Genomic DNA, 144,179 nt, shown 5'->3' on the forward strand with positions numbered 1-144,179 from the left:
TTCACTTTTGTTGCCTGCTTTCTCAATTTTTGTGTTGAGGAAAATCATTTTTTTCCGTGCAAATTTTATTATAATACACTTTTAATGCAGTTTTATAAGTAAGTTTGCTTAGCGCTTGTGTCATAGTCCTCTCTCCATAACCTTTCTAGATATTTGCAGTGGCTCTTGTTCTTTCTAAGATCTTCAGTAAACCAGGGAGCAGATGGTCTACCTCTATTGGCCACTCGAGTTTGGAGGGGGGCAATATTGTTTACACAAGATTCAAGCCAGTTGTCGAGCGAAGAAACATCAGCTGCAAGATTGTCCTTAAATGAGATAGGATGTAATTTCAGAAAAGTTCCTACGGCAGCCGGGGTCATTGATTTAACCCCTTCCATGCTCATGACGGAACGGTTCCGTCATGAGCATCGGTTGAGCTGTGCTCATGACGGAACCGTTCCGTCATGGCCCCGCCCGCGCTCAAACCCTTCAGCACCGCGGGGGAATCCGCGCAGCGCTGAAGGGGTTAAATGACCTAAAGCTACTAGTCCGTGGTACATAGAACTTAGATGCTGTAGCGAGTGTTTCTTTAATGCTAAAGGTAAGTAGATGGTGATCTGACCAGGCTACGGGAAAGGGTATGTCCATTTCAATACATTTATTAGAAAAAACTTGGTCTAATATATGTCCCTTGTCGTGGGTAGAATGGGTGACATATGGAGAGAGATTAAATTAGAATAATCTTTTAATTATAATACTATTAATGTGTTTGCATGAAGTTTAATCAACGTTATTAATGTACGAAATACATGTGGGATTCGCATTTTGCATGGCTAAATAATTTGTAATTAATATATGTACGCATACTAACAGTAGAAAATAGAATATTGCATGATATATGTTGCTTCTGTGATGTTTTTGTAATGTCGCTCCAGATGACATCAATGGGTGAATATGAGCGCTTTAAATGTCGCTATACGCTAGATAATTACAAGCACATAGGGGAATTAGTGAGGGTTTAATATTTTATTCACTATTTCTATGTATTAATTACTCTTTTGTGTTTGTTTCGCTTAAGTTGTCCTTTGGGCCTAAAGCAAAGATGGCCGCCGGCTTAACACGACGCGATGGCCACCATTCCACGAGGTTTCAGACAAAGTGCGCCTGCGCTACAACATGATCCTATGGCCTCAACATGACCTACTCTCGCTGTACCCAAGCAAGGCCACGGTGGGAGGCCCGCCAAGTACACTAACAATGGACAGACACAAGGAACCGGAAAGATCATGTTTGATGTCATAACCTCCTGAACTGTGTGAAACCTCACCGGACGATCCCAACCGATCAATGGGATAAGCCCACATTTTTTAAAATGTAACATCTTGACCTTACTTTTATTATAAAAAATGACGGTAGAATAGAAAGAAAAAAAAACCTCTTATATCATTTCCTTTTGCTGACGGACACGACGGTGACGCTACGTGACTGCTGCGTTCCTGAACCTTTGACAGACTGAATGCTGCCCATTTCCTTGATGAACTGCGAACTTTATAAAATTCATGGGCACTGATAGATGCTTGCACGTCTCTGGTCCTTGTCCATCTTTGGGACTGTAGCGTGCTGCATGAAGAACTTTCGAATTCCGACTGATTGACGACTAAATTTGATGACTTAGAGGACGACTAATAGCCAGATTAGGTAAATATGATGTCCTGCGACTTAATAAAATTTAATAGATGGAACTAAATTCTTGCAATAATTAGACACACAAATATTGATTAACAAGAAAATGCGTTTTGTCATTTATTGAGGGAGGTAAAGATCAAGATATTAAATGTGTTTTTAGCTGGTCTAAATCACCTTACTAATCCAACTAAATGATCCATTGATCACGTGGGAGGAGTATCTTGATGTTTAGGATTGAGATCTGTAGGGGTAAGGATATTAAAGTATAAATGAATAAATACATTTCTCTCTATAGGTTAGAAGGTATTCTTCTCATGTCAGCGCTTGGAACATTCATCTCTCCTGTAAGTGCAGGCCAGTGAGAAGTGAAGTGTGAATGTTGGTGTTATGGGCCCCACCAATGATTGTAGGAGGGAATGTGTTAATGTGATATGTGGTCTGTGACGAAGGGAGGATATTTGGTACAGGGTTTGTCCTGATTCCCGTTACCCAGGTTCCACGCTGCATCAGTGCCTTTACCGGAGTAATAAGGGAGCAGAGTCAAGTACATATTTTTGTAGGTTACGGTTAGTGGAAAGGAGAAGAGGCAGTGAGGAAGAGCAGATATGGAGGACGTGGCTCCAGGGGTCCGCTCGTTATGAAGTCTGTTGGAATTCAGGAGTTGGTGCCTGATTAGGTCAGAAGATGGGAGGTTTCAAGGCAGGGATGCAGCCGAGAGTGAGATTGGAGCAGAAAGAGCCGCCGCCTCGGTCACAGGCCCCGCTCACAGCAGAGGTCTGCTCTCAATGGAGTCTGTTGAGAATTGGGTGCCATCCAGAGATGGAGGGGCCGAATGCAAAGGTTCCATTGATAAGATTTGTAAAATTAAATAAAAGTGAGCACTAATGATTCCTTTTTGTTGTTAGGCAGTCAGTGTTAACAAGCAGTAAACTCAAGAAGCTGAGGAGCCGCTTTGTACAGAGAACTTTTTGAACATTTTCCATTAAAAAGCGCACTCGAGGCAGGATGCACTCTGCAGCCAAGAGCGGGGACGGAGCAGAAAGAGCCGCCGCCTCGGACAATAGGCTCCACCCACAGCGGGGGTCCACACTCAATGGATCCTGTTGGAGTTAGGTGCCACTGAAAGATGGGGGTATTTTCGTGGCCGGATGCAGTGGTCTCAGGGGCATAGGAGTTATGCATATTGCATACACCAAATTGTTGGTTGGTTGCTGCTGATGTGCTGATGAGTTGCTATATTACTCACTTACTAAGAAACTACAATAGGTTCTACTAAGGGCGGAGGACACGTCACATGGACCACTAAAAAATTACCCACTAGTACTAAGTAACTAAACTACCTACCACCACTATCTTAGTGACAGGACAAAGAAAAGGAGTCTCTCTAGCATTACCTTAGATTCTCTAAACTCTCTCACATAATCAGCCCAAGCGAGCGCAAAGTTGCAAGCAAGTAAGATTAGTAGCGCAAGCACCTGTCTAGTGTCTAGAAGAATAACAATCACATAATATACGATTTTTAAATGTAACTTACCTGCATGTAATCGGCAGCATTCTTGCTATTTGGGAAATAAGAATATTCGCAAAAACACAGAACAGAACACACAATAGTAAAAAAATTAGCTACTCACCAAGCCTCAACACCTAGCAGGTCCAGCAGGTCCTGCTCCCGGTCCAAGATGTCGGACCACCGGTGAATCAGCTCGTTGTGGGTGCACCAGACCTCAGAGCAGCAACACAATGCTCGGTGCACCCTCGCCCATCGGCGGTGATGCTCCTGGGTACCGTAGCCAGAGCCAGGCCTGCCGCCTGCTGCCAAGGTTAAGGGAGGTGGCGCTGTACAAAGAAAACAAGGGCAGCCACCTCGAAGAACAGGGCCCGGGGCTGCACCCCTTCCGTGCGCCGTCTTCCGTAAGGAAGGCAGCTCTTGGTCACACTAGCCTTGGCCTTCCCCTTCTTTCTAGCCTTAGCCATGGTTTTAGGGGGGCGGGCGGAAAATAAAATGTAGAAGAAAAAAATAAAGTCAGGAGAAGAAAAAAAAAAGCAAGTGATAGAAAAACAGTACAAACCGTCAGTAAAAGTAGAAATAAAACGCAAAATATACACTCAGTGAGAGAGAGGGACAGATAATAATCTGAATAATAATCTAGATTTTAGGGAAGACTTTCCTGTGCTTCTAGGGCTGCTGCTAGTTTCTTTTCTGATTTTGCTGCTTACTTGAACTTAAGAGTATTTTCTAATTTTTACATACTCTGAATAACTTCGAGAACCTTTATGGAATGGACTCTGTACTGCTTATTTTTAAATTGTACTCTGTACTGCTCTGTACTCTGTACTGCTTATTTATAAATTGAGTAATAAAACCCTCTATCTCGTCATATTACATATACTGATATTATTGAGTAGGACCAAATTATTCTTAAATTGGTTTGTTAATTAATAGTTTTTTGATTGATTTTGGTTTTTTAGGAGGTGCCTTAATGCAGGGGCACATTGCCTCATGAAATTGAGGTTCAACACCGTTCCAGTAAATCATGGGGGATGCAGTTGAAGTAAATTTTGCAGTGCCTCAATTTTGGGGTACACTCTTTTTGCTCCCAACGAGAGATCCTTAGTAATAATCAAAGATTAACGTTCACTCACAAGAAAGATTTTATCGAGGTTGATGCCAAAATGCAGATGCTAGTCTCAGTCAGGCATTGCAACAAAAATGTAGTAGATAGGGTCATATAACTATATCGTTTCCTAAGAAGTGATATTTTTCTTTAAAACCTTGTGAGACACCATAAGTAACAGATATAACTATTGCACAAAAGAGAAAGCTTCACTAATATTGTTTGGCCAAAAATCAACTTATCCTTTTTTATTGGGTCTTTGGCTGACAAAAATCCCCAAATGTGCTAACAATGGGGCTTATTTACAAGCCCCTTGCGCCGCCGGTGCGCCACTTTTAACATGGGAAAAAGTGGCACACCGGCGGAGCAAGGGGCTTGTAAATAAGCCCCAATATTCGCAGTTCATGATTCTCTAAATATTTAGTAAATGGCAACTCATTTCATTCCTTTTGCCTGCAAGACAGGAACACTACCCGTCGAGCTGATTTGCAGTACAAGGGTCATTACAGTCCTGAACTTTTCATCTAGAATGTATTTTTTAGGTATGCACTTCTAATCAGGTAAATTAAAGCAAAACAAGACTACAACACCCAGAATGCATTAGGCTATCACATAAACGTCCTGGACTATAAATGGAGTCTGTAATTACCTGGACTAAAGTAGTCACCCTATAAAGATCATTATATTATATAGCTTGAACTACATCAGTGCTAAATACATTCAAATTCTTTAATGTCTTTTTTAGAGGGCACACCACCACTTGATTTTTTACTTATTATACCATTTGTACGAGACATTTGCCTTTTGGTCAAGAACCATTCCATTCTTAACAGCTTTCCACATTTTGTACTTGGAATCCTGCACATTTTCAATTAGCTATTTTATCTCCTTCAAAAAAATTACAATGCGAGTACAACCATTTGATGAAAGCCTGAAAAAGATTAGCATTACAGAAAAAGTGCAGACCAGTTATGGATCACTTTTGGGGTTCCCCATAAATCTAACTCTTGGTCTTGACAAATGAGCACTTTTGTCCAACCATCATCCCTCTTGTCCATTGAGAAAATAGGTGGGTGAACTTTATAGAGTTTTGTAGAAATCTGGATAAGACAATACCTCCAAATGTCCAGTACTGTTGTTGGAGAGCAATTCAAGTACAGATAAACCAGGGATATCCTTAAAAGCCGGTGTCTCTCGAAGATCAGTGGTGGAAGGGCATTTCATTATATTTCTAGCACTGCTGACCAATCACTTTTTCTGCCAACGCCCAAGCGACCTATTCTACAATTATACACCATTCTAGTATATGTGTTTGTACAAAAGGGTGTGTATCCTCTTGCCAGTTCTAACCCTTCCTCTACTGGCATAGCTGACTCCTGTGAGTTTGTCTTCAGTCTCTCTGCTTTCACCAGCCTGTCAGCCCAAATCAGTGTGCTGCAGGGAGAGACGGTGGTGAGGTCCTCATGTCTTAATAGTCTTTTATCCCAATCAATGAAAACACTTTGTTGGAGTTCTATTGGTCTTCATTGTTGTAAAATGCAGCTTCAAACATGCAAAAAAACAAACAGGGTCTAAAATTGACATTTATACAATATACACCAAAAAATCTAAACAACATTTATTTGCTGAAATAACACAGGCATGGAATCAATGACATTACAAAAGTAACAACAAAATCGATGTGGTACCAGTCCGTCCGAATTAAAGAATTTGGACTAATGTGCATAATTTTTTTAAACGTTCAGCGCCTTAACAAATATTAGAGCCACACATTAGTTATTACATGGTAACCTCTTGCTATTGGCCATTGCTATATTTTTTTAACAAGTTAACAAGTGCAAATAAATAAGCAATTTTAAATTACTGTAAACAACTGTAGATTAAATGTATGTTCTTAGGAAGAAATAATGCCGAGTATATTTCAAAAGAAATAAGAGTTCTAGTATTAGAAGTCTCTATAGCCAATATGAATACCATGAAGAAAACAGCTTATAAATACATAGAACAGATTATATGACTGAATCTGAATTAGCCTTGAGGATAGTAAAGTGAGATTATATTGTTTTTTAGGGATATGTATGAAATGTCCTGCTAGTTTAGCCTTTAAAATATTAATTACTCTCTCTTTACCTGCCTCTCTCCCACTCTACACCTTTATTGCCTCTTCAGACACAGGTATTTGCCCATTGGCCCTCATAGGTATTCCCTATGTCTTTTTTATTATGTTTCATTTTCTACATTGAACCCTATTTCTTTCTGAAGATGTTTTCTTCTCCCCAAAACTGTGGTGCTCCTAGCCACAGATACATGACTCCTACACCTAACACAGTAGGTAGCATTATAATTCTGAGGTAGAGGTTGCAGACAATATTGAGTCCTAAGAACAGAATATTGATGTATGAGTTTATTCAGCAAAGTAACATTGAATGTAATTAGAAATATTTTGAAATTACGTTAATGGGTTTTAATTGACAAGATATCGTTGGGGAAGTGTCTAGTCAATATACATGATGTATTTCATTGGTGTGCGAATCAATTAAACCTTTATGCAAGGGTGCATAAAGTCATGACATAGGGTGTGAGGGTGGAATGTTGTTCTGCAGTGCAAATTAAATAGGAAAAACAAAAACTTGATCTTGTTGGAATGGATTCTGAATCTATTGCTAATTTATTACTAATATTGTTCCCATTTCTATTTGATATTTAATATTCGAATAAAACATTATATTGGCGCAGTGGTCTCGACCTGCTTCTTTCAGCTATACAAAATTAGAAAGATCAGCCGTCTGCTCACTCACACAGCGCTAATACAGGTCGTTTTTGCCATGGTACTATCACACTTAGACTACGCCAACCCTCTATACCTAGGCATGCCACTTTTTCTATTCAAACGGCTTCAGATGGTCCAGAACCAAGCAGCAAGACTGATCCACCAGCGACCCAGATAGCAATCCGCCAGCCCCCTCCTAAAAAAATTACGTGGGCTCCCTATTTCCCAACGCACGCCTTCAAGACGGGATGTCTCATCTTTAAGTCTCTACACAGCCGGAGCCCCAAATGTATTAACTGCCTCCTATCAAGGTACACTCCCTCCCGCAACCTTCGCTCAGTTCATCTCCAGCTGCTAACCGCCCCTGCCTTCAAGATAAAACGTCAGGGAGGCGGTAGGTTTGCATCCCTAGCCCCTAGACTTTGGAACTCTTTCCCACTGGAGATTCGGTCATGTACCAATCTGCTAAGCTTCAGGAAAATGCTCAAGACATGGCTGTTTGCGCAGGTCCATGACTAACCTCATCCGACGGCCCCGGTACACTCTAGAGTTAGCGCCATGAAACCTCCTGGTGTACGTGCGCTGTATAAGTAATTTATAACATAACATAACATTTGAAGAAAGAGAAAATACAAATATGATGTAGTGTTCTTTTTTGATAAGATACAGAGTAAATAAAAAATTAAAACAAACAGAATTAATCTCTTCTCCCACTGTCCGCAACCTGTCCCAATTACCACAATTACAATGGATTTTTATTATTTTATTTTTCATGATGTTTCTTTGTATATCCCTTGTACATTTTTCATACATTACCAACACGTTTCAGATTTTCAGCCCCACCTTGGGTGAAGATATTCAAAGTGTCTTCTCTTGAGAGTCCTGGAAGGGCTTCAACAGGTCTAGCTACAAGAGGTTTAATTATTATCCTTTGGATTCTCCTTGTTGATTATTTTGTTCACATTCACAATCTGTTTAGTCACTATTCCCTGTCAAAATCATGAAAGTTAATATTTGTCTTCGTATTTCCCTATGGACAAATACTTGAACAAACATACAGTATTTTGCCAAATAATCAGTCTTTTTCTAAATGCTTAAGTATGCTCCCATGCACCAATAGCATGGGCTTCTCAGACCAAAGGAAGCGTTATCATAACAGCTGCTGCTTAGTGTCTTCCTAAGGAGAGGCATTTGCCTTATCTGGTATTCTCTCTTACATGCAGTAGTATGTCTACAGAGATTCCCTACACCCTGGATGGACTGCATTAGGTAAAAAAGACCACCGATGCTAAAGTACAGACTACACTTAGATGGATGCTCTATCAAGATGGCCACAATAAACATATATGCGATACGCAGCAGAAGGTGACCAGGGCTTTTATAATTTTGTTCGACCTTCTAACAGTTGATCTTATTTTGAATGGTGATTTTCATCATTTGTGCGCAGTATTTTAATTTGAAATGAAGATATCCATATATGAGACATATAGCTCAATATAATTTTCCTCTGCAGTAACTTGGACGAGTGCATTTTACTGCTAGTACTATTATCCCTTTCTATAAAGGGTGGGCTTCCTACCACCTTTTGTCAAATGACCCCATTCATGTTTGGTGACCTACACTTGTCTCTATCTCTTTCATTCTGCCCCTTTACATGCTGCCACAACAATGCAGGTTGAGTACATGAATTATTGTTGTGGCATTTAGGCATTTTGCACTTACCCTAATGTCTGTAAAAGAGGACAGGGAAACAGGAAACATCTGGATCTCAATAGTTCCCTAATTAGAAATACAATAATGGAAGTGTATGTCTTGTGGCTAGTATTAGTGTACACAGTTCTAGAGTTGGGCATGCCATGGGGCATGCGTAAGGCTCATGACGCGATGCAGGAAGACCAAAACGTTTGTAGAATAGATTGTGACCGTGGTCTCTTATTTTGGACTGACATCAGGTAGCTTCTGAATTGTAAACAATATGAGTGAATTTTACAAGAGGAATATTTCATTGCTTATGCAGCCATTGGTGAGTCCACCCAATCCCTTTGATGTTGCATTACTATTTTGCAAGTTGGAAACGTGTCTAAATTAAACAACAGCTGGGGTTCCCTTTGCCATTCATAAGCTTATGTTCCAAAACCCTGGGCAATTGATTTACTTTCTTTTTATTAAGAACCTCATTAATCTCTAACAGTGCTGCTTGAAACACAAAGGTGCCTTGGTTCTCAAGAAGAACCCATGGGAGCTTGGGCAGTTCTAGGCTCCACAGGGCACAGTGCAAAGTAGAAGACTGTTCTTCCACTTCCTCAAAAAGTCAAAAGATTTATTTTTCAATTCGTAAGCACGGATGAATTATTTCTCTTTGCTCCCATCGACTCACTCTCCCAGTTTGGGTGATAAGTGTGTAGGCCACAGCAGCCCAAGTGTAGCTTCTGCATAACCTGTGCCAGGGCTGTCCGAAAGGTCTTCTGGAAGGAGGAAGAAGAGAAGTAGAAAACCACTGGGTCCACGCTGGCATTGAAAGTACTCAACAGCAGGGCATACACTCTCCATGGGGGGCTTTTCCCTTGTAGGAATCCAATGATATGTGAGATGTTGTAGGGTAAGAAGCAGATGATGAAGTTCAGTAGTGTGGTCACTACTAGGCCAATAGCCCTCTTCTTCCTCTCTTTGTTGATAAAGGGCTGGGCCGTGATGATCCGGACAAAACGAGAATAACAAAATGTAGTGATGACAAGAGGGACAAAAAACAAGACGAGGCACATCTCCAGCCGCACCGGCAGCAGCACAGCCAACTGTTTCTCAGAGAATTTGCTGTAGCACCTTTCAGTGGAGCTGTTGTTGGTAGTGTTCACACGCAGGTTGTACTGCACAATATACACAATGCTGCAGTGTGCTGTGGCTAGTACCCAGATCAAAATGCTAGGCACAACAAAGTACACAGGCCTCCGAAAGAGTTTGTACTTAAGGGGATATGCCACAGCCAAGTAGCGCTCAACACTCACCGCGGAAAGGAACATTGTAGTGAGGTAAATGCTGCTAAAATAGAGGAAGCCAGATAGAGGGCACAAAAAGTAAGGCATGTTCCATCTCATCCCTGAAGATGCCTCCATCATTCTGAAGGGAAGAAAGCAAAGGAGCAGCAGATCAGACACTGTTAGGTTGAGGAGAAGGATGTCCACCGGCACCACTTTCTGGCGAAACTTGGCAATGAATGTGCACAAAGCCACAATATTCAAGGGCAGCCCAGTCACAAAAGTCAAGATGTAGACTGTCAGGAAAAGTTTCTCCGCTCCTGGAAAGTAATCAAACATAGTGAGTTCACCAATGGACAGACACCAACTGGAAACTTGATGTACTAAATATGGGACTTTGCTGACTACACTACTAATAGTGTATGACGAGGAGTTGCCAGTTATCAATTCCACTCACAGCTCCTAGAAAGAGAGAGAAGATACCATCAATTAAAATATAACAAAAGCACACAAAAAAACATTCTAATTAAGCAGAAAAAAAGGATTTTGCGATTACTTTGTGGAAAATCATGTTCCATTGGCAAAATAATGCTAAACACAGGTTTAGTTCAGTTACCAAATACACATTACTGAAAGTGAATGTTTCAATATGGTGAGCAGTTCTTTTCATTAGCTTTTAATCAAAACACCAAAATTCCGCTGCGGGTATTGTGTCTCTGTTGCTGTATGTACAAAAGCAACATTTTTAGCTTCCTTATCCAAAGAGATGTATTTGAAACAGTTTCAAGTTAATGCGCTAAATCTGCATTGTTATGAATATGCAGAACAGTCCATTGTATTAAGTGGCATTCTCATGTTTATGTGCAATTAAAATCATATGCGATTAGGTGGATTAGGATTTAAAAGTTTGATTAGTTTGCTGTACACATAACATTTTACTACCTTTTTACCTTTACAAAATGGCATGTCATGGAACTATGGGGCATATTTACAAGGGCTTTATCTCCGCTTTTTTGGCTTAAAAAGCCAAAAAAGCAGATATAAAACTATCACCCTATTTACAAGAGGGTGCTAACATGCATAATCGCATGTTAGCACCCTTTTACCCAACGCCTCCCTTTGCATCTCTAATGAGATGCAAAGTGGACGTCACTGGGCGTACCCCAGATGGACATCCTTGTAAATATCGCTGATGTTCACATTGCGATATTTACAAGGCTGCCCCAGCATTTTAGCACACGTTAGTTTTTGGAGAAAACTCCTGTTTTCTCCAAAAACTAACGTCTGCTAAAATGTAGACTTATCTATCCCCAACATTGGGGTGGGTTATGCTGATACGACCCCTTGGGTCCTATCAGCAAGGTTATCGCTGTTTTTCAGGGAACATCGCTGGAAAACCAGCGATGTTCCCTGCAAAAGGGCGATAACCTCGCTATCTCTGGAATTTTTATCGCCCTGGAGTAACGCGTTGTTAATAACGTGCTACCAGGGCGATAAATTCCAGAGATAGCTTGCGATAATAAAATTATCGCTAAGCACAGCCAGCGATAATTATCGCTGGCCGTTGATAATATGCCCCCAAGTGCCTTCTTTGTCTCATATTTTATAAGGGATCTGTAAACATTATGCAATTTTCGGATCAGGTTCAGGATATCAGAGGGGAAGAGTGGAGAAAGGATGCACGGCACCCTGGGCTACTGCCCCCCACTCTGAGAAACAACAGAGGACAGAGAGCCCTGAATGGCCTGGGGCCTGGTTCTTGACACTGACAGCTGTCAGTGACCTCTCTTGGTTGGTGTCCTGGTAGACAGAGTTTTCCTTGGGTTTGGGACAGAAGTCAGACTCAAGGGGTTGAATGGGCCACACCACTTTGATATCCTTGGTGGTACTGTCTGCCTACTGGGATGAATATGTGAGTAAGTTAATGTTAGGTGGTGCACAGAGGGCGTCCATAGGTAAGTAGAAGGATTCCCCATGTGTTAGCTTAGTGGCACAAGAGAGCATAGACAAAGGGATCCAACTGGGTTCAGAGAGGCGTAGAACTGGCAAGTACCCCTGCAGTAGTGGGCCATTGTCCATGATCTATTGCCCGAAGCTGGTAAGTCCATCAATTTATTGATTACCCTACCTAGGCTTTACACTGGGGGGGGGTCATGTTGAAAAATGGCCCTCTCTGAATGGTCAGCCTAAACCTTTTGCTTTCCTCATCCTATTTTTCTGACCTCATTTGTTGTGGTTTGGGACTCCAAGCACTTTACCATGGCTGAACAGTGCTAAAGTGCATATGCTTCTCCCCTAAACATGATGCCATTGTTGTATACCTGATTGGCATTTTTGTTGTACTGGTAAGTCCCTTGCAAAGTGGTAAACCGTATACCCAGGGCCTGTAATACAAATTCTACTGGTTGGCTGCAGCACTGATTGTGCCACCCACAGAAGTAGCTGTTCAAACCTGTCTCAGGCCTGCCACTGCAAGCCCTGTGTGTGCCATTTACTGCCACTTTGACTTGCCATTTAAAACTACTTGCCAAGCTTGAAACTACCCTTTTAATACACATAAATCTACCCAAAGATAGGCTCTAGGTAGACCTAAAGGCACAGTGCTTTGTAAATGAAAGGTAGGACATGTACTGGTATGTGTTGAATGTCCTGGTAGTGACAAACAACCAATATTGTTGTTCAATACTGTGAGGCCTACTTCTCTCATAGGTTAGCATTGGGAATTTCTTAATACACTTCTGAGCTGTAATTCCTGATCAGAGAAGAGTGGCTTTTCTTGTTTCATATGTTTGGAATGCCAATGATAAATCGTCCTTACTGGAGAAGTTAGATTTAACATTACTGTTTTAGAAATGCTGCATTGTTTTGTTAGTTTTTTGCTTTGAGAAAGTGGACATTTCTCTGTGCTTATAACTCTGGGTGCTGTGCACCCTGTATCCATTACATGTCTGGGCTGGGTGACAGCTACATTTTGTGCATTCACTTTAGATGACCACAAACACAGGAAGGTAAGACTCATTTGCATACTCAACTGCATTCATCTGCATTCGGATGGGTCTTCGGGCAGGGAAGACTGGGAGGGGCTGACACTTACAATTCAATAGGCAGTGTCTTGTCCACACACAAAGCACGGATTTACCTCCCCCCCCCCATAGATAGATAGGACTGGGTTGAAAGGGATCCTTGTGCACTTCAGAGAGCTGCTTTGAAGTCACCGCCTACATCAAAAGCACTTTTGGGTATAAGTACTGGGTCTCTGACCCCTTAAAATCTGAAAATTTTGGATTTTGAACTGAACCTCTGTGTGAAGGACTGCTCTGCTGCTTAAATGACTTGACTGGACTGCTTTTCTGTAAGAACTGCTTTTCTGCTTGTTACCCTGCTGTCTGTTGCTCCATGACTCTGCCTCCCCTCCAAGTGATCTACAAGAGATCCTGTTTTCCGACGTCTCAGGGACACAAAGGACTTCCTACAATTCTGCTAGGGCTGCTGGACTCTGTCTTCTGTTAGTCCTGCCCTTGCCTGAGGTGCCCCCTACACCCTATGGGCCTCAGAGATGGGTTCTGCAGCTATTCACTACAAAAACCAACACATTGCATCGACTGCTAGAGAAATTCTGCCGCATAGCCCTTCGACGCAGAGCCTGCTAAATGACAGCAGATCCACAGCCTGTGTGGCTAGATGCTTACGCTCTGCGCGGCTCGACGACAACGTATTGCATTTACTTCAACAGAGCTCGACAATGACATGGGACCCCTTTACATGGCTGGACGACGACAAAGTAAGATCTCAATGTCGACAAAAGCTATTTATTCAGCTGGACCTGTTCAGGTACTGTAGCTGGCCTGCTGTCGATCGCGGCAGGCCTGAACTTTGGATTTGAATGGGTCCCTCTCGAACCCAAGTATCCTTTTGACCGACAGTGATTTCTTAGCATTATTTTTGCATTTAACCTTTAAAAATTCATATCTCGACTTCTACTGATTTGATTTTGTTGTTTTGGTCTTATTTTGCTCAGATATATATTCTGTATTATTCTAAACCTTTGTAGAGTCTTTGGGCAATATTATCAAGAATGGCGAAAGCATCATTGCCGCTTTAGCGGCAGTAAACTACTGCTAAAGCAGTGATAAGGGGCTTGATAATATGCCCTTCTGAATTCCAATAGAAGCCGAGGTTCGATGTCCTTCACGCCTGAACCTGGGCTTCTATTGGAATTCACAAGGGCATATTATCAAGCCCCTTATTGCCGCTTTAACGGCAGTTTCCTACCGCTAAAGCGGCGATAATGTTATCGCCATTCTTGATAATATGGCCTTTTTTGTGGTGTATTCATTGTGTTACTGTGTGTGTGTGTGTCTGTTGCACAAACACTTTGCACATTGCTTCTTTAAATAAGCCTGACTGCTAAATGCCAAGCTACCAGAGGGTGAGCACAGGTTATCTTTTAGTGTGTATCTAGCTTACCCCGACTAAAGTGGTGGTTCCTGCCTGGCCTGGGTGTGTACCTCAGCCAAACCAGAAATCCCATTGTAATTGAAGGGTTTGAGTATCATCTGCATATTGGTGGATGAACTCCATGGTGTCAAGACATGTTTCAGATGGAGGCTCCACTTACAGTGAAATCCTACCTGGATCCTTAAGGGATCCCACAGATAACAGGAGAGTGTATAGATATTCTCCTGTTATCTTTCACTATTTGTGATTGGTTTGATAGGTAGGATACAAACCATTTGAGGACTGCACCTCCGATGTCAAAGCATTGGCTGAATTGGGCACTCAGATAAACATGGTCAACAGTGTCAATGGTGGCGTTTAGATGAAAGATAAAAAAGAATACAGATATGGGTCGCAGCCATCAAAAATATGGTGGATGTCTTGAAGGAGTTTGATGGAGGGTGTATCAATAAAATGGCCAGCTTTGAATCCTGACTGGTGAACTGTGGGTACATTAGTTCAATTTATGTGATCATTAAGTTGAAGGGAGGCACATTTTACCAGTGTTTTGCTGAACTAAGGTAGGTTGGTGACAAGTCTGCAGTTAGAAAGAAGTTTCAGGGTAAAAGCTACCTTTACCTCATGTGTACCTAATGTTTTCCTAAGATCTACCTCTGGTTTTACCTTCACCTTCCTTTGCTATGTTTACCTTTATTTCATGTTTTATATTCAACTCTGCTGCAGCATGTCCCTTTAGATGCCGGTATGTGGATGCACTGATGTGTATTTCAATTCTCACCTGATAAAGGAAGATGAGTATTTTGATCAGTCATATCTATAAAAAATACTTGTCCAATGAATGATTACAAATTGTATGATCATACTTGTAGGACTTGGCCACTGGATGTCTCTGTTCAAGAAGCTTCTCACTATATTACAAGTTGTGTCCAGCTCAGGATGAGTTCTGATGGGCCGCCTCATCATTGCAAGGTACCCAGTGAGTTACTTCTGGCTTAATTAGTTCCAAAGGATGGAATATGGCTCCTCTCATAGATTGTCGCTGGGCTGGGCTGGACAGGCTTGTTCCTGATGGGATGGGGTGATTTCTCATGCTTTTATAACGTTAAAGTAATTTATTTGCACAAAACATAGTATGAAACTGTCCCTCATATTTGAGACTACCTTGCTTATTATTGGACTGCAGTTCTGTCAAAAAAGGGCCATTCTAAGAATTGGCTAATTCTACTCTGTTATCCTAAGTACTTTTGGAATTCTGTGAATTTGCCTATTGATCAGAAGGTTGTTTATTTCCCCAGTAGCTCTTTATTGCATTTTACAAAAGAGAAACGTATACACTCAGTAGTGCAATGTGGGTAATTGAGAAACAAGAGCAATTGTACAGTATACATTTCTGTCTCGAAGACCCCCATAGGTGTCCAAGTGTCTCTGGCTCCCTAATATGCACATTCGATCATATCAGTGTCCAGGACCTACTTGCTCTGCTATCAGTGTCCAGGACCTACTTGCTCTGCAAGCAATCAGGCAGAGCCGACTGTGCCTCCTACTCATAAGAACTACTACAGCTTTTCATAGTAACTAAACAGCGATTCCTCTGTGCCAAAGTGAGGCATAACCATTAGTGCCTATTATGTACAATTCTTCCATTGGTGCCCAGTGGAGGCTGGGGAAGCCGTGTTTAATGCCGGCTTCATATTGAGTGAGGGGAAGCGGGAGGACCTCCTCCATCTATCGGTGCTCTCAGAGGAAGGTGTAATTGTAGACAGCTCATGGGAGTGTTGGGGCGGTGTGGGGTGTTGATATGAAGATGAGTGGACTTATTCTGAGGGAACATTCATTTTTCGACTTTTTGCTACTGTTTGATGAATATGTTCCTATTGGGGCCATATCTCACTTGCTGTCAACAACGACTCCTATTCAACAGCTAGCATACTACCATACAATGCATTCAGTGTTATTAGCTGGGACTCTCTGCGCAAGAAGGAGTTCTTCTCCCCACACCTCTTACTGTGCCTGATGACTGGAAAGACCATATGGCTGGAATATATCACTTTTGTGACACAGCGGCATCGTAAACAATGTGCCACGTTGCAACACATTTACAACGTGACACATCTATGGAGATGCATCACGTTGTAAAGCCCTGCGCTACATTATATCTGCGTCAGGTATAATGTATGCAGGGTGGGCGTTCCGACGCAAGAAAGCCTCATAAAAGTGACGCAGTGAAGTCTACAAGATTTCACGGAGTCACTATTACGATGCCACTGCGTCAAACTTTTACGCCTGCTTGAAGCAGGCATAGGGAGTGATGCAGCATAATGAAATAGGCACTCCGAAGCATTGCTAGAGTTGTGTGTGCTTGCGACATGACTCCAGCAATGCGTCTATCAATCCTTGCGCCACGGTGCGCCGCATTGTAAATGTGACGCATTCATGGTGGCGCAAAGGTTTTTTTGTGTGATCCAAATTAACTGGCGCATCTCTGCTGATATGCAGAGATGAGTCAGTTGTTGTAAATCTGCCCCTATGTCTTTATTTTATTTTGGCTCAGGTTGCAGACAGATCAGATTCCTGATTTTTAGGTCTTGTCTAGACAGCGCATGCGGTGTCTTGAAGAGACATGTTGTGTTCTATCTGTTGGTTTCAGCCTACCAAAGTCTTCCCATTTGCCCTCTCCATCGTCTGTTCATATTCTTTGTCACCATTTTTAGCTGCCAAAGTCTTCCCATTTGCTCTCTCCATCGTCTGTTCATATTCTTTGTCACCATTTTTAGGTCTCGCCTAGCGAATGCAGCGCATGCGCTGCTTCGCCTTGGCGAGACTATTGTTGTCGGTTTGGTGCGAGAAGGGAGACAAACCATGTGCGCGCACGGACAGGTGATGTGCACGCGCATGCCGTCTCCTCTCTGCCTCACACGCTCCCACCGCGCGCTCACACGCTCCCACTGCACGCTTGATTCAGCTTTTAGTTTCACTGCGCACTGCAACTATGCAAGACAGACATGCACTTGTTCTGCCGAGGCAGCACTTTCCACAAGGAACTTAAAGTAATACATTTTTCAGTAAAGAGTAAAATTATATACTCATAACTGAACCAATCACAAGAACGAAAAGAAAATTATTTGAAAAAGATATGAGACAGTAACCTGGACACTTGTTTACTTCAGCCGAAGTAAAATTAATTTATTTTTGCGAATAGCAATTTTCTTTACATAAGCATTCAAGGTCAAGTTTTTGACATTGTAGGCACAATAATGGAAAGTGCAAAGGTGAACCCAGTGAAGTGATTATAGCCTTCAAAGTGAAAGATAAGTGAAAAAGAATTCAAGGAAGGTCTTAAAAACAATGAGAGGCATTCAACGATAGCATGAGTTTTTCTCGCTCTCTCTTAGTTTGTGTCGACGACGTTTCAACCCACATTGGATAAGGGGTCTCTTCAGGACAGTTATCTGGGAACTAATGATAAGGATAGTCTGATATTTCCAATTTTCTATATTCAACCACTGATCAGAGCAGGGTTTGGAGGAACTTAGTCAATCCAGCATTTGCAGTAGAACAGTCTTGTTCTTGTCCATCAATTGTAAGCAGCAGAGGGTTAATTAATAAACGATATCTCTGGGCGGCGATTTAAGCGTCTCCATTCATGAATGGAGACGTTATTGCTTACTGCAAAATACCCAGTTCACAGGGACATATGGGTTGCTCTTGTGTTTGGTTATATAGAGGCAGCACTTTCAGCACACTGCGTGCCTGCCGGGACTGGAGATGTGCACACGCGTCCGCTTTGGCCATGCTTGTTTTATATATGGAGGTTCTGGGGTTGGCTTTCCCTCGCCCTGCACTATGCAGTCTGCCTATTGGATAGACAAGGAGATGTTGATTTATCATGCTGGTTTTGTGGCAGCGCTCTCACCCCGCAATCTGTATTTTGAAGTCCTCTCTATTGGCTAGCCTGGTGCTTCTCAGTCCCTCTGAAGCAGCTGCAGATGGTCCGTCGGCTCTAAATTAGTAAATGATGACAATGTCTGTTTTCTAAGTAAATACCGCTCTGCGCCGTTATCGCGGGACTAGCAGTGCGTGCACCGCAGTGTAAATGACCAGAGGATCAGAGGTGTGAGGGCGATAAAGGGTGATATTAACAGCGCTGTTTGCTTATACCGCTCTGTACAGGGACAGGGAGATCAGCGGCGTGAAGGTGTAGCAGAGTGATATCAATTACACTGTTTCCTTATACTACTATTTCCAGTCTCCCTCAGTGACAGGACTCCAAGGGGTCATCGCCTCAGGCTCGTCCTGCCCGTGTTGACACTTGAGGTATGCCAGTTGTGAAATATGAGAGGGCTGTGTTATTTGCGTCTCCATCTCCGTGTCGGTGATGCGTTCTGTGCTCTCCAGGTTTTGTGAAGCAATGTGAAGGAGCTCACTGGCTATCACAGCCCCCCCAACCCTGGGGGATGTGGGGGGCATATTTACCACCCGTGGTTCTGTTCTCATGCAGCACTGCTACTTTATAACCTCTGGAACGGGAATTTTCACACACGGCCCCCTACAAACCCACCCCACCCCACCCCCAGCCCTCCTCACACTTCATGAATAAACTTCACCTCATTAGGGCGCTTTACGTTTACCCTCCCACGGCACTAATGCATTTAAACCCTTGTTTTGCTACTGCAGATGTAGGACACGGTATGAGTGTTTATAGCGGCGTGTCCTGTCAGTTTTACAGTACAGTAATTGATGTGCCTTTGATATGCTTTGCTGCTGAATGAAGTTACAAGAGCATTGCCTCTTGGAGCCCCACACACAGCATAAAATCTGGGTTTTTGACATAGGGTATAGGGAGTATAGGAACAAATTAGTCTACGAAAGATTGCCTCCTCTCCACATTTTACGATCATTGCTTTTTGCTTTATAAAAACAACTCTGGAGCCTGTCAAAATGCAGTTACAATTTAAAATACTTTACAGCATCACTGACACTAAATTAATCCCTTCTTAATTCACAAGGCAGCCTTGGACATTAATCCTCACTGTCTTGTGTCAATCACTGCTTGCAGTCGGCTAAAGATTGCTAAATTGAGATAACAACAGCCTTCCTGTGTGTTCCTCCGTGTGTTTGAATTTGTCTCGGTATGAGTTTTTTTCCTTAAAGTGCCTATCTGTGTGTCTTTGCAAGTTTGTGGCTTTGTGCGTCAGTGTGTGTGAGTGTCTTTGGGTGCCTGCTTTTGTGTGAAAGTGCTTCTGTGGGTAGATTTGTAAGTGTCTTTCCAAATGAGTCTGTGTGCATGTGTCTGCCTGTGTATGCCTATGTGTGTTTGTAGGCGCACCAAATTGTAAACTTGCTATCACCTGTTTCCTGTTTGTAATCTGTAGACAATATCTCAAATGGCACATGTGGTTATGCTGTTAATTTAGACACATTAGTTTATGAAATTATGTGATCAGAGTGATAGAGTTAAAGACACGTTCCCATATTTAAGTAAAGCCCCCCCCCTCTTTACTAACCCTGAGACTCCATGTAATGTTACACATGTTCTGCTGAGTCTATTTGTGGCTGTTCTATTACCAGAATGGTATGATTTTCTAAATTCTGTACTTTTGAAATACGTAAGTAGTGGAGGTACTGATCCTAACAAAAAGCAGAGAAAACAAGCATTTGCAATGCAATAGGTCTCACATTTGCGAGAGTTTAAGCTATTGGCATTGTAAATGACAATGCCTTTTATTTATGTTTTAAAAACCCACACATAAATAAAAGGCATTGTCATTTACAATACCAAGAGCTCAAACTCTCGCAAATGCGAGACCTATTGCATTGCAAATGCTTGTGAAGTTTGAGGTGTCTGCATTTGGAATGGGGTGTCTGTGAAACTACACATCTTCTTGGAGAGGACATTATCGCACAAGTCAGGGGCTCCATAGGGGGTCACCATAGAATGCTGAGGCCAGTATCTGTTGTTGGAGGCGATTGGACTTCATCTGATGACTGGAGAAAGCTGCACAATATGTCTCCTGAGAAGAATTCCTATGAGGTGGACCCAGGGTAGATGTTTGTGTTAAAAGTCCCTTCTGTAAGATCACGAGAGAGGATCCTGCTTCCTGAATCCAGTGGACCTACCCCTGATATTACTTTAGCACAGCTGGAGCGAGCAGGGGACCCACTGATCCTTGGAAATACTGGTAAACCACCAGAAACCCCCTTGAGAAACAGGAGTAGAAGGTAGAATTGCCAGGACGCTGAGACGCTGATAAATGAGGCCACGGATAGGAGTGAATGGTGTGAGTGTGCTAGTATACAAATTACCCTTCTTACCTGTGAGGCCAGGGATCAGCAGGCAGCACCTTAGATACCAAAATGTACATATCTTGTCCCATTCATCCCTAAATAAAGGCATATTTAGCTTCTGGAGATGTTTGCATTTCATTTCAGGAGCTACGAACACAAGCAGAAATCCGCACCATGAATATGTGCAGTGGATGTTTGTAAATGTGCTGTCAGCCTACACTTGGGTATACTTTAGCTTGGCACTGGACCAATTCATCATGCTGTTTGGTGATGATGAAAAAGGCCGAAGGTCATGTGAATAATCAGAAAAGGCTGATGAATGCTCTGCTTTTTGCCAGAAATTGCCTTGTTATGTCTTGGAAATCGGTGGACGGCTCTTTTCTTTTGGAATGTAGAGGGTTGAGAACTACCTGTAGACCTAACATGGCTGACAACATGACCACTTTATTTGAGCAATTACATGTCTGTCAACCTGCTATGCCTCTGTCATTTTCTGTGACTGGGGATTTTTACCTCTACTTTCATTTCCCCCCCCCCCCCTCCCTGGTTATGCCTTAGACCGTACGACATGATGTGCGTCTTTATTTACTCCCCCCCAATATTTTCCATGGTCATTCTTCCACTGAGTGTTCTAAATTAGACGCTGATTAACAAAGTTCAACTTGTGTTCCAATCTTGGGGGCATATTATCAGGAACGGCGTTAAAAGTATCGCCACTTTAGCGGCCGGAAACTGCCGCTAAAGAGGCGATAAGGGGCTTGATAATATGCCGCAGAGAATTCCATTAGAAGCCCATGTTCTGGTGTGAACCTGGGCTTCTATTGGAATTCTCAAGGGCATATTATCAAGGCCATTATCGCCGCTTTAGCGGCAGTTTCCTGCCTCTAAAGCGGCGATAATTTTAACGCCGTTCTTGATAATATGCCCCTTGGACTTTTGTAACCGTGTCCTCTTTGGGATGCATATCCAATGTCCTCAGGAAACCAGGCAATTTTCCGTAGGACTGCTGCCCTCTCGCACGAGAAACAAAACAACTCATGCCCCTTTAATAGACGGGGGCTGTTTTTTTTAAAATTAGTTTTGTTGAAAATGAGTAATTTAGGTCTGCTCTCTTTTGAAGGCCTCCATCCCTGCTTTAGGAATTGGTGAACTCATGTTACAGGCGCTTCCCCATTATTACTGCTCACTTAGGGGCATATCAACAACAACCGGCGATAATTATCTCTAAGCGCACTTAGCGCTAGGATAATTATCGCCGGCTAGCGTGAATTTTTATCTCTGAGATAGCGTGCTATTAGCAACGCTTATCTCAAAAGCGATATAAATCCTCACGCTAACAGGCTAACGTGAGATTATCGCTGGAAACCCAGCGATAATCTCACGTTACCTTGTTGATAGGGACAGGCAAACTTAGCCATGATATCCTCCTTCCACAGGATATCATGGCTAAGTCAGAAAAATACCAGACGTAGAAAAGCAGCGTTAACCGCGGTTAGTGCTGCTTTTTTTGTCTCTAACAGGGTTAGCGACATTCTTGATAATAGGAGAAATGTCGCTTAGCGACATTTCTCCTATTATTTTACTCTGGAACGCCCCCTTTGCATCTCATTAGAGATGCAAGGGGAAGCGTAGAGTAAAAGGGTGCTAACATGCAAATTTGCATGTTAGCACCCTGTTGTTGATAGGGCGCTAGTTTTATCTCTCCTTTTTTGGCTTTTAAAGCCAAAAAAGCAGAGATAAAGCCCTTGTTGATATGCCCCTTATACTTTACTATGCCCTTTACAGGATACCTTCTATATTGTGGCATGAGTATTATGGGAATGCTCACTTCTCTTATCCCAATAACACTTTGAAAGCTAAAACTTCCCGCACATTGTAAAGTCACCGTAGTATATGTACGTTTGTGCAAAGTTTGTAAAGTTGACTAGCTCGAATGTTCAACGGTTCATAAAACTTTTACATGTTACCCAGCGTAATGAAGCTGGCAAGGTTTTCATGAGTACCAGATAAAAGTAACGTTATATTATGTTGTGTTACGGTAATTTATACTGCGCACTGCTACTCATGAGTGTCCTCGCGCGAGAAACCAGTAAAAGAAACAGAATATAACTGGGGGAGATTGTCATTAGGCGAACAGCAGGGTTTTTAGTCTTTTCTTGAACATGGAGGGGTCTTTGATGCTGCATAGTTCAAGGGGGAGAGAATTCCATGCTTCAGGCGCTTTGAAGGATGGAGAGCTACCTCCAATCCTTGTTCACCGAAAGCGAGGGATCGAAGCTAGGCACTGTGAGGCAGAACTCAGATGCCTTCGTGGACTATAGAAACTAAATCGCTTCCTTAAATAGAGGGGCCCTCGGCCATAGAGGGCTGAGTGGGCCATCGTGAGGGCCTTAAATTTCACTCTTTGGGCCACTGGTAGCCAGTGCAGATCCCGCAGACGATGTTTGATGCTGAACCTGCTCGAGATCCCATCAGAGCTCGGGCCGCATTATTCTGGATGACCTGGAGTTTCTTAAGCTGGTATCCTGGTAGGCCAATATAAAGTGCATTGGCATAGTCAAGGCGGCTGAGAATCAGGGTGCGCATGATCATCTCCCTGGGGAGCCTGGGTAATAAAGGAAGAAACTTCCTGAGAGACTTCAATGTACCAAAACATTGACCGGCCAGTTTTTTTACATGTGTGGAGAACCTGAGGTTTTCTTCGAACCAGGCACCCAGGTTCTTCACTGCCTGTCCCAAGGTGCTGGGGAGTGGATATTCTGGTGGCCAAAGTGCTTCCCTGAACTGTGGGGGAAAGGATCCGAATAAGAGGATTTCGGACTTGTCTTCATTGCACTTTAACTGGGCGGCTGCAAGCCATTTGAAGACGGCTGACAGACAGTTTTTAGCTTTCATTGGGGAAATATCTGAGTCCTTCAAAGTGAAGAGGAGCTGGGTGTCATCTGCGTATGCGATGATTTTTGCTCCCAGCTCCTCTGCCAGATAGACCAAAGGGGTGACATATACATTAAAAAGGAGGGGGCTCATAGTAGAGCCCTGAGGTACTCCAATGGTCACCTTTTGTGAATTTGATGAGAAAGGAGTTAGCCACACTTGCTGTGATCTGTCAGCCAAGAATGATTTAATCCAGTCCCATGCAGGGCAGATGACACCAATGTTCGCAAGGCGTTCTAATAGCAGCGGGTGTGGCACCGTGTCGAAGGCCGGCAGAGAGGTCCAATAATATCAGAGCCGCTCTCCCGCCCTCATCCAAGCATTCTCTAATGGCTTCTGCTATTCCCACAAGCGCTGTTTCCGTGCTATAAGTAGCTCTGAACCCTGACTGGGCGGGATGTAATGATCCTGAGGTCTCTACGAAATTGGCCAGCTGCCTAAAGACTGCCTTTTCGCATACCTTGGCAAACGCTGGAAGGAGGGAGATAGGGCGGTAGTCACCGGGGTTGGCCGGGTCAAGAGAAGGTTTTTTAGGTAGAGGGAGGAGTTTGGCCTACTTCCATTCGGGCGGAACTGTGGCAGATTTGGGGGATAAGTTAATGAGTGAATTAACTTCCGGATTAAAAACTTCTGCCACCGCCGCCAGCAGGCGAGAATGGCAAGGGTCAGTGGGCGAACCAGACTTCAGAGATTTCAGAATAGTCAGCGAGTCTTGATGAGCAACAACAGAAAATTCAGACAAAGAGAAGGATGTGTTAAAAACATCATGACTAGGGCTGGCCATGTTCAGGCTTGATTGTCTGGATTTTATCATTGAAGCTGGAAAGTTTCTCACACCAGATGGCTGCTGAAGGCAATGATATCTCCTCTGCCCTCGGCGTCACATAACTTTGCACAATGGAAAAAATGTCCTTGGCATTATAGCGGGACTCAGCTATGCGGTCAGCATAGTGCTGACTTTTGGCCACGTTTATAGAAGCATAGTAGCCTTTCTGGGCCTTACTGAGTGCAATCTTCGTGAGGGGGCAGTTGTCCACTCTCCAGATCCATTCAAATTTTTTACAATATCTTTTTTGCTCTTTAAGCACCTTTGAAAACCAGGGTTTTGATGGAGAGATTGTAACTGGCTTTACGGCGCCAGACAGAGCTAGCTATTCCGCTGCCTGTGAAATCCATCTCTCAAACTTTTTCACCACTCCCTCCAAGCTGGTAGAAGGGGGAAGACAGGAATCTGTCAAGGTAATCTACAAAATGTACAGTTTTCAAATGGCAAAAAACAGCAAAGAATATTTTCTCTGTAATTTAAAGATTAATTATGGCAATTTTCAACCACAGCCAGTGTTTTGCAAACTGATACGCTTCACAGATTCTGGAAGCTTCTAAATGTGTTTCCTGTCATTAACTTTACCCAGGAATTCTAATTTCATTTATTTGGTGTTTAAAAATAAATAAAAATAACTGTAGATTCCACAGATCGCTAATAATAATGCCTAGCTATGGTGGGTTTATGCTGATGGTCTTCAAAGTGGGCAGCAGGTGGCAGCATACATCAACAGTTAAAAACAGCACAGCTTCAAATGGGATATCGACCAACGTGTAAAACATATCAACGCATGAAGACGGCAAGTAAACTGTGTTGTTCTGCATTGGTGACACTTTGATAGCCTGCCCTGGAGAGTGATCAACGTCAGGGCCGGCTTCGGCTTTTGGCACCCGGTGCGACAATCATTTTTGACGCCCCCACTCCACAAGACCGCCTCCTTCAATCCTCTCACTTCCACCGGGCAACAGTGCCCCTCGCCTCTCCAATAATAAATAACTGCTAAACACAGCGTCCCCATCTGAGGTCAGTGCCCTCTCCACAGGCCAGTGCCCAGTCCAGCCGCACCTGTCGAACTGCCCTAAAGCCGGTCCTAAGCATCACAACCACTGTCCGGTCTCTACACCATGGAGGCAGTGCCATACAGAATTTTTTAAGCGAAGTGCTGCTTTGCGCTAGAAAGTAGCAGTATTTGTTGACATATTTAAAACAGAACACAACGCAAAGACATACACAAAACAACACAATGTAAGCATGACTGGGCACAACCTAGACAAAACAACAAGACTACACCACAATATAATACAACATCAATATGCAATACTGCAGCACATCACCACCTAAAAGCACCTCAAGAAATGATGCACAGACATCCCTACCATTGCCAGACTAAAGCTTCATGATAGAACAGTCGAAAAAGTGTTTTGATATGGCCACTGAACTTTGCATAATACACCGGCTACCGAGATAGTGGAGGAATGCCCTTTCTAACATCCTTTTCTACAGACATACCCCACATCTGTGGTATCTCGCCCTCCTGTTGCCACCTTCTCTTCTGTACAGTGGTCAAGCTGCTAGGTGACTTTACATTTTCTAAAAGTAAATATATACACACATGAGCAACTATGTTCTCATCCGCGGCGTTATTGAAGACATTACTGTGAAACATTGAGGGGCAGATTTACAAGCCCCTTGCAACACTTTTATGCCGCCGTTGCGTCACTTTTGTGACGCAGGGGCGGCGTAAACAATGTACCACTATGCAGCATATTAAGTACGTGACGCATCTAGTGAGATGCGTCACGTTGTTAAGCCCTGCGCTACTGCTACATTATCCCTGCGCCAGGTGTAATGTATGCAGGGTGGGCGTTCCATCGCAAGGAAGCCCCGTAAAAGTGAGGCAGTGAAATCTACAAGATTTCACTGAGTCACTTTTACGTCCCTGCTGCGTCAAATCCTTAACCCTGCTTGAAGCAGGCATAAGGAGAGAAGCAGCATGTTAGGTATAGGGCAACCCTGAGCAGTGCTGGAGTTGCGTCGCGCTTGCGACACAACTCCAGCACTGCGTCACCCTTACGCCGACAGATGAGTCACTCATCTGTCTATTCTTGCGCCACAGTGCGCCGGATTGTAAATGCAGCGCATCCATGGTGGCGCAAGGGGTATTATGAGTCACGCAAAATAACTGGCGCATCCCTGCTAATATGCAGGGATACGCCAGTTATTGTAAATCTGCCCCTCAGTGAGGGGTGAGGGTCCCAGGGCCATCACCAGTTACTCGCCTCGTACTGTATCAATCGGGGGCTTTTTACCTCTGCTGTCCTGAGACTTCTGTACCGAGGATCCTAACACCAGGGACCAAGTACCCTTTGTAGCACTTGACTCTCAGAATAACGGGGCGAGCAGTCCAAGTTTGACTCGTGAAGAGCCGTGGGCTAGAAAGACGTAAACTCAGTAACTCTCCAACAATAACACATTAAAGCAATGTCCAGCCTGTGCTATTACTACAAGAAGGAAAACAAAACAACACACTGCACAATAATATATTAAAAACACGAATACGTGCAAAATGACAGTTGGCACAATAGTTTGGAGCAGGCTCTCAGAGGACTCACAGGTAACACCAGGCAAGGTACAAATCAGCTGCACCGATGGCTGTATCAGAGAGAGTGAATAAACCCACAACCCTCATGTTAAAACTGCAATATATTACCAAAGGACTTCTGCCTTACGTTTAGTTTTTCATCAACACTACTGTCTCTACCATGCACTCCTCACAGTCTAGACATTAAGCCCACTGCCTTTACTGTGCTTTAACTGGAAATCTTCACACTCATTAGGTCTGCAGACTTTAACATTAACATAAGATCTCTCATCAGCGATCATTCAGGGTTCGCACAGACCAAAATGTATGAATGAAGGCTCTTATCAAGTACAAACTTACAAAATGGCCAGAATTAAATATTAAACACAGTGGGGCAGATTTACAAGCCCCTTGCGACACTTTTACGATGCCGTTGCGTCACTTTTGTGATGCAGCGGCGGCGTAAACCATGCGCCACGTTGCAACTTATTTACAACGTGACGCATCCAGGCAGATGTACCACTTTGTAAAGCCCTGTGCCACATGAAACCTGCGTTAGGTTTCATGTGGGCGTTCGGTCGCAGGGTGGGCGTTCCCTCGCAGGAAAGCCCCGTAAAACTGACGCAGTGAAATCTACAAGATTTCACTGAGTCAGTTTTACGACGCTGCTGTGTAAAATCCTTACACCTGCTTGAAGCAGGCGTAAGGAGTGACGCACCACGTTAACTATGGGCGGCCCCTGTGAATTGCAGGAGTTGCGTCGCACTTGCGACGCGACTCCAGCAATGCGCCGCCCGTACACCACAAGATGCGTCAAGCATCTGCCCCTCCTTGCACCATGGTGCGCCGCATTGTAAATGCAACGCATCCGTGGTGGCGCAAGGGGGGATTACGTGACGCATCTGTTCTGGCGCATCCCTGCTGATTTGCAGGGATGCGCCAGAAGTTGTAAATCTACCCCAGTATGTCTCTAAAGAGACACTGACCTACAACTGACAAGACTTAGGGCCTCATTAACAAGGCCCCTCCTCCACTGGAAAGTCAAGTTTAGTGATGGACCGGCAGTGCACACTCTCAGTCCACATCTACAAGGCTACATAAATCCACCCTGCGTGGCTTTTCATGGCCTTTAGATATGGACTGAGGCAACTCAGTGCAAGTCACTGCCTTGCCTCAGACTGCGATGGGGAGGCGTGCCATGGGCATTACGGTGGGTGTTCCCACGTAACACGCATGGCATTTGACACATTCCCAGATTTATGAGATTTCGTAAACCTGGGAATGCGTCAAAAACCTATGCCTCTGCAGGGGTGGTGTAGGGGGAACGCAATGAGGAGAAATATCATTATTTCTCCACTTTTGTTCCTCTTTCTGTGTGTGCTGCATTCAGCAGCATACATAGAAAGAGGAAATCACCTCCATTGATTGTTCCTGCACAAAAGCACCCCTAAACCGCATCATGGTGCAAGCGTGCCTGCGTTGGCGCATAGCAGCCATTTGTGTGCCAGCGCAGGGGCAAAGGAAAGAAATGCGCCATATCTGATAAATACAGTGCATTCCTATCCTTTTCTTTTGCCATAGTGCAGCGCAGTAGGAAGGTTTGTGGCGCTGCCCCATGGCAAATATTGTAAATGAGGCCCTTACTTTCAAAGACCAGTGAGCATGCACGTCCCGACCACAACACATGAGCTTATCAGTTTCCTGCTATTCCATGAAACTCCTTTGTGTGTTGAATTTATAACATGGCCAGAAGCACCAGCAGGGAACACTGGCCAGCCTGTGAAAAGGGAACACGTGGTTTCCCCTCCCACCTGCCCACTCCTTTCAAGATAAGGCTACTTCCCTTTTATGCAGCCCTGTGTGTCAGCTTCCCCTGTCTGACCAATGACGGCAGGGCCATCTCCAGTCTCTCCCTCGGCTGAGTGGGCTGAGAGCGGGCTCAACCACTGGATCTACCAACAACAGGGGGTAATTGAAGAAGCCTGGTTCACACTAAGGACGTTTTTGGTACAAACCTGCTTCAAAGAGCTAAATCTCTCAAACAGACACATGTGGGATTTTATGTGGCTGCTGAAAACCCCAGCCTCAGGGCACCTACATGGGGGAAAAATAGGACTCAAGATGCAAGTTTAAATGAGACTATCTCGGTACCTGTTGGACCGATTTCAGTGCTTTTGCCAGGTTACCACCCCAGTCATCAATGCAAGTTTCCAGGGAGTGTGTTTTTAGCCCCTCAGAGCCTGTGCATCACTGCTTCTTCCCTTGCCAGCTGCAACTTCACTGTAGATGCTCCAAGCCTGCCTTCCTGCCCAGCCCTGATAGTCCCCTGACCTGGCTCAGATGCTCAGTAGTGCCCCAGAAGTCCTTCATAGAAGTCCACACTCTGTTCCTGTTGTCCCCATCCAACTAGGAAACCACTTCAGCTCATTCACTTTACCCAAAACAAAAGGGGCCTTTTCTATCAGGTATCCAACAAAATTATAACAATTTAGACTCGAACCCAAAGCAGACACTCTCTCTCTCCGCCTGCATGTGTTGAGGTGTGTTAAAACAACCTACTAAGAGTCCCTGTATCCCAGCTGTCCACACCAGATGAGCATATCCTTGAGACAGAATTTAAAAAGACAAAATGCGGCTGACCAAGGCTCAGCACCCCAGTTTTTTTAATAAACAAATTCATAAAATGTCTGTGCAATCACGTCCAGAGTACGCCGCACTTTTACTCCACTGGAGACCAGATAGATAGATTCAAAGGAAGACGGACGGTGCACCAAGAGGGAGTCAGAAGATTCCGAGTATATTCCAAAATATATTCTTTATTCAATTTAAAATTTAAAATTTGGACATAAGGTACTTCGTCAGGGCAAGAGTATCTTGATCCACTCAATAGGTGTCCGGCAATCAAATGATTCCAAAATTGCAATATATATTCATTAAGATCCTAGGCTCAAAAGTCCTAAACACTTTCAGCATATCACAGTCTTTCAAGTAGGTCGAATCGTCTCGAAAATACAACTCAGGTCCTTGTCAGTGTCGACACTCGCGGTAACAGTACCGGTCCCTCATCCGGACTCCCAGCAAAAGTCCTCGAGACAGCATTATCTTTGAACATCTGACGACCCCCTCTAAGCTGTTGGGGTTCAGCTGCGGGCAGCTGTGGCCAGTCGCTGCCCTTTAAACCGGCCCTGCTCACATGCTGCCAGAAAACTATTGTACGATGGACTAAGATCCCAGCCAAGCCAGAGCGAGTTCTGGGAATCATTCAGTATAGGTAATAATGGTGACTGGGCTTTTACGGTGTCGTTAGTGAAACATTTTGTGAATCATGGAGCAGGCGAACTTTGTATTTTTTTCAGTCCTACTTTGCAGTGAAATAAGCCCTACAATTCTCAAGTTTACCCTGCAGATGAGCCAAGCAAATGGATGGATTTCCTGAATTTTGTGCATTCTCCCACGCAAGCTACAGAACACAGAACTACCTGAACAGCCCTGGAAGCAGGCAGTCCATGGTTTACAGGCAGCTGGTTGGCTAATCTCTCCGGGGCCGATTCAGAGAACTAACTTAAGACAAAATCCTAAACTTACTACTTTTGGTATTCACAGAAGTTAGGATTTTGTCTTAAGTTTGTCTTAAGACAAACTTAAGACAGACTTAAGACAGACTTAAGACAAACTTAAGATAGACTTAAGACAGACTTAAGACAAACTTAAGACAAAATCCTAACTTAAGTCTGTCTTAAGTCTGTCTTACGTTTGTCTTAAGTCTGTCTAAAGTCTGTCTTAAGTCTGTCTTAAGTTTGTCCTAAGTTTGTCTTAAGTCTGTCTTAAGTCTGTCTTACGTCTGTCTTAAGTTTGTCTTAAGACAAACTTAAGACAAAATCCTAACTTCTGTGAATACCAAAAGTAGTAAGTTTAGGATTTTGTCTTAAGTTAGTTCTGTGAATCGGGCCCTGCATGTGTTTGATCTATGTCAGAGCGAAAAGAATCTACAAAATGTCATGGATTGGCACCGCAGTCCACTCATGTTTACCCAACCTTACTCATAGGTAAGGCCATCCATTAGCTTAACATAAACTTTAAACTGGACAGGGGGTGAAGATGAACACTGTGGTTCATATAAAGATCTGGGAATTAACACAGTTTAATAGTGGTATTGTCACATTCTGTAGCACTAAGACAGAAGGTAGGAAAAGTGGGTGGGATTTACCAAGACATAGGGCTGGACCTTTGCAGATAAGACAATGTTCTTAGTGTTCACGGGAAGATAAGTATTTTGCAGGAAAACAAGAGCACATACTAGAAGGGTCAGAGTTTGAATGGTACCCACAGCAACTTTGATACACTTATGCTGTATCAACAGAATCGAAGGAGCAAATTTTGATAAGGACACCTGCGTAACCCAAGCCATTGACAAGGTTTGTATAAATTAATGTGTGTAGTATCTATGTATTATTTCTATTGTGCTTTTCTAGCCAAAAGGCAGAAGAACTTCACACCGGGCCAAAGACAAGGTAAAGTCAACGAGCGATAGGTGATGTTGGTGGAATAAGAAAGGTAATGCATTATGATGTAGTGTTCTCTAACTTCTTCGCTGCTAGGCCTTTTGCCCCTTGTGCTAAGCCTTTTTTTGGCTATTTGGGGTAGTGCGCGCTTAGGCCCCTATAACCTTTTGACCACATAAGGTATCCACGCCAAATTTGCGTCCTTTTCTTGCAACATCGTGGGGATTCTAAAGGTACCCAGGGTTTCTGGATTCCCCTGGAGGGGTCCCAGAAATTACCCAAAATATAGCAAAATTTTGGTTTTTGAGGGAAAAATGGGAAAAAAGGGCTGCAAAAAAAAAAAGTCTGGGTTTTTCCCTGCAAATGGTATCAAAAAAGGGTTTGTGGGGCGGAAATCACAATTTTCCCAGCTTTTAGGGAATGACAGACATTTGTCAGAAAACCAACATTTTTTACACAGTTTTGGCATTTTTCTGGGACATAGCCTATTTCTGCTATTTTTTGTGCTTTCAACCTCCTTCCAGTTAATGGTAGAAATAAGTATGAAAGCAATAATGGATCCTGGAAAGCTATACATTTTAGAAAAGTAGACAAAATTCTAAATTCAGCAAGGGGTCATTTGTGTAGATCCTTCAAGGTTTCTTTATAGAAACTAACAGTTAAATATAGGAAAAATTGAAAATTAGTTGAAAAAACAGCCTTTTGTGTCAACGTTTTCACCTGTAATTTCTTCTAATTATGACAGCTCTTTGACAGCCATATATCGTTACATCCGCTGGACCTTTCTGGTTGTGGGGATATATAGGACTTGTCGGTTCACCAAGAACCTGACGAATCCGGAGTCAAAAACTGAGCAGCAATTTGCAATGGCTTTTTATTATGTACCGGGTATATAGCAATTATTGTGGGAAAATGTATACATGGCAAAAATCGGTATGAAAGACACCTATGTATTTCTGAAATGGAAACTAATTATAGAGTTTAGAAACAGTAGATATTTGCACATTTTCGAAATTGGGAATAATCTTACTAGCTTGAGAATTATCGGTCATTTTTCAAAATGACCTCTTTTTCACACAATGTCTTTCATTTGCAAGTTAGAAATGCATCGAAAGTCAATAGGTAATAACAGTTGCTTTACAAATTTGAATTACCCTAAGTCTCCCGATACAAATGGTACCTCACTTGTGTGGGTAGGCATAGTGCCCACGACAGGAAATGGCTCAAAACCCAACGTGAGCACACCACATTTTCACAATGAAAGATTACCCTTTTTTTTCAAAGTGCCTAGCTGTAGTTTTTTAACCCTAGCTCTGCCGGCACCTAGGCAAACCAAGCAGACATATACATTTTTGAAAACTAGACACCCATGGAAATCCAGGATGGGGTGACTTGACTGCCTCCCACCAGGTTCTGTTACCCAGAATCCCTTGCAAACCTAAATAATTGTCAAAATAAACACATTTTCCCCACATTTCTGTGGTGGAAAGTTCTGGAATCTGCGTGGATCCACAAATTTCCAACCCCCCCTCGTTCCCCAAAGTCTTTCAAGAAAAATGGTACCTCACTTGTGTGGGTCGGCATAGTGCCCGTGACAGGAAACGGCGCAAAAGGCAGCGTGGACACACATCAATTTCGCAGTGAAAAATGACCCTTTTTTGGCAAAGTGCCTAGCTGTAGACTTTTGAACCCAATCTCTACCGTCACCTAGGGAAACCTAGCAAACCTATACATGTTTGAAAACTAGACACCCAGGCGAATCCAGGATGGGGTGACTTGACTGCCTCCCACCAGGTTCTGTTACCCAGAATCCCTTGCAAACCTAAAAAATTGTAAAAAAACCTAATTTTCCCCACATTTCTTTGGTGGAAAGTTCTGGTATCTGCGTGGATAAACAAATTTCCACCCATCCCGCGTTCCCCAAAGTCTTTCAAGAAAAATGGTAGCTCACGTGTGTGGGTCGGCCTAGTGCCCGCGACAGGAAACGGCTCAAAACACAACATGGACACACCTCAATTTTGCTGTGAAAAATGACTCTTTTTTGGCAAAGTACCTAGCTGTAGTTTTTTAACCATAGCTCTGCCGGCACCTAGGGAAACCTAGCAAACCTATACATGTTTGAAAACTAGACACCCAGGCGAATCCAGGATGGGGTGACTTGACTGCCTCCCACCAGGGTCTGTTACCCATTCTGTTACACATTATAAAAAAATACATTTTCCCCACATTTCTGTGGTGGAAAGTTCTGGAATCTGCGTGGATCCACAAATCTTCACGCACCCCGCATTCCCCAAAGTCTTCCTAGAAAAATGGTACCTCATTTGTGTGGGCCGGCCTAGTGCGCGCGACAGGAAACGGCACAAAACACAACGTGCTCACACCTCAATTTCGCAGTGAAAAATGACCCTTTTTTGGCGAAGTGCCTAGCTGTAGTTTTTGAACCCTAGCTCTGCTGACACATAGGGAAACCTAGCAAACCTATGCATTTTGGAAAACTAGACAACCAGGGGAATCCAGGATGGGGTGATTTGACTGCCTCCCACCAGGTTCTGTTACCCAGAATCCCTTGCAAACCTAAAACATTATCAAAAAAACAAATTTTCCCCACATTTCTGTGGTGGAAAGTTCTGGAATCTTCATGGATCCACAAATTTCCACCCACCCCGCGTTCCCCAAAGTCTTCTGAGAAAAATGGTACCTCACTTGTGTGGGTTGGCATAGTGCCCGCAACAGGAAACGGAGCTGAACGCAACATGGACACACCTCAGTTTCGCAGTGAAAATTGACCCTTTTTGGGCAAAGTGCCTAGCTATAGTTTTTGAACCATAGCTCTGCCAGCACCTATGGAAGCCTAGCAAACCTATACATTTTTGAAAATTAGACACCCAGGGGAATCTAGGATGGGGTGACTTGACTGCCTCCTACCAGGTTCTGTTAACCAGAATCCCTTGCAAACCTAAATAATTGTCCAAAAAAAAACATTTTCTCCACATTTCTGTGGTGGAAAGTTCTGTAATCTGCGTGGATCCACTAATTTCTACCCACTCCGCATTCCGGAAAGTCTCCCGAGAAAAATAGTACCTCACTTGTGTGGGTCGGCCTAGTGCCCGCGACAGGAAACGGCAACGTGGACACACCTCTATTTCGTAGTGAAAAATGACCCTTTTTTGGCAAAGTGCCTAGCTGTAGTTTGTGAACCATAGCTCTGCTGGCACCTAGGGAAACCTAGCAAACCTATACATTTTTTAAATTAGACACCCAGGGAATCCTGGATGGGGTGACTTGACTGCCTCCCACCAGGTTCTGTTACCCGGAATCCCTTGCAAACCTAAAACATTGTCAAAAAACACATTTTCCCCACATTTCTGTGGTGGAAAGTTCTGGAATCTGCGTGGATTCACAAATTTGCACCCACTCCGCGTTCCCCAAAGTCTTCCAAGAAAAATGGTACCCCACTTGTGTGGGTCGACCTAGTGCCCACGACAGAAAACGGCGCAAAAGGCAACGTGGACACACCTCAATTTCGCAGTAAAAAATGACCCTTTTTTGGTAAAGTGCCTAGGTATAGTTTTTGAACCATAGCTCTGCCGGCACCTAGAGAAACCTAGCAAACCTATACATTTTTGAAAACTAGACACCCAGGGAAATCCAGGATGGGATGACTTGACTGTCTCCCATCAGGTTCTGTTACCCAGAATCTCTTCCAAACCTAAAAAATTGTCAAAAAAAACACATTTTGCCCAGATTTCTATGGTGGAAAGTTCTGGAATACGCGTGGATCCACAAATTTCCACCCACTCCGCGTTCCGCAAAGTCTTCAGAGAAAAATGGTACCTCACTTGTGTGGGTCGGCCTAGTGCCCGCAACAGGAAACGGAGCAAAACGCAATATGGACACACCTCAATGTTGCAGTGAAAAATTACCCTTTTTGGGCAAAGTTCCTAGCTGTAGTTTTTGAACCTTAGCTCTGCCGGAACATAGGGAAACCTACCAAACCCACACATTTCTGAAAACTAGACACCCAGGGAATTCCAGGGAGGTATGGCTTGCGTGGTTCCCCCAACGTTTCCTTACCCAGAATCTCCTGCAAACTTCAATTGTAGCTGAAAAATCCACTTTATTCACACATTTTTGTGTGGGAAAGTTGTGGCATCACTGGGCTGGTAAAAATTTCCTACCACCCAACATTTCAGAAATGTGTGGGTTGGGTAGGTTTCCCTAGATGGCCACCGAGCACGGGGCCAAAAACCTAGGTGACCCCCCTTGCAAAACCAAGTTGTTTGGTGATAGGCAATTTTGATGTCGCCTCAATACCTTTTGGGCCCCTGCCTGTCGCGAGTACTTGGGTATCCCACACGAGTGAGGCACCATTTTTATCGGGACACCCGGGGGAACGCTGGGTGGTGGCAAATTTGTGTCAGCGCGGTGATGCCACAACTTTCCCACACAAAAATGTGTGAAAAAGGTGATTTTTCAACTAAAATTGAGGTTTGCTGGGGATTTTGGGTAAGGAAACATTGGGGGTACCACCCCAGCCATACCTCCCTGGAATCTCCTGGGTATCTAGTTTCAGAAATGCATGGGTTTGGTAGGTTACCCTAGATGGCCGCCGAGCACGGGGCCAAAAACCCAGGCGACCGCCCTTGCAAAACCAGGTTGTTTGGTGATAGGCAATTCCGATGTCGCCTCAATACGTTTTGGGCCCCTTCCTGTCACGGGTACTTGGGCCTCCCACACGAGTGAGGCACCATTTTTATGGGGAGACCAGGGGGAACTCTGGGTGGTAGGAAATTTGTGTCAGCCCGGTGATGTCACAACTTTCCCATACAAAAACATGTGAAAAAGTGATTTTTTCAACTAAAATTGAGGTTTGCAGGCGATTCTGGGTAAGGAAACGTTGGTGGATCCATGCAAGCCATACCTCCCTGGAATCCCCCGGGTGTCTAGTTTTCAGAAATGCATGGGTTTTGTAGGTTTCCCTAGATGGCCCCCGAGCACGGGGCCAAAAACCCAGGTGACCGCCCTTGCAAAACCAGGTTGTTTGGTGATAGGCAATTCCGATGTCGCCTCAATACGTTTTGGGCCCCTGCGTGTTGTGGGTACTTGGGCCTCCCACACAAGTGAGGCACCATTTTTATCGGGAGACCAGGGGGAAGGCTGGGTGGTAGTAAATTTGTGTCAGTCCGGTGATGCCACAACTTTCCCACACAAAAACGTGTGAAAAAAGTGATTTTTTTCAGCTAAAATTTTGATTTGTAGGGGACTCTGGGTAAGGAAACGTTGGGGGATCCATGCAAGCCATACCTCGCTGGAATCCCCTGAGTGTCTAGGTTGCAGAAATGTGTGGGGTTGGTAGGTTTCCCTAGGTGCCGGCAGAGGTAGGGTTCAAAAACTACAGCTAGGCACTTTGCCAGCATAATCCTTGGCGTCTAGTGGGCATTTTGCCCCCCGGGGGGGGGCAGATTGGGGGCTACTGCCCCAATCTTCCCCCCAGGGGGGCAGAAAGGCTGTAATTTTTGCAGGTGGGGCTGGGGGCATTGGCATGCCCGTTTTGGGCAGCCCCCACCCTAATTAAAATTTAACCCAAAAAATCACTGGGGTCTAGTGGGCTTTAAGCCCCCCGGGGGCAGATTGGGGGCTAATGCCCCATCTGCCCTCCAGGGGTGCTAAAAGTCTACTAGACGCGAGGGAGTTTTTTGGACACATTTTAATTAGGGTGGGGGCTTCCCAAAACAGGCATGCCAATGCCCCCACCCTAATTATATTTTGGCCAAAAAATCCCTGGCATCTACTGGGCTTTTTGCCCCCCCCCGGGGGCAGATTGGGGGCTAATGCCCTACATGCCCCCCAGGGGGGCAGGAAGGCTGTAATTTTTGCAGGGCAGGGGGTGGGGGCATGGGCATGCCTGTTTTGGGCAGCCCCCACCCTAATTCAAATTTGCCCCAAAAAAATCCCTGGCGTCTAGTGGCCTTTTTTGCCACCCGGGGGGGCAGATTGGGGGCTACTGCCCCCATCTTCCCCCCAGGGGGGCAGAAAGGCTGTAATTTTTGCAGGTGGGGCTGGGGGCATTGGCATGGCCGTTTTGGGCAGCCCCCACCCTAATTAAAATTTAACCCAAAAAATCAGTGGAGTCTAGTAGGCTTTTAGCCCCCCGGGGGGCAGATTGGGGGCTAGTGCCCCCATCTGCCCTACAGGGGTGCTGAAAGTCTACTAGACGCTAGGGAGTTTTTTGGACAAATTTTAATTAAGGTGAGGGCTTCCCAAAACAGGCATGCCAATGTCCCCACCCTAATTATTTTTGCCCAAAATATTCCTGGCATCTACTGGGCTTTTTGCCCCCCCCCGGGGGCCAGATTGGAGGCTAATGCCCCACATGCCCCCCAGGGGGGGGGGCAGGAAGGCTGTCATTTTTATAGGGCAGGGGGTGGGGGCATGGGCATGCCTGTTTTGGGCAGCCCCCACCCTAATTCAAAGTTGCCCAAAACAAATCCCTGGCAACTAGTGGGCTTTCCCCCCCCGGGGGGTGCAAATTGGGGGCTAATGCCCCCATCTGCCCCCCAAGGGGGCAGAAAGCCTACTAGACACCAGGGATTTTTTTGAGCGAATTTTAATTAGGGTGGGGGTTGCCAAAAATGGGCATGCCAATGCCCCCACCCTAATAAAAATGTTCCCAAAAAAATCCCTGACTTTTTGCCCTCCCATGGGGGCAGATTGGGGGCTACTGCCACATCTGCCCCCCAGGGGGCAGGAAGGCTGTAATTTTGGCAGGGGAGGGGGTGGGGGCATGGGCATGCCCATTTTGGGCTGCCCCACTCTAATTCAAATTAGCCCCCAAAAAACCCTGGCGTCTAGAGGGTTTTTTGCCCCCGGCAGTGCAGATGCAGGCTAATACCCTCATCTGCCCCCCAGGGGGGGCTGAAAGTCCACTAGATGCCAGGGAGTTTTTTGGACAAATTTTAATTAGGGTGGGGGCTGCCCAAAACAGGCATGCCAATGCTCCCACCCTAATTAAAATGTTCCCAAAAAATCCCTGGCGTCTACTGGGCTTTTTGCCCCCCAGAGGGCATATTGGGGTCTAATGTCCCCATCTGCCACCCGGGGCGGCAGGAAGGCTGTAATTGTTGCCGGGGAGGGGGTGGGGGCATGGGCAAGCCCGTTTTGGCCAGCCCAACCCTAATTCAAATTCCCCCCCCCAAAAAACTGGCGTCTACTGGGCTTTTTGCCCCCCCGGGGGGCAGATTGGGGGCTAATACCCCCATCTGCCCCCCAGGGAGGGCAGAAAGGCTGTAATTTTTGTGGGGGAGGGGTGGGGGCATTGGCATGCCCATTTTGGGCCGCCCCCACCCTAATTCAGATTTGCCCAAAAATATCCCTGGCGTCTAGTGGGCTTTTTGCCCCCCTGGGGGGGCAGATTGGTGGCTACTGCCCCATCTGCCCCCCAGGGAGGCAGAAAGACTGCAATGGTGGCGGGGGGTGGGGGCATTGGCGTCCCCATTGCGGGCAGCCCCAACCGAAAAAAAATGGTGCAAAAAAAATCCCTGGCATTTAGTGGGCTTTTTCCCACTCCGGGGGGCAGATTGGGGGCTACTGCACTTATCTGCCCCCCCTGGGGGGGAAGGAAAGATGTAATGGTGGTGGAGTGGGGGCATTGACATGCCCATTTCGGGCAGCCCCCACCCTAAAAAAACGCACCAAAAACAATCCCTGGTGTTTAGTGGGCTTTTTGCCCCCCCCCCGGGGGCAGATTGGGGGCTAATGCCCTACATGCCCCCCAGGGGGGCAGGAAGGCTGTAATTTTTGCAGGGCAGGGGGTGGGGGCATGGGCATGCCTGTTTTGGGCAGCCCCCACCCTAATTCAAATTTGCCCCAAAAAAATCCCTGGCGTCTAGTGGCCTTTTTTGCCACCCGGGGGGGCAGATTGGGGGCTACTGCCCCCATCTTCCCCCCAGGGGGGCAGAAAGGCTGTAATTTTTGCAGGTGGGGCTGGGGGCATTGGCATGGCCGTTTTGGGCAGCCCCCACCCTAATTTAAATTTAACCCAAAAAATCAGTGGAGTCTAGTAGGCTTTTAGCCCCCCGGGGGGCAGATTGGGGGCTAGTGCCCCCATCTGCCCTACAGGGGTGCTGAAACTCTACTAGACGCTAGGGAGTTTTTTGGACAAATTTTAATTAAGGTGAGGGCTTCCCAAAACAGGCATGCCAATGTCCCCACCCTAATTATTTTTGCCCAAAATATTCCTGGCATCTACTGGGCTTTTTGCCCCCCCCGGGGGCCGGATTGGAGGCTAATGCCCCACATGCCCCCGGGGGGGCAGGAAGGCTGTCATTTTTACAGGGCAGGGGGTGGGGGCATGGGCATGCCTGTTTTGGGCAGCCCCCACCCTAATTCAAAGTTGCCCAAAACAAATCCCTGGCAACTAGTGGGCTTTCCCCCCCCGGGGGGTGCAAATTGGGGGCTAATGCCCCCATCTGCCCCCCAGGGGGGCAGAAAGCCTACTAGACACCAGGGATTTTTTTGAGCGAATTTTAATTAGGGTGGGGGTTGCCAAAAATGGGCATGCCAATGCCCCCACCCTAATAAAAATGTTCCCAAAAAAATCCCTGACTTTTTGCCCTCCCATGGGGGCAGATTGGGGGCTACTGCCACATCTGCCCCCAAGGGGGCAGGAAGGCTGTAATTTTGGCAGGGGAGGGGGTGGGGGCATGGGCATGCCCATTTTGGGCTGCCCCACTCTAATTCAAATTAGCCCCCAAAAAACCCTGGAGTCTAGAGGGTTTTTTGCCCCCGGCAGTGCAGATGCAGGCTAATACCCCCATCTGCCCCCCAGGGGGGGCTGAAAGTCCACTAGATGCCAGGGAGTTTTTTGGACAAATTTTAATTAGGGTGGGGGCTGCCCAAAACGGGCATGCCAATGCTCCCACCCTAATTAAAATGTTCCCAAAAAATCCCTGGCGTCTACTGGGCTTTTTGCCCCCCAGAGGGCATATTGGGGTCTAATGTCCCCATCTGCCCCCCGGGGCGGCAGGAAGGCTGTAATTGTTGCCGGGGAGAGGGTGGGGGCATGGGCAAGCCCGTTTTGGCCAGCCCAACCCTAATTCAAATTCCCCCCCAAAAAAAACTGGCGTCTACTGGGCTTTTTGCCCCCCTGTTGTAAATTGAGACAGCGATGTGATTAAGCATTTACTAAAGACATTAATTCCCCTCTAGTAGAGCATGTTTTTTCCGTTATGTTGACCGAAGTTTGGACTCCATTTTGTACTGTCATGCTTCCACGTGTTCTCCACGAGAAGAGTCCAACCTCTGTGTTAGTTGCTCTTGTAATCTGCCTAGTAACAGTCTATAAATAGCTCCTTTGTCCATCTGGCGCATGCCCAGACTTGACCACATCTGTTATCAGTTAGCCTTGCTTGACCATGTCTTCGCGGGCTCAAGGAGTGTGTCAGCTCCGCCCACATATTGATCTTGTATCGAAAATGTCCATAAAAGGTAACATTCCTTGCCTCATGTTGTATCCACCCACTTATGAGCCCCTCTGTTGTGTATAAAAGGGGACCGTGTATGCAAGTTCTTTGTGCTACTCTATGCAATACTGAAGAGTGTTGTGTGGATTGTAGGACCACCCTTAAGGGTTAATAAATGCTGTCTTTGTACTTTGCAGTTTCCGTGCCAACTTCCTTATAGATTCCATTACAGGAGAGCGAACCCTTGTGTCCTGCGGGCCTAGCTGGGGCCTGTATTCATCAATTGGCGCCCGTCACGTGGGGCTCATCGGCGACTCGGATGCTCGAAGGACTGGTCGCGACGAAGGTGAGGAACTTGGCCGGGGACGTGATCACTGCCAGCGGCGTCTTAGCCCTGGCATCCCGAGGTTTTTCTTCCTTCCCTTCCGAGCTGACCGTCTGGGTGGCGCCGGTCCTCGACTGAGACCTCTTCTGTCGGTCTTGCCGTGAAAGCCGTTTGGGCGATTGTGGAGCTTGGCAGTTGGAATCTGGACTCTTGATTGGTAAGAACCGGTGTACGGTACTTGCTCCGAGTTTTTGAAGCCTGGTCCGGCTATTTGAGTTTGATTTGTGATGACTAGTCATATTTTGTATTTGTCTTTGTGAAAATATATGCGTTGCAACACATATAGGCAGGTAATGTGGAGAGATTTCTCCGGAGCTGTGTAACTTTGAACGGCGCAACGATTAAGTGCCATTTTCTCTATAATATTGCATATTTTGCATTATTCCTGAGCATGCCTGCTTTTAGCGCACTCCGTAAGTGGTGTTGCTGTTTTGGAAACCGGTTGAACCTCGAGGAATCTGCTCCAGCTCCCCCAGAGGGGACTCCTAATAGGGATATGTATGTGAAGCATGGTCTTTCTTCCATAATGTACAGCACAGTATGGAGGAAATATACAAAAAAAGATCCTGAGTTACGATGGCCTTTGTATGGATCGTTTGATATACGTAAGATTGAGTATGTGGAACAGTGTATGTGCAAGCGGCGTGCTCGTCAGGATATGTTTGAGTGTGTGCGGTTGTGGGTGAAGGAGGTGCGTGAGCGAGAGAAGCGTGAGAAAGCGCTGTTTGATAAAGAACAACGGAAGAATGATCATGTGCGAGCCCAGGAAGCGAAGCGTCGGGAAGACAGAGAACAGACAGAGAGACAAGAGAAAGAGCGTAGGCTGCAAGTTTCGGGTCAATATGCTGTTCGGCAGCCACTCTATCCTGTCCTTAATAATCTTGATGATGATTTTTATTTACTAGATCGCTCTCCGCCCCCTTATGTTGGCGCATCTGCTCCAAGGCCGCAAGATTCTGTCCCGGGTCCGGGTAAGGTAGATACGCGGTCCATGTTATCGGCTGAGCATATGGCTGAGCTTCGGCAAATCTCTTTCCGTGCACTTAAGGGTAAGGTGTCCGTGGATGAATTGTTCCATACTTGGGGGTCGTGGCAGGATAGAGAGAGATTGTATTTTTTGAGTCATTTCGCTGAGGAAGTGATTGCTGCTTTTCGGAAATATTCTAGTGTTTTTGAGCCTGAAGAAGTGACATCGGATGCTAAAGCATTACATGATGGTGTTTTTTCTCCCTCTAAGGCTCCTGATACGGCTCGGCGGCTATTCGCCTTGCGGGACGCGGTGCTGGCCCATAAAGGAAAAGCGCGCCCACGAGCAGGGGAGGAGACGCAGTCGGATTCGTGTACTACAGAAGGCCACTCATCCACCTCTCAATCAGATAAGAGCGATCTAGTGCATGCTAAGCCAATGCGCGAGGCGGCGCCTTTGTATGTTCCTCCTAAAGGAGCGGGGACTAGCTCGGACATTACCTCCGCCGATGCTAAGGGATATTTTGTGTATAATTGGGTTTATAGGGCTGATGTTATGGCATTGAAGAATGCGCTGCCCGACCCCCGCAAGAATCCAGCGGCCTTCTACGAAGAAGTCGAGGGGGCCTTGAATTCTTGCGTTATGACTTTAGCAGATATAGACCTGTTCTTTGGCCTTATTCTACCACCGGATATGTGGCGATCTGTCCGAAAAGTAGATGATACAGTTGCCTTTAAGGCCCGGTGGTCTGACCTCGAGGATGAGGATAGGGAACGGAAGCCCGCGCAGAAACCGCCCCAGAATATTTTAGATCTCCCTGCTGCTATCGTGGCTAAGTTGAAGACAATTATTCCCCCTAAAAAGATTGACTGGAATATGTTAGCTGCATGTAAACAGAAAGCTGACGAGTCAGTTGCGGACTTCTTTACGCGCTTTGAGGAGACGTTTCATGATTTTAGTGGCCAGTCGCTTACTGACGATACGGGCCGCCACCTTTTTGCGGATAAATATGTGGCTAATCTGCTGCCGGCAGTTGCGGCCCGTCTAAAAGCGAGTGAAAGTTCTTGGTCCTCCGCTACACCGACGGCCCTCCTGACTATCGCCCAGTATTATGAGCGTCAGGAGCAAGAAGCGAAGGGCCAGGAGGAAAAGAAAGCGAAAGATTTGAAAACAAAGGTGATGTTGGCACAAGTCTATGGCCCGCCCCGGCGGGGTAGTAATAGAGGTAGGGGAGGATCTTATGGTCCTCCCTCGGGCCGATCTGATTTAAATAGGAACCAATGTGCGTATTGTAAGCAATCGGGTCATTGGGCTAGGGACTGCCCGGTGTTGCATGCATCGCGTCAGGGGCATACCTATGGTGGCCCGCGAGGTAGAGGGGGTTTCTCGAACTTTCGAGGGAATTCTAACGAACAGGCTCGTTTTGACTCTGCTGGGCAGCACCGCGATAGATCAAACGTTTTTGATCGCCAGCATCAGTACCAAGCGTCGGGGATTGACCGGTCGGGGTACCATGACTCTCAGCATGCATAGGAATGCGTTGGATGGGGGTTAGAATCAGTTGAGGTGCCGGTCGATCAGCAGGGCCCTTATGTATCGGCTGAAGTTTTGGGCTCTACTGATCAGTTCCTAGTGGATACAGGAGCGACACGTAGTGCACTGTCTAAGCAATTGGTTCCGGGGGCTCCCCCATCTGGCTTAATGGTCACATCGGTAGGGTTTGACGGAACACTCTCCCGAAGCCCTCTTTCGCAGCCCCTCATGTTTAAAGTTGACTCTTTTTCTGCACCCTGTCCGTTCCTGCTTGCCCCGTATACACCGGACAACATTATGGGCCTTGATATGTTAAAGCATTTTAGGGCTACGATCCGCTGCTCCCCTGCTGGTGTACGGGTAATATTGAATGATAATTACCCCCGATCAGAACGAATGTGTACGATGTCAGAGGATGCGCTGTTAGCTACCCTCCCTCGTGCTTTGTGGGCAACTTCGGATACTGATGTGGGACAAATGGTGATTCCACCGGTCCACATTAGCGTCCAGGAGGGGGCGGTGTTACCACGCCTTCCTCAATACCGTATTTCCCAGGAAGGTGAGGAGGCTCTCATACAGATAGTGCAGGATTTGATGGCGGTAGGGGTAGTGGAGGAAGTCCCCTACAACATTTGTAACAGTCCGATTCTTCCCATACTGAAAAAGGATACGGATGCCAGAGTTTATCGGTTTATAATTGATTTGAGAGAAGTGAACAAGATCGTGATACCTCAGTACCCAGTGGTTTCCGATATCACGACGTTGCTTACTTTGGTACCACCTATGGCGACTATGTTCTCCGTGATCGATTTGAAGAATGCCTTCTTTTCCATTCCCATTCACCCTGATAGCCGATATCTTTTTGGGTTTACATTAAATAATAGATCTTATCGTTTTTGTAGGATCCCCCAGGGCTACACAGAAAGCCCTAGCATTTACAGTCAGGCTTTGAAACGACAATTGGATTCCTTTGTTCTGCTCGAGGGTGTCGCCCTCATTCAATATGTCAATGACATCTTGCTGGCGGCTGACACCCTGGAGTTGTGTGAAAAAAGTACGTTATCCTTACTTTCCTTTTTAGCATCCCACAATCATAAGGTATCTAGGAAGAAATTGCAATTCTGTAGACCAAAGGTGACTTATTTGGGTCACCTTTTGTCTAAGGAGGGACGTGCACTCACACCGGATTGTATCCAAGTAATTCTGGATACACCGAGACCGTCCACACAGAAGGATGTGCGTGCATTTCTGGGTCTTGTTTCTTTTTGTAGACAGTGGATATTGGGGTTTTCACACATAGCTAAGCCATTGTTAGCCCTCTTGACAAAGGACACGCCTATCCCAATCCCTTGGTCAGATGAGTGTGATACTGCTTTTCAGCAACTACGGCAGGCCCTTTGTTCAGCACCAGTGTTAGGGACCCCTGATTATGCAAAACCCTTTTCGTTGTATGTGCATGAGAAAGATGGATGTGCATTGTCAGTTTTAGTGCAGATGCACGGCGATAAGCAGCGCCCTTGTGCATATTTTTCGGCTGTACTTGATCCTGTCGCCCGAGCATTACCGGGGTGTTTTCGCTCGGTTGCGGCGACAGCTGTGTCAATACGCCAAAGCGAGGGAATTGTGTTATCCCATAAGCTGTTGGTATTAGTCCCCCATGCTGTCGATGCCCTGCTCAATCAAACGAAGACGCAGCATTTGACCAGCGCCCGTTTAACGGGATATGAGTTGACGCTTTTGGCTCCTCATATTACGTTAAAAAGGTGCGTAACGTTAAACCCAGCAACATTGTTGCCATACCCCGAAACCCAGCCTGAGGCGCGGAAAGCGCATGATTGTATTCTTGTGACTGAGGAACAAACAAAGGGTCGTATTGATCTCCAGGATACGCCCTTTCCAGATGTAGATGGAGAACTGTGGGTGGACGGATCATGTCTGCAGCTACCAGATGGTACGACTTCAGCAGCGTATGCGATTACCACATTGCAAACGATAGTGGAGACAGCACGCATACCACAGAAATCAGCTCAAGCAGCGGAACTGATAGCATTAACACGAGCATGTGAGCTCAGTACAGGATTGTGTGTGAATGTTTATACAGATAGCCGCTATGCCTTCGGAGTAGCGCATGACTTCGGCCTACTCTGGAAGGAGAGAGGGTTTTTGACGTCACATGGAGTACAGATAATGCATGGAGAGTTAGTTCATAATCTTTTAATCGCATTGACATACCCAAAGAAAATTGCCATCGTTAAGTGTAGCGCCCATAGGAAAGTAGTTGATAAAGTTGGAGAAGGGAATGCGTTGGCAGATCGAGTAGCACGGGAGACTGCGATGCAGCCCGGTGCTACTGCCATGTATGTAGTAAAGTCACAGGTGGAAAGATGGCATGATGCGAAGGAGGAAGTGCGAGAAATGCAAAGGGCCGCTTCTGACAAAGAGCGGGAACAATGGGCCAGTGAGGGAGAACTGGATGACGAGGGCTGCTGGAGAAATAAGCAGATGGATAGATGGAAATTACCCACGGCTTTTGTACAGCCTATGGTTCAGATGGCACATGGGCTAGCACATGTTGGAGCTTCCGCAATTGTGAAATTGCTTACCCAAGTCTGGGAGCATCCAGAGATTGCTAGCACAGCGAAGAGGGTGGTGCAGACCTGTATGATCTGCCTGAGGTATAACCCAGGAAAGGGTACTCGAACTCCAGCAGGAGGATTTGTGACACCTACTGCGCCCTTCGAGGTTTTGCAGATGGATTACATCCAGCTTGAGCGCTGTAACAATCTGAAGTATGTTCTAGTAGTGGTTTGCGCTTTCAGCAAATGGGTTGAAGCGTACCCTACGAAAGACAATACTGCAATGATTACTGCGAAGTTGCTGCTGAAAGAGTTCTTCCCTCGATATGGCGTCTGTAGACTTCTGTGGAGTGATAACGGCCCTCACTTTGTAGCGGATGTTATAAAGTATGTCTTGAAGGGCCTAGGCATCACTCAGAAGTTCCACGCCGTGTTTCACCCTCAGTCTGCAGGCCTAGTTGAGAAGTATAATGGTACACTGAAGCTTAAGATCGCTAAAATTCAAGCTTCAACGTCTTTGACTTGGCCAGACGCTCTGCCACTGGCGTTATTGTCAATTAGATCGGTACCACACTCTCGAACTGGCCTTACACCTTATGAAATTGTTTTTGGACGCCCAATGAATATTTGGGGTCCACCAAGACCCAAGGCTGTGTATGATGTACCATGTGTAATGATGAGCGATTATCTGGCACAGTTAACGGATAACTTGGTTTCTATCCATCAACAGGTCCGAGAGGCGCTCCCTGATCGGTCTACCGGTGAAGGACATGGTCTCCGGCCTGGGGACCACGTGATGGTGAAAGTTTTCGACAGGACGAACAGCTTGGAACCGAGATGGGTGGGTCCTGAGCAGGTCCTCCTCGCAACGAGGACGGCTGTGCGAGTCTCCAACAGAAAGAATTGGATCCATTCCCTGCACTGTAGGAAGGTGCCGCCCGGATTGGTGGAACCTGCCGTGCTGACCGATCAACGAGAAATTTTGGCTGCAGAGACAGGCCGTGCTGCGGAGCCAAACGCCATCGAGGAGCTCTTTCCGGACCACGCGACTCCTGGAGGAAGGCGATATCATCTTCGACCAAGGAAGTGAGTTTTCCAGTACCGGGACATACTGTCAGAACGGCCCTTGGGTTAGTGAAACGGAGAGCCGATGAGGCAAGGATGGGGGATCAGCCCTGCATTAGTGTAGCGACACCCGTCTTGGCCCGCTGGTGAAGAAATCAACCGCTGCCCAAGGGGAAGAGTTCTGACAGACTTTTAGTTTCAGGAAGATATTGGGTTTTATTTTTACCTTGACATGGAGAAAAAGAGAATCCTTTGTGCATTAGGGTTCATGTTGACAGTAGCCATTGTTGGGATAACCACATGGTTCGTGGAGGATGTAACACCCGCTCGGAAGATTCTTGTGTTGACAACTCCGGTGCCTGAGGAGCACTACTTTTATACATTACCATATCAAGAGTTGAAGCATCGACAGTCTTACTTGAATAACACTTTCATCCAGATGCTGCATCATACCCACATTGCTACGAATGCTACGAACTGTTGGATATGTGGGATGATGCCAGCTCATCAGAAGAAAGGAGGAACGCCATTTATACCACTTCCTTTCTCTCATAATGGCTCTTGTAGAGCATGGTATACTTTGCTTTTTGCTACTCGGAAACCGACAGTGGGACGATTGCTCTTCAGACTCAATAAAGAATGCCATCAAGACAAAAATGGGTATCCACAAGCGAATGGGACAATTTGGGAGTGGGAAGAGTACCGACCAGACAATGAATCCATTCCCTATATCTTCACGAACACAAGAGACACTGTGGGAAAGGACAAATTTGTGATTCAAGTAGCACAAGCTCAAGCGGACCTATGTGTCCAGAGTGTGGGTTTCATTCCTGTTGGTGTTAGTGATTGTATTACTGTTCTGAATATTGATGGGTTGAACAATAGTACCTTTTTAGCCTCCCATAATACGTACTTTGTGTGTGGAAATAAAGGTTATTACCGTCTGCCGGCTGGGTGGTCTGGGGTATGCTATGTATCATTTCTATTACCTCCTGTATTCCTAGCTCCCGCATCTTATCACAAGGATCTGAAATTATTGAATAATGTGACTGTAAATAGGTATAAACGTACTTTATCACTTGACGATGTAGATCAGACTGATACCAGTCTGCAGCAGTATATTGATTTTAACTTAGGACTGTTTTTCTTTGTTGGAGCTGCCCTGAACAGTAGGAAGATCCGAAGATTAACAAGAGTGGTAGAAGCTGTAACAAATCAGACTGCTGCTGCACTTGGGAATCTTACGGAGGAATTGCAAATTACTAGAATTGTTGCATTGCAGAATCGTATGGTATTAGACGTTATGCTAGCTGACAGAGGAGGAGCATGTAAAATTATTGGAAGTAGCTGTTGTGTGTTCATCCCTGATCATACGCCATCAGTTTATAATGCCATCAATAAACTGCATAAAATTGCAGCTGAGATCCATACAGAAAACGGCACTTGGTCCTTTTCTGGATGGTTTTGGGTGTTAATTACTGCCTGGGGATGGAAGGTTCTAACTGGTCTCTGCATTATTGTAGCGGTTCTGTTTTCATGCTGTATCTGCGTTCAGTGTGGTCCTTTACTCTGCTCATTATGTGTATCATTCTGTATCCCTGATAAGAAAACTATTGCCAATGTTGCTCACCAGAAACGTTTAGCTAAAGAAGTTGAGGAAATGATGACAATTGACATACATGATGATTATCCTAACAAACCGGATGTCTTCAGTAAATGCTGAAAGGGTCGTCTGTTGTAAATTGAGACAGCGATGTGATTAAGCATTTACTAAAGACATTAATTCCCCTCTAGTAGAGCATGTTTTTTCCGTTATGTTGACCGAAGTTTGGACTCCATTTTGTACTGTCATGCTTCCACGTGTTCTCCACGAGAAGAGTCCAACCTCTGTGTTAGTTGCTCTTGTAATCTGCCTAGTAACAGTCTATAAATAGCTCCTTTGTCCATCTGGCGCATGCCCAGACTTGACCACATCTGTTATCAGTTAGCCTTGCTTGACCATGTCTTCGCGGGCTCAAGGAGTGTGTCAGCTCCGCCCACATATTGATCTTGTATCGAAAATGTCCATAAAAGGTAACATTCCTTGCCTCATGTTGTATCCACCCACTTATGAGCCCCTCTGTTGTGTATAAAAGGGGACCGTGTATGCAAGTTCTTTGTGCTACTCTATGCAATACTGAAGAGTGTTGTGTGGATTGTAGGACCACCCTTAAGGGTTAATAAATGCTGTCTTTGTACTTTGCAGTTTCCGTGCCAACTTCCTTATAGATTCCATTACAGGAGAGCGAACCCTTGTGTCCTGCGGGCCTAGCTGGGGCCTGTATTCATCACCCCCAGGGGGCAGATTGTGGGCTAATACCCCCATCTGCCCCCCAGGGAGGGCAGAAAGGCTGTAATTTTTGTGGGGGAGGGGTGGGGGCATTGGCATGCCCATTTTGGGCCGCCCCCACCCTAATTCAGATTTGCACCAAAATATCCCTGGCGTCTAGTGGGCTTTTTGCCCCCCTGGGGGGCAGATTGGTGGCTACTGCCCCATCTGCCACCCAGGGAGGCAGAAAGACTGCAATGGTGGCGGGGGGTGGGGGCATTGGCGTCCCCATTTCGGGCAGCCCCAACCGAAAAAAAATGGTGCAAAAAAAATCCCTGGCATTTAGTGGGCTTTTTCCCACTCCGGGGGGCAGATTGGGGGCTACTGCACTTATCTGCCCCCCCGGGGGGAAGGAAAGATGTAATGGTGGTGGGGTGGGGCCATTGACATGCCCATTTCGGGCAGCCCCCACCCTAAAAAAAACGCACCAAAAACAATCCCTGGTGTTTAGTGGGCTTTCTGCCCCCCCCCCCCCCCCAGGTGGGCAGATTGGGGGCTACTGCCCATTTTTGTATGGGGGAGGGTAGGCCCTTGCCCAAGGGGCCGCTCCCCCCCCCCTGGTGTCTAGTGGGTGGATCCCTGCTTTCCAATGATACCTCTCCCGTCTTTCAACGTGCCCAGGTGCCTGAGATAGTCCCCTGTGCAATCAAGACAGCTCGACGTGCGCGCTGATCTTCATGGCACAGAAACCAGGGAGGGGGCCTCGGGAGCTGGGGAATCTCTTCCCCAACTCCCAAGGTCACAGGGGTTGAAAAGAAATCCCTCTGCTGTCTGCAGCAGAGGGATTTCGTGCCCCTGGCCTCGTGACACAATGGTTCCGTCATGAGCACAGGGGCACCGATGCTCATGACGGAACCATTCCCGTAATGAGCATCGAAGGGGTTAAGGAGATGTGTTTTCAACTCTTTCCTAAATTGGAGCATTGTTTTAGTGGTCCTGATAGATGTTTCAATGTTGTTCCAGTCCTTGGGTGGATAGATGGAAGAGGCCACATGCTTTTTTTTTTTTTTTTTTTACACTTCTTAGTCAGCAGTCTGATGGTGTCCTGACTGCAGTTGTGCAGAGAACCACTAGAGATGACAAGCTTGTCTGCAAAGTATGCAGGGGGCTGGTCATGAATAGTTTAGCAAATGATGCAGCTGGTTTTGAAGATGGTGCAGTACGGCAGGAGGGGCCAATGGAATTCCATCGGTATGAGCGTATGAGGGTGATGTGAGCATATTTCTTAATGCCCTGGATGAGACATGCTGCAGGGTGTAAGATGCTCTAATGGTTGCAACTGTGGTGTCTGGGAGGTCATGGACCAGGGTGTTACCACAACACAGACACAAGAGTACGAACAGCAGTTCATAAGTCACTTACTGGAAGAAATAGTATGACATTCACCAGAAGAGAGAGCTGATACTGGGCTATCTTTGTGTTGTTTTGCATTTTGTTCCTTGAGGGTGAAGTTGTTGTCCAGAGTGAATCCAAGTGTCTTGGCATTCGGTGAAATTTGGTGTTTGAAACGGTCAAGGTTCATATTTTTTAGTTAAGATTGTACTGTTTCCAGCTTGCTCTTTTTGGTAAATAACAGGATTTCAGTTGTGGTTGGGTTGACTTCACATAGACTATAGGTATCCAGATGTGGATGATGAGCAGGAAGTGTTTGAGGCATTGGATGCCTGTAGTAGAGCAGACTTTCCAGAGTTGTGTATCATTGACATGTTGATGAATGTTAATGCTGCTCTCTGTGAGTACATTAGCAAGCGGCTCCAGGCAGAGGTTGAAGATTACAAGGGAAAGTATGAAACCCAGGGGGACTCCTCAGGTTATAGGGATCTTTTTGAACTCAGAGGTATCCATTTGAGCAAAGTGGTGTTGTTGGGAAAGGCATGGAGTAGAACTGGTAAAGGACACTGCAGATGAATCCCATTCGAGACTCCGAAGTGCGGATAAGGGTGGGATGGTCAACTGTGTCGAAGGCAGCTGAGGTCAAGCAAGATCAGGAGGCAGCATCATCTTCATCTGTGATCTGAACCCAAATTGGCAGCCATGCAGGAGATAGTTAGCACTGACATCTTCCATAGGACAGTAATGGTTGCCTGTGAGAATGAAAGCCACTCTTAAGGAGGAGCAGTTGCCGCCAGGAAATTAAGAGGTTTCCTAGAAAACAAGCCTTGGTAACAATAATGGAGGCTGACACTTAGGACTGGTGGAGAGTAAGTCACATATCAAACAAAAAAGGGATGTCCAAATTTATCATGTGCGGCAGAAGAGATTAAGGGCCACATGTACAACCATTTTTAGCAGTCGCAAAAGGAGATTCGGGCCCTTTGTGATGGCTAAAAAGGGTGGTAGCATGTATCAAGCCTATTTTGCTAGTCAATAACATATTAACAACTTGCAAATTAGGGTTTGCGAGTTGCCATTAGGAAGGTGCATGCCAAGGGTTTCCCTTCCTAATATCAAGTCGCAGGGGGATGGATGATTGTTTTGAGACCACAATGCAGTCACAAAACATTTCCAGTTTAGCACCTACTTCAAGTAGGTGGTAAGCCAGACGCAAACTGGAAGGCCTTTTGTGATTGACAGCGAAACCGTTTTTTAAGAGCAGGCAGTGCTCCCACAGACCCCTGCCTACTCTTAAAAAATGAAACAGAAAGGTTTCATTTTTGTTTTTGAAACGCATCCTGTTTTTCTTCAAGGAAAATGGGCTGCATTTCAGAATAACAAGTTGCCTCTTTTAAAAAAAAACAATCACAGACATGGGGGTCTGCTGCCCCAGCAGGCCACCATCCCTGTGTTATTGTCCATTCCCTCATGAATATTAATGAGGCAGGCCATCTGTGGCTCCATTGGGAATCGCTAAGTGTGTCTGAGACAAATTAGTACATTTCCTCTTGCAACTCACAAATTGCAAGTTTCTAAAATTCGCAAATTACAAGTCGCAAAAGGAAATAGTTGTATATGTGGCCCATTATGAATACATGGTATCAATACCTGTGATGAATTCCTCCCCCGCACCTCGTAAAATGTTTGCTTTGGTAACAAAACACTAGTCCTACATCCCCCAAACCACAACGAACAGAAAACAAATACGATTTTCAATTAATCCTCACCAGGTGATACAGATTGTATATCACAGTTGTTTAAACATAAGAGATCCGAAACTCCATTATTTCTACAAGTCATAACAACTTACCTGTCTGTATTTTCTGAAAAGAATTATTAAAATACATTACAAACATGTGTTTGCGATTTGGCATCCACATGTGGTTGCTGTAAAGAGCTATGGTCGTAGGGAAGCAAAATAAATAAGCATTCTTGTAGATACAAAGTCTGAAAATATTATGCTCTTCCAACAAATTTACTCAGGACGGAACATTCCACTTTGAGAGTAATGAGAAGAATAAGAATGTTCAGCTTGTGTTCCAAAATACGAGAAACAGTGAACATGCCCTCATATATGCTGTATGGATGAATGAAAGAAACAATTTTAAAGTGTGTGAAGGGGTGACCTGGAGGATGAGCTGCCCCCCTTTATCGGGTTCGTGACAGCCAGGGGCGGAGCCTGGTGAATAAGTCTGGGGGGAGGAATGAGCTTCAGATTTCCCAACAGTCACGCTGGAATATCTTGTTAAAACACATTATATGAAAAGCAGGACATGAGAGAGGCTTAAGGGGCAGTGGAAAGGGAGAGAAGGGGAGGGTAAATTGTTAGGGGTACTTAAAACACACCACTTTTCAAATTAAACATTGTTTAAGACCTTCAAAAATATGTGTGTGTGTGTGTGTGTGCACGTGCGTGCGTGTGTGCGTAGTTCTCTCTCTCTTTCAGCGTGGGCATCATGTAAAAATTCCAGGTGAAATCCGACAGACACTTCATCATACCAAACTTTCCATTATTAAAATCAATAAACGTGGAAAGAAGAACGGAGCATTGATTACTTACGATTTCTTGTAACTTTGTTCATTTGTTGTCCAGACTCGCCACCGAGCTCATCAGTAGCCACTGAAGTCGCGATCTTATATAGCTCCCAAAACACATCCCTGTCTTAGTCAGGCTGACGTCCATGCTACAGTTGGTGTTTGTTGTTGTTTTTACAGCACTGCTTTGCACATTATTGATCTAAATCCATAAAAACAGCACTCTCTTTCAATACTCCCCCTTTGCATATGTTATGCAAATCAGAAAGGAATGATCCTGTGCCTTTATTATGACTGAATGTAGCCTTGTTTTATAAGTAACAGAATGTTGAAGGAAAATGAAACATTTTGTTCTGTTGGAAGCTCACAAGAAGTGGCCCTCATTAGGTGATCTCTGAGGTGGTTTAAAAGAGAGAAATAGAAAACAGCAAAAACTCTACTGCTGCATCACAAGAGTGGCCCTTGTCTCAGCAGCAGTAAAGTCTATGGATGGATGCTAGCACTGCCTCTACACATACCACTGAAGTCCTTCAACTATTTCTGTTAGAGCTGTGGACCCTACCAAGGGGGGCGTGCACCAACCAAGACCCCCCCAGAGAACTCAATCAATGTGTTTTTCATTGAAACAAAAGAATGTCCTGGTCCTAGTAGAAGCTTTAAACGTAAACAGTGCTAATGATGCCACTGTATGTATTCTGTTCCTGGCACCGAGTTTGCCATTTCTGAGGCCAGGGGGCACAAAGTCAGTGTCAGACGTCACAAAGACCGAGCTGGGGCAGCAGGGCGCTAGAGGGCGGGCAAGCAAGATGGCCGCACTTGCATAAGGCTCCTTGCAGCCCGGAACCAACATCCTTAATCATCCTGCCCAATCTTCACCGACAAGAACTTAAATTATAGGGGACAGCATGCGGAAAGCGTCCTGATGTCTCCTAGCTGAAAAAAAGCTAAGCAAATACGAGCAGCGGGCGGGCTACCAGACTGAAGTGCTGACCGGACTCGTTCTTCAAAATGGCGGGCGCCCGGTGAACTAGAATGAGCTGCATCTGCCGGGAAGGATGACCGCGGTGCCAGTAGGCAATCGCTGAGGCTAAAAAATCACTGACCTGAGCGGGGGCTACGGAGCAAGCCGGAGAGGAAGGACAAGTGATCCGCGGCCGGCCGCTGCCGTGGGAAAACCGTGAGTACCCGCTGCCGTGGGGAGCGCAGGCCAGACTGCCCTATTGAGGCTCCAGTCATCGGATACAGTCAAACTACAACACAACGTGATCAATGCAAGTCCGGGCTCTATCAGGGCAGCGCTGCAGGTGGTCTTCACAGACAATAACAGTCGTTGGGCGAGGTATCTCTTGAGTGCCAAACAAACACTGGGTCCATCAATCGAACTTTCTACAGATATATCATTAACAAAGGGTAGAGTAAAGATCCTGCTAAAAAAGTGTGGAAAGAATATCTCGAGGCAACAGGACCTTGAACGGATCAGATTGGTCCATGGTGCAGAAGGCCTCACCAACTCACATGAAAGCACCACATGCCAGCCTTATTTAAAAGCCGGCCTTGGAAGAAAAGCCCTACAAAATGTTATGAGAGTGAGGCTCTTAACCCTGCCTATACAAGACTACAGAGCCCACTGGAAAAACTGGTCACCAAGTGGCTCCGGCTGCTGCCTGTGTCAATATCACACAGAATCCGCAGAGCATGTCATTTGTTGTTGCCCAGTCTTGCTTGCTCCAAGGCGCTTGTACCTAAGAACCATGTTCATACATCACAGCGTGAGATCATGTAAGGAGGCCTTAAGGCATATTTACACCACCATTGTCTCGATGGAACTGGCACTAATCGGGAAGTTTTACGCGGCTGCTGAAATGCTCATACGAACAGCCAGAGAAGAGTCCGCTGAATAATCCATGTCCAAGCACCTCCGATAATTGTACTTTGCACACTCCATACGCCAAATTCTGCATATGCTGCCACTAAATGGACTGTTTTTAATCACTGTATAGTATTTCTGCTTTTTACACATGTCTTTTTAATCAGATCTTATGCTTTTAACTTGCACTTTTGTTGCTTCTTTTGTAAAAGATTTTAAATAATCATACAATAAAGGTCTTCTTCTTCAGTCATCGGATGCATGGCCTAGACTGAGAAAACCCCAGGGGGAGGCCAAAAACAGGGGCAGCACCTACCATCTTCAATGCGGTGTGGAGTGAAGAGACTGCTGTGCTGCACTGCTCTGGAGCCAGACGCAGCCTGAGGCCTAAGCATCCCGCACCTGCGGGGACCAGAGATGTGCTTGCCTGCAAACTGAGTTTGGGCCTGCGCCACTGGCCTTTAGCGTAGATACCTTCCGCTGGCCACAGCTACAATAACAAGCCCCGGGAGCTGGGAAACTGCCATCGCTGGGTCCATACCATGCCCCGTGAGGAGCCCAGAATAGTTGTACGCTAAGGCCCATCTGATGCACAGAGACTGCTAGCAAGGCAGACACGGTCCGAAACACCAAAAGCCCCCCACATCCTACGCGTGTGATTCCTAACATCAGAACTCTGTCAGACTCTTTCTGAGACACAAGCATGCCTACATGCCAGAGAACTGCTTGTGAGCGGAGCCTGGGTCCACAACTCAGACCTTATCAGAAACGCCTTCCCCTGGTTACAGTGTCAGTATCGGACCCTGAGGGCTGAGAATTGCCGCCACTGGGCCCAACTCACGCTGTGCAAAGAGCCAAGAGCAGCTGCGCGCACAGGGCTTACTGCTGCACAGAACCCGATACCAGGACAGGCATGACCCACAACAACACTTGCCTTCACTATCCTACAAGTGAGATCCCCAGCGTCTACCGGGGCAGACGCTTGCTAGGTCCCAGTAGGCCTGCATGCTGGAGACCTGCCCGTAAGCGGCACCTGGGCCTACAACTTAGCCCTAAAGCAGATACACCTTTCGATTGCTACAGGTGTAACACCAAACCCTGGGGCAGAATATTGCAATCACCGAGCCCGTACCATACCCTGCTCAGAATCAAGCTGCACGCAGAGGACCAGCTGAGGCGCAGAGACTGACAGCAGAGCAATCACGGCCTAAAACGCCATTAGCCCTTCCCATCCTGCGCATGTGATCCCCAGTATCAGCTCAAAACCAGTTTCTCACTGGGACCCTGGTGTGCCTGTACTCTGACGAGTGTAAATAGTGCCTCTTTGGAAGGGCAGAAGAGAGCCCCTGCAGGCAAATTGATCTCAAGGGACCCAGGGCCAGAGTGTGTCTACACAGCAGGGTCAATAAAGAGCACTAAGACACAGAACCCTACCCCTGGGGCAGCCGCAAAGGAGGAGCCACAGCGCAAGAGCCGGGGAACTATGGAAGAAAACGGACGGTAAACAAGTGAAGCTGCCATTTGAAGAATGGAAACCCACCAGGGCCGCCACGGACCACGAGAACACAATGGAAAACTACACTGGCCCAGCATCCCAAACCTCTACGGATTACCTCAAGGAGCTACTCCTAACCATGAAACACAGTCTCACTTCAATAGAAGCAAAAATGAACGCTATGAATACCTGCATAGACAATGTCACGCATAAGCTCGTCCAACATGAGGAGAGCATAACGGAAGCAGAGCAGCGCATCTCTACTCTGGAAATCACCTCTGCAGGTAGGAAAGAACTACTCCACATGGAATGCCTACTGTAAGTCATTGCAGCCGAAAATGAAGACCTAGAATCGAGGTCCCGCCGCAATAATATTCGTATACTACGAGTGCCAGAGTCCACCAACACTGGCCGCATGGAGGACTATTTAGAGCGATTACTGATTACTGACGACAGTATTTGAAAGAAGTGCTTTCTCCACAATGTTCACCATAGAGAGAGCGCACCACTCGCTGGCCGCCCGGCCCCTGCCTAGAGCTCTTGCCAGACCGATCATCGCGCGCTTACTCAATTACCGGGACCGAGATACCGTGTTGAGATTAGCCAGAGAACAAAAATCACTGTCCTACGAAGGCTCCGACCTGGCCATATACCCGGACTTTACAATGGCGGTCCAAGTTGGCTGTAAAAAGTTCCTATCAATAAAAAAGAAACTAAAACAAGCCAATATCTATTAGGTCATGCTTTTCCCTGCGAAGGTACGGATCACACATCTGGGCAAACAGTTCTTCTTTACCAACCCTCAGCACATGCTGGACTTTTTAAAAAGAAAACTCAGGAGTCCCCCTCGGAATGATCCAGAACTGAGCCCTTCTCGCTCTAATGCTGCTTTGTCTGACATAGTGTAAACACTAGGGTTAAATCAACTACGCTAATGCCCCTGCTGCTCCAACTAGCTGCGTGGGGGCAATGCAGATCCACAGATATCGGAGCCCAATCGGGCTACAACTGGCGATTGCAACTAGCGCCCTAGTGACTGGTGGATATGAAGCGTACTACTATACAAAAAGGGGGGGGGACCAAGGAGCTTTTACAAGGTCCAGTGTCCACGCTCCTTATATCTACATAAATATCACAAAAAAGGACACTGTTCCTGAAAGTAGGGTGCAAAAAGTCACCCATACAATAAGGTGCAAAAAGTCACCATGTGTAAAAAAAGAGTCAAAAGAAGGAAAGAGAAAAGAATTCCTAGGTAAAGGGACCCTCAAATGAAAGGAAAAACCATTATGTGTCCTCTGTTGCCCTCACACACCCCATAGGGTGTCATGCTTCATCATCGGGCAGTTGCTCCTCGTAGGGCCGGCGCTGCAATTCCCTACGGTTTTTCCTCAGCAGTGCGAGGTAAGCACTCATTCAGAACCAATTTCTAACATTGATGGGGCGCTATGTGTATAACACTAAGAGCGGTTGATACCTCTCGACACAGTGTCCTCAAGCACTATTCGGTGTGGTTTTTGTCTCATGCTCTTATCCATTTTTATGTTTTATGTATTGGATGTGCACACAGCGGTGGCACATCATGTGGCATCAAGGTGTTCCTGATGCTTAAATTTGTGTCCTACCTTGTTTTGTTTTTCTTTCCTAGGTACTGATCAGGAGCGGTCACATCATGCAGCTGTAGCCAGATTTTGGGTGATACAGTTTACTGCCCGCCCTGATCGATTTTGAGGGTATTTTAATTGGTTTTCACGTGCACACTACATTTTAGAGTTCTGGTCCTGACGAAGCGCCAACGACCCTTAAGGCGACACAGGCGCGAAACATGTTGACCTATGTCTTTCTATACCCGGGCATAGTATGCCATTGGGGCTAGATTTTATTCAGCAGTTGAGTCTGCTTAGGGTACACGATTCATACAATTGCTGCATGTTTACCCTTTACGAATTTCTCTTAACACTTGCACGCACTTTTTGTTTTTACCCTTATTGGACCCCACACCCCACACACCCTCATGCACCATCCGGCAGTCCTATAAAAGATCTCCGATAAAGAGACCCTTCGGGGGACCCGTAGGGAATTGCAGCGCCGGCCCTACGAGGAGCAACTGCCCGATGATGAAGCATGACACCCTATGGGGTGTGTGAGGGCAACAGAGGACACATAATGGTTTTTCCTTTCATTTGAGGGTCCCTTTACCTAGGAATTCTTTTCTCTTTCCTTCTTTTGACTCTTTTTTTACACATGGTGACTTTTTGCACCTTATTGTATGGGTGACTTTTTGCACCCTACTTTTAGGAACAGTGTCCTTTTTTGTGATATGGATATGAAGCGTAGCCAAACCTAAGTTAATGGACTACATAGTTCTGTCCCCTACACATCATCTGAATGTGACACAGGGAGGAAAGGGTAAACAAACCTGAACCTGGGCACCCTCGCTCGGAGCGAGGAGAGACTATAGTGCCCTCGGGCGATACCCCAACAGGACAACCCTAACAAGCTTGTTGCTTATTGATTGTTGTTTCTTTCTCTTCTACTTTTTATGTTCTTTCTGAATCTTCCTACAATTGAAGATAGAGCTCATTTGCTGGGCTCTGTTGATAAAAGAAGGGAGGATGAATACGTATGCCACAGCAGGATTGGGCTGCTGATGTGGGATGGAGGCAGGACTACACCACTGCATGAGGGGTAAGGCGGGAGGGAAAGTTGGCAACAGATACAATCACACTAATTGCAGACCTTTACTTCAAGATACTGCATTGCCTATACACAATACAAACTACACCGCACAGCACATGCTCACGGTATGATCCATGATGCGCCCGACTCCAATTAGCTATAATCTTATCACGTGGAACGTGAGAGGCTTAGCGAACCCCAGGAAATGTCGTCACGTATTGGCATATTTATACTGTCACAATATCCACATAGCAATGCTTCAAGAGACTCATATGGGCCCCACATCCCCAGTTACATTTGCATCCCAATGGGCATCCTATAGATATTATTCGACATACTGCACTTATGCTCCAGGGTCGGTGATACTTATCAAGACAAATGTCCCCTACGTACCGTTAGGAGAAATGGCTGACCCCCAAGGACGATACTGTATAACGTGGGGGAGACTGTTATCCCAATCCATCACACTTGCTTGCTGTTTTGGCCCTAATATTGATGACCCTATGTTCTTCAATGTACTCTGGGGGAAAATACTTGACATCAGTTCCACTCACGTGGCATGAGGGGAGATTTTAACCTAACTCTAGACCCAACGATAGATCGACAGTGCCCACAACCTCACCACTACACAGGGGCCCAACAACAACTGTTAGAAATCCTAGCTACACACAACATGATCGATGCATGGTGCAGTTAAACCCAGCCGCCAGAGAGGGCACGTGCTACTCCTCTACACGTTCCACGTGGTTGAGAATAGATGGATGGCTCCTCTCCAGAGGGCTTACAACATGGCTTCAGTCTGCTCGACACTTGCCAGGAACATACTCATACCACTCGCCGGTATTGTTCACCCTGACTCGGCCCTGCTTGCTGTCTCCCTACCAAAATTGGCGATAGCCAGTGAACGCTCTACTAGACATTCCATTCCAAACAGAAGTAGGCCAAGAGATCACTGATTTCTTCCCACATAATATCGACACTGTCCCTCAAATCGCCAAGGTCTGGGAGGCTTTCAAGGTGACTGTCAGGGGCATCTGTATTGCAAAGGGGGAGGCATATTAAGAGATATGCGCAACACACTCCGTAATCTAGAAGCTGAACTTAAACAACTCAAAAATCAAATGCGATCAGACTCAAGCCCTCACTTGAAGGGACAATTCAGAGATAAACTGACTCAATATCAAGATACTGCTAAGAGAGAATGTAAATTCTGCGGTAAATACCATTGTGCCCGACAATACGGGGAAGGAGAACGCCCCGGAAAGGCCTTAGCTGAGCTCACTCGAAAACCCAGATTCTCTAATACTATACTTGAAATTACCGATCCCAAGAGCGGGATATGCAGAGACACCGCAGACATACTAGACGCCTACAATGCGTTCTATACCAAATTATACACAACACACAGAACTCAACCGTTAGAGTTCTTGCCGTATTTCGAAGACATAGCGCTAGGTTGGCTGGGGGATGGGCAGAGAGAATACCTCCTGGCGGACTTTTAAGACGAGGAGATATGCTCTGCAATTATGCAACTGCAAGCTGGCAGCGCTCCTGGACCAGATGGCCTACAGGCCAAATTTTATAAGACATATAGCAATACCCTTATCCCCGTTCCCAAACAGGTCTACAAAGAGGCACGAGAGACAGGTACACTCCCGCCTACAATGCGGGAGGCACTCATCATATCATTCCTCAAGCCTGGGAAACCAGCGGATAGATGCGAGTCTTATCGGCCATTCTCGCTAATCAACTGCGACACTAAAATCTTGGCCAAACTGATTGCCAATAGGAACATCCCTCTGATGATAACTCTGGTGTTACCAGACCAATCAGGCTTTATACCCAGAAGAGCAACATCGCATAACCTCTGCAGTCTTTTCGTCCTAATGCAGGACATCGAGCCAGACCAGGAAGCGGTGGCAGTCTTTTTGGACGCCACCAAAGCTTTTGACTCCCTTGAATGGGACTATTTAGCCAGTGTCCTGGTGAGAATGGGGTCTCTCCCCCCCTTCCTTACCTGGATTCAGCTGTTATACATAAAGCCGCAAGCCAAACTGCTCATTGATGGTGCATTCTCTTCCAGGTTCCATATCACAAGAGGGACGAGGCAATGGTGCCTGCTCTCCCCTCTCCTATTTGCTCCGGCCATGGAGCCGCTTGCGACCGAGCTAGGGCAACATCACCGGGAGCACGCTCTTCTATACCCAGAAAGACAAATTCTTATCTCGCTGTATACTGATGACCTCACATTGTATTTACGGGACCTCGAGGAAAGCTTGAATCCCATATTGAGGACATTCCTGCAGTTCAGTCACTACTCTGGGATTAATATTAATTGGAGATAATCCCACATTTTCCCCTTCACAGACAGGGTCAAGAAATACTCCCCGGATTTCCCACTGGAGTGGTGTGGCGACAAAGTAAAATATCTTGGAATTGTGATAACCAGAGATAGGGAACACCTCATGAGGGCTAACCATGGCAGGGCGCTAGATACACTCACAGACTCCATTACACGATGGATAGCAATGCCATTTTCATTAGCGGTCTGCATATCATTGATCAAGATGGTTGCTCTCCCTAAACTACTCTACCTCTTCACCTGTATTCCGTATGCGCCCAGCAGCGCTTTTTTTAAAGCCCTCAAATCACAACTCATTCGACTGACGTGGGGGGGGGGGAAACAACCCAGGCTGAAATGGGAGGTACTAACTCTACCCTTTGATTAAGGAGGCTTTGAGGTCCCCGATATGGAGCTCTATTTCTGGAGTGCTCAGGCGCACTTCACACACACCACCGTACATGCCACAACTGGTGATAGAACACTAGCCCATGGTTCCAACCCCTTATTCAGCCTATATAAGCATGCCGACTAACCCTAAATGCATAGACCCAACCACAGTGGAATGCACAAATAGAGCATGGAGGGCTATTGCCAAATGCATGAAAGCGGACACACTATACTCCCCCTTCTGCCACTTGCAGGCAGATTAGACATCCCGGTTATGCGGGAAGTGCAGTGTCAACAAATGCTCCGTAAATATGACATCCAGACTAGGGGTGCTCTGTATGAGGACGGGACCTTCCGTACACGAGAACATTTTTTGAAGGACTGCCAACCCTCAACTATGGAGCTCTTCTTGATGTAAAATCTGCCACTCCTGACTTTCCCGCCGAGCCCCCCACATTTGCTCCATTACATGCCTTATTGAAGCGCTCCTCCCCCACACATGTAGTATCCCTGCTGTACCGCACAACCAAACTAACTGCCTACACAGCGCCCTAGATGCACGGACAAGATGGGAAAAAGATCTGGGCATTCCTATCACTGATGAACAATGGACCTATTGTTGCCAACAGACGGGAAGAACCTCGGCCAGTAGTAGACTGTGCATAGTTCATTTTAAATTCCTCCACCAACTTTATTACTCCCCGGCACGTCTGTGTCTCTTCAGACTCCGGGAACACAACAATTGTGATAGACGGGGATGGGAGGGTGCAGACTGCTTGCACTTGGCAAGGGAATGCCCCCCAGTCTTAGCACACTGGACAGAGGTCACGGAAAATCTCAGCCAGATGACAGGGGAATGTTGGGATACACAAAAGAATTTAAGGCACCCTTTAGGAAATGTTATATCATTTAGCTTACTTTTAGCTAAAAGCAGAGTGGCCTGCAGGTGGGGGAGAGGAAGAGCGCCCAAGTTCAAGGCCTGGTTGGGGGACCTAATATATTGCCAGGAACAACTGTCAGTGTATGCGGAGTTGATGCCACCCTGGGAACCGCTAAGAGTATATTTACAGGAGCACACAGCCAGAGCAGGCGAAGAAGGGGACACTCCAGGGGGCCTGTAGGGGTTGGGGCCGGGGGAAGGATGGAGAGGACCCAGCCGCGTGACACCTCTTAACACTGCATGGAGTGTGCAATATTTACTCTGGAGGGTGCCACTGCGCACCACTAGCAGCCAAAACTGTACAATCTACATACTGATCTATAAGCTAATGTGTATGGCCTGTATTTTCTCAATTTAATTTAACAAGGTCGTAAAGAGTAACTGCAAAATTCTGCCGATATTTGTACTGTCCCTGTTCGTTTTCTTATTGCAAAAATAAAGCTTTTAAAAAATAAAATTAAAAAAAAGACCAAGCTGTGGGTTGCAACTACACCCCCTATAATCCCCTAAATGACGTCAATGGGAGGGAGAGAGTTGGGCTGCATAAAATGATTTCTACTGTCATAGAATGAACCATAATAGTAGATGTGACAGACACCAATAAGGGCGAAGGAGGGAGGAGGGAGGCGGTGCAGTGGTGCATAACATACAGTGAGGTGCTGGGGTGCAGGGTGAGAGTGTCAAGGGTGGGCAGGAGAGCCAAGGGTGGGCATGCGAGGCCAGCACAGTATAGAGTTCCTGGAGAAAGTGGCCTGACTGCCATCAAGGACTAGTGCTGGGGGAAATGAGACTTCCCAATCATGGTACTTTGGGGATCATAGCTCTGAGACAGCTGAGGGGATTGGATGAAAAAAAAAATAACCAAGAACCCTGGCGTAGCAGGCTCAAAACCTGTTGGGTAGACCTAGAACCTAGGGAATGGTCTAAGATTTTGCAGAACAATGGACAGGATCAGTACCTAGGAGGTCTCGGCTAGGGTCTAAAGGGATCAAGCTGAGAGGGGAGAGTTTGCAGAACCCAAGAGGTCAGTCTGAGAGTCCACGGAAGAGAAGGCTATTGACATATAGCCTCAAGACAAGATCAGCAGAAGAGAGCAATCTAAAAACTCTAGATGGGTCATGATTCTGATGGATTTATGTACAACACTTTGATGCAGGGCAGCACTGCATGCATAGCTGCTAAGGTTTCAGGTTGCGTATGTGAGACATTTTCATAATTTCAATGTACTTATGAGTGTCATTCAACGACTATGAGTGACACTTTCTTGCAAGCAAAAATGAAGCAATGAAGATACACCCATTTGAGCAATGGGGAATTCTAAGAAGATCTTTAAACTGCTGCAAGGAACCAGAAGTCGAAGGACACTAACCTAGTGCCCTTGTAACCTGATCATACTGTTAAACAAATGTGTAACCAATAACAATGAAACAGATCCTGGTATAGCCTTCCTGCGCCGACCAGGCGTCTGGCTCCTCCCTGGCAATCAATCAAATGAATCCACATGTCATGTAACTAAAAAAAGTAAGTGCAGTAATTGAAATGCATTAGACATTCAGGCGACTTTGTCTTTCAAGATTTGCTGCACTGAAACATGAACATGACATCCACTTGCCTCATGTTAAAGACATGCACCAAACACGTGGTTGAACTACAGTGGAGCATGAATGACACGCGAATGCCATGTGTTGAAACCAGAATGGCATGCAACTAAACCTACAAAAGGCATGTACTGAAATGCAAATTTCCCACATATTGAAACATGAATGCCATGCATTGAAACTTTCAAAAGTTAGGCAATAAAACCTGAACAGCACACCACACGGATTAAAACATGTCATAGGCCCCTGAGCCAGCCTCAACTTTGTGCAGACTGCGAGTGACTGCAATGATGCAGACTACTAGAAATCTAATATCCGTGCTGGCCCAACCACTGCAATGCACTCTGACAGACCATAGATTGTTTGTGGCACTTTATAATTTCTGGATGTACATAAATATGTGGACAACAGCTTAGCAGAATAAGTTGTCACGGGTTTGCACAATAGGCAATACATGGATTTGTTTGGTTGGCACAGTCACGTAGACAACAGATACAGCACAGTTAGCTGGCACAGGTTTATTAAAGTAGGCAGTAGACAGTTTGCTATTTTGGAGTCACAGCATAGTTTGCACAGAAGCAGCACAGTACATTGTAGATGCTTAGCTCTGTTTGGCACATACATCACTTAGTAGGCTGTCACAGGGACAGGAAAGGAGGCTTACAGAGATGCATCTCAGCAGGTTGCCACTGGGAAAGCAAAGAAGGTTAACAGAGATGCATCTCAGCAGGCTGGCACAGACATAGCAGAACAGGTGAACATAGAGACAGCCCTGCACTTTGGCACAGGGATAAGCAGAGAAGGTGACCAGAGTGACAACCCAGCAGGATGGCACATGGACAGGACAGAAAGTGAACATAGACAGCTCCATGGGTTGGCACAGGGATAGCCGAAAAGGTTGAGAGAGCACCAGCCCAGTAGGTTGACACAGAGGTAAAGAGTAGGGTGGCAAAGAGAAAACTCAGCAGGTTGCACCGGAATAGCAGAGAAGGTGAACAGGGAGACAGCCCAGCAGGTTGGCACAGGGATATTAGTGAAGATGAACATAGAGACAGCTCATCAGGTTGGCACAGAGATAGCAGATCAGTTTAACTGGGAGACAGCTCAGCAGGTTGGCACAGAGATAGCAGAGAAGGTGAACAGAGAGACAGTCCAGCTGCTTGGCACAGAAATAGCAGAGCAGGTTAACTATGGGACTGCCCAGAAGGTTGCCAAAGGGATATCAGAGAAGGTATACAGAGAGACTGCCCAGCAGGTTGGCACAGGAATAGCAGAGAAGGTGAACAGAGAGACAGCCAATCTGGTTTGCACAGAGATAGCAGAGCAGGTTAAATGCGAGACAGCCCAGCAGGCTGCCACAGGGATAGCAGAGAAGGTGAACAGAGAGACAGCCCAGAAGGTTGGCACAGGGATAGCAGAGCAGGTGAACAGAGAGACAGCCCATCTGCTTGGCACAGAGATAGCAGAGCACGTTAACTCTGGGACTGCCCAGCAGGTTGCCAAAGGGATATAAGAGAAGGTAAACGGAGAGACTGCCCAGCTGGTTGGCACAGGGATAGCAGAGAAGGTGAACAGAGAGACAGCCCAGAAGGTTGGCACAGGGATAGCAGAACAGGTGAACAAAGAGAGAGCCCAGCAGGTTGGCAAAGGGGTAGCAGAGCAGGTGAACAGAGAGACAGCCCAGCAGGCTAGCAAAGAGACCGCACACCCCCTCCCGCCTGCAATTTGCCTGTTTGAAACCCTCCGTACTTGGCTGCCAGTGTAGCAGAAACATCCTTCTTCCTCTGGGTTTCAAGAAGCCTCATCCCTATAAATTCCACAGTTTGTAAGAAGTAATTTCCACTATATTCTCAAATATAGTTCAATTATCTTTCCGATATATCATGAGTAAGCAGCGCAGTCGAGCAGGCAGAATTAAGGATTTAGAGCACTGTGGGAACATCAGAGTAAAGAGATTTTGCAGGGTATTATGCATGAGATCGTTGAATACACAGCAGGGAACCCGCCCTTCTCACTCTCCTTGGGATGGAAACGAGGGGCGATAAGGCAGGATGATTAACACTGCACCTTGAGCTAATTTGCATCACATTCAGGGCTATTTTGTTTAATTATAGCAGACCAGGGAGCATGGCCTGGCACCAGCCAAGATAGCCATGTAAAACTAGGGCTTCGTGCCGTTCACCACACATCCGTCCAAAATCGGGTATTTCTCCCCCTACACCCAGAAATTAACTTGCGCCGGAGAGTCCCTAATTAAGAGAAGAACCCAATAGAGCAATCGGGTACGAAAGCAACAGGATGGCGGAGATCGCGCTAAGGCATACACAGCTGAGGAATGGACGATAGTGGATGGGCCGGGATAAATCTGCACCTCGCGACCCGGGAGCAGAAGTTCCGGGAGCCCCGGGCACGGCAGGAGAGGCGCCCGAGAATCCCCTTGCCTTCTGGAGGTGTGCACAGCGGGAAATGACGAACGGACCTGCCGATTGGCTCCAAGCATTGGACTGGAGTAGGAGACCCCGCTCAAATTAAGAATGCTCTGGCGAGGCCCGCACGATGCCAAAGAGCAGACGGTAGGCTGGGGCGGCGGAACAGGGGGGCAGAAGCCGGTAGAGCAGGGCTCAGAGAAAGCCAAAACGCAAGCAGGACACAGGGTGACAAACTGGGGCCAGAATCTAATAAAAGAGATCAAAAGAGTGCCAAGCACAGCTACCAGCCCACTGCCTCAGGGGAGATCAGGCAGAAAGGAGAGGTAGAAGGCACAGGCCAGACCAGTTCCAGTCAGCCCATAGAAGGGCTAACGTGGTGAGGGTACGGCTCCCAATGACACCGCGGTGTGAAGTCAAGATGGTCACTACCCTGAGGCAGGCTGGATCAAGAGCTGCTGAAATTGCCCAGGGAGTAGTAACCGGGAAAATACCCCGCGAGGTAGCCATAATGAGGCCCAAGGGCGCGCCAGCTACCCAGAGTAATAAAATGGACAAATACACAATACGTAGGAAGAGGACGGCAGAGGGATCTGGGACACCCGGGGACCAGGAACTGGAAGAGCCATCGCTGGGGGCCATAATGGAGGCAATCCATAATCTGGGTGAGACCCTCGAAACAAAGATCGACAAAATTAACATAGACATTAATCTCCTTCGAGCAGATATGAATAAAACCTCGGAAAAGGTTAAAGCAACAGCAACAAATATAGGAGAGCTGCAGACTGTAACCAGATGACCAGAAGAAAAGGTGCAACGAATATCACAACAACAGAAAGGAATGGTGGCAAAACTGGAAGACCAGGAGGGGCGGGCCCGAAGAAACAACATAAGGGTGGTTGGGGTGCTAGAGGGAATGGAACACTTTCTGGAGGACCTTGTTCTGAATCAGTTGAAACCCAAGCGTCTCTACAGGTTCTTCACAGTCAAGAGGGCTCACAGGGCTCCCGTACCTCAGCCTAGACCAGGCGCCCCCCCAAGAACAATAATAGCTAGGATATTAAATTACCGATACCGTGATGCAATACCGCAGGCGGCCCAGACTAAGGGAGACCTGTCCCATGAGAATGCAATGATAGAGTTCTTCCCGGATACACCTTGCTGGTGCAACGGCAGAGACGGACCTTCAAAGTAGTTAATAGAGCACTGCACTGAGAGAGGAGAAACATAAGTATGTGATGCTCCTGGTACTTCATAGCGCCAGCGACAGAAGACGGGTGGGACTGGCTGGAAAGATGCGGAACGGTGAAGTACGAAGGCAACGACCCCCGAGACAGGAGGCAACAAACAGCACAAGAGGACAACCTGTCTGAAGGTGGGAAGGAAACTACCGTGAGTGCTGGACCCACACACGACCAAAGGCAGCTAGTAGGGCACCCAGCCACCTGGCGAGAAATCATGACTGTGTACGCTGAAAAAAGGAGTTACTTAAGGAACACTGGACGATCCCTTGTGCTGAGAAAAGATTGAGGGGAGTGGAATTGGAGATCGGATCTGGCTACCCCCCCAAAAAGCGATACTGTAAGTGTTGATCGCAAAGGGACATATGACTGGACACACATAATAGGTACGAGGGACGTGTAAAGGGTGAGAATGGCATGGGAAAAAGAGAGACTTGACGCCCACCGACCCTGTTAAGTAAAATGTTCATGAACAGGTGAAAGGTGCTCTGCAAATTAGGGCAGTGGGTAGTTCTAGACCTACAGTGCAGGGTGGCCGGGAGGGGGGAGTTGAAACAAGGGTACTGTTTTAGTTATTTAAATAATTGTTTGCAACAAATGCAGAATGTTATGTTCAAGTTAGAGTTGAAAGCACCAAATAGCTCGCTACACAAGTCACAGACACAAGGGGGAAGGGAGAGAGCGGGCAAGAAAGAGGGGGGCAACTGCACATTAACAATGGCAACACGAACGGCTAACGCCCTCACAATCCTGTCCTGGAACGCCAACAGTCTGGGAAACAAACTCAAATGCACAATGGTCCTCCAATATTTACGTAGGCACTCCCCAGACCTAGTGTTCCTTCAAGAGACCCATCTAAAAGGTAATTGCTACTTGGCACTGAGCCGGTACGGCTATGAACTATTGGCCCACGCGGGGTACATCACATGCTCAAAGGGAGTGGCGATACTTAGCTAAAACACAACCCCATCCGTGACAGGACATATTTGGCACAACACCGAGGACAAATATGTATAATTGACAGGGAAGTGGAGGGTAGAACTATTAATATATGCTCCCTTTACATACCATCAAAACTCCAGCAGGTCCTGCCTAGACTACATATTCACACAAAGCATACATTAGCTTATTTAGGGAAGCGCAACACAAAGCCAGTGGAATATCGGATCACTCACCAGTGAAGGAATGGGTCCTACCTTCACAAGTACAACCCTGGCTCTCCAGAGATGAAGAATTTGCAGACACATTTAGGGAAAGAACGGAACAATATTTTGAAGAAAATACCGGGACGGTTAGCTCCAAAGATACTCTATGGGCGACATATAAGGCCGTGGCAAGGGGACATGCACAGGTACTCGCGGGGGTAAAAGGAAACAAAATGGGCTAGATGCGAGGAGCTGGTGTGGGAGATAACTTAACTAGGGAACAAGTTGGAAGAGGGGACACAGTGGAGGCCACCATGAAACACAAACTGTGGATACGACAGTCAGAACTCCAAGACCTGGAAGAGAGACCAGCCAGAGCTCAGGCAATAGTCACACAAAGGAGAATTTATGATATAGGGGACAAAGCAAGTCAAGTCAAGTCAAAAGTCAAAAAGAGCTTTATTCAATTTTAGTCACATAAAATCACAAAAGCAAGCGAATAAAAACATTTCATATAATTGTCTAAAATACAGATGTACACAGTTCCAGTAATTCATTCATTTACATATGGGCTTAATCCAAACATGTTATTGTGGGTGATACAATAAATAAGACAGTCCTACACAGTTTTAAACATTCTATTTCTACTTTGGGGCAACATTAAGCATTGTTACTTTTCCTTACTCTCAATATACTTTAAAAAAAAACAGCCATAACTCCAATGCAGTAATCATTGTCTAATAGCTGTAAGTGTAGGAAGGCTGGTCGACATTGTCTCCATCCCCCCAATCTTAGTAGGCAAGATCCATCTGGTTCTTTCCTTGACATACAGTTTACAAAATAAAATCATGTGAATTGTTGTTTGTGGGGAGAGATCGTCACAAGGACAAGGGCATAGTTCTCTGGACCAATTGTTCATCTCAGGATAGCTAATTAATCGATGAAAGATCCCGAACCTGAAGCGCGTTAAAACATACCTGTCATACCCCCCTGGACAGCGTAGGAGATATGGTTGGGTATCTTATGGTATTACAGTCAATTGATGTTGGACGACCGCAGGTTTGTTCATTTCCATTAAAAGTCTGTTTGTCTCCAGGTGGGTCATGCAGATTACTTTAAACTCTTTCCCGCAGATAGTATTCAGTGACTCTGGGGTAGTATAATACTCTGGGCGCCCCAGGTCGTGCATAAAATTCTTTATATACTTTAACCAGGTAATCTTTGTGGCATGATCCAGCTTCATAGAATCCCTTATTATTTCTTGGTTTAGGCCTGTGCTACTGGAGGTCCAAGTTCTATGCCAGAGTAACACTGGTTGTACCTGAATGACGTCTGAAATATATGGTATCCCTAAATCACTGTGACAGTTAAAAACAGGGGAGCTAGCAGGTAGAGCTAAAATAAATCTTAGAAAAGCATTTTCAACGTATTGAATAAGGGAGGGATCATAAACACCCCAAACTCCCGCCCCAAACATAGCTACACTCACACACTTTGCTTGATAGATTTTTAAAAGAATTTCCGGGAGCCTTCTACCCAATGTTTTTGAAAATTTTATAAGAGCCATGGTTGACTTCATAAAGAGAGTACTCCTACTCTTGACTGCCTGGCCCCAGGTACCAGTACGATTAAATAGGACTCCCAGATATGTAAACATATTTGCGGATTCTATCCTGTTTCCACCAACTTGGAGACTCCTACATTTTTGTCTCCCTCGCCCACAGGTCATTACAAAGGTTTTCTTTGCATTTAGTTTTAACCCTAGGTCCTCCATAAAGCCAGTATAGGATGCATGAGCTTTCTGCAGTCCTATCTTGGTGCATGCCATCAGCACTGCATCGTCTGCGTAGAGGAGGGAGACTATCGTGTGTTTATTGACTTATGGTGGATCCCTCGTCTTGGCCACCAACTCCTGTTCCAAAGCATTGGTGTAAAGAGTGAACAGGAATGGGGCCAAGACGCATCTTTGTCTCACCCCCCTCTCCACGTTAAACGATGCAGTGCACTCCCCTTTGGTTCCGTATCAGACCTTGGCAGTTGCCCCCGTATACAGTTGGCATAAGAACTGTACCAGGACTGGGTCGACCTATAAAGCAGCCAAAATGTTCCACAATGTACTGTGAATAACACAGATGATATCAGCTGTGAGGTCGACAAATGCCAAATCAAATATCCTTGCCTTATCCTGGGTATATTTTCCTATTAAAATACTAAAATTTAAGGCCTGCTCGTTTACTTCTAGGCCCGCTCTAAAACCATACTGTACATCGCTTAAAATATTGTTTTCTTCAGCCCATGTTTGCAGCCTATCTGTTAGAAATGGGATTTCTGGTTGGCTGAGGCTTGCGCCAAAGCCAGGCAGAAACCACCACTCTAGTCAGGGCTGGGGAGTTACACGCCAAAGATAACCCCTGCTCACCCCCTTGGTAGCTTGGCACGAGCAGACAGGCTTATCCCGGAGGCGATGTGTAAAGCGTTTGCGCGCGCACCCAGCAACAACACCCAAGGCCCACCACAAAGGAAACTCCACACAAGGTATTCTATAAAAATAGCCTTTGTATTATACACAACACATTAGATAAAAACACACACTTTACAATGTGCCAACAGGCACGGGCAGAATTTACAAGGGATTATATATACATGGGACAGGGCCACATGGACCACTGTCAGGAATTAGCACTTAGAACATAGCACAAATCACCAATAGTAAACGTAGAACATAACACAAAGTAACTGTAGAGCACAACCAGTCTCTACTGGCGCAATAATGACCTCAGCGTCATCACACTAGCATCAGGTATAAAACCTATCCTGCATCTATCACAGGGGCATAAATCACATTATGCAATTCTCATTGGTCTAACGTATTAGACCTAGCCACCTAAGTATACCTACACTAGGGGCGTACATAACACAGGGAAGTACATTCTCCCTACCATCAACCTAAACAAGGTAAAACAACCTCCTAGGCTGAACTAACCACATTTAGAGGTACACAACACAGGGTGCGCAAAACATACTATACACAGTACATTTCCTAGCACCAAAAGCATGAACACAGGGTGCGCCAAACATACTACACAGTACATTTCCTAGCACCCAAAATCACATTATAGTCCAGGTCGCACCAGAACCTAAACGTAGCAGCTGCCCACTACTTGCTGGGCAGCTGGGGACAAGGCAGGGCCTAAACGCTGCAGCTGGCACTAAGTGCTGCGCAGCTGGGGAAGGCAAATAAAGCAGGGGCTCTCAATCGCCCCTGAAACAATATCCACAACGTTGGAGCCCTCCTCGGGGACTCAAGAAACAAAATGCCCCCGTTCGTTGGAGCCTTCACGGCTCTAAATACTCATGCCCCCTTTTCACCTGGGAGCCTCACGGGGCTCGGGAAACAACTATGTCCCGAATTGGAGCGCCCTGGCGCTTTGAACAAACATGCCCCCGTTCGTTGGAGCCTTCACGGCTCTAAATCATGTGCCCCGTCGTTGGAGCGCCACTCGCGCTCTTGCTAGAAACACCGGTGCCCTGTTGGAGCGGCCCACTACCATACGGGGCCGCTCTGACTCCGAAACAGGACTGAGACATGGTGGCCCCTTCGTTGGGGCGGCCCGCTGCTCGACGGGGCCGCCCAGGTTGTCGGCACCGGCACTGGTGCCTCTCTCGCCCCCCCCCTTCAGCCCTCACTCACCGGGCCTCTGGGCGGGAACTCTCTTCGCCCTGGTGGGACCGGGACTTCTCTGTACTGGCGGGGCTCTCTCACCTCATGAGAGCCCCGTCCCTGGATGCGCCGGCCTTCGCCCGGTCCCCCATCTCGGGACCGGGACTTCACTGGTGGAGCCTGCGAGGCTCCGGGGCAAATGGGGGCACTTCCGCTTCCGTCCCGCGGCCCCGCCCACAACCAGGCGGGCCGCGGGCGGCAGCGGCAAACTTTGGCAGCACAGAGGGGTAGGCTCCCTCCATCACAGGCAATACAATGCGGGGTGGGCACCCGCCAAGTGAACAACGGAAGCGGGGTGGACCCGCAAATCAAGCCACGAGCGGGGTGGGCACCCGAAACAACATAACATAAGCGGGGTGGCACCCGCAATCAAGGCATCATGGGGGGAATCCTCACGATGGGGATTCCCTCACCCAGGGTGGCAGCACAGCGCTGCGCAGCCCCCAGGCTCTCCTCCTTTGGGGGGAAAGCAAGTCAAAGCGCTCCTAGTGCGCAGAAAAGGCTGCACGAAGTCTTGGGCAAAGTCAAAGGGGGAAAACGGTCCCAGATGTCCTGGCACAAAGAAATGGAGCAGCAAAGCTCCCAGCAAAGAGGCCCCTAGAAAGTAAGGGGCAATGGCCAAAAAGAACGGTCCCAGAAGTCCTCCGGCGTCCAGGGCATCCAGGGGCTGGGCAGGGCCCAGGGAGGCAAGCCTTCCCCTGGGCCCCAGCAGCAGCACTCCCCTGGTAGATTCAAGTGCAGAACAAGAACATTTTGTAAGGGGACACAGCCCCTTTTTATACACCAAATCCCTTTGTTCTGGGTTCAGGGTGAGGGGGAAAACCAGTCGCAGCTGGTTGGGGAGCACCCTTGATGTGCTCAGCCCCTCACTCTATTCACTGGCAGGGCTAGGGTCGTCAGTCGCACCACAGGGGGCGGGGCCAGCATTGTGTGTGGAAAACCCTGGCTTATTCAGGACCCAGGTGTACTCCTCACACCCATCTAGCTGTTGATCTCCCCATTCACCACTGGGTGACTCATCCTGACTCTGGGGAATCCCTAGCCCGTCACATGACATGACCAGCCAATCACGCAACAGACACACTGCACACAGAAGTGCCCACTTCTAGAAGTGGCACTTCCACACTAGGTACATGCACGCCGCACACATCATCGCGCAGCATTCACTCCCACGAGTCCGCACATACCAAACTCGGGCCTGCACACCCCACGCATCAGGAACTACTAGGGACACATACATTCCCCATGCATTCCTATGGGAGGGCAGGCCTATCTCACCACATGCACTCAGAGCACACACGCACTTTACCCTGGGACACAGGGAAAGTGCGCAGAGACCAAACAATTACCACACCAAGTCATCAGTAAAAAGCAAAAAAGTTCAGGGGTGAACCTGCCAGAAGGGCCAAGTCCAACACAACCCCCTTCCAGCCAAAACGCAGGGCAGCCCAATCACCACCGTGATGGACTTCCCTGCTTGGGGCGATAGAACACGGACGCAGGCCCGCACTGCAGGGACACTCTCCGGTTCTACGCCATTCTCAATCAACATGGTTCCATCTGAAAAAAAAAACAACCGAAAAGAACTCAGGCCCAACTAGGCTAACCCACTGGTACTACCTAGTTGTCCACGGCCAGGACCAGGCCCTAGGCCACCCAGATACCACTGGTCCTTGCCAAACCCAGAGTGGGGGGTAGTAACCCCTGGCATACAAGCCATTCTCCACTCTCCCTCTCAGTGTAGTTCCCAACTACCACTGATCCTTCAACCTAGGGTCCGCACCCTCAGGCTGACCAGAGGTCACGGGCAAGAATGCCCCACCCTACCTCTACTTCTGGGGTTCCGCACCCTCCCAGGGAAGCACCCACCAGAACACAACTCTCCCACCAGTTCAGGACCTCTCTCCACCAACTGGTCTACCACCTGGGATCCAAGTTCACCGGCTGCACCGGGGTCAGAGGCGAGGCCGCCCTCCCTCTGCACCCCCTTCCAGAGTTCCGCACCGTCCCAACTGGAGTGGTACCCCTAGAAGGCAAACCGGCCAGGACACTGACTACAGTCGTCCTTAAGTCCAGATCCGGAAACACCGGCTACTGGCTCCCCAACCGAGGGACGTACCCTTTGGTCAGATGCCTGGCGGACCAGGACTTCCTAAGGGTGACACATACCTAGCGTGTCATGTGACAGTCTGCCTGGCGCAGAGCTCACGACCTCCTGTCCCTCTGACAGTGCGTGAAGATGCCCCAGCAACCTGGCGCAGAGCTCACGACCTCCTGTCCCTCTGACAGTGCGTGAAGATGCCCCAGCAACCTGGCGCAGAGCTCACGACCTCCTGTCCCTCCGACAGTGCGTGAAGATGCCCCAGGACAGAAGTGGCATCACCATGGTCACTCATTGGTGGCTCAGCCCATCCGGCTGGCCCCCTGACCCACTGGTTTCCACTGGGGACCTCTCCCCCTCTCACCCCTCACAACTGTACCCCACCTGCTATCAGGGGGGTATCACCTCACAATTGCCCGGAGAACCAGGACTTCCTGGGAGTACATATACCCTCCCGAGGGTGACACATACCTAGCGTGTCGTCTGACAGTCTGCCTGGCGCAGAGCTCACGACCTCCTGTCCCTCTGACAGTGCGTGAAGATGCCCCAGGACAGAAGTGGCAACACCACGGTCACTCAGTGGCGACTCAGCCCTCCTGGCTGGTCCCTGACCTACTGGTTCCCACTGGGGAATCCCTCCCCCTCTCACCCCTCACTCTGGACTTCTGCACCCTCCCAACTGGAGCGGTACCGCCAGACACTAGGACTACTCGAGCTCTGATTACAGACACTCCACGTCCTCTAAACACTGGGAGATCCTCCTCAAATGACCTATTGGTACAGCCTAGGCCCCCGACCTGATGTTCCCTAAAGAAACCATCCAGGCCCTGACACTGGGTTTCGGGCACCTGGAGACACGCAGTCCCACCCACTCCTTCTCCGCAGAGACAGGACGTGAGCCCCTACACCGAGACCTAGCTGGGCTACTCTGAACCTCTTCCACCACGCTGGGCTGGAAGACACCTCAGCCACTACTTTTGGAATCACTCCCCAATGCAAGTTCCCTATCCCAGAGAACTCACACCCAATCAACCAGCAAGCTCCTTATTTCAGAGAACTCACATCATTCATCCACATACACCCCCCCCAGACTAGTAAGACAGTTTCTACCGCCCCTGATTTCTCAACCTGACCACCACGTGACACAGGTACTATTACTCTGGGAACTGGGAATGGGACATTCACATTCATTCAGCGCATTACACATTCATCCCCAAACCCCTCCCAAGACTGGTAAGACAGTTTCTACCGCCCCTGATTTCTCAACCTGACCACCACGTGACACAGGTACCACTACCCCGGGAACTGGGAATGGGAATACATGCACTGGACACACATCTGCTGCCACCACTGGATCCCACCCTCTGGTGAATCCAGAAAACACAATGCACTAAGGGGGATGATCTACCCTCCCGAGCTAGGGACACCTAACTCACAGTGCACAAGAACCACATTTCCACAGAAATGACATTTAAAAACAGTAATCCCTATACCATGTGATTTATCTAAATGCAGAGTTTTGTAGTGCGGCCAGTTGCTGCTGCGGTACAGCGCAAACGCAAGTCCAAATCCCACCGCTGATCACCAATGTTAGAAATGGGATTTCTGGTTGGCTGAGGCTTGCGCCAAAGCCAGGCAGAAACCACCACTCTAGTCAGGGCTGGGGAGTTACACGCCAAAGATAACCCCTGCTCACCCCCTTGGTAGCTTGGCACGAGCAGACAGGCTTATCCCGGAGGCGATGTGTAAAGCGTTTGCGCGCGCACCCAGCAACAACACCCAAGGCCCACCACAAAGGAAACTCCACACAAGGTATTCTATAAAAATAGCCTTTGTATTATACACAACACATTAGATAAAAACACACACTTTACAATGTGCCACCAGGCACGGGCAGAATTTACAAGGGATTATATATACAGGGGACAGGGCCACATGGACCACTGTCAGGAATTAGCACTTAGAACATAGCACAAATCACCAATAGTAAACGTAGAACATAACACAAAGTAACTGTAGAGCACAACCAGTCTCTACTGGCGCAATAATGACCTCAGCGTCATCACACTAGCATCAGGTATAAAACCTATCCTGCATCTATCACAGGGGCATAAATCACATTATGCAATTCTCATTGGTCTAACGTATTAGACCTAGCCACCTAAGTATACCTACACTAGGGGCGTACATAACACAGGGAAGTACATTCTCCCTACCATCAACCTAAACAAGGTAAAACAACCTCCTAGGCAGAACTAACCACATTTAGAGGTACACAACACAGGGTGCGCAAAACATACTATACACAGTACATTTCCTAGCACCAAAAGCATGAACACAGGGTGCGCCAAACATACTACACAGTACATTTCCTAGCACCCAAAATCACATTATAGTCCAGGTCGCACCAGAACCTAAACGTAGCAGCTGCCCACTACTTGCTGGGCAGCTGGGGACAAGGCAGGGCCTAAACGCTGCAGCTGGCACTAAGTGCTGCGCAGCTGGGGAAGGCAAATAAAGCAGGGGCTCTCAATCGCCCCTGAAACAATATCCACAACGTTGGAGCCCTCCTCGGGGACTCAAGAAACAAAATGCCCCCGTTCGTTGGAGCCTTCACGGCTCTAAATACTCATGCCCCCTTTTCACCTGGGAGCCTCACGGGGCTCGGGAAACAACTATGTCCCGCATTGGAGCGCCCTGGCGCTTTGAACAAACATGCCCCCGTTCGTTGGAGCCTTCACGGCTCTAAATCATGTGCCCCGTCGTTGGAGCGCCACTCGCGCTCTTGCTAGAAACACCGGTGCCCTGTTGGAGCGGCCCACTACCATACGGGGCCGCTCTGACTCCGAAACAGGACTAAGACATGGTGGCCCCTTCGTTGGAGCGGCCCGCTGCTCGACGGGGCCGCCCAGGTTGTCGGCACCGGCACTGGTGCCTCTCTCGCCCCCCCCTTCAGCCCTCACTCACCGGGCCTCTGGGCGGGAACTCTCTTCGCCCTGGTGGGACCGGGACTTCTCTGTACTGGCGGGGCTCTCTCACCTCATGAGAGCCCCGTCCCTGGATGCGCCGGCCTTCGCCCGGTCCCCCATCTCGGGACCGGGACTTCACTGGTGGAGCCTGCGAGGCTCCGGGGCAAATGGGGGCACTTCCGCTTCCGTCCCGCGGCCCCGCCCACAACCAGGCGGGCCGCGGGCGGCAGCGGCAAACTTTGGCAGCACAGAGGGGTAGGCTCCCTCCATCACAGGCAATACAATGCGGGGTGGGCACCCGCCAAGTGAACAACGGAAGCGGGGTGGACCCGCAAATCAAGCCACGAGCGGGGTGGGCACCCGAAACAACATAACATAAGCGGGGTGGCACCCGCAATCAAGGCATCATGGGGGGAATCCTCACGATGGGGATTCCCTCACCCAGGGTGGCAGCACAGCGCTGCGCAGCCCCCAGGCTCTCCTCCTTTGGGGGGAAAGCAAGTCAAAGCGCTCCTAGTGCGCAGAAAAGGCTGCACGAAGTCTTGGGCAAAGTCAAAGGGGGAAAACGGTCCCAGATGTCCTGGCACAAAGAAATGGAGCAGCAAAGCTCCCAGCAAAGAGGCCCCTAGAAAGTAAGGGGCAATGGCCAAAAAGAACGGTCCCAGAAGTCCTCCGGCGTCCAGGGCATCCAGGGGCTGGGCAGGGCCCAGGGAGGCAAGCCTTCCCCTGGGCCCCAGCAGCAGCACGCCCCTGGTAGATTCAAGTGCAGAACAAGAACATTTTGTAAGGGGACACAGCCCCTTTTTATACACCAAATCCCTTTGTTCTGGGTTCAGGGTGAGGGGGAAAACCAGTCGCAGCTGGTTGGGGAGCACCCTTGATGTGCTCAGCCCCTCACTCTATTCACTGGCAGGGCTAGGGTCGTCAGTCGCACCACAGGGGGCGGGGCCAGCATTGTGTGTGGAAAACCCTGCCCTATTCAGGACCCAGGTGTACTCCTCCCACCCATCTAGCTGTTGATCTCCCCATTCACCACTGGGTGACTCATCCTGACTCTGGGGAATCCCTAGCCCGTCACATGACATGACCAGCCAATCACGCAACAGACACACTGCACACAGAAGTGCCCACTTCTAGAAGTGGCACTTCCACACTAGGTACATGCACGCCGCACACATCATCGCGCGGCATTCACTCCCACGAGTCCGCACATACCAAACTCGGGCCTGCACACCCCACGCATCAGGAACTACTAGGGACACATACATTCCCCATGCATTCCTATGGGAGGGCAGGCCTATCTCACCACATGCACTCAGAGCACGCACGCACTTTACCCTGGGACACAGGGAAAGTGCGCAGAGACCAAACAATTACCACACCAAGTCATCAGTAAAAAGCAAAAAAGTTCAGGGGTGAACCTGCCAGAAGGGCCAAGTCCAACACTATCTAAGACAATCCTTCCTGCTACCTTCATCAGGGAATCTAATAAAGATATCGGTCGGTAGCATGTGGGATTGTCAGGTTCCCCTTTTTTAAAAAAATTGGTACAATGATCGACTCCGACCAGGTACTAATGAAGCCTTTCATACAACATGCTTGGAGGACCCATGTTATTAGTGGTGTCCATAAAGATGGAGTTGATTCGAACAAATCAATTGGCACCCCGTCTGGTCCTGGGGCCTTACCACTCTTGCTTGCATTTATTGCCCCAATAACATCTTTATGTGTAATCTGAAAATCAATAGGAAAGGAAACAGAGGGCCCAGCCCCCTGCTGTCTTTCGCAATCTATTGCACTTTCTGTCCCCCCCACGAGTTGTACACATTTGAGAAGAAATCCACCCAGGCTTTCTCCTCAATTGCCACTTCTATTGTCGGGGCGTTGGGCTTACTAAAAACACAGTGCATTCACCGCCTGCCAGAAAGAAGAACTATCTTTACTTATGGAGGTTTCTTGTAGGGTGACCCAAGCTTTTTCTTTAAGTTCCTTCTGTTGTGACCTTCTGGCTTGATTATATAGTTTCCTACATTCTCTAATCTCCCCAAAATCTCTGTCTGTCTTATGTAGGGCCACTTTGAGCTTTTTATATGCTTTAGAACAGTTTGAATCAAACCACCCTTTCCTATTGTTGCGATTGTCCTTGGTTTCAGCTCTAAGCAAGTTTTGGACAGTTGAAGTAATTTGAGAAAATACTAGCAATATATTTTCATGGGAAGTAGATTCCTCTAGGCACATTAAGATAGAGTTGTAGGCCTTAGTTATAATGTGTTTGTTAAGCACCGATGGATCGTGGCTAGGCCAACGCAGAGTGTAGCCATTCAGTCTGCCCAGTTGTACATTCTGAGTCCAAGCTACTTGATTATCGTGTTGTCTTTCTAAAACTGTTGGGAATGTAATGTTAATACTTAAGGGCAGATGATCACTTGTTACATTTTTGTGGATTTTATAACTTGTGATATAATTTGCGTAGCGGTTAGGGGCAGTTATGAAATCTATTGTGGATTCTAATCCCCTTCCTATAAAGGTGTGCCCAAAATCCACTTCAGGGGAGCATAAACAATTTGCAAAACCGAAGTCGTGTGTAAATAGAAATTCGTTAAACATCTCCCCCCTATCTGAGTGGGCAGAATTAATCGGGGGATCATCCTCCTGTACTGTAAGGCCGCACTTTCCAAGCCCCGCTAACGGGCATAAACCAATATTGAAATCACCTCCCCAAATAGTAATCATTTCAGTGTCACTGGTTACCTTTAGTTTACTAAGCATCTTCATTATAGCCTCCAGCCGTTCTTTTTCAACATTATTATAAAATTAATTACAATCAGGATACATTTACAATCTATACGTATCGATACTATGTGCTAATAAATTTCAGATTTTATTATTTCAGACTTTGCCTCAACCAGATTAGATACATAAACACAAATTCCCCCCTGTGGTCTTCCGTGTGTTGAGTGAATCGCTGGTGTGTGGAATGTTTTGAAGACGTTTAGAAGCACTTCATCTATTACCCAAGTCTCTTGTACACATAGAATGTAAACATTTTCAATATAATCGACCAAACTGTGTTATTCACTTTACTTCAGAGACCAGCTATGTTCCAAAAAAGAACACTGACAGTTTTGGGGGATATTAATCCAGAGGCGGAGTCAATCTGGCAAATTTGTTCAGATCTAGATTGCATATCTCGGCTATGAACACTAGTCTCACCCAGTTCTATTTCTACCCTAATTGTTTGGGCTGATCTAAAATCTTCTTCACCACTTGACGCCAATTCCCTCTGAGTCAATTAATGGCATGGCTAGAGAGGAGAGCAAAAGCTCACAATTGGGTCCTAGAAATACAAAACCCTGACGGCTTAATCAGTAAATCAAATGGTGAAGTAGCTGATGCCTTTCCAACCTATTACGAGGTGATTTACCAGTCTGAAATGACTAGGATGGCTGGAGATAGTGCAGAACCTTTGAGAAACCTCTGTTTGACCAAACTATCAGCAGAAGAAAGGGATGACAGAGACAGAGACCTGATAGTAGAGGAAATAACAGGTGCCATAAGAGACTTGCAGACCAGGAAAATGGCAGGGCCAAATGGGCTACCTGCAGAGCTGTACAAGTTTGTCTCTGATAAGGTGGCACAGATGATGATAAACATGTTCCAAACAGTGCTAGAAGGGGTAAACTATCCGATGACATCAGATTGGCTACAATAGCAGTAATACCCAAGGAAGGAAAACCTCTGGAGCGGTGCAGCTCATACAGGCCCATATTTTGATTAATTTTGAAGCTAAGGTACTAGCTAAAGCTCTAGCAAACAAAATACAACCAGTAATCTCAACATTAAACCACCTGGACCAGTTAGAATTTATACCACATAGAAGCACTAGGCTGAACCTTAGAAGACTCTTTGGAGTAATGCACAAAATAGCGTCAAGGCAGGGGGAGGCAGCGGCTGTACTGGCACTGGATGCGAGTATAGCGTTTGATAGTATTGAATAGCCATACCTGTTCGAGGTTCTGACAATGGTGTGTTTCAGCCCGCGATTTTGGGCATGTATAGCCCTCTAGTACAGCGACCAATTTGCTGCAGATGAGAGTAAATGGGACAGTATCCAGGTCCATTAAGATACACAGAGGGACAGGGTCAGGGGTGTCCACTCTCCCCTCTGATTTTTGCAATGGCAATAGAGCCACTCGCTGCGTTGGCGCGCAACAATCCTCTGGTATATGGGATTGACACAGGAGGAGGATGGGAGGAACGCATCTCCCTTTATGAGGACGATGTACTGCTATACGCTCATAAACCGCGTCAGACAATATATAGACTCATCATATACTCCAGCTGTTCTGCAGCTACTCAGGCTACCAGATAATCTCGGATAAATCACTGGTATTTCCTCTGACGTTGGAACAACCAATACTTACGTCGGCATGTGCGGCTCTGAAGTGGGGGGAGAATTTAGATATCTGGTAATAAAGATCACCAAATCAGGGGCTAACTTTCTGCTGCTGAACTTGAACCTACAGTTGGCAAGATTACGAGAAGACGTGGCCCACTAGTGACTGCTCCCACTCTCATTAATGGGCTGGGCGGTCCTATTTAAGATGATGGTGCTCTCCCGCCTGCAGTATGTACTGCAAAACATGCCGTATCAGATCCCCAACTCAGTATTCAAGACAATAGATGGTGAGCTTCGAATTCTATTATGGGACGGAGGGTCCCACGCATTGCACTAAGAAAATTACAACAAGGGGTTTACGAGGGCAGGTTGGCGATCCCTGACATCAAAAGTTACTATTTGGCATCTCTGTTGGTAAATGTCAATGACTGGGCTTTCTCACCTGTGTCTGAACCGGCTTACTGGTTGGACAGGCAGGCCACGGGGAATGGGAGCTATCTAAAGGCCTTATATTGTAAAGAAAAGCCCAGCAATCATATCCACTGCACACACAGATCGTGACATGAGCCTGGTGGGAGACCACAAAAAGTTTAGGGTGGGAGGCCACACTCACTGAACAAACCCCACTATGGGAAAGGGACATGTTGAGGGAAGTGGGGCAATTGCAAGGATTCCAGACATGGCGCCTTATAGATGAGGAATTGCGGGGGGACATATGGAAAAAGGGCTCAATGATTAAGTTTGAAGAGTTGCAGGTAGAATATCACCAAGCGGAGTCAGAAAGGTTTAGCTATTTCCAGCTCAGGCATGCCCTGAGGAAATATATAACAGATGGGGATACACTAGCGGAGTACTCCCTATATGAGGATAGGTTACTGTTGACCCAATGATAGACAAATCAGTGTCCCTCACGTACTGGAAGATCATGAATAACTCCCTGGACCCCTTAGTCCTTCTGACGGAGGCTTGGGAATAAGATCTTGGACTCCTGGAGGAAGCCATCCAAAGCCCTAGGGAGATTGCCATGAAATCAAGTTTCAGGTTGGTGCAACTTCGGATCCTTCACAGGTCATATGCCCCTAGAACACTCCAGTATAGACTGGGCTGGAGCGATTCGGATCAGTGCGTTAGGGGGTGCAAAGAGAAAAGTACCTTCTTCCACATAATCTGGGCTTGTCCTGTCATACAACGTTACTGGAGTGGAGTGATTCAGACTATGACGGGTGTGGTGGGAAAACAGGTTCCGATGGATGCAAGGTGGCACCTACTGGGAGTGACCGGGGAAATCCAATGGCCCACACATATCAGAACATGCCTGATGCTGGCGGCAGCCATGGCAAAAATAAATATTGCTAGAAACTGGGGAAAAGAGACCCTCTGAGAAGCAACTTAGATTGGTGTCAATAGGCAGAAAAAAACGATATACCAGAGTAGAGGTTGACCAGCATAATGGGAGAAGATTTGGTTGGCGTGGGGAACATATAGGGTTGAAACTAGGTGAATAACACAGGGAGGACTACAAGATAGGGCGGATCAAGAAATAGTAGGTCAGGATGTGTGAATGAATGCAATGTATTGTTATTTTTACTATGTATCTGATTGATACAACCTTGTGTCCAGACTCGTGTGATGGTGCACTAATTATCTGTTTAATAAAAAAGAATTAACATTTTTTTTTTTATAGCAGACCAGCATCAGTGTGTTGTTCTATAGCAGTCAGCAGTTGTGCAGAAAAGAAACTTTAGCACAACAAACACACGCAGGATGGGTTATAACTCAGAGTTATAGGAGCACAGAGCTCAGAGGATGGAACACTGCTCTGACCAGGACCACTCTCTGCTCATGCAGAACCAGGACCCACCCACAAACACAGTGTCAGCAATGTCCTTCAGTGAGCTTCTGCAGTGTGCTGCGCCCATTAAAGGACTGGCGGTGCGCTTCAGTGAGCTAGGACTGTACGCCATGCCCATTTAAGTGCCGCCGATGTACTTCAGTTAGCTACAGCAGTATGCAGCACCATTTAAGTACCGGCGATGGGGGGAACAACCTTTACTACGCAACTTTTACAACGCACTACACTTACAACGCATTTTTTACAACGCAAAATCCATTACAACGCACTACACTTACAACGCATGACACTACAACGCATTTTTAAAAACTACCTTTACAACGCATTCCATTATAACGCCTACCATTACAACGCATAATATTACACTACACTATCCAACACTTACCCTACTGGTGCACCCCCTGGAGTTAGGATAGTAATTTTTACCCCTATACTATCCAACACTTACCCTACTGTTGCACCCCCTGGAGTTAGAATAGTAATTTTTACCCCTATACTATCCAACACTTACCCTACTGTTGCACCCCCTGGAGTTAGAATAGTAATTTTTACCCCTATACTATCCAACACTTACCCTACTGTTGCACCCCCTGGAGTTAGAATAGTAATTTTTACCCCTATACTATCCAACACTTACCCTACTGTTGCACCCCCTGGAGTTAGAATAGTAATTTTTACCCCTATACTATCCAACACTTACCCTACTGTTGCACCCCCTGGAGTTAGAATAGTAATTTGTACCCCTATACTATCCAACACTTACCCTACTGTTGCACCCCCTGGAGTTAGAATAGTAATTTTTACCCCTATACTATCCAACACTTACCCTACTGTTGCACCCCCTGGAGTTAGAATAGTAATTTTTACCCCTATACTATCCAACACTTACCCTACTATTGCACCCCCTGGAGTTAGAATAGTAATTTTTACCCCTATACTATGCAACACTTACCCTACTGTTGCACCCCCTGGAGTTAGAATAGTAATTTTTACCCCTATACTATCCAACACTTACCCTACTGTTGCACCCCCTGGAGTTAGAAAAGTAATTTTTACCCCTATACTATCTAATACTTACCTTAAATGCAATTTAATATTATGCGTTGTAATGGTATGCGTTGTAAAGGTAGTTTTTAAAAATGCGTTGTAGTGTCATGCGTTGTAAGTGTAGTGCTTTGTAATGGATTTTGCGTTGTAAAAAATGCGTTGTAAGTGCATGCGTTGTAAAAGTGTGCGTTGTAACGACATACATCCGGCGATGGGCTTCAGTGAGCTGGGGCAGTATGCCTCTCTCCTATAAGTACTGGCGATGTACTTCAGTGAGCTGGGGAAGTATGCTGAGCTGTTTAAGTACCAGATGTGTATTTCAGTGAGCTGGGGCAGTATGCTGCGCTCCTTCAGTGAGGTAGGTATTGACGATGTTCAGTGAGCTAGAGCAGTATGCTGTGCCGTTTAAGTACAGGAGTTCAAGCTCAGCTCTAACTTTATTTACAGTAACAGGGCAGAATGTTGGCACATGCTCCTCTAAAACTAGTAAAATGAATATGGAAGAAGATGACTCTGTGACACTAACTTACTACAACTTTCTGCAGATTGCAAACAAACTAATGGTGACTGCACAGTAGGGTAAGTATGCACAGCTAGCGTCTATAACTTCACTTACAGTACAGGTTGAATGATCGATAATGATGCTCTGCTTAGTAAATTAAATGAGGAAGAACTTAGAAGGATCATGAGTGACACTTACTCTGTGTCAGGAATGCCAGATGGATGGTAAGGCCAGCCGCAATGTCTCCGGGCACTGGGCTGCGCGGCCTCGGTCCAGGAAGGGCCTTCACTCGAGTCACGCAGGGGCAGCATATTCATGGCACCAGGCTGCACTGGACTGCACAGTGCAGGGTGACCAGGCATCTGATGGTGAGGCACCACCATCTCTGGTGGTGGCCGCGGTCCCGGGTGTTGGTCAAGGGTCAGAAAATCATTACGCCCACAGGGCTCCGGGACACAGTGTGAGCTGCTGTGGCAGGGTCCTGACTTGACTGGCTCAGGCTGCAAAACTTAAATTGTGCTGCGCACACCAGTTCACACTGCGGGCGGCGGGACCCGCCTATAGGTGTGTGTGTGTCACACACTGTCCAGCTATCTCTGCAGTAACGATTGGGCAAATTAAGGATCACAAAATGACTGACTCTTGTGATGTCCTCAGTCAGTGAATCTTATTGTGCCACGCCGGGATGTCAGGGTGAATGTTACATTTGTACCCAGCCCAGACTGAGCGAGCTGAGTGAGTCAGCCCCCAAGCCTGCTGCAAGCAGCACGCAGACCTGCTGCCAGCTAATAGCTTTGCTTTCAGTGTGGTGCTAATTTAGCAGCTGTCAGGCTTGATGAGGAGGCACTATAAATGCATGACAATGCATTTCAGTGTGGTCATTCGGACAACCACACTGAAATGCATTGGTCTAATGCCTGGTACTTGGCAGGGCTGTGCACGTCAAAAGTAAAGAGTAGGAATGCGTGTATCTATCAGATATGGCGCATTCCTGTCCACTTGTACTGCGCTGGTGCACAAATTACTGCCATGTGCCAATGCAGACACGCTTGCACCATGGTGCAAGAGTGTCTGCATTGAAATCAGGTTGCTTTTGTAGGGGAAGGGACACCTCCCATCACAAAAACAACCCTTACACCACCCTTGGGGAGGTGTCAGCTTTTGACGCAAACCCAGCTTTATAGCATGTTGAAAAATTGGAAATGTGCCAAATGCCATGGGTGTTACGTGGGAGCACCCACCGTTACACCCATGGAACACCTTCCCATCGCAGTGTGAGGCAACACAGCGGTTTGTACTGCATTGCCTCATACTATATCTACGAGGCCATGAAAAGCCATGCAGGGTGGCTTTCTGTGGCCTCATAGAATGGGTAAGCCCCGCGCGCTGCAGGAATATCAAGTAAAGTGACGTTCCGGCTGTGCTCTGTGCATGTAAATAAGCCCCTTAGTTTCTCCAAGCCCAAAAGTTAGGCATCAGAACAAGAAATATGTCTGCTAAGTGTAGTCTTCGAAACTCTATTCTGGATACCAACATCTCCAGAAGGTGAAGGCAATGTACTTCTATCTCATATTCAAAAAGTATTAAGATAGCTCAGTAGATCAGAAGACTAAGGTATTTGTAAGAAATTGGGTAATAAGTTGAGGGGGTGAGAGCTGTACTCAGGCAACAGCTACAATCCTTGTCAGGGTGAACCACAGAAAATCACTAAATAACCTGTGCTTAACCCTCTGGTAGCTTAGCATGAAGCAGCCAAGCTTAATTTAGAGGCAAAGTGAAAAGTATTTATAAAGTACACAAACAGAAATAAAGTGAAAACACAACACAGGATCAATCACAAACCAATTTAGAAAAATAGAGTACATTTTAACAAATAAAATGATACTGGAGCTATTCATTTAAAAACATTAAGGTAGATATAGCACCTGAAAGCATAAAGTGCTCCTCGTGGTCATCAGGTGATATTATAACCGGGGAACGTCACCCATTCAAGCCAACCGCAATGAAGTGTGGACCAAATACAGGGTCCAGGTTAGTCATGCTGAAAAAGTAATCTTCTCAAAGTCTGGCGCAAAGAGTTCTGCAGTGTATGAGGCTGCAAGGAGCAGGGAGAGTGTTGTGGATTGTCGTTGCAGCAGAGCAAAGAGAAGGCCTGGCATTGCAAGTGTCAATGCTGTACCTCAACAGTTTGTTTGGGCGTCACAGACGGTTGTGGCTGGAGCTTCATGTTGGCTGTCACCGCAGGCAGTTGTTGTGGTAGGGAAAAGTGCAGATCTCATGTTGCCGTTCGTTGCTGGCAGTCACTTTAGCACAAGGAGTTGGGTTCACTGGAGCTTCACATTGATTGTCATCACTGGTGGCTGAGTCCACATGCTGGCGCAAAGAGCCCAAAACTTCAGAGAGAAGATCGAGCTTTCTTTCTCAGGAAGCAAAGCAGTCCTCAAGCAACAGGGCAGGCCTCTGGTAGCAGCAGGGCAGTCCTCTGGGGAGCAAGGCAGTCCTTCTTCTGTAGTGGCCAGGTCTGGTGGCTTAGTGGACTAATGCATCCACTGTGGGGGGCTGTGTTTGACCTCATGGTAACAGGTTCAAACCACGGTAGGTCCACTTAAACTTTCATCTTTCTAAGATTGATAAAATGAACACCTTTAAGATGGGTAACAATAAACATCTGTGATTCAGTGCCAAGATGCCTACAGGTGAACATGCACTTTGCAAATACTTATCTTATGTAATGTCCACTTGTCCAGGAGTGTGCTGAAGAATGCCTCTGGAGGTCCAGTATTTGTAGCTGGTGCCAGCCTTTGAAGTGGGTGGTTTCACTATAGCACTCCCCCATCTGGTTCCAGAAAGTTCTTCCCTTTCTTTGCCAAGGCTCCAAGAAGTCTGCGGTCACAAAAGACTAGTTCTCCATTTCCCTTATTTTTTACTCTTACCTCCTAGACCCACGAATAAAGTTTGGCTTTTAGATAGCTTAGAGGTAATTTTATCTCACCTCCACATCTTTTAGTCCCACACACCCACATGCACAACTGTGGCGTCTCCTAAAAGATCTCCAACAAAGAGCCCTCTCCCGGGGCCCATGGGGAACTACAGCGCCACCCCCACGAGGAACAATGCCCGATGATGAATCATGACACTCGCATGAGTGTGTGTGGGCACTATTTCCAAAAGGAGAAATTACCCACCTTCATTAAATTCCAACTGCATGCATAGAGACGACAACTTATTCCTTCCTTCCTTTTTTTTCCCTTTCACTACACGCAACCAGAATAGGTTGCTATCTGCGTTATAGGAACAGTTACCCCATAGTGATTGAACAAAAAAGACTAGTGTCAGGTTCCTTCATGTGTACAAAAGGAAAAGCCTTTTAAAATGTAAGTGGGGTGGGTACAGCTCCACCTTCAACCATCCTGTCCACACATAATCCTCTTTTGTGTCACTGTCTTGAAGGAATACACAAACCCCAGCAGCAGAGACATTTACAGTCATCTGACCCAGGATACTGGCAAAAGGTACAAATGGTTAGGACAAGAAAATGCCAACTTTCTAAAAGTGGCATTTATGGAATTTGACTTAAAATCTGATTTTCAAATTAAAGAGGATTTTAAAATAAAATTCATTTGAGTGTAAAACACTTATCTATATGGGCTCCCAATAAAAACATTGGGGCATATCATCAAGGCGGCGCAATAAAATTATCGCCGCTTTTGCGTCCGTTTTTCGGCCGAAAAGCGGCGATAATTTTATCTCCTTATCGCAAGGTCACGCTATCGCGTGAATCCTTGCCTTAGCGCCCTTTCCCTTAACGCCCAGCTTTGCATCTCTAATGAGATGCAAAGTGGGCGTACCTTGCCAAACTTACGTGGAGAATGTCGCCAAACGACATTTCTCCCATTAACAAGGAAATCGCTAACCTGCTTGGCAATAATAAAAGACGCGCTAACCACGCTTAACGCAGGTTTCTGCACGCCTGCTTTTAATCTGATTTAGCTATGCAATCCAATGGGAGGTGGATTACATGGCTGAGTCCACACTGCCCTATCAGCAAGGTATCGCCTGTCGCAGTGCGATTATCGCCGGTTTTCCAGTGATAATCGCACTGTTTTGTAGCTAACGCTTGGATTTCTATCGCTTTGGAGATATGCGTTGCTGATAGCACGCTATCTCCACGATAGAATCCAGCGATAGCCGGTGATAATTATCCTAGCGCTAAGTGCGCTTAGCGATAATTATCGCCGGTTGTTGCTGATATGCCCCATATTAATGAAAAGTAACTAAAGAGTAAGAGGTGGAAGCCAGAAACACAAAGTCAGAGAGTTAAGAACTCAAAAAGCACAGGGTTTTCCCTTAACCTCCACTAGAATTTAACAAAGACAGATTGGGTTATAAAGTTTAGATAAATGAGACAGTCAATTACTTGAAGTTTCTTTCTGCCACAGAGAGTTGTATTGTTTTCTTATTTTCTAGGTTTGAAAAATGGCCAATACGTGTTGATATTTCATTGATTATTCCCCCACAGAAAGATGTTTCCCCACTAAAAATATCTAATTCTTTTTTATTCATCAATTTGTTGCAGAATACAATTTGTTCCAGAATACAAAGTTTCATAAACATATATGAACATATATACATATGGCTGTACAATTAAAAACGAATTTACATACAAAAAAATCCAAAAATTTATTATTAATTCAGTATTTCAACTCGCCATACAATACGTATTGCAGTCTTCTTTACATAAAAGGTACTTATTTAATGCTTAAAAGTGTGTGGGGAAACACTATCTGAATGTAGTACCCCAGGCACTGATAAAACACAATTCTAATAAGTCCTTCAAAAAATCAGAGACCCTCAACTTTATGAGACATAACAGGAGAACTTTCAATATATTCCATAAAAAAAAACTCTTAACATTAGAATTCATCCTTTTGCGGTTTCTCCAGGCACTACAAATAAAATTTGCAGTTGCAAATTTTCTTTTTTCGCTTTGGTACCTGGACACGACAATAAGACTTCTTTACATAAATGTGTAATACAACTTTTAAATAGTTGATTCAACCAATATCCTCTATATATCCTCTTTAGATAAACTGTGTAAAATAATTTAAAATTACGTTTGTTTAGTTATAATTACAGAATAATCATTGTAGGTGTAAAGAGGAGTAAGGGTACAGATTCAAGCCTACATTTCAAGTATAATTAGCAGTCACAATCTGATGTCATCCTACCCACATAAGCCTATCAGCCTGGCCACACTTTATTCTTCAAATAGCCTGGCCTCAGGAAGGTCTTGCAAATTTCTAGTAATCCTACACTGTACATGGTCCCAAAACCCAGTTTACAACATGTGCCGGACTCCTCTGCACCTCATTCGGATCTGACCAGATATTATTCACAGAAAGGTTGAGTAAACTATTACGAATGTGGGAAAGACAAGGCAGTCTAAGTGTTGGCTCTCAAGACAAAATACTTCTTGGGATCTCCTGGTGCACTCTTGAAGCCGGGACTGACTACAACCAGGTTCACTTTCAGACTGAGATGGGAGTAGCTTGTGGAGCAGATGTTGGGGACCATGAGAGCTTCCTGAGAAAATATTTCTGTTTTGTCTCACTTTTTTTTGCTATAGCAGACAAAACAGGGAACATTCTACAGTAAAAACCAGGAGTTCCTACCTTGACTTTCTAAGATCGGTAAAGAATTGGTTCTTACTGGATGCGGACATCTGTGCTAAGCTAAGCTGAAGTGGCATCCCATACCGATTAACTTCCAGTAGCACCACAGTGTTGATGCTCTGCCCTCTGGCAAGCCCCTCAGCCGCCTCCAATGTGCAGCTAGGGAAAAGAGGGAGAACTACTGAAAGTAAAGCCGTCACTGACCTCTCAAGTGGAAGACCAGGGGTGGCAAGAGAAATCAATTGGGGTGGGTTCTAAAGGCTAGCTAGAGGTAGCAGCTCTTACCACAAGCCGCCCCTAATGGAAGTCCAGGCTAGCCCCCAGTGCTTGATTTGTAAAAGAATGAGTGTCGGTGCCCAAATATCTGCTCAGAAACCTGTGGCCGATGGTCTTAAATATCAGCTTGCTCAATACCAAGGCTGCATAGTCAAGAGTCTCTTTCACCCACTATCAGTCGCTCCCTGTGACTTTATCTCACTCCTGCAGCTTCCTGTTTTCTCCCTTTGTGATGGTTGTTCTGTCTTTCTCATCTTCCTTTTTTCCCCTTTGGTGTGTTTCTCTCTCTTGCTCTTGGAAAATGTTTGATGAGGAAAAATATGTGCTGGTTCCCAATAATGAGTGCTGGTGTGCTCCACCGGCTCAAATTAAGCACTGCTCGCCCTGAAATGTCAGTTGTTTCTACCGATGCTGAGAAAGCATCTGGCGGCTTATATCTTCCCTTAAAGTTTGTGAAGGAGATCATGACCAAATGCCTGAAAACAATCCCTGTGACCTAAAGAGGTGCAAGTTTGTTTTTCATCCATTGTAGGAGAGCAACACGCTTGTTTGGGTGGCTGCACACTCTTCCCTCCCAGTGTGTTGGGGAAAGGGCCGCCAGCTCTGAGTTGTTGTTATGGGTGGGGACTCTGCGATGTCACCATTGCTTGTTGCAACTTATTACAAGCAAGTACCGAAAACATTTTGTTATTACTGGAGTAGTCTGACATGTGAACGTTCGTGTAACACGGAAGTTTTATAAGGGGGTTTATAGGAATAGAATGATCTCTGGTACATTATTAGATATAAAGAAATGAGAACCTTTCAGAGGCTTGGGTTTACGAATCTCACAACGGAGAAGATACAATCACCTTGAGCTCTTTCGGGTACTCTGGCTACAACATGACCTCCTGAATCTTCCACTAATGATTTGTGGCCTCAACAACTCGTGAAAATTATTGCAAAAATATCTGAAGCTTCACTGATATATCATAAAAGCACAAACCATAATCGCTGCTCAATGTATACCCAAACCTTTGCTCAGAAGCCCGAGGTTGGCGCTATCGAATGTCGAGGGTGCTGGTTACCGAGGCTCATTGGTCTTAATTTCACCTCGTGCCTCTTTATCCACCACCAGACACTCTCTGTCCCTTTATATCACTCTTTCGGATTCTTTTCATCCTCCGATCTTTCGTTATCACTGTATTCCAGTCTTTCTCTTCCTCCTTTTTCCCCTGTTTGGTGTTATTCACATTGTTCCTTTGGGTTAAAGCTTGATGAGGAGAAATAAGCGCTGGTCCAGAAAAATGTGTGTTGGGGGCGCCCCGCCGGCTACCACTGGCTCAAATTAAGCACTGACCATAATCAGACAATGGTTGCATGTACATCCAAATCTCATTAAACTGCATTGTAATCAAATGTTGTATACAAAACGTTATTTAATTCACATCCAAATCTCCATTAATATGATTAAGATGACCCTAAAACCATTCCATAAATGAATTTCTTTACCTCCAAGTTTTCCCTAAATGTAATGTAACTATACCACACATTCTTGAATACATGCGCAATTGCCTTCTAATCTTGATGACAAGAGTTATAATCAAATCACACAGCCCAAAAAACACTTCTGATTCACCCTCATATGGAATATAACATATATTTGAGATAATGTACCCCCTGCCACACATTATAAGGATATTGAAAGTCAAAGAGGAGCTCCTTCAGTAGGTTATGTAACTCGTCGGTGACTTGCAATATCTTTATCAAGCTCTGCAGGGGTTATTTTATTGCTTATATTACATAGTGACACCATTACCTTTCCCACAAACCACTTAAATCAGTAGTGTGTACCTCTTCATTTAAAAGAGTGAGCCTGTTTTCAAACATGAAGAACTAAAAACACTTCGAAAGCTAAAAAGATATTAGAATCTGTTTAATATTAGTCAGTTATTTTAAATAAAAAAGGTTCAGTAGCTCAGAATGAGTAGAAACATACGGGTGTCACTTCTGATTAGGAAACGTTACGGCTAAATCTGGCACCATGAAGCCGACTTTTGATTAACTATATTGTATATTATTGCATCGTGATTTTCTGATTTTTTTATCTGTTTTAATCGGCATTTTAATGTATGCCCTGGCATGAAGAACCAATGAAATCATCTAATTGATTGGAAGTAATAGCTTTGGGGTTTTATTTGTGATTATTTTTTAGCTAATGAACTCTAACAGTTTAGTGTTATAATTGTAAGAATGCTCTTTAAAATTGATTTTGAAATAATGTTTGTAAATGAAACTGTTTGACTTTTATGATTCCTTTGCTTTGAATCGAATAAAGTTTTGAAAACGAAACGAGTAGAAACATACAGAAAGATTCAAAATATTGTATAATTACCTAAGGAGTACAAAAAATAAATGTGTTACCATAAATGTCTCCTTTCTTCTTGTCATTATACAGGTAAAAAAGAAGAGCAGAAGGAAGAAAAGCAACGTTTTGTTTTTGTTCTTTAAACGGCTGGTTTAATTATGCTTTGTCATGTGACATGCCTCCCGTATTCCAAGCCCCCCGCCTTCCCCGCTGGCCCGCTGACTCTGGTAGCAGGCATTGTGACATCAGAACTCAATTGTACTAAGTTATTACAGTTGAGTGGCTATGCCATTTCTTTATAGCAGGCGGCCGGGTGCATCATTTCTGATTCACCCTCATATGGAATACAACATATATATGAGATAATGTACCCCCTGCCACACATTATAAGGATATTGAAAGTCAAAGAGGAGCTCTTTCAGAAGGTTATGTAACTCCTCGGCGACTTGCAATATCTTTATAAAGTAATGCAGGGGTTATTTTATTCCTTATAATAAATAGTGACACCATTACCTTTCCCACAAACCACTTAAATCAGTGGTGTGTACCTCTTCACTTGAAAGAGTGAGCCTGTTTGCAAACATGAAGAATTAAAAACACTTTGAAAGCTAGAAAGATATTAGAATCTGTTTAATATTAGTCAGTTATTTTAAATAAAAAAGGTTCAATAGCTCGGAATGTGTAGAAACATACAGAAAGATGCAATACATTGTATATTCACCTAAGAAGTGCACAAAATAGACGTTTTACCATAAATGTCTCCTTTCTGCTTGTTACTATACAGCAAAAAAAGCAGAGCAGATGGAAGAAAAGCAACGTTTTGTTTTCGTTCCTTAAACAGCTGGTTCAATTATGCTCTGTCATGTGATATGCCTCCTGTTTTCCAAGCCACCCCCCTCCCCCGCTGGCATAACGAAAGTTGAGGGGGCCCCCCTTCAAGGTACATGAAGGGCCCCCCACTCAGTATTTAAGATGGAGCTCTCAGGCCTGAGTACGGTGCTGAGGGGGCCCCCTGCAGCTCGGGGCCCCCTGCACCGCGGGGGCTGCGGGTTCTGTGTTACGCCCCCGCCCCTCCCCCGCTGGCCCGTTGACTCTGGTAGCAGGCATTGTGACATCAGAACTCAACTGTACTAAGTTATTGGAGTCGAGTGGCTGTGCCATTTCTTTATAGCAGGTGACCAGGGTGCACCAGAAATCGCCACTTATACAGGCATTAGCGACAGGTTTTTAAAGTACAATACCATCTATGTATATCGAGTGTCCCTGCAAATTATTGCAATCACTTCCAACTCTACTTGGCAAGTTGGATCGTGAAAACAGACCTCTCTGATTATATATCCTAATCCCTATGTATAGAATATGGCCACTGCAAGCATCCGGATAAAGATTGCTGTTACTCTTAGAATTTATCAGAAACCGGTGCATATATTTTGGAAGCTTTTAAGGTCATAATCTTCACGTGAGTTGTTGCCACGTTTTTAAACCTGCACTTTTCACCATTTACAACGTCATTTCCCTGCACATTAAGACATAAATACCACTGGTCTCAGTCCATATTTCAAATGACTTAAAGTCAACTGTTATATTTTGCAAAGGGCTCAGGATGATGCTGTGTGTATACTAAGTAAATTCCATTTTGTAGCATGAATCTCTTGAAACATATGCTTTGCAACTTCAGCTCAGAGCTCTCCCTTTTTAGGTGTCAGGTACAGAAAGTGTTATCTCTCTCTTAACCAGATCTTTGGTTTCCAGTACATTACATATCCCTAGCCCCTTGTTTCTGATTGGACAGCTTTATTATCTCTCCCAGATGTCCATGACCTTCTTCAAGATTTTTGTTTGTCATGCTCTGGAGAGTTTTTGCCTGGCAGTGTTCTAATTGGATGAATTGCATAATTACACTGCATACTCGAGAGGACTATGCAGTCACAAAAAGTGAATCAAAGCTGACTGCTGAAGGTAGCTGTGAAACACCCACTCGGTATTTCATTCACTGCATATCCAAGCAGTGGCTCATTTAAAAATGTATTTTTTGATGTTCAGATGGAAAATGTATTATCTCCTTTCTCTGGAAAGGATCACTGACAGTTCAACAAGAGCCCCAAAGTTGTTTGTAAAACAGCAAGAGTTCTGTTAAAAATGATGTGAGCCCTACTTCCAAATGTGTGCCTGCTAGGCGCATCTGGGGGTCTGTTTAGAAGATCATGGTTTCAGGCAGCTGCCTCAGGGGGTAGGTTCCTGACGCTTGCTGCATGAAGCCCTTGTGCTTGGTTTAACACCTTTGAAGAGTAACTTAGGGGCAGGGCGCAATAACATCTGCTGACATGGTAATTTGTTGCAGGAATCAACATGTTAAGCATTTGATATGATGCATAATACTGGTGCTTAGCCTGCTCACAAGCAATTCCAATATCTGCAGATAAAAGCAAAGAGAAATACAATCATTTGCCTGCTAGTATAGAGTTGGTCAGGTGAGGATGCCCGGCTTAAATTCAATGTTTTCTGTTTCACAAGAAACAAACAAAACCATCTCACTAGGTTCTGGTTACTAACTACTATCTCTAGACCAGAATTTAACACTCATTGTCCGTAAAACATTTTTAGGTCGAGCATTCAAGACCTCTTGTATATACTTTAGTATATACGTTAGTATATATACTTTAGTGTATACTTATATGTGTATGTACTTTGTGGGCTCTGGAGATCAGCCCTAGGACTAGTCTGCTTCCGCTTAGGGACTTTTTTTGTTCAACTGCCTCTATTAAACTGTCTTGATAGAAAGCGACCAGCAGAGGTCAGTAAAGTACCAGAATCACTTTAGCATTCTCTAGATTCCAGTCCATAGAAATTGTCTTCCACGAGCACCTGTAGACAAAAATATTTTTTTTAAATCTTGTATTTTCAGTGATATGACCACCGAAGGCCCTGCTTTTATATTCAAAACAGAGCTTTGGACTATACCATTTCCCGATAAAAGGCAATATTTCTCTCCATGTGTTCCCATAGCTGGCGTGTCACGCAGTTTGGTGCTTACTTTCCCTCCATGTTAAAGAACAGTAGTTGTTTCAGCACCCTGGCTAATGTGCTGCATAGCTAAATACATACAAGGTCCCAAAGGTGAGATCTATTTCATTGCAAATGATTGTTATTCCTGTGAGCGGTTGTGAAGGCAGGGCCCAGTGCGCTGCTTTGCCCGGGGGGCCTATCATGCTGTTAAGCCGCCTTGCTTTGCAGTCTGTATCTATGAAGCTTCGGATCGTCCCTGTTTCCTGGGAGGGCAGGACTGTGTTTATGACTTCTAAAAAGCTGTGCCGACCTTGCAGCATTAAATAATCTCTGAATATGGAGGTTGGAAGGCATTCCTTTTAAATACAGAAAATACATTCTTTAATGGTTATGAGTACTTTGTGCAAAATGAGCCGTTATGTTGCAAAAGCTGCAGGAAAAGCCAGTGAGGATGAGTATTTTAGGGAAAACTTAGAAAAACTCTCCCTCATGATAATCAAATGAGGGTCGGAGCCGATGGTAGCCCCAGTGAGGGAACATTGTAGGTGCAGCTGAATATGAGGATGCAGTGTTTATTGTAATGACGTCATGCGGTACTGGTGTTGTCAAATGTGTTTATGCCTGTAGTGCAACTGTGTTGTCTGTCTCCCGTATGAAACTTCTGAACTCTTTGGAATCTAGTATGACCTTTCTCAAGGCGATTGAGGGTTGGACATTTGATGCCCAACCAGCCATGTTCAGAGTGAAGACAGGGAAGGACTCACAAGTTAGATTAGTCTACCAGTTTCACTGTCTGCTGTAACACTGTACAGCTCTAGTAGTATTACAGTTCTATCTTTTCGCTCACCCTAGATCAGTTCCCCTGTGCCCTACCCAATTATTTGTTTGGGCTCGGCTACAGGCAGCTGCAGCTGGCTGCTGGTAAGACCTGTTGTTTCCAATACATACCATATACATAGAGTTGTCTGTTCAAGAGCTTCCCTTCCTATTCTTGTGTTTGAATTTCACTGAGTGCATGTTTCATTTCTCTCTACCTGTGTTTTTTCTTCCCCACATGTTCCTTTCATTCCGCCTTCCCACACTTCCATCCCCATCTACTTGATTCCATACTCCCCACCCTGCCCCCTCACATTTTTGATTTTTTTCCTTCTGTCCCATGTTCTCCTGTCCTTCCTCTCCTTTTCCTTCACTCCCCCGTGTTCTTTGCCGCTCTCGCCGTCATTTATTTTCTCATTTAATTTTTTTTATGATGAAGGCCCTGCCAGCTGAAAAATACACAATTAGGATTACAAACTGTAGTAGTCACATTCCATCCATACTAGCAGGCAGTATATTTGAAGAGTGTTTGGCCTGCAGAAGCACAAACTCAGGATTTAAACTTACCTCAGTGGTTGTGGTTGGCTTTACTAATAGGAATGTATTTATATCTAAACAAACTCTTTATAACAACATTATCATAAGGAAGACTGGGGGAAAATCATAACGTTCTCATGGGCGTCAATTCACTAAAATGCCTGGGGTAGCGGATGTGACATCATGTGTCCTTTGATGCTCTGTGACATCACAGGAAATGACATCACTTTATCCTATTGACAGCTCAGGAAGCGGCATCACGTGACCTTTGACTCTGATGCTGTGATAGATGAAGTGACATGATGCCTAATTAAAACACGGGACATAGCAGGAGGTTTCATTGTAGATCAAATACTAGGCTAAGTTAATTTAGACACTTTGAATTTTGATTGGAGCACCTTCAAACACCCCAACATAAACACAGTGAACTAAACTTAACCCAAATCATATCAAAATGTTACCAAACAGTGCTAGGATAAGAAGATGAACGTGCATACAGAACTCAAAATTAATATCTAAAGATGCTGATCAATACTGCTCTAATTTGTAGGATATTCATGCTAGAAACATGTGTTTGGTTAGCCGGATGGGAATCACCACAATAGTAGAACCAGAACCTCTTTGCCACTGCTGCTGGTGATCAAATACAGTGGTGGCAGTGTGCATGCAGCAATCTAGGTCTATACATACAGTGGTGGCAGTGTGCATGCAGCAATCTAGGTCTATAAATACAGTGGTGGCAGTGTGCATGCAGCAATCTAGGTCTATAAATAAAGTGGTGGCAGTGTGCATGCAGCAATCTAGGTCTATAAATACAGTGGTGGCAGTGTGCATGCAGCAATCTAGGTCTATAAATACAGTGGTGGCAGTGTGCATGCAGCAATCTAGGTCTATAAATACAGTGGTGGCAGTGTGCATGCAGCAATCTAGGTCTATAAATACAGTGGTGGCAGTGTGCATGCAGTAATCTAGGTCTATAAATAAAGTGGTGGCAGTGTGCATGCAGCAATCTAGGTCTATAAATACAGTGGTGGCAGTGTGCATGCAGCAATCTAGGTCTATAAATACAGTGGTGGCAGTGTGCATGCAGCTATCTAGGTCTATAAATACAGTGGTGGCAGTGTGCATGCAGCTATCTAGGTCTATAAATACAGTGGTGGCAGTGTGCATGCAGCAATTTAGGTCTATAAATAAAGTGGTGGCAGTGTGCATGCAGCAATCTAGGTCTATAAATAAAGTGGTGGCAGTGTGCATGCAGCAATCTAGGTCTATAAATACAGTGGTGGCAGTGTGCATGCAGCACTCTAGGTCTATAAATACAGTGGTGGCAGTGTGCATGCAGCAATCTAGGTCTATAAATACAGTGGTGGCAGTGTGCATGCAGCAATCTAGGTCTATAAATACAGTGGTGGCAGTGTGCATGCAGCAATCTAGGTCTATAAATAAAGTGGTGGCAGTGTGCATGCAGTAATCTAGGTCTATAAATAAAGTGGTGGCAGTGTGCATGCAGCAATCTAGGTCTATAAATACAGTGGTGGCAGTGTGCATGCAGCAATCTAGGTCTATAAATACAGTGGTGGCAGTGTGCATGCAGCAATCTAGGTCTATAAATAAAGTGGTGGCAGTGTGCATGCAGCAATCTAGGTCTATAACATGTAAAGACTGTTCACACTGAGGAAAAAGAGGTGGAAGAAGAATGGGCAATATCTTCCTATGTGTCAGAGCTAGTAATACAGAATGCAAACATCTTTATTTAAAGCCCATTCAGATACACTTGAAACAAAAAAATGGAAAGGAGCTGGGTACAGATGTTAATCAATACGAATGTCTTGAAATCGAATACACCTGTAGTGTCCTTTCTCTTCACATACCCTCACACGGGCACTTCTGTAGTACATCAACCTGCATGCAGCTTTGTCATGCACCTCCTGTCATCCAGCCCCCACCTACTCCTAATACTAATTTGGGACCTGTGTCCGGGCCGGACGGGGAACCCAAAGCAGCCCTGGCAATTTGGTCGGAACAGCCCCGGGAGGAGGGGATCGGAGGCAGATGCAAGTGTTGCAGCGTTGCTGCTTTTCTTACTGGGGGGGGGGGGGTGATATTGCAGCACCGCTGCAAAACCGGCCCCCAGTAACCAAACCGACCCCCACCTCCAAAACCAGACTCCAGCCCTCCAGGGGAAATGCCCGATGCCCAGTTCAGCCTGTCCGGCCCAGACCTACGTGCAGCTCTTCCATGTGCCGCCTGACTTGAAACAACACCACTTATATTTTAGTTCTGGGGCTCACAGGCCGATCTTCATTCACTTCATTCCATAATAATGCATGCACCAACATGCAGCTCTGCTGTTAGAGCTAAGGCCTCATGTGAAGCACCCAGCCCAAATCTTCCAGTACTGGCCCCTGAAATCTGACCTGCAGCACTTAACACTAATACCTCTGTAGTTCTGAACAGGCACATGTTGTCATACACCTCTGTCATGACTTACAAACAAACACCACTGTTCTTTGAGTAATGGAGACCACATGTAACCATACATCTCAGTTGTGCCATTTGTGCAGCTCTGCTTTTCCAGAAAAGGGACGCACATGAGGGTCTGCCATGTACCTTATTACTTGCACGTAACAGTCATTCATTTTTGTACCCATACTAGGATGCCCCACTAGTTCTACACTGTTCTTCACTCCCAGCACTGCTTTGCTAGTGCTGAGACCCAAAAGCCACCCTATTATGCTTCTAAGTCTCGACATGCAGCAATCAACACTGTCCTTTCAGTTGTAGGACCAGGAAAGATGTCTAGTCCCTATCCATATACCTGCCAATTTTCCAGTTTGTCTACTTGCGATGTTCCCATGCTCTCCATGCGCAGTTCTGTCAAGGTAATCAAATAAATATGACATTGCTGCTGTTTCCAAAACATAATGGTCTAGAAATAGCTTTACAATACTTCTGATTCTCCTGAAGCGCTTATGTAATATTGCTTACCAATGTTGTTCATCTAGCCTGATCGTATTGGAAACATTTGTGAACAGAGTAGGACTGGCCTACAAGGAAATCAGGCAGTGCCCAAAGGGCTGGTCTGACAGGTGAGTATGAGGCCCAACGTTTGGTCATTTGTGGGCCTCTTTAATGGTCTTGTGGGAAACTTTTGCTGTTGATTTTGCTGATCTTAAAACAAACATTGCCTGCAGCAAGCTCAAATCCATGCAGTCTTCCATCCCTAGCAAACACCTGTGCAGTGCACCTTTACGAGTTCGAAACTGACCTAATTTACAAACATGAACCTCTTTTTCCAGCTATCTGATTACCAAATGGGCCATTTGTATTGTGGTGCACAAGCATATTTTCTGTCTCGGTCGGACCCAGATTGTTATGCTGTAAAAAACTTTATACAATGTCTTTGGTTGGCTGTCCTTTAGTTTATTAAAGTTGTATGTTATGTCCAATACCAAAGTAAAAATACAAGTCCCAGAATTCACTGTGTAATTGGCTTAAAAGACAGGCAGGCTGAAAGCTGCAGGTTATTGGAAGTTATGTCAAAGGTCCCAAAATCAGCGTGACCGAAAAACAAAACACATTGCAGGCCTAAATGCCTATGTTTCTGCTGGAAGTTGTTCAAACTAGTAACTCATGGCAACACTTAAAAATTGAGCAGAATGTGACACCAACTAAAATTCTCCTAAATGAATGTGTAAATGGGAAGTCTAGTGCAAAAATACAACAAATATAGAGCACTCACTACAAGCCTGCACCCTTCGTGGCCAGAATTCATGACTTGACCCGTAAGACTTCATAATCAATATCATTTTTCACTTCTCCCACCCACCTACATACACATGGCTAGTGTCATGAATTTAGGAAGTGAGTAAAATTATTTTATTGTGACATTTACTAGAGGGCATTTTCAACGCAGAAATTATGAGACAAGTAAGATGCCTGTCTAAAATGATGACCTTTATATTTTTGTAACAATTTCAAGCATTACCTAAAGTATGAAATCAATTTTATAGCAAATGTATTAAGCCAAAATGATTGACCAAAATTGGGTACTACCTGTGAAGGAGCCTAAACATGTGCTTTAAAATGTAGCACCTCTAAAGGAAAACCTGCTTTTGCTTCAGAAATGAAACTGCATTTTAAAAAGTGACACACAGGCATTTTGTGCTACAAAATGAAAACATGAGCTTTGAAATTCACAGACTTTAGTCAGAAGCTTTCCATTTAGCAATTCATGTAATCCATGTGCAAGTAATTCATAGCTTGATTTAAATGTGATTAGTTAGATTTTGCTTTCACTATGAAAATGTGATTTTAACTTGCAAAAATGTCAAATGAGCATTAGTAGAATAAACTTGTATTAGAATTAGCACAACATTTTATAATGTAGAAAACAGAAACAGCTTGTAATTCAGCTCTTGCTTCCAGTTTCTGTTGGCCTTCAAGATAAACAAAGGATTTTTTTCTCTCTGTGTGAAGAGAACAGTGGCATAATTTACAGCTGTGACCAGGGTCAGAGCTTTATCTCTGTAGTTGCTGGAAAATCTTGAACAAAGCCTCATTTAATTCTTTGCTTCAGTGAGAATAGAAAACACACATATTGTAAAAGTGCATTACCATGTTTAATGTTTCTTGCTTAATTAAAAAAGATTCTTTTGCAGCTCATGGCATGAGTTTAGTTAGAAATAAAATGTGTTTCTATTAGAAGGTTAGGAGATGAAATTGTATTAAATAAGATGCAGAATATGCAGTGGGAAGGATCTTCGCCTGTCTGAGAGATGATGTATGAAATCTGCTGATGGGTGGAGGCCTCCTTTGGAGAATGCTGGATTCCAGTTGGAGGAAGACAAAGTCACGCTACATGCTTTGTAACATTATTCTCTTATAAATGTGTTCCTAGTTAGGAGTTTCAGAACACTTTTCAGAACACTTGAAGGAAGACTTTCAGAGCCCTTTGAAAGAGACAGACAGACACAGACTTAGAGACGCGAGGCTGCAGAGCAGTTTCAGACTCCGATGCAGAAATGAAGGGAGAAGAACAGATGTGATTTGCAGATGCAGGAAAGAAGGAGAGGGCAGACCTTGATGGAGAGCAAAACGTAGACAGACGTAGGTAGAAATCCCCATGCTCTGACTAACTGGATTTCCCAAGGCTTATTTGCCCTATGCTTGATTTCTCTAAATGGGCGATTCTGCAATTACTAATGAGTGATTTAGCTTAATGCTAAGGCACACTCTTGCTTCTAGAACCCTTCATGAATTCTGACTGACATCATTTGTGACTCATTGTCTTAGAATAGGAATTCTTTCCTTTATGGAACGCGCTGATTGCAAATTATGATATGCTTGTGCTAACTTAATTTTTCTGGAATCAATTCTGTAACCTGATTGATACCTGACTACTGAAAGAAGAGTCAGAGATTCTTAAATTTCGATTGGAAAATAAATCCCTCTAAAATTACTCACAACTCTCATTATTGGCTAAAATGTTTATTTGCATTTTATTAATTGCTCATGTTTATGTAAGAGCTCCCTGGCCGTAAACGGTGGCAAAGATCTATCCACATTAAGCGGAAACAAGGGTAACGGTAATCTGAGGTGATGGTGCCACGTTTCCTAGATTTTCCAAAGAGAGATTACCATGGGATTTTCGCTCCAACACCTGCTACGAAAAATGATGCTGGCAGTTAGTGCAGCATCTTTAAGTCATGACTAGGTTAACAAGTTGTTGTTTGTCAAAGTTGTCAAGTGAACTCATTACGTGACATTATCAGCCAGTATTGTCTTTTCAATTTATATATTGTTGCATTCAGGTTGATGTCGTTTTTCTCATCGTCATTGAAAGTATGGTGGGTTGGCGAAAATGCCTAAACTGGCTGAAGGTATAATACAGATAGCTGCCTGTTCTCAACATAATTAGGTTACAGGGTGCTGTTGAAGGAAGCAACAAGGAACAAACTGCTCTTAGCAATCAATCAATCAATAATGTAAATAAAAGTGTGTTGTGGACTTTTGTAATCATTTGTATTCATTTGTGCACTGACAAACAACTTGTGTTTTTAACACATGAAGTTGTGGAGATTATTGCAGTCCCTGACTGAGAGTAGAGACAATTCTTATGAGTGTCTCACCCTAAACTCAGCTAGTTTGAACCCATGCAGCATTTGTTGCCAGAGTCCCACCTTCTTCTTAGTGTCTCAGTTTGTTCCCTCTCCAGAATATTCATTGACAGTTACCACTAATGCATGATGCAATAATCTTTGCCTGAAATTAAACAATATTGTGTATTACTTAGCACACTGCCATGTCACTGGTCCTGAATTAATGAATTTTCTCTGGTACCTAAACTTGCGTAAACATGATTCTCTGTATTTTGAGGCTGACAGCTGTCAGACACTTACTTTCAAACCAGTCCTTTGGAGAATGACAGACACCAGTTAAAAATATCCACTTTCAAGTCATAGAATAAGACTTCCCTGACACCCTGTAAAAGAATGACTAGCAGAGGTCTTGTAAGTGGGATGGACAGATTCTGCATTTTAAAGAAATACAAAAACAACAGTTGATGGACAGAATGCAGAACAATGTCATACATTCACCCCAGTACAGAGATCTGGGCCTAAATCCATCGTTTTTTGCTCACCATGCCTTTCCAGTTTGAACCCAGCCATATGCAAATCAGTCTTGACCCTGTGCCTCATGGGAACAGTCCAGCCCGAACTGCCAAGCCAGGTCCTCCCTGGACTGGAACCAAGCATCCTAGGACCGTTTTCGGGGTTTCACCCCTCTTCAGCCAGGATAGCTTGATTCCAGTGGCATGGAGAGCACGGGACTCACGTCTGAGCATACCTGTCCCACTCGGGTGACAAATGCAAAAACAACAGTTGATGGACAGAATGCAGAACAATGTCATACATTCACCCCAGTACAGAGATCTGGGCCTAAATCCATCGTTTTTTTGCTCACCATGCCATTCCAGTTTGAACCCAGCCATATGCAAATCAGTCTTGACCCAGTGCCTCATGGGAACAGTCCAGCCCGAACTGTCAAGCCAGGTCCTCCCTGGACTGGAACCAAGCATCCTAGGACCGGTTTCGGGGTTTCACCCCTCTTCAGCCAGGATAGTCCATCACCACCCTCTTTTGTACTGCTTTGTTCGCCATAAGTTGGCAGGGTATGCTCAGACGTGAGTCCCTTGCTCACTTTGCCACTGGATTCAAGCAAGCCTGGCTGAAGACGGCTGAAATGCCAGAAACCGGTCCTAGGAAGCTTGTTTCCGGTCCAGGGAAGGCGTGGCTTGGCAGTTCGGGCTGGACTGTTATCCTGAGGCACAGTGTCAGACTGATTTGCATAAGGCTATGTCTGAACTGGGGTGGCAGAGTGGGCTAAAGAACGGTGATGGATCGAACCCAGATCTGTTGACTGGGTGTGAGTGTTTGATTGGTTCTGATGCTCCGTCCATCACCACCCTCTTTTGTACTGCTTTGTTCGCCATAAGTTGGCAGGGTATGCTCAGACGTGAGTCCCTTGCTCACTTTGCCACTGGATTCAAGCAAGCCTGGCTGAAGACGGCTGAAATGCCAGAAACCGGTCCTAGGAAGCTTGTTTCTGGTCCAGGGAAGGCGTGGCTTGGCAGTTCGGACTGGAATGTTCCCATGAGGCACAGGATCAGACTGATTTGCATAAGGCTATGTCTGAACTGGGGTGGCAGAGTGGGCTAAATAACGGTGATGGATCAAACCCAGATCTGTTGACTGGGTGTGAGTGTTTGATTGCTTCTGATGCTCCGTCCATCACCACCCCCTTTTGTACTGTTTTAAAGAAATACAACACATTTCTGGGATGCTGTGAGTTATAGGCACCACTCTTTCAGAGTGAGAGAGCGAAGAATGGAATACAAATGTCTGAAAAGCAGGGGCATAGCTATCTATGGTGCAGCAGGTGCAGTGGTGCTAGGTTCTAGAGGCCTGGGCGGCCTCATGAGCCTGATTACTGTTGTCCCGTACCACTCATCCAGCAGTTAGGTCACCCATTTTACTTGCCTGCACTAGGGTCCTTTGCACAATTGCTACAACACTGCTGAACTATAGTGGCAACTAGACATGCACTGATCTAAACAGAAACAAAGTAAATAATAGCAGCACTTACAGTGGCCAGTGCTTAATTCGTAGATTAATAAGAGCAGGTGCCCAAAGTATTCCTCAGTAGAATGTAGCCAGTGCTGCAAAATGTCTGGCTTGCTGAATACCAAGGCTGTGTATTCTTGATTTTATGCGGTGTCTCTTTGATCCACCACCAGACACTCCCTGCCACTTTATCGATCTGCCACAGATAGTTTTTTCCCTGCTTTCTCCCAGCCTTGCTGTTTTTACGCCTTTCACTTCTTTCTTTTCCCCTTTCCTATTCCTGTCCTGACAAGTGACAAAAGAATTTCTGTGACAAATGCAGTGACACACTCAGCTATCCACATAACATGCGGTTCTGTAATGGTCCATGTTCTTTCCAGCAGACTTATTAACCCTCTGGATAGTTAATGATGAGTCAAAACTCACAGTAGACAAAACTCAATCCCTCTCCAGCAGGACATTAATCACCAGTGTTATCTGATATTGTCATTGTTGCCTGAAAACTGCTAGACATACAAGAAACTCTGCAGCAGGTGCTCTCAAATCAATGTTATTTTTAAACACAGTGCCCCCCAAGGTCAATACCAAGTGCGGCTGCACCAGTCGCACCACCCTAAAGTGATCCCTGTAAGTGTCACTGCCTTTTGTTGGTTGAACTCAAAATCTAGACTCAACAAACATTGAATCACTTATTTTGTTAAAGGCATCACGTGTTGTTCTATAAAAAGGCCCTTTACAAAATGCATAGTCAGCTAATCAAGTAAATAATTTTTTACCAAGTTAGTTTAAAAATGCCAATAGGTTAAATTTCCCATATTAGTTTAAACCCAAGATTGAGCTATGCAAAATAGCAAATAAAAAAAAAACTTTACATCTTTGCACCCCCTAACTAAAATATCAACATTACATCGTGAAACAGGCTGAGATTATGTAGTGTGCATAGTTGCATTATATGAAAAACAGAAATAAAATAGGTACATACAAATATGGCCCTACATGCTTTAGCCTACATACCTTTGGCTTTATAGTTGATCCCAACCTTAGATGGCAGATGCCCTCCGTTTACTGTCATGGCCTCTGGGCTGCAGAAGTTGCCTGTCTAGAGGATGCCTCTTGTCCCAAACAGTGTGGTTCTGAGTACAAGCATTGGACGATTTCACATAACACTTGAGGTCTACCGCATGTGATGTGCAGGAGGTGGATGGAGACTTACTTGGAAGAATTGAAGGTCTGTGCAACTTCCCTATTCCTGTTCTGTCTAAATCATTTGTATGTCTTGAACAGGTGCCAGAGAACCAGAGATAAACATAATGTGCCAGGCACGCGTACCATTCCTTTAGCAAACAAGTTCTGCAAGGTATCTAGAAGATGTGTATTTGTTAAAGGATCTGTCAAACATAATTTAACCCTCACTCATTTTCTCTAATCGAATCTTTCAGGATTTGTTTTACAATGTTGTATCTTCAAGCATTTGAGGAGGTTTATAATGTTTAAACCTTTGATGTTCTTCTTGCCCGCAAACATTTTTGGAGTACACAACTCAAGTCTCCATAATTCCATAGACTCACCAATAAAGTTTCAGCAGAACTTCTTACTTTACCTAATAGGCTTGGAGATTTGACTTTGAAGGCAAGCCTTTGGATCATAGATATACCCGCACTCAGCCAGACCATGGCAGAGATCTGTTAAGCACACCTTAGTTATAGGGCTCACAAATACATTTTGCACCACTTCGAGAATGCCAGCATATCATCCGACTGATGATATAAGCGTGACCATGAAACTGACTTACACCTGATTTTCTCAGTCCTCAAACCAACCTTGTTAACTCCTATGTTAGCCTCAAAACAGGCAAACTCTGAAGGCCTGCTATTAATTCACAAAGGCACAAAGAGTGAGTGTCCTCTTGCATTTGCTCAGTGCCTTTTGGAGCTTTGAGAAGCTGTAGAAATCAATGTTGTTTACATTGTGTGCACCTTGTAGCTCAGCAAAGGTTTTAGGCATTGCAAGGGGATCTAACTCTTTAAAATATAAAATGTCTTTCTCTGGCCAATTTGACCAAATGGGAAATGTACATCCAATCTTAATTTAGAAAAGGGGAAAGTCACGAAAAGAACCTGCCAGATGCAACGTCTTCATAGGGCGCAGAATGTGACCTTCTCCCATTCTGAGCTCTTCCCGCTAAAACCAAAAGGCTTCAGCAGGAACTTGTCCAGCAACTATTCAGCTTCAAGAGGACTTTAGCTGATACAGCCTGCAACCTTACCCTCCTGGAAGATTTTGACTTTGATTCCAGAGACTAAGGGGCAGATGTACGGCCCTATTTTGCATGCGCAAACGGGTTTGCAACTTGTTTGCGCATGCAAAATCTAATAGGGCCATGTACAATCCCTACTTCGATTCGCAATTGTTTTGCGACTCGCTAAAGAGGAATTGTGAGTTGCTATTAGGAAGGGGCGTTCCATGGGCGTCCCTTTCTCATAGCGAGTCAGAGGTCTATGTAGAGTGTTTTGCGACTGCAATTGCGGTCGCAAAACACTTGCAATTTACCGCCCTCTTCAAGAGTGTGCTAAAGCACTTGCAAATGCTGGGGAAAATATTTTTTAGGGGCAGGCAGTGGTCTCAGGGACCACTACCTGCCCTTCAAAAATGAAACAAAAACCTTTCATTTTTCTTTTTTTAAATGCAGCCTGTTTTCCTTTAAGGAAAACGTGCTATATTTAAAAAGAAAAATGCTTTTTTAAAAGCAGTCCCAGACTTGGAGGTCTTCTGAGCACAGCAGGCCACCATACCTGAGAGGGTCAGCCATCCCTATTGGGGTACCAAATTGCGAGTGCCTTATTAATATGCATGAGGCATGCAATTTGTGACCCCATTAGAAATCGCTAACAGTGCCTCAGACTCTAAACATGGCATTTAGCGACTCGTAAATTGCGACTCGCAATTGAGCACAATTTGCGAGTCGCTAAATGACATGGTCGTACATCTGGACCCTTATCAGAAGGTGAAACCTTTTGCTGGGATGAACCTGTTCATGTATCCAATCAGTGCTCTATCGCTGTTGGCCTGAAATTGCACCTCATCTCAGTCAATTGCGTATAGTGATTACTGATTGGCATTTGGCCCTTTATTTTTCTTGGCACTTTTTGTCATAAGTCTTTAAAAATTGATATGTCATGTTTCTCAGATTAGACATTTGCCGTTTATGTGTCATTTTGTTTATCATGATTTTCTCTTTTTTTTGTTGTGTTGTATTTTTGGCATTTCTAATATTACTGTACTTATAAATACTTTACACATTTTCTCTAACTTTGGCCTGTCTGCTCTGTGGCATAGCAACAAGGGGTTTAGCTGAGTTTTAAATTATTGAAACCTTGATTACATGTGGTGGACTTAATAATTTACTTTCTTACAAACACCACAAAAGATATGAAGTGTAACAAAAGGTTAGTGGTGGAACAGCTGCTTACAAACACAGAGAGTCCCAGAACAACACACAGATACAATTGGATTACGAAAATTAAAGGAGATACTACTGCCATGTAGATGTTTCCTGGACATGTTGTAGGAATAGAACAGGAGCTGACTTCACCAACAATCCGCAGCATGTAAAGGAAGGTGCTGCACTCCACTTACTGTTACTGGATCATCCCAGAGGACCAACAAGGATTAAGATGCCATCCTAAAGCGAGCCAATCCTGGTGCTTTCACAAGGTATTGACAAGCCTGTGAGCAAATGCAGGTGCTTTCAATAGGTACTGACATGCCTCTGAGAGGGCAGTCATGGCCACATGGTCCTCTGAATTGCAGAATGCCACACACATAGAGAAAGGAAAAACGAGGAAAAATAAAGATATTTTTCCTTGTTGTACCTCCCATTCGCCTCCCTGGGGTGGTGTAAGTTTTTGGTACTGCCTCAGATTTACGGTTTCTCATAAATCTGGGGCAGCGTCAAAGTGCCATGGATGTTGCTGGGAACGCCCCTGCAACATTCATTGCATGCCTCTTTAACACACCAAACTGTGTTAAAGGGAACCATATTACGAGGGAGCATTAAGCCAAAAAAAAGTGTCTTAGTGCTGCCTTGTATACATGGAGCAGGCTCCTGCACCACAGACTGTCACAAAAAGTGAAGGTCCGGTGGCGCAATGAGCCTCATATATGAGGCCCCTAGTCTTTAAAGTCATGTGTCACTTCCCTCGTGTATTCACTAATGTGTATGCTTTTTTCCTGGCGGAACATATGACAGCTTATTGTTCCATCAACCAGCAATTATTCAATTAACAAAACAATCAGTTGATTACTGGAAGCATGGTGACAAGTGGCTAGTTGGTGAGTGAAACAAACAATGCCAGGACCTGCATCTTTACTCGAGGCATGACATCCCTGTGATTGCCACAAGACCCAAATCATTTTCCACATAATCTCTGCTTTAAGATATGAATGAACGCATGTCCCAAATGTGCAGAATTGCGAATGAAGACAAATGGTAATGCATTTATGTCTTTTTTGTAAGGGATGTTGTGAATGGCCTTCTTCCACATTGCCCACTCTCTTTAAACGTCCAACCACTGTACGTCAACCGAGGTGTAATACAGCACACATACTGACACTGGCATCAAAGAGAGCACATTGTGCATCATTAAGTTGTGCTTTAGGTATTTATATCACATGCGGGGGCTACTGTATTTTTTTAATTAGTGTGCAAGACTATCCCAGACTGTTGTGTGTTGCACAATATTGCATGCAAACACAAGGAGATGATGGATGGAACACTGAAACTTTTCAGACACTGAACCCCAGTCACAGATCTGGGTTGAATCGATCATCATTCTTTAGCTCACTTCGCCACCACAGTTCAGACACAGCTATATGTAAATCAGTCTTCACCTTGTGCCTCATGGGAACAGGCCAGCCGGAACTGCCAAGCCAGGCCTTCCCTGGACCTGAAACAAGCATCCTGGGACCCGTTTTGGGGTAACACCTCTCATCAGCCAGGTTACCTTGAATACAGTGGCAAAGTGAGCAAGGGACCCACGTCTGGGTACTCCCTGCCAACTCAGGGTGACCAAAGCAAACACAAGGAGATGAAGGACGGAGCGCCAAAACTTTTCAGACACTAACCCCCAGTCACAGATCTGGGCTGAATCTGCCATCATTCTTTAGCTCACTTCGCCACCCCAGGTCAGACACAGCTGTATGCAAATCAGTCTTGACCATGTGCCTCATAGGAACAGTCCAGTCTGAACTGCCAAGCCATGTCTTCTCTTGACCGGAAACATGCACCCTGTGGCCGGGTTCGGGGTGGCACTCCTTTTCAGCCAGGCTAGCTTGAATCCAGTGGCAACGTGAGTAAGGGACCCACGTGTGAGCACACCATACCAACTCAGGGCGAACAAAGAAAACACAAGGAGATGATGGACGGAGCGCTGAAACTTTTCAGACACTCACCCCCAGTCACAGATCTGGGCTGAATCTGTCATCATTCTTTAGCTCACTTCGCCACCCCAGTTCAGACACAGCTGTATGCAAATTAGTCTTGACTCTGTGCCTCATGGGAACAGTCCAGCCAGGACTGCCAAGCAATGTCTTTCCTGGACTGGAAGCAGACATCCTGGGACCGCTTTTGGGGTATCACCCTTCATCAGCCAGGCTAGCTTGAATCCTGTGGCAAAGTGAGCAAGGGACCCACATCTGGACACACCCTTTCAACTACGGGTGAACAAAGTAAACACAAGGAGATAAATCAAGCAGGCATACACACCAATCATCCCTCCACCGCATTCCAGGTCACCGCACTGACCCACCGCCCAGAAGTCACTGTTGGCTTCTACACAACCAACTTGTGGCTACTTATTTCACCTACCTTGCATGTCTTGTTTTTGTATCACAGAGGAAGGACAGGGTTAAGTCAATAATGAAAGGTATAAAATACCTCCATATGCTCCTAAAGTCCTGAGACACCATTGTCTGATTGCAGATTCCTAAATGATGGTTTGGTCATGAGAGAAAATCCTGCCAAATTTGTATCATTACTCATAAGGACAGGAGCGGCCTGTGCAGGTAAGAGCGGTGGAGCGGGGCTGGTGGTGGATAGGGCGTGAAGTCGACAGATGACACTGTAAAATAAAATTTAAAAAATCAATTCTCTTACCTTGCACTCGCCGCATCGCCGACTCAGCAATGCAGCGAGCGCAAGGTAAGTGGTTTTATTATTTTATTTGACCTTGTTGTTGTCTGTCGGCTCCGCCCATCCCGCCCCCCAACCTCAACGCTCCTACCTGCATGGGCCGCTCCTGCATGATGGTAGCGAGTTTGCCTTTCTTCTCCCCTGAATGACCCCAAGACCCCATCTCTAGCGACCTGTTGCCCTTCCCAGCCCTACACATTCTACCACCCTAGTCCCTGCCCCAATGAGGAACTCACCTCAGGAAGTATCACCCCTTGGCACCCCTGTCAGGATGCCAATGCAGGAGGACATTGTGTTGGGTCAGGAAGAAGACAGCTAGAGATATACTGCCCCCAAGCCAGAACAACCAGGACACTACAATCCCTCGCTTGGGGGACTAGCTTTCTTTTGGTTGGCTTTTGGTTGCCTTTTTATCGTAAGGTTTTTATTTTATGTGAGATGTTCGCTATCATTTATGGATATTTTGGTTGGATGGATGCATATGAACTGTCTTTTGGGATATCTTTTGATTGGAGAAATATTTTTTCTGAGCTATATAGTAAATATTTGTATACCTTTATATTTAATACAGAGCCAAGTCCTACAACATAGCAATTCAAATTTTCTAAGCACTTATCCCTTTATTACCCCTGAGACTTTTTTGTGTTGAGTATTCCTTCTGTCGCTTAACTTTACCCTTTTTTGTTGTTCTTGTGCATGTCATTCTTAAAAATGCCTTTTGATTTAGGTCTGAAGTGTTAGCAGGCATTGAGTTTGGATAAACCCCAGCATTTTTCTCACATCACAACACAATGAGCTGAGCCATTTTACTTTCTATGCAACCATTTTTCAGTTTTTGCAGAGAGCACTTTGGGGTAAGTGTAGATATATACATGCTTCTAACATGTGCACATACAAGTGGTAACAAGCGAAGTGTGTGAGTAAATAGTGCTTGCAGGTGATCAGTGACATAAGGCTGTGGCCTAGCGGCAAAAGCAGTCGACCTTGAAGCTAGGGATCTGGGTTCCATTCTCGGCATGGACGCTCAGAATCCTGTGGTTCTGGGCAAGGCACTTGATCTCCCCGTGCCTAACAAAATGAATGGGTCCGTCTGTAACGCAACTGGTGCTCATGTAAAGTGCTCTCATGCCTTTGGGTCAAGTTTGCACTATATAAAACTCCCCCTACCCCAAAAAATATGTGGAAGGTTTTGAGGCAGGCATCCAAATTCATTGGGTGGGTCACCACAACCCTAGACATGTAGTACCGGTCCTAGGTTGGGACTGGCATACGGGTCTTCAATGGGAAGCGAGGTGTGTGGGGCTGGAGGATTCAGCACCTATTTGTCATGATGGGCCCATACAAGCTGCAGAATTGAAGCTATCTTGGTATTTTCTTTGCTTACCATTTAAACAAGCTTCCTGTGCAATGTCTGCGTGTCTTCAGGAGCTGTTTGTGGGTCTACAAGGGGCGATTTTGGTTGCTTAGCGGATTGTAAAAGTGTAGATAGTGTGGCAGAATAGGTGGGACATGCACCTGTGGGCTTGGTCATTGCACCTGGAGACTTGCAATCTACACAATTCCCTCATGAGGGATACTGGTGACACCAGTGAATTGAAGTCTCATGTACAAAGTGTTTTAATGGTCGCAAACCATCAGATTCGGGACATCAGAGAGTTTGCAACCGCTAAAACACTTTCTGAAATGTACTAAACCCAATTAGCTATTCAGAAAAGAATCATTAAATGGGTTTAGGAAACAATAAGGAATCGGTATTTGGAAGTCAAGAGTTTAGAGTTCCCGTTTCAAGTACTGATTACTTAAAGTACATATTAATGTTTTGACAACCGAAATTGAGGTGCAAAACAATAATATTTTACCACCAACTCAAAGGAGGTGGTAACCCATTTGCAAAGTGCAAGGGGGCCCAAAAGGACCTTTTCTTCTTTGGCAATGTTGACAAAACCCATTTTAGGAGATTGTCTGTGTAATTTGTATTTCCTAAATGGATCCGTTTTCTTTTAAGAAAAACAGGATGTAGTAAAAAAACATATCCTTTATTTAAAAGAACACCCTAGCAGGCCCCCATCCCTGTGACAGAGGCCACCCATAGTGGGTTTGCAATTCGTTTCTTTCGTCTTGATTATTGATGAGGTAGGCCAAATTGTGACTCACTGAGATTCTGTATTTTGTGAACCAACTTAATAGCGCATAGGTTTGTTGCAAAATCAAAAATTATTCACCCAAACTGCAACCACTTCTACTGAATCGTTTTTTTGTAGATGAGGCCACAAGCCTTCTTTGTTGTTTTCTAAAGAGATGGTGCTTTGCAGGTGTTCTCTCCTGGGTTTGCAGGGTGCTCTTTGTTAGAGACTAGAGTGCTCCTCTTCCGCATGTGCTGTGCTATGAGCGAGACACATATGTTTATCAGTGGATGTGGTAGGGTGGAGATGTGAAATATGTCATACACTCTGCCACAAAAGCATGTACAATTACTGCACAAGTCATGTCATATAGACATCTGGTTGCCCCATACATTCTCCAAATATTCACAGTCAGTGATATAACATTATAATACCTGGGATTCTATAAACCATGTATAAACTGCAGTGTCTAATTTCTTTATAATTAGCAACTAGTTAGTCACTAAGGGCCATATTAGCAAGGACTTGCGATAATCATAGCAAAGCGCGCTTAGCGCTGTATTTTTTATCGCTCGCTATCGCTGGTTTAGATCATGGATATAACGCATTATTATCAACGTTTATCTCCAAGGCGATAATAAACCAGCGATAGCAGTGATTCTCCATCAATAACACGGGAATCCCAGCAATGAATTCCCATCGCTAAGGAAAACGTCGCTGATAGGCAGGTGAGAATTCAGCCGTAGAATCCACCTCCCATAGAAAACAATAGCTATGTCAGGATTTTAGCAGGTGTTAAAATCCAGCGATAATCTCGGTTAGCGCAAGTTTTTTTATCTATTCACAGGCATTGCTAATAGGAAGAAGTTGTGTTAGTGACTTCTTCCTATTACTTTTAGTGAGGAACACCCACTTTGCATGTCATTAGCGATAAATATCGCTGACATGCAAAGCGGTAAAAAACAAGGCCGCTATCAAGCTGTCGCTAACAGTTGTTAGCGACAGCTTGCTAATAGGGCAATAAAAATATCGCCGCTTTATCGGCAAAAAGTGCTGCTAAAGCAGCAATACTGCCCTTGCTAATATGGCCCTAAGTTGCTGATTATAAAGAAAAGATGTCAGAACTCGACTACTATAAGTTATTTCATGAAAGCTTTGACCTCACAATAATGCTTGCTGCTAGAGCCAACAGCCTAGGTGAAAGGTAGGTCATATCACATATCTTAATTGAAGCAGCTGTTTAAAGCCCCGAAAACAGAACATTGCTTTTCTTTCTTCTGGTCAATTGTAATAGCTTACAATGACAAGAAGAGAGAATATTTTTAGATTTTGCGTTCCTTAGCTAAAGAAAAGTTGGTCCTTTTCTGCACGGTTCTACACATTCTGAGCTACTGAAGCTTTTTTTCATACTGGCATATTGAAGTGTTTTCTAATATCTGCAACAAATGTCTAAAAGGTTTTTGATGTATTTCATTTTGCACTAGTGGATTTATTTTTATTCTTCATGTTTGCTTCATATGCTTCATATGAAAGAGCTATGCGCCAAGCTTTTAATTGGTTAGTGGGAAAGGTGATGGTGCGATCATGTATTATAGAGAATAAATTACCCATTAGCATATATGATAAGGATATTGCAAATCTTGCTGTCAGAGGGTTGGGCAGAGGTTACATTAGGGTTTGCTTGTGACTTCACCCTGAGAAGAATTGTGGTTGCTCTTTGAAAAGGGTTGTACTCCTTTCAACCAATTTCTTAAAATGAAATATGTATTTCAGCCAACGGCATTAACCATACTGGTATATTTCGGATCATAAATATATTGGCTTTAGTCAAAAACTACAAATCCCAGCATGAAGAATGCCAGTGACTAAAAAAAACAGGATTGTCAAAAATTCACTGTCATGTCATAGAAGTAGTTGTTAGAAATTCTGCCTTTATGGAATATTAAGTATGAGTGGAATGTAGCCTTCAATTTACAGCAACTAGAAATATGTTAAGCAAGACCCTGTTTATTAAATTATACGTTACAGTTTAGTTTTATCCAAATCAATAGTCTAACAACAGAAGAGGTAATGTGCGTAGCCTCTTGTGGACTTTTGAACTGTTAATGGATAAACAGAGGTCACCATCTGTTTGCATGAGAAATACAGCTATGTAGTCATTGGCCTGGGTGAACCAATGTGTATAATAATTTCCCTGTGTACACTAGGCAGCCTCCCATGTGAGCATACCTGCTGATAAGAATGATAGGTTCTATGTGTACAAGGGGCACTTCTGCCTCCTTCTGAGCATCTGATCTGGAAGCTGTGACCACTTCCTGGATGGTAAATGGGGTTATTGCATGGCCCTGTCATGCATGCTTATTCCTCAGCGACCTTTTTGGGTTTGCCCATGCTGTCTGTATACAAGGTAATATCAAATGTAGCAAATATTGGTTGTCTATAAAACAAAAACCACATCCTGAATTGCCTGTCAATGCTTTCAATGATGAAGTATTATTAGCCTTTGGTATTCGATCTTACAAAGACAATTTGCCAGCCAGTTAATGGCACCACGCCAAGGACAAGAGCTCACGAAGGAGAGGAAGGACAAATATTGCACATTAATGCCTGGCATAACTTCTTCTATAAGGCTGTTAGCAACCTTTGCCCACCTTTACCTTAGATAGGCCAAGCGAGAGTTATTTTTTGCTTCTTGTCTCTTTTCTCTAACTTTACTGAACTCAGTAAAGTGTAGAATGAGCCATTACAAGCATTCTGACTGGCTGAGCCAATTAAGCTGTTATTTGGAGGGTGGTAATATAGTAATGAAGCCCAAAGGCCCTTTCTCAGAGTTATAGGTCCAGGTAACAGGTGAAGGCTATAATTTATTTATTAAGTACACTTCCTACTCCCACTTTGGATCAGGATAATCAATGCCTATCTCACCCAAGGCTCCCTACCCAACTGCCTCAAAATTAGTTAGGTTACCCAATCCTGAAAGAAACCAACTTACCAGTATGACGCCAACAGCTGCACCTCATGTCCAACATCCCTAAATGGGCCAAACTCCTAGAGAAATGTGTACACTTGCAGGTCCACAATCACATTGAACAATTTGTACTCCTCGACCACTTTCAATATGGCTTCCGTTCAAGTCATAACACCAAAACTGCCGTGCTCCACATTGCCGATCATGCCCGGGGCTCACTTGACCAAAATGAATCTTGCTCCTGATCCTGCTGGATCTGTCTGCAGTATTTGACATCGTCAATCATGCTACCCTACTTGATCTTCTTGCACATAGGATGGGTCTATCCGGCACCATACTAAAATGGTTCTCTTCCTTTTTACACAACAGATTGCAGTGCTTCCTAATCAATCGCAACCTTTCCGAGCCGTCTCCGCTATCGCTGGGCATCCCCCAAAGTTCTGTCCTCTCCCCGCACTGTTCAACCTCTATATGGAGCCCTTTACCACAGTCCTCAAACTCTCCCACATCTCCTACCCTATGCATGCTGGCGACACCCAGCTCTACAGGAGAATATCCTCCATCGAGGACATCAACACCCTTGCAAAATGCAACAATGGCTAACTCATAACCACCTCAAACTCAATGCCCTTAAAACTGAATTCCTACTGATTGCTCCACCCACTACCACCCCTAATTTCGACTGGATCCCTTTTCTTTCTGCATTGAATTGCACTCAACACATTGTCGACTCCGCCAAATACCTCGGTATGACATTAGTCAAAGACCTCTCTATTTAAAAACACATCAGCGCCCTCACTAGAAGAGCTAACCATCAGCTGCATATTCTTAGGAAACTAAAACCTTTCCTCTCTGTGTCCAACCTCACAACAACGACTGATGAACTTGTGCACTCAAAACTTGACTACGGTAGCACTATTCTTGTGGGCCTCCCAAACCTCACTTGCACCGCTCAAGGCTACCCTTAAAGCTTCAGCTAGGCTCATCATGGGTTAAAAAAAAAGTTATCTCTTCACCCTTGAACTTCGTGCACTGAATTGGCATCCCTTCAAGGCCAGGATGCATATCAAAATCTCTTGCATGACCCACAAAGCGCTGCACCACAATACCCACGCCTACATGTCTCAAAAAAGAACATATGACGTTACAATGCATGCCATTACAACACATGCTTTTACCAAGCAGTCTTTAGATCGCAACTACCATTACATTGCGTGATTTTACAATGCATGCCATTACAGCACATTTTTTATAACTACCATTACAAGGCATTCCATTACAAGGCATACCATTACAACGCATACATTACAACGCATAATACTTTTAGGGCAACAGTAAGGTAAGTGTTGGATAGCGTAGGGGTAAAAATTACTATTCCCACTCCAGTGAGTGCAACAGTAGGGTAAGTTTTGGAAAGGGTAGGGGTAAAAATGTATAAGTGTTGGATAGTGTAGGGGTAAAAATTACTATTCCTACTCCAGTGAGTGCAACAGTAGGGCAAGTGTTGGATAGTGTAGGGGTAAAAGTTACTTTTCCCATGTACCCCAAAACCCATACCCACCCTAATACTAAAAAAATCTCCATTACTTACCTTATAATGCGTTGTAATGGCATGCATTGTAATGGTATGTGTTGTAATGGCAAGCGTTGTAGTGACATGCGTTGTAACAGTTGCATTGTAAAGGTAGTTTGTTGTAATGACTGCGTTGTAATGGACGTTTCCCCTCAGAAACACCCTATCGGGAAATAGATCCTCTAGAAGCATGAGCTCCTTACCTCTCAAGCAACAAAAGTTAAAGAAAAGGAAAACCTACAACCCTTCCTTCTTTGGAATGGCCCAAAACATTTGGAACTCTCTTCCCACTGAGACCAGATGCAACCCATCCACATCTCTCTTGCGGAAAGAAGCAAAAAGGCTTCTATGCAACAAATTCCTCTCCCACTAGAACTAGGCCACTGGTACCCCTACCCCACACCCCTCATGTAACCTGAGCATCACTACCTTTGGGAAAACTCTGCCTCTACTCTCCCCACCCTGTAACATCCTCCCTCTTCTACCGCAGATCCTAGCTTTCACATATTCTACTGTTTATTGTTTTGTTTACATCTTTTATATTCTGTTACTTTGTATTTTTGTTTGCGATTATGTAACCAGAGTAATTCCTGCTATTTTGTTTACATATCCCACTGTATATCGTTTACTCTTTAGAAACAATGTATTTTTATTTACTATTTATGTTCCTCGCTCTATTCGGTTGTGTTTACTCTGTAAAGAGCTCTGACACCTTTGGATCATGTTCGCGCTATACAAAACTCCTCAAATAAATACTCTTTGGATGGACTCATTCAGGAGTTTTGTGTGGAGTGGATCAGTGAAGTGATTTGAATATTTCAAGGAGGTCAAACGATTGTGAGTGTCAATCTCATCAAGACTTAAGAAGCAAGACCAGGAGGTGTTATCTTTGGGTCAGATAGGGCGAATATACAGGAATGCTTCATTATACATTGTGGAGGGATGTTAAAGGGTTTGTTGCGAGAATAGATTGAGTGCGATCTGGATGCCGTTGGCGATTATAGATGTTTGCTCAGCAAAGAAAGAGGCAAAGGTTTCACAGTCAGAGGGTGCTATATTGTTAGTGGAAACAAGTTGATCTAGCAAGAAGATTGGTTTCTGATAATCTTGAACAGTTTCTTGGGCCTATTAGAAGCAGTGTCTTGTTGATTTTGAAAGAAGGCTGCTTTGCAGTTCTTAATGTGCCTGTTGTAGGTGCTGCGCCTTTGATGCAGGAGTATGAAGTTGGTCAAGGAGGGATTGTGTCTCCATGCTCTTCCAGCAAGTCTCAGGTGTCGCTGTTCTTTGTTAAGGTTGCTGTTGAACTAGGGGTTGGTTTGTTTAGACAGGATTCTTTTTAATTGCTTGAGGGCTATGGTGTCCATGATTTTGGACATAAAATTGAAATAGTGGTCCGTGAGGTCCTGGGCATTGGTCATTGTGGGATACTGGAGCAAGGTCTTGTTACTGATAGTTGACATTCTGTGTGAGTTGATGTTTCAGGTATCACAGATCCAGTGTTTGGCTTTTTTTTGTTGGCCTTTGGAGATGATTGCATCTATATTTAGGGAGAAGGTGACACTGTGGTTGTTGGTCCAGTTGCATGGGAGAATAGAATCAAGTTGTACGATGTTCTCTTTAACAATGATTAGGTCATGGGTGGCTTCTTTCTTATGTGTCGATCTGTTGTAGGCTTGTACAAGGTTGTGGTCATGGGAGAAGGATTTGAAGCAGTTCACAAGCGTGTCAGTGGGGTTGTTCCAGTGAAGCTACCCAGAAAGACCTGGTTGGTATGATTCTCAATGTTGGAGGAGATAAGCTCCATGACCCATTCAGTGAACATACGATGTGTGGAGGGAGCACTTTGAGTTGTTAGTGGAGATGTTGATCAAGAGCTATTCACAGGTGGGCAGAGATGTGACATGTGCCCGTTTCACAGAGAAGGAGGCTCTGTATAAACAGATAAGGCCACCCTGTGCATCCTGGGTGGTCTAGTCTAAGAATACCATTACTAAGGGGACCAGGGTGTCCAATGTGGGCACAGAGAAATTGTTTAACCAGGATTCCATGAGCATAAGAATGTCAAGGTCCTGGTCAGGGATAAGAGCAGCTATATCCGCTATGTGTTTCACTGCTCAGCTGCATTTTAGTAGTGCACATTTCAGGGATGTATTAGAGGTAGTCCTATCAGAGGGAGTATGAGAGAGGGGAACTGGAGTGAGGTTCGATTTGTTTATAGACCTAGTATTGGGACAGGAATACCTGAAGCAGCCGGGGTAGGGTTATAGGAGTCTAGGAGGTCAAGTAGGTCATCTTTTAATAGCTATCTGACTTGCCTATTCGATCAGAAGGAGTGAATATGGACGGGTGTGGTTATGTAGCCAGGCTAGGTGTTCCCTGTGTAGGCAGGCATACAGTCTGAGCAGTGGCTGGAAATTCTGGGGGTGTCATTAGATAGCTGTTGAGCATAGAGTGGAGACCACTTGTGTTCGAGGTTAGAGGTGATGCAAAATAGTCAGAGTCTGCACGGATTTGATGCAGGTCCGAGGGGTAAAAAGGGATTGTATAATGACCAACATAGCCTAAGACAAAAGAGCTATAATGCTATTAGAACATTGCACCCACTGAGAGCAATGTGCTTTAAACTGACCAAGAATAAACTGAAACACACAAATTGGAATATTGGAGCTGAAGGTCTATATGAGTCTTTTTTGGTCCTCCAGTTAGTCAGTTGTCAATTCAGTTCAGTTCAGTTCAGTTCAAAGAAGTTTTATGCGACTGAGCAAGTCATAAAAGCATTACAGATAAAAGGATTAAAAATCAGAATTATAAAAGGATAAAATCTGAGTTAAACATTTGTGCAAAGAAGCAGTCAGGGCCATCATTATCTTACACATGGTATAAGACAAAGTTAAGTAAAACAATATTAAAAGCAACAAGTGCAAGACAATCTCAGGCACCTTGGCATGCGTTGTGGACCCCGCAGGAAGTGGTGTGCACACTCATACACCTGCACAATAGAGGGGGATTTCATTGTGATCATTAATCAACCCTGATTTGTTTGGAGCATATGTGCCACATCCACCACAAGAATTTAGCCACCGGGATTGCGTATCTGGGAGATGAATCAGTGAAAAGATCCGCACGCCTAAATTGTGTGATCTTGCACCCAAGTTCTTACAGAGTCAGCCAAGCTTTTCACGGGCCAGCGTAAGCAGGACAGGCAAAAAGCACATGCACGTATGATTTTACGTATTTGGAGCATGCATGACATTTGTTGTCCCCAGTGGGAGACCATATGGATGGAACACACTTCAGGGGCAAACATCCTGATCTAATAGTCAGTTGTCTTCAATGGAGCTCTCATCATTCCAATGTTTTAATTGAGCATTACATTTCTTCCCACTTTTCTTTACCGGTTGTAAATAAGATATGCTATGTTTTGGAAAGTTTTTTTTTAGTATTAGAAAAATAATGTTTTCAAGGAATATATTCCACCTTCCTGAAGTCCAAGTTATTCCATTTTATGATGGAGCATGAAATTGAGTTGCAGATTACCCCTAATTTCAGAAGATCATGCAGATATCCGTGCCATAGGGTTTCAGAGATCTCAGCACAATTTTATACCAAGCACTTTTATCTTTTGATAAAAGATGAACATTGTTGTAATCCGTCTTTAAAAACTCCTTTATGAGTTTAGATATAGAACTTGTGGGGTGGATGTTTATTTGTATGTATATAATCCTTATCATTCACAGTTGCATGTAGCATATGTGTAAGACCTGTTAGCCTTAGGGTGATCTCCTCTCAAACTGTCACATGGCCCATGGGGACATTGTCGTCTTTTCTTGTTTAACATGAGCACGCTGCAGACTTCCCGCTGCTTTGTGCACGTTACTACACATGTTTATTTATCAAATGCCTCTTTTGCCATTTTCACATGAGAACCTACTGCTGTGTTCACACTCTGCAGGTTCCTAGGATTTAGTCTAAACATCATGAGCAAGGTCGACCAACAATGCCCCTTGTTATTCTGTTCTGGTCAGGTCCTAGCACCTAGACAAAACATACCGATGAAGCTGTTGTTTTGGAATACATACTTTGGTCTTATAGGAATACATGAATAGGTGGCACATACTTGGAGAGGGTCCTTTCAAGGGAGAAGAGCAAGAAAGCACCTGTGATGTAGATCTGCCATCTATAGACTGAGGTATGGGGTCCGCAGAGTACGCCCAGAGATCTTCTAACATATAGTCATTCTGCTTCTATACAAGGGGAGGGAGGTTGGGCTGCACTGTTTTCATAATGACAGCTCCCTTCATGATTTATGGACTACTTGCTATGCTGACTGTATTTGTGTTATGCATTTTTCTGCTTATTGTGGCACGTATACTTCATATTAGAGCATGTTGGTTAAAATAAATATTTTAAACTTGTTTGTGTCTCTGTCAGATCTTATTGTGGACAAGTACAAGAGTGCAAGCGAAAGAGTGTGTCTTGCAACCGCGATTCCGGAGAGAGCCGGGAGTGTTGTGTTCTGGGGTGTCTAACCACTTGTTTCTCAGTGAGTGAGTAGTAGAGCAAGTGCGACACTATAGCTAGACGGTCCTGGGCTCACGGGTACTAAGGTGGTAGGATGACTCCATCCATATGCACTACGGTCTCATAATCCTACGCATAGCTCTGTGTGTGCGCAGAATCCCTGCAACATGGCTTCGCCAATGTTTGGGCTGGTACTTTTACACTGGAGTAGCGCTTGAGCTTGTCAGCAATTCCCTCTCACGGGTTCCCAGAGACGTCCATGGTGGGGGGGGGCTTGGCCTCCTGCATTTGTAGGGTACACCAATTTCTATAGGTTTTTCAAGCTTGAAGTTTAAAAGGTTTTAGCCCCGTTTTGCGCTACCATTTTATTCAAGCTTTTCACATTTGCACATGGCACAACCGGTCGCTATTCCGGCACATAGCCGGGCTGTGGTAACAAATTATTTGACTCAGCATGGGGTCCCCAATGTGGGGTCTACCTTTATTTTTGTGGTTGAAGCTTATCCAGCCTACTGCTTTAAAGTGTTTTATTCTTGGGTTACAATGCCCGCGATTGATGCTAATGATAATTTTCATGCTTACACGGCCACTGCTCTTCCAGCAGCTTATCGGCCTTACGTGATGATTGAAGATCCGTTGACATCCTGGGAGCATACTATTTGGTTTAATGACGCCCTTCCTCACCCGGTCTCTTTTTATTTTTTTTTTAAACAAATTTTATTTTCCAAGTGGCACATGTACAGCAGGGCCCTGTAACCCAGAGGCGTCTGCACAATCAGAGCATGTACTATTGACTTTGACAATCTTCATAATGATACCCAAGAAAAATTAAAGGTAATACAATGAAAATCTATCTCCCCCCGATCGCACTATACACCCACTCTAGACAGAACCATTCGAATATTACAGTAGAGCTATCCATCGGAGTTCCAAATCCCACCCTCTCCCAACAAGCCCTCATCTCTATAAATGCGGGTCCCATGCTACTGGAACCAGGTCTAGGAGCAATCCCTGGTAGTCTGCCCACCTTTTCCATATTTTAAAATGGTTTTGGGGGCACCCCCTGGCAATGAAGATGGGTTTCTCTAGGCCCATGCAAAAGTCCAGTCCATTCTTCCATGCGGCTACTGCAGGGGTGCTTTCCACACCCTCGCTATGTCCCATTTTGCTAAGGTAAGACCCAACAATAGTAAATGGCGTTTGTAAATGTTGCCGCCTATCCCCTCCATGACGTGTAGTAGAGCTAGTTATGGCGAGCGGGTAAGGTCCCAGCCCAGAACCTCCGATAAACAAGTGTAAACCCCCCTCCAGAAACGATCCAGGGAGAGACATTGCCAAACCATGTGCATCAACGTACCTTCCTCCCGGTTACATCTGAGGCACACAGGGGAGGCGATCAAGCCCACCTTCCACAAACGCATTCATGTGTAGAAGGCCCTATGTAGGTATTTAAACTGGACCAGACGTACCGCTATGGCCGCCCCATGCGGAGCAGCCAGGGCCTCTGTACAGACCTCTTCTTCCAAGGGACCTAAATCCCCCTCCCAATCCTCCCGGGGTTTCTGTAGTGTGGAGCAGCAGTGGATAACTAGGGTTTGGTATATCCTGGAAATCTTACGATCCTGGAGTTCTCCCATAAAGACTTTGGCTTCCAGAGGGCTGAACTCAGCTACAAACCCCAAGCCCTCCAGACTGGGGGACAGGGCATGCTGAAATTGAAGATACTTGAAAAATTGGGACTTTGGCACATGAAATTCCGTCTGAAGGTTCTGGAAGGATTTCAGTACTGGACCCCTTATGACATCCCCCAAGACCGATATCCCTATCTGATCCCAACCCCGGAATCCCTGCGAGGCAGCTAGTTGCGGCAACCGCCCATTATTCCAGAGGGGAGTCTCCCGCGTTAGTTTGTTTCACCACCCCATCCTATGCAATGCCTGCCTCCAGACCTGGAACACAACCTTTGTTGCCGAGGGCAATGATCCCCGAAGTACTGCTGAGTATAATACCTTGTGTAGAGAGTGATCTCCCAGAAGCCGCCGTTCTACTGTGTATGCCGGATCCTCCCGATTGCCATACCACCATTCATTCAATACGAGTAGGTGAGATGCTTGATAATACGACAGGATGTCCGACAATGCTATTCCCCCACAGTAGATAGATAAAAAACATGTCTGCAGGGCATGTCCTTGCCCCCTTCCCACAAGAACTGCCCAAGAGCCGCATTTACTTGTCTGAACCAACGGGGGGATCGGAAATGGATGGTTCTGCAACTGATAGAGAAGACGGGGAAGCGCGACCATCTTAAATATGGCTGATCTGCCTTATATAGTCACTGGCATACGAGACCTCGGTCTCGCGCCTCCTCTACCACTGCACGATAATGAGGTGCCAGCTGCGAAAAATACAGCTTAAAAAATTCACTAGGAAACCCATTGGGCCCCAGAGCCTTCCCGGAATTGAGTTTGCTCAATGCAGCTCCCAACTCCTTGTCAGTCAGTGGGAGCTCCAGTTTCTCTCTCACTACATCTGATAGAGCCCTGGGCGAGAGGTCAGCTAAGAAATGATCAATCGTGATGGCTGGCAAACATTCTTTAGGGGCGTATAAGTCTGCATAGTATGTAGCGAAACTCTTCACCAGGGCCCGTGGATTTGTGAGTGGCTCGTCTGCCAAGACCAGTATGCCCGGAAGAATCTGAGAATGATACACCCCCTGACAGAGTCCGTGGAGCATCTTGCTAGATTTGTCCCCCCATTGGTACACTCTAGTGCGCGTCGCCAGCCAGGCCTGCCGGGCCTCGTCCAGCAGTAGCGTGGCATAATTTTGTTGGGCAAACAGCAATTGCCCTGACGCTCAAGATCTTCAATACCCGCCTCCGCCTGAAGTAGTGCCTCCCTGCGTGTTCTGCGAGCCTCAGCGCACCAGAATATGTCCGTTCCCCTCAAGGTAGGCTTCATCACCTCCCACACTGAATCGGCCCCGGAAACTGACCCCACATTCACTCTCAAATACTAGTCTATGGCGGCGCACATATGTTCTCTATAGTCATCATTTTGCAGGTGCCACACCGACAGGCACCACCGAAACGGTTGCCTCCTCCGCCCCATCTGTATGGTGAGGGCCACTGGGGAATGGTCCGACAGACCTCTCTGAAGAATCTCTGCCGCCTCAACTTTTCCCACAGTCACTCGGGGGACAAAAAGGTAGTCAATTCTGGAATAAGAGTTGTGACCCGCCGAGAGATACGTGAACTCCCTGCCGTCCCGGTGCAAATTACGCCATTCATTCACCCAGTCAAGCCCCATTGCTAAGGAATGCAGCTTCGTAGTACCGCTACCCTCAGGAGCCCCCCTCTCCCTCCAGCAATCTGTGGCCTTATCCATCACATCATTCCAGTCCCCACCTACCACAGATACCCCATCCGGCATATCCACCTAAATAGTCATGAGACGCTCCACCAGGTTCCACTGTAATGGAGGAGGGGCGTATACGCTGCCTAATACTAGGGATTCCTCCCCAACCTTGCCCTGCAGAAATATGTATCGCCCCTTGGTGTCGGTCCATTGCTTAATGTGTATATAGGGGACCCTATCAGTATAGCTACCCCTCGTGATCCCCTCACAAAGCCTGAGTGAAACACCTGTTGATACCCACACCATACCAAGAATCCAATTATAATGGCTCATCCATTTTATGTAGAGTATTACTTCATAAGTGTTTATCCAGGATTTATGGTCTCCCTCTTTATTAAAAATAAGATTGAGTAATATGTGTTAATAACAGCTCAAGATAGGTTTGTGAGGGTGCTTCTTGTTCTTCTTTGAATTACCCTTTTTCTCACCTATAGGATATGTGGCTGACAGCGATGATTTTTAACTTGAAATATTGAAGTTTGGACGTTATGGGTTTTACCAGACGAATGGATAAGCATTGAATATTACATTTTAGGTGTGCACTATTACTCTTTGATTCACATTGTGTGTATCCAAGCAATTATGGATACTTTAGCTTTTAAGTATGGGTTATTAGTTTTCTGTTTATTAAGAGTGTATTCAACATGTACTCAGGCGTGATATTCAGATCCTATGATTGTTTATAGTATAGCAAGGATAATTGGATGGGACTACATGCCCCTTGACTACCTGTGTAGATATGTTATACCCTCATATTTGAGGCTAAGGATTGGTGTATTTTGATTTCTTAGGAATTCAGAGGAATCTTCTTGACGCTAGCTTCTATTTTCGATATAGATAAATTTTTTGGTAAGTGCTAGTTACACTTACACCATATGAATTGAGGCACACGGGTGTTATTCATTATGAACTATCACCGAACACTCTGAGGGTTTGCTCAAAGTGCACCCCCATGTTTGATCTCCATTCTTCACCATGGGGACACACTTGTACTGTTGTGACTTCTTTTTTAATTCTTTGGCGTATGGCAATATGTCTTTTTGTTCTCGATCAGGGACATTTAGAGATACAGTTAGTTGCCCCTTATTTCTGTAGACCATGTTGTTTCTATGTATTGCACAATTGAATGTTTTGTGCAGTGCACTTATGGGACTTTTTAAGAGAGAAGGATGTATTAATCCCATATGTTGCATTAGAGTTGTGTTATGTAATTAGGCCATTCTTTCTTGTTTTTAGCCCTGATGAAGTCCATGGCGAATAGCCGCATGGACGAAACACGTGTTGGCAAGGTCTGTGTCTTGAAGGCACTTTGTTAAGAAGATGGATATAACTGAAAGCAAGCTTGGAATAAAACAAGAAAAATACATCCAGGACTGACATTTGGACTTTATTTGTTACATCTACTTATATGCTCTTTGCTCGGGGTACCAATTGTTTAATTTGTATTTTTGTGGATCTTTGCCTACGGGTTTACGACGTGAGGGGGTCTTTGTATGGTGACCCTTGAGCATCTGCACCTATTAGGATACCTATTGTAACTACTATCATCACTTCCCTGCGCTGATCTCCCCTACCACCTGTTATGTTACCTATTGTGTCCGATATGATTCTGGCCAACATTAAAAGTGAAGCAGTTTGCTTGCAAGTGTGCCAACGTCTGGCTGATTGGGAGCAACAGTTGCCGATAATTATTACGGATGTGTATACATCCTTAGGTTGCAATAATTTGGGGTTCCGACCATTTACACACAGGGTAAACCCCCTGCAGACAAGGAGGGTCTTCCAGTCTTTCCCAAAAAAGACATGGAATAAAAATTTGTCGCATCACCAACTGAAGCCTAGTTCTCATGCTGGTTGCCTCCACCTGATGCTTCTGAGCATAGATATGATTTACATGACCGCTCTAAAATTAAAACACCCGCGAGGTTCCAGGTTTCTGATCCTCATTCTCCTTGTTCCATTCAGGAATCGTCGGATCAACAATTCGGCGGAGTAGGGTGACAGGATCCCAGACAAGGCGAGTCTGCGCAATCAAGGCGAGACCCCTAGTGCCAGTTTGATGTGAAAGTGAAGCAGGAGGAACCATCTCAATATCGAGCCCCATTTCAGAAAAAAAAGTTGCTGCTTTGACTGCAAAGTATGCCTCAGATGGAGAGAACCCTTCTCATCCACAGTAGTTGGGTCGTAACCCTCCTCGATAGCACGGCAGGGGTTACCATAATTTGGCAGGCACTCAACCAGCATCTGGAGGCAAAAGCAACTGACACTTTTATTACCGTTGAAACCACAGACACTCATGTAGCTCCTAGTGATAGGCTTTATGAAGTGAGCCTCCAAATTGAAGGTGATATTAAACGCATTGTCAAGTCAGTCTTTTGGGACAATCTAACGTCTTCTTATGATATTTTGTTGGTGGAGGTTGATTTGCCTCTCCCCTTTGTCCTCGCTTCCTCATGGGGGAGGAGGTTATTTTACCATGTTTTTCGCAATTTGTCTCAGAGAAATAATTCTTTTTAGGATGTTAGGAGATGAGATAATTTAGCACAAGACTCAAATATGTTACAAGAACTCGCCTGAATGATGACATGTCCAGTCAGTATGAAACAAAAACTGATCGGTATCCCTCTAGACCTCTATTTCTTTCACTTAATAATTGATTTCTTGTGGGTTCACATGAAAAAGAGACAATCAGTTGTGTTTAAGCATTTCAACTCATATATTTATTTTTTTGTTTTTTATATAAATTATTTTTATGATACGTCTTTGCTCATATTCATTTTTTTATATACATACATTATTTACAAATTTCATCTTGTTCATAAACACGCCTTATACAATGATGTATTCAATTACTGTGCTTAATTCATATTCTCAACAATGTACTTGAAGATATAAACTAATACTCATTATAAAAACCTCTCCCCTATGATTTTGAGAGAAATCCCCACAGCAATCACTCCTCTATTCATACCACATACATGTCACTGTCATACAACGCATTCACACTCCACCCCAGATGTGCACCATCGATGTTGCTGGACTGGCCAGAGCTCGGCTGATTACTCAACCCTTAGATTATGGTGCCAATTACTAGGGTGTGACACTCTATCTTGGTCGACGCACGTTTCGGTGGATCTAATTTCTTTTCTTGCCACCTTCTTCAGGACCTTTATGTTTGCGAGTTTATCGCGGGCAAAGATGAGGGGATTAGTGTTCTGTAAAACAATTGGAGAATATCAGCGGTTAATTTCATACATTTATGTGTCCCACAGGAGAATGCTGGCTTCATTCTCTACAAGCTACAATTAAAAACCAAGAATTTCCACTTCTGTCAAACTGACATTATTTGTGGAACTACGGAAATTTTTGGAAAGATGGTCCCACATAAGCAATAGATGTTCAAGGGATTGGATGATCCTAATTATTGAGACAGCGAAGGAGCTAGTGGCAGCTCTTAATACGCAGATCCAAGAATTAGAAGACAAACTTAAGAACAATACATCTTTAGATGAGGCAAAGTCGAAATTAGACAGTATCAATGCCGACTTGCATGACTTTGAGGAATATATCTTAAAAAAGAAAACAGAAAAACTGAAGAAAGATATCAAATGGTTTACGCAAGAAAAGGCATATCCATACCTCAAAGCTAATTACTATCAAGAATGGCAAAACGAAAGTAACCCCAACACACATGGACAGTACAATAAGAGAAAAGTGGTCACCTTTTCAGATACAAATTCCTCAGAATCCGAAGGAGATGTCCCTAATAATTATGAGGACACCCCTCAAGGTCAACGCCCGTATAGAGGAAGAGGGGCCGAATATCAATCATACTACCAAGCCCCCCAACCTTTTTTAGGGAGAGGCCGCGGACGGAACAGATTCCGCTACACGAAGTCGGACAGGAGAGGATACCAGTCCATGGACCCTCAACCTCCTCAGATGTACATGAGGACGAGAAATCAGCAATACTGGAGGAATTGAAGGGTGAAATTGGAACAAACACCATACCTATTTTCAACATATCGTCACACAAGTTGAAACCAGAAGAAACAGCTGTCCTAAGCAGAGGACTGTCCTTCGTACCCAATACGAACTGCAACAGGTTTAAACTGATGCAAGACATTTTTTCCTTTTTTAGGAAGATTCGCCTTAAAAAGTTTTTCATGGGCAGAGAGGAAGGCGAGCCAGATGGTAACCTCTCAGGATGTAAATTAAAATCTACCTTTACACCCACTCTGGAAATGGTAGGTGCAGAAGTATCCATCTTTGAAAGATCTGTCCTCAATGACATGAATAAAATTTTGAAATACAACTATTACAGTAAACCCAATCTGACAGCTGTTGAGAGTAAGGCACTTATGGAACTTCACAACACACCGGAGTTGACCATAAAACCCTGTGATAAAGGGGGAGGCATAGTGCTCATGGACACCAAGAGATACGAAGAAAGAATCTACCAGATGCTGAATGTGGCTGAGCATTATAGACCCATAAGATCAGGAGCAATTACAAAATTGAAAGAAACTATAGATCATGCAACCAGTAAGGCATTTGAGGAAGATGCCATATGTGAAAAGGAATACTTGTTCTTAAACAAAACAAATGCAGTAATCCCAGCTCTCTACGGTGTGCCCAAAACACACAAGAACATCCAAGATCCACCTCTACGTCCCATAGTTTCCTCAATCAATTCCTCGACAGAACCACTGTCCAAGTATGTGGACAAGTTCTTATGTCCTCTCACCACCCAATACAAATCCTACATTAAAGATACAGGGGATATTATCAAAAAACTGGAAAATGTACCCTATGACCCCAAGATCGAAATTATGGTCACTCTGGACATTGAAGCACTATATACAAATATACCGCAACAAGAGGCAATAGAGGCGGTTAAAACACTCTTAGAAAGATCACCAGGAGAAAGACCTAATGAGTTTATAATTGAATGTTTGGAAATAGTGCTAAAAAATAATTACTTTGAGTTCAGAGGGGACCTATATCAACAAACTAAAGGTACCAGTATGGGGGCATCATGTGCCCCCAGTGTGGCCAATATATATATGGGGGAATATGAACTCAAACACATTTTCAATGAAATTGCCCCCTTCTACGAGAATGTCAGTCAATGGCATAGATTCATCGACGACATTTTCTTTATTTGGCGTGGAGACAAAGAAACTCTCGATATGTTCATTAACTGGCTTAATGCCAGTGATAAAAATCTAAAATTTACCAGCAACATCAGTACCACATCAGTTGAGTTTCTGGACATCACAATACAGGAAGAGGAGGGTAGGATCGCAGTTGGGTTTTTCAGAAAACCCACCTCCAAAAATACAATATTGTCACACACAAGTTACCATCCTAACTGCCAAAAGGACTCTATTCCATTTGGAGAGTTTCTACGCATTAGGCGTAATTGCTCAAACATCAAGGACTTTGATAAACATGGAGAAGACCTCAAACAGAGACTGCTTGCACGAGGATACCCCAAGCGATTAATAAGAACAGCATACAAAAGGGCACGATATTACAACCGGGATGCCCTATTAGCAGGGAATCCCCGCTCAAAGAATGACAAGTTGGTATGCGTTGTGAACCACTCGACCTTAAATTTTAAAATAAAAAAGGTCTTGAACAAGAATTGGCACATTTTAAATACTGCGGAGGAATCCGAAATTATTCAAAAACCAATTCTTGCATTCCGCAGAAATCATAACCTAAAGGACAGCCTCGTGCACACCAGGCCTGTACGACAACAGACTAATTCACAAACCACCTTAGTAGGCCCACAGATCTTGGGAAACCACAAATGTGGCACATGTGTGGCATGTGACAGTGCAATTGTATCCGAATTTTGGCAGTACCAAGGAAAGAGGGGTAAACTGCGAGACTTCACCAACTGTAAAAGCCAGAACCTGATATACCTCATATTATGTCCTTGCGCCCTAGGCTACGTAGGTGAAACGGGTCGTGAGTTCAGAACACGATACAGTGAGCACAGGTCTGCTATTAGAACTAAGAAACTACTAAGCCCAATGGTACAGCACTGCATGGAGTTCCAACACAACGAAAAAGAACTCAGATGGCTAATACTAGAAAAAGTCAAGCACATTGCGGGCAAAGACATCCAAGATGTCAGGAAGATACGGGAGACCTACTGGATCTATACCTTGGATACAGTTAAAACGGGCCTTAACGAGGAAATTTTGTGGCACACAGGATAAAGCCTCTACAGACCGCCTTATTTGCCCCCTGTATGATTACGAAAAGACTATAAGACATTGGCAAAAAGCACATGGAGTCTCTTGACTTAAGCAGGAGTAGACAAAAGGGTTATTTGGTCTATCTTCTGACAGCTTAGATAACTTGCCATTTTGCACTAGGCACAGGACCTCTCTAAAAACCATCGCAGATGATCGACCTGCACAAATAAAGACAGGTTGTAAAGATAAGATTGGACCGTACGTGTGACAGAGAAGCCAACTACACCTCGCCTACTAACCACTTTTGCCTGCTCATGGCTAGATAGACTAACAGGCTAAACAGCAAGACAGGTCAATTGCTGTACATGTAGCAGACCAGTGTCTGGTTTTCGGAAGTACTTTATTTCCATAAGTATCCCAGCATATACCACAACAGATAAGTTAGATTGCCTCAATTGTTGGCTATGTTGGGAATTAGTCAAAATAAGAGTTATCGATGGCATAAGAAACTGTCATCTAACAAAATACCCCCACACGACCCGATCTTAGAATAAGGTGTCGTATTGCGATAAAGTATCATTAGTAACATGAATTACCTTTCATTGGACTGAAATATGTTTGACCAATATTTATTAGAGAATAATTCCCTGGGGCACTAGCACGATTAAACAGACTTGGCTGCTGTATAATTGTGAAAGACCAAACCCAAAATGGCGGCGGAGTTTGCTAACAACAGACCACCATCCTGAGTATGCATCATTTGCAACCACTGGTAGGATAATATCGTAATAAGTGGATGACAAATCCCCGGATATTTTGCAGACAATCCCAATGGCAAAACGGGCATTATAAAAGACTCATTCCATCCAAGCAAGCTCAGTGATTACCCTACTAAGATGGAATTGATCTGGCTGCCACAAAACAGAGCATGACCCAATTCAAAATGGCGGCGGAGTTTTCGTTTAACAACAGATTACCATTCCCATTATCATTCATTTGCCAGCCACTGGTGTAGCAATATCTCAAAAACAAGATGACAAATCCCCGGGATTATCGGTGACAATCCTAATGGCAAAACGAGCGTAAAAATGTTTCACTCCACGTAGATAAATACAGCGATTACCCTTACAAGATGGAACCGCCAGAAACAAAGGCATTTGGGGCGGAGCGCATGTTGGCGCGCAGGAGAACATGTGACTTTACATCGCAGCTGCCGGAAATTAGTAAGCCCACACCGCTTTAAAAGGGAGGAACTTTCCCGCCACCGCACTGGATGCTGAAGCCCGTGATGCGAGTTACAGAAAGAGATCATGAAATAGCCGACAGGTAAGGCACCGAGCTAGAGAGAATACAAGTCAAGCACCCTTGAGAGTTAGGTAGATTTAAGTTCGCTTTCGCTGACTGAGTATTTGACAAATTCGGAGTGTAGGAAACTAACATCTAGCAAAGTACGCGGGGCCCAGTAAATCATAGCGGCAATCCCTAAGCAAACGCAAAAGAGTGGCTGATATTAGTGGGATAAGATTATTTAGGGGACCCCTGAAACTATCAAGAGGGCTAAAATGATAACAAATACGGAAAAGGTATTAGCAGTCATGCAAATATAGTATACAGTCCATCAGTACGCACATACTAAAAATATCCTGTTATCTACTAGATTACCATAGAAGAAAGATAGATATCAGTCAACACGGTAACTGTACTACGCTACGAAAAGAATCAACGGGATAGACCAACACTACGCTGTTCCTTAGAAAACGCTTGTGGAGGTAATCGCAGAAATACATACATAACAACAAGATCTAAATTGTTTAATTAAAAAAATTTTTCTAAACGCCATTCGAATTCTTACAGCTTCATGAGCAGCCCCTAGGGGCTAGTGAGCCATCAGCACTACGAGAAAGGCTTTGAAAAGCAAATCCGAATACATGATCCAAATAAATACATGAGGAAATGTGCAACCGACTATTAAGATCGTAATACGGTCTCATTAAGGTACTTACATAATAGTTCAATTTCTCACAAGCGGAATTGAGAGAGCACATAGAAGTAGTAGAACATGGAATAATAATCATATAATATCTTTTTGCAGTATTTGATTACATTGTAAAAAGGAAAAGGACGTCATCAGCTACATCGTTTGTGGGGAAATTTCTCACTACGTGCGCAATACCAGAATACAGGTAGTTCCAAATCCCTTACCTTTTTATGATTATGCATAACAGATTATGGAGACCAAAGTAAGACTCTTAATAGAGGATACAGGTCAATAGAGAGAGATAAATTGTTCTCTGTTTAAAATGACGTTTACCTGCACTATATATCACTTTTGCCTATTCTTTCTACTCTTTGATTTCTCAATACACACCACTTTCAATTTAGTAGGGAGCTATATAGCGACAGGCACGCTAGCCAGTTTGACAGAAGTGGAAATTCTTGGTTTTTAATTGTAGCTTGTAGAGAATGAAGCCAGCATTCTCCTGTGGGACACATAAATGTATGAAATTAACCGCTGATATTCTCCAATTGTTTTACAGAACACTAATCCCCTCATCTTTGCCCGCGATAAACTCGCAAACATAAAGGTCCTGAAGAAGGTGGCAAGAAAAGAAATTAGATCCACCGAAACGTGCGTCGACCAAGATAGAGTGTCACACCCTAGTAATTGGCACCATAATCTAAGGGTTGAGTAATCAGCCGAGCTCTGGCCAGTCCAGCAACATCGATGGTGCACATCTGGGGTGGAGTGTGAATGCGTTGTATGACAGTGACATGTATGTGGTATGAATAGAGGAGTGATTGCTGTGGGGATTTCTCTCAAAATCATAGGGGAGAGGTTTTTATAATGAGTATTAGTTTATATCTTCAAGTACATTGTTGAGAATATGAATTAAGCACAGTAATTGAATACATCATTGTATAAGGCGTGTTTATGAACAAGATGAAATTTGTAAATAATGTATGTATATAAAAAAATGAATATGAGCAAAGACGTATCATAAAAATAATTTATATAAAAAACAAAAAAATAAATATATGAGTTGAAATGCTTAAACACAACTGATTGTCTCTTTTTCATGTGAACCCACAAGAAATCAATTATTAAGTGAAAGAAATAGAGGTCTAGAGGGATACCGATCAGTTTTTGTTTCATAGTGTCTTTCTCCCCCTGATCCCTGACCTAAAATAGTACTTTTAAGGGGGTACCCTTTTCTAACTGACTTATTGTGGTTTTTTAATCACAGGTTGTTTCACCTGAGAATACTACATCTTCGTCAAGGTAAGCGAACGTGCCTAGTTACTATATGCTCTCTCCTTCTTGGGCCTAGGTTATATCTCATTTACGTCTAGGTGTTGGAATAAAGTCTACATAAAGCCTTCCTCCAGGAGCATTCGCCCTTTTTCTCCTGGGTATCTATTTATTGTCTTAAACTAAGGTCTTTTTCTTCTATACATTCGGTGCCCTTTACATCTATATTTTTCTCGCTAGATACGATATATCATTTCATCCGATACAACTCTAAGTATCACTGATTTTATACTAGTGGAGGATAGGCACACTTATGTATAATCTTTAACCAACAATCTGAGCACATAGAATGGAAGCCCTACAGACTTTTGGATTCACTGATGCTGACTATATAGCCTTAATTGGGAGTACCAGCAACCCAAATAGCAATACCACACTAACTAACGTAGCTAATAGCGAATGGCAAACACTATTGAACTTAAGGAAAAAATGTAAGAGAATGGAATCTCATGCCACCTATATGCTAGAATACCTTAAGGCGGGAGTTATTCCATCGGGCTTACGAGTCCGGAACACCCCGACATTATTTGTGGAACTACGGAAATTTTTGGAAAGATGGTCCCACATAAGCAATAGATGTTCAAGGGATTGGATGATCCTAATTATTGAGACAGCGAAGGAGCTAGTGGCAGCTCTTAATACGCAGATCCAAGAATTAGAAGACAAACTTAAGAACAATACATCTTTAGATGAGGCAAAGTCGAAATTAGACAGTATCAATGCCGACTTGCATGACTTTGAGGAATATATCTTAAAAAAGAAAACAGAAAAACTGAAGAAAGATATCAAATGGTTTACGCAAGAAAAGGCATATCCATACCTCAAAGCTAATTACTATCAAGAATGGCAAAACGAAAGTAACCCCAACACACATGGACAGTACAATAAGAGAAAAGTGGTCACCTTTTCAGATACAAATTCCTCAGAATCCGAAGGAGATGTCCCTAATAATTATGAGGACACCCCTCAAGGTCAACGCCCGTATAGAGGAAGAGGGGCCGAATATCAATCATACTACCAAGCCCCCCAACCTTTTTTAGGGAGAGGCCGCGGACGGAACAGATTCCGCTACACGAAGTCGGACAGGAGAGGATACCAGTCCATGGACCCTCAACCTCCTCAGATGTACATGAGGACGAGAAATCAGCAATACTGGAGGAATTGAAGGGTGAAATTGGAACAAACACCATACCTATTTTCAACATATCGTCACACAAGTTGAAACCAGAAGAAACAGCTGTCCTAAGCAGAGGACTGTCCTTCGTACCCAATACGAACTGCAACAGGTTTAAACTGATGCAAGACATTTTTTCCTTTTTTAGGAAGATTCGCCTTAAAAAGTTTTTCATGGGCAGAGAGGAAGGCGAGCCAGATGGTAACCTCTCAGGATGTAAATTAAAATCTACCTTTACACCCACTCTGGAAATGGTAGGTGCAGAAGTATCCATCTTTGAAAGATCTGTCCTCAATGACATGAATAAAATTTTGAAATACAACTATTACAGTAAACCCAATCTGACAGCTGTTGAGAGTAAGGCACTTATGGAACTTCACAACACACCGGAGTTGACCATAAAACCCTGTGATAAAGGGGGAGGCATAGTGCTCATGGACACCAAGAGATACGAAGAAAAAATCTACCAGATGCTGAATGTGGCTGAGCATTATAGACCCATAAGATCAGGAGCAATTACAAAATTGAAAGAAACTATAGATCATGCAACCAGTAAGGCATTTGAGGAAGATGCCATATGTGAAAAGGAATACTTGTTCTTAAACAAAACAAATGCAGTAATCCCAGCTCTCTACGGTGTGCCCAAAACACACAAGAACATCCAAGATCCACCTCTACGTCCCATAGTTTCCTCAATCAATTCCTCGACAGAACCACTGTCCAAGTATGTGGACAAGTTCTTATGTCCTCTCACCACCCAATACAAATCCTACATTAAAGATACAGGGGATATTATCAAAAAACTGGAAAATGTACCCTATGACCCCAAGATCGAAATTATGGTCACTCTGGACATTGAAGCACTATATACAAATATACCGCAACAAGAGGCAATAGAGGCGGTTAAAACACTCTTAGAAAGATCACCAGGAGAAAGACCTAATGAGTTTATAATTGAATGTTTGGAAATAGTGCTAAAAAATAATTACTTTGAGTTCAGAGGGGACCTATATCAACAAACTAAAGGTACCAGTATGGGGGCATCATGTGCCCCCAGTGTGGCCAATATATATATGGGGGAATATGAACTCAAACACATTTTCAATGAAATTGCCCCCTTCTACGAGAATGTCAGTCAATGGCATAGATTCATCGACGACATTTTCTTTATTTGGCGTGGAGACAAAGAAACTCTCGATATGTTCATTAACTGGCTTAATGCCAGTGATAAAAATCTAAAATTTACCAGCAACATCAGTACCACATCAGTTGAGTTTCTGGACATCGCAATACAGGAAGAGGAGGGTAGGATCGCAGTTGGGTTTTTCAGAAAACCCACCTCCAAAAATACAATATTGTCACACACAAGTTACCATCCTAACTGCCAAAAGGACTCTATTCCATTTGGAGAGTTTCTACGCATTAGGCGTAATTGCTCAAACATCAAGGACTTTGATAAACATGGAGAAGACCTCAAACAGAGACTGCTTGCACGAGGATACCCCAAGCGATTAATAAGAACAGCATACAAAAGGGCACGATATTACAACCGGGATGCCCTATTAGCAGGGAATCCCCGCTCAAAGAATGACAAGTTGGTATGCGTTGTGAACCACTCGACCTTAAATTTTAAAATAAAAAAGGTCTTGAACAAGAATTGGCACATTTTAAATACTGCGGAGGAATCCGAAATTATTCAAAAACCAATTCTTGCATTCCGCAGAAATCATAACCTAAAGGACAGCCTCGTGCACACCAGGCCTGTACGACAACAGACTAATTCACAAACCACCTTAGTAGGCCCACAGATCTTGGGAAACCACAAATGTGGCACATGTGTGGCATGTGACAGTGCAATTGTATCCGAATTTTGGCAGTACCAAGGAAAGAGGGGTAAACTGCGAGACTTCACCAACTGTAAAAGCCAGAACCTGATATACCTCATATTATGTCCTTGCGCCCTAGGCTACGTAGGTGAAACGGGTCGTGAGTTCAGAACACGATACAGTGAGCACAGGTCTGCTATTAGAACTAAGAAACTACTAAGCCCAATGGTACAGCACTGCATGGAGTTCCAACACAACGAAAAAGAACTCAGATGGCTAATACTAGAAAAAGTCAAGCACATTGCGGGCAAAGACATCCAAGATGTCAGGAAGATACGGGAGACCTACTGGATCTATACCTTGGATACAGTTAAAACGGGCCTTAACGAGGAAATTTTGTGGCACACAGGATAAAGCCTCTACAGACCGCCTTATTTGCCCCCTGTATGATTACGAAAAGACTATAAGACATTGGCAAAAAGCACATGGAGTCTCTTGACTTAAGCAGGAGTAGACAAAAGGGTTATTTGGTCTATCTTCTGACAGCTTAGATAACTTGCCATTTTGCACTAGGCACAGGACCTCTCTAAAAACCATCGCAGATGATCGACCTGCACAAATAAAGACAGGTTGTAAAGATAAGATTGGACCGTACGTGTGACAGAGAAGCCAACTACACCTCGCCTACTAACCACTTTTGCCTGCTCATGGCTAGATAGACTAACAGGCTAAACAGCAAGACAGGTCAATTGCTGTACATGTAGCAGACCAGTGTCTGGTTTTCGGAAGTACTTTATTTCCATAAGTATCCCAGCATATACCACAACAGATAAGTTAGATTGCCTCAATTGTTGGCTATGTTGGGAATTAGTCAAAATAAGAGTTATCGATGGCATAAGAAACTGTCATCTAACAAAATACCCCCACACGACCCGATCTTAGAATAAGGTGTCGTATTGCGATAAAGTATCATTAGTAACATGAATTACCTTTCATTGGACTGAAATATGTTTGACCAATATTTATTAGAGAATAATTCCCTGGGGCACTAGCACGATTAAACAGACTTGGCTGCTGTATAATTGTGAAAGACCAAACCCAAAATGGCGGCGGAGTTTGCTAACAACAGACCACCATCCTGAGTATGCATCATTTGCAACCACTGGTAGGATAATATCGTAATAAGTGGATGACAAATCCCCGGATATTTTGCAGACAATCCCAATGGCAAAACGGGCATTATAAAAGACTCATTCCATCCAAGCAAGCTCAGTGATTACCCTACTAAGATGGAATTGATCTGGCTGCCACAAAACAGAGCATGACCCAATTCAAAATGGCGGCGGAGTTTTCGTTTAACAACAGATTACCATTCCCATTATCATTCATTTGCCAGCCACTGGTGTAGCAATATCTCAAAAACAAGATGACAAATCCCCGGGATTATCGGTGACAATCCTAATGGCAAAACGAGCGTAAAAATGTTTCACTCCACGTAGATAAATACAGCGATTACCCTTACAAGATGGAACCGCCAGAAACAAAGGCATTTGGGGCGGAGCGCATGTTGGCGCGCAGGAGAACATGTGACTTTACATCGCAGCTGCCGGAAATTAGTAAGCCCACACCGCTTTAAAAGGGAGGAACTTTCCCGCCACCGCACTGGATGCTGAAGCCCGTGATGCGAGTTACAGAAAGAGATCATGAAATAGCCGACAGGTAAGGCACCGAGCTAGAGAGAATACAAGTCAAGCACCCTTGAGAGTTAGGTAGATTTAAGTTCGCTTTCGCTGACTGAGTATTTGACAAATTCGGAGTGTAGGAAACTAACATCTAGCAAAGTACGCGGGGCCCAGTAAATCATAGCGGCAATCCCTAAGCAAACGCAAAAGAGTGGCTGATATTAGTGGGATAAGATTATTTAGGGGACCCCTGAAACTATCAAGAGGGCTAAAATGATAACAAATACGGAAAAGGTATTAGCAGTCATGCAAATATAGTATACAGTCCATCAGTACGCACATACTAAAAATATCCTGTTATCTACTAGATTACCATAGAAGAAAGATAGATATCAGTCAACACGGTAACTGTACTACGCTACGAAAAGAATCAACGGGATAGACCAACACTACGCTGTTCCTTAGAAAACGCTTGTGGAGGTAATCGCAGAAATACATACATAACAACAAGATCTAAATTGTTTAATTAAAAAAATTTTTCTAAACGCCATTCGAATTCTTACAGCTTCATGAGCAGCCCCTAGGGGCTAGTGAGCCATCAGCACTACGAGAAAGGCTTTGAAAAGCAAATCCGAATACATGATCCAAATAAATACATGAGGAAATGTGCAACCGACTATTAAGATCGTAATACGGTCTCATTAAGGTACTTACATAATAGTTCAATTTCTCACAAGCGGAATTGAGAGAGCACATAGAAGTAGTAGAACATGGAATAATAATCATATAATATCTTTTTGCAGTATTTGATTACATTGTAAAAAGGAAAAGGACGTCATCAGCTACATCGTTTGTGGGGAAATTTCTCACTACGTGCGCAATACCAGAATACAGGTAGTTCCAAATCCCTTACCTTTTTATGATTATGCATAACAGATTATGGAGACCAAAGTAAGACTCTTAATAGAGGATACAGGTCAATAGAGAGAGATAAATTGTTCTCTGTTTAAAATGACGTTTACCTGCACTATATATCACTTTTGCCTATTCTTTCTACTCTTTGATTTCTCAATACACACCACTTTCAATTTAGTAGGGAGCTATATAGCGACAGGCACGCTAGCCAGTTTGACAGAAGTGGAAATTCTTGGTTTTTAATTGTAGCTTGTAGAGAATGAAGCCAGCATTCTCCTGTGGGACACATAAATGTATGAAATTAACCGCTGATATTCTCCAATTGTTTTACAGAACACTAATCCCCTCATCTTTGCCCGCGATAAACTCGCAAACATAAAGGTCCTGAAGAAGGTGGCAAGAAAAGAAATTAGATCCACCGAAACGTGCGTCGACCAAGATAGAGTGTCACACCCTAGTAATTGGCACCATAATCTAAGGGTTGAGTAATCAGCCGAGCTCTGGCCAGTCCAGCAACATCGATGGTGCACATCTGGGGTGGAGTGTGAATGCGTTGTATGACAGTGACATGTATGTGGTATGAATAGAGGAGTGATTGCTGTGGGGATTTCTCTCAAAATCATAGGGGAGAGGTTTTTATAATGAGTATTAGTTTATATCTTCAAGTACATTGTTGAGAATATGAATTAAGCACAGTAATTGAATACATCATTGTATAAGGCGTGTTTATGAACAAGATGAAATTTGTAAATAATGTATGTATATAAAAAAATGAATATGAGCAAAGACGTATCATAAAAATAATTTATATAAAAAACAAAAAAATAAATATATGAGTTGAAATGCTTAAACACAACTGATTGTCTCTTTTTCATGTGAACCCACAAGAAATCAATTATTAAGTGAAAGAAA

General features: G+C 45.0%; 1 protein-coding gene across 2 annotated transcripts; it reads right to left on the reverse strand.

Annotated features, from left to right (window-relative positions):
- Positions 1 to 7,798: 7,798 nt before the first annotated feature.
- Positions 7,799 to 108,632, reverse strand: LOC146809057 (free fatty acid receptor 3-like). 2 transcript variants are annotated; one of them, XM_085615858.1, is made up of 2 exons: positions 108,374 to 108,632; positions 7,799 to 10,484 (listed from the first exon to the last, which is right to left on the reverse strand). In XM_085615858.1, the coding sequence occupies exon 2, from the start codon at positions 10,359 to 10,361 to the stop codon at positions 9,378 to 9,380; it is 984 nt and encodes a 327-aa protein (XP_085471984.1). In that variant the 5' UTR covers positions 10,362 to 10,484; positions 108,374 to 108,632; the 3' UTR covers positions 7,799 to 9,377. The 2 variants fall into 2 exon arrangements, with proteins under 2 accessions (XP_085471984.1, XP_085471985.1); XM_085615859.1 differs by lacking the exon at positions 108,374 to 108,632 and adding an exon at positions 53,895 to 54,005.
- Between the last annotated feature and the right edge of the window lie 35,547 nt (positions 108,633 to 144,179).

This window comes from Triturus cristatus, chromosome 7 (genome assembly GCF_964204655.1).
Source record: "Triturus cristatus chromosome 7, aTriCri1.1, whole genome shotgun sequence".
Classification (NCBI taxonomy): Eukaryota; Metazoa; Chordata; class Amphibia; order Caudata; family Salamandridae; genus Triturus; species Triturus cristatus.

What these genes read in the sequence shown, in the direction of transcription:
- LOC146809057 (XM_085615858.1), bottom strand. Translation starts at nt 10,361, where the DNA reads ATGTTTGATTACTTTCCAGGAGCGGAGAAACTTTTCCTGACAGTCTAC.